A 142,401-nucleotide genomic window follows, 5' to 3' on the forward strand; every position below is an offset into this window, starting at 1 on the left:
CCTCTGCTTGCGAGCACATTCACACCGACACGTGAAGGTGTTCCAGATAATCTGCAGGTGCTGCTTTTTCATTGTCCCGCCGAGAAAATCCTGATTACTGATGGGAGTGAGTGTGAGCGAGACGGACTGTTTGTAGGTTAGAGAAAGATTGCTGCGGCCGTGGATAAGAGGATTTGGGTAGAATTAGTGTCATTCCTCTATCGCCGCGAGGAAAAGATTCATATCGATTTTAATCAGAGATAGAAGCACAACCCGGAGTCGAAGCAGGCAGAGTGAGGAAGAGGAGGCATTCAGGAGGCTTCCTCATGTCTTTGCCCCTGCTGTGGTGTTCCTCTGCCATCCAGGAGCCGTGAATAGGAGGAAGCAGCGATCCGCAGCGGGATGCTGGACCCAAACCTCCGGCTCTGAGTGTGGATGTTCCTGGCGGCGGCGCAGGGCGCTCGCTGAGGCGGGGATGCTGCTCTGGTGTCGGTTTTGGCAGGGAGACCTGTGAAAAATGAAGGCGGACGTGTTGGCTTGCCTGGCTCTGACAGCGGCCAGCTTTGTTGCCACGACGACCGGCGGCCGCAGCTCCAACCGCAGGAGACACAAGGAGGTTTTCCTCGGAGAAAACAGCAAGTTCAAGTTTGGAGGGTGAGACGCACCGACAAGATGCAGCAGTGAATGAATTTAAAGTTTGGCAAAGTTTTGTCCTCCAGCAGACTGATGTAGGAAGAGTTTAGGAGTGAAACTGAGGAGGCAGAGGAGGAACAGTGGCAGATGGAGGCATCATATCTCTGTAATCTCCGTCATTGTAAACCATAAAGCAAAGAGAGATTTGACAGTTGCTCTGCTCTCATCTGTCCACTGTCAAACTTCCAGGTCTCTCAGTTTCACTCAAGCCAAAGCCAAAATGGTGAATAAACTGTTATCATGGTGTAAATCTGTCTGTATTTGGTATTTTATGATGTGAGGGACACCACTGTGGTAGTTTTAGTTTGAAAACATTGGCAACTATAAGAAAGAATGCAGAATAATAATCATTATTAGACACACCTGGTGCACATAAAGATAAAACAAAAAACAAAGGCAAAATGAAGTACTGCAGGGGTTAAAGGTCATGTAGCTGTATTGTAGTGATTATCAAATCAGATAGATGATAATCTGAAGTCCAAGGATGCTAATGGTCCATGCTAGTATGGTATGGGAACTGGGTACCAGCATTGAACTGGTGAAACTGTTGTTCAGGAAGTTGGCCCACGTTTGCTCTAACTTGCTCTGCAGTTGTTGACTGACCCGTTGAACGTCAGAAAGGTGAGAACCGAGGTCTGATTAATTAGCAAAGCATGTCTGGACACAGAGGACCTTCACTTTACACAGGCAGTCCAACAGAGATGAGACAACCAATCACCTGTCTGCATCCCAACCAGTTTCCGTTCACATTGAGCCGTTCTGTCTGTTCGTTCTGCCCAACTGTGTTTTCAGTTTGTCAATGCAAGAACAGATGAAACAGCCAACTGGATATTAGCACAAATTTTCCATTATTCTTTCTAGTTTTTATACAACAAAACATTACAAAACTCACTTTGGTTTAACCTGATTTAGTTACCAACCTATCAAGCTTGTTAGCAAAGCTAACCTTAGCCAGCTAACATCAGTAAGCTAAGTAACTTTTACCACCTAACTTTAACTTTTTCATTTCATTTAAACTTTTGTGTTTTATTTTTTTTATTAGTTTAAATTAATTAAATATTATAGTGGTTGAAGTTCGACTTTATGTTAGATGCTAACAGATGTGTGTGCTAGTTATATAACAGATTACTGAGTATTTAAAAAAATATATAAGTAATTCCTCTATTAACAGATAAAATGGTGATATTACTTTAAAAGTTACTGTCATAAAATATGCTAAATAGTCAGAAAGAATGCAATAGCCTAGCATTGCTACTCTTAGCTTGTTATTAAGATGCTAGCTGAGGTTAGCATGAAACAGCGCTGTGACCTTGACCCTTATTATTGTGACAGTAAATTACATTTTATTTGATCTTTATGTAATTTTGCTCTGCTAAATAGTGTTTTTAACCTATGATTTATTTGTTGTATTTTACAGAGATAATAAAGATGTGATATTATATAAGAAGTGGTTTCAGGAATGTAAAATAAAGCTTCATAAGAAAGAATAGTCTCCTTCATGTTAAAACTTTATCCAGTTTATGTTCGTTCTTTGCAAAAACTTAGCATCAAATCAGGGAAGCAGAAAAAGGTTCAGTTTATGTCAGATTTTTGCTGAGTTTCAGTATTTTCCACTTTATGAAACTGACAGAATGGTTTTTAAAAAATAAAAAAATCTATATCATGAGCACATTTTTTTTGTTTTAGCTTCTGTGGTTCCAGTTTAAATGATTCCCATTACTTAATATCTTTCACTTCCTTCTCATGAAGTTTCGTAATAAACATATTTCTCATTTTTAGTCTGAATGAAATATGAAAAAGTAACTCAGTATATGAATAATCTTAACTACGGCTGGTATTGAAACTAAAACTGAGTTTGTATCATTTCACCAGAATTCAACAGGAATGTTTTTTTGCTGACTGTAGTTTCTACTGCTCCTTTTGCAAGTTAGTTTTTTCTTATTTTAAGTGCATGAAGATATTTGCACTAAAACTGGATCAAATTACTTGGTAATATTTTATGTTTTTGCAGCGTCTGTTACTTCCTCGTCTCACTCACACACTCGCTTCATCGCCTTTCAGTTTAGCTTTTTACTGCTTCCAGAGCTGATAACTGATAGTCGCCTGATTCAAGTGGGAAACATTTGTGAACGTTTTGTTTTTCTGGTGGTTAATGGGAATGTTAGGTAGCAAGCAGCGTTATCTGGATCCACAAGATATCAGAGCCAATCCTTCAGAGCTGGAAAGTCATGTGATCTGTGCGAACAGGAAGTAAGGCATGATGGGAAAAATGAACTTTGGGTTTTGGTTATGAAGTGTCTAAAGGTTATCTGGGTCAAGAGGACAGAAGTTTGTTCTGATGGGTCGGTCCGAGCATCGCAGAGGAATTAATGATTATTGGAAAATAGGATCAATTCTTTTAAAACCTGATTAGTTGATTCCAGAGGCAAATTACAACAGAATCTCAGAAAAATCAACTTTCTGAAGAGGTTTTCCTTCAGGAAACATTTTTGGACTGCAAAAACCCAAAATCTAATCACGTATTTTTGGTTTAGTTTTTATGTGAATAAATAAGACAAAACTAACTTTAAAGAAACTTTTTAGCAAGAAATAGGAGTTTTAAATAAATAATCTCTTAATATTGATTTTTTTAAAAGTTCTAGTTCCACTGGTGGATTAATTCACTTAATTGGGAAAAAGTGAAATAATTCCCAGTGGAAATAAAACTTTTTCATCAATATGATGAAATTATTCACTTGAAATAGTTTCTATTTCTTGCTGAAAAGTTACTTTAAAGTTAGTTTTTATTTAAAGTGTATTAAGATATTTATATTAAAATAGACCAAAAATACTTTGTAATATTTTGTGTTTTTGTAGTCCAGTTCTTTTTATGTTTTTATTTCAAATTAATTTGTTCATGTTACATTTAGAATAAACTGTTGTCCTGTCTGTTGGCCTTCCAGCCAATGAATACTTTGCAGGTTTGTTAATCCAGAGAAACGTATTTAAAACTAACTTCAGAACAATAACGATGCATGAAAATGTTTTGCAGTCAAAGTTTCTGTTATAGTTTTAGTCCTTTTCCTGGATCCGTCTGACTGAAATCTCTGCCACATATCCGAATGAGGTTAGCTTTATAAGGCTGCACTTTTTCCTTCCACTCAACTTTCCATCGATACGTTTGGATGCAGCACTTTGTAAGCACTCAGCTTCTTCTGTAATAATTTTTATGGAGCTGCTGATCTTAGTTGTGTAACTCATAGCTTAGCATAAACATTTTGAAAATCTTTTTTATGGATTTTATGTAATATTATGTTTTTATAACATGAATAAACACTAGAAATTGATAACTGTCTGATTATCAGGACTTCCATCTTTCTGAGGACCAAACTGATAAAATCTTCTGCTGGCTGCAAGAAAATAAACACAAAGAACTTCACAGACTGATGTTTTCATCTGATAAACACACTACTTTACTTTAATATAAAAGTAAGAAACTGTTTTAATTAGTTTATCTTCAATCCTTCAAGACAAAACTTTAATCATTTAAATTTTAATGTCTAAAATTACAATTTAATTCACTTAAAAGTTAAGAAATTGAATTGATAAAGGAATTTAGTAAAGTATAACTTAGATTTAATAACAATATTGCAAATTGATGAATAAAAAATATCCAAAATGTGTATAAATGTCACAAATAGTTAAAATTTTTCATATTATTTAATCTTTTAAGGAAAGCTGAAGTTTAATTTATCAACTCTTAGTCTGATATTAATATTATATTTACTTATTAAGGGGAAATGTAAGAGAACGTAAAGTTATTTTGATTGTCGTTGGATTATATTTTTATATTTATAAATTTTTATTCTGAACCTTTAGTTTGATAAGTTTGCATTATTTTGTATTTTTTGAGGAATAAACATATTAAGCAGCAGTTCTAGTGAAATCAGAGTTTGGCTGCTGTTGGATGTATTGAAGCTTTTCATCTGCCAGACATGAAGCGTTTTTCATTTTTCATGCTGTTTGTCATTTTTCATGCTGTTTGTCATTTTTCATGCTGTTTGTTCACCTGCGCTTTGAATGTTTGCACAGGTGTTTGTTTTTAGCTCATGAATGCTCAGACACATTCAGTCAGGCCTGTCATTTTGAGGTTCACATTCTCTCTTATGTTAACAGCTGAATAAAGTTAGATTTATTTTAAAACATAATTGTTTAATTTTATCCCCTTTTTGTATTCTTTGCCTGCTGGTTTTATTTTTTATGAGACCTACAGTAATAAAATTACAGATCCTAAAGAAGGAGAACAAATGTCTTTGTTTGCATGAATGTTGTTTGAGCGTAAAGACGTAAGACGCCCGTCATTAAGTTTACGGTTTTAGCCGAATAGAAGCGAGTTGGAGGTGAGGATTAGAAGAGAAAAGCACAATCTCTACTGTCTCTAATTAAACATGTAATCTCAGAGCTAATCACTCAGCTGTCTGTTCATCTGTGTGTCCATTTGCAGACGCATCGATTACAAGCTGAAGAGGCAGGACAGCACCAAAACGCTGCTAATAAAAAGTGAACAACTGCTGAGGATCGAGGAGCAAGACTTCGCCATGAGACCAGGCTTTGGAGGTCAGAAACAGAAAAATAATCATAAGAAATCCAGCAAACCTATTGTTTGACAGACAATAGCTTTCCTCATTTCATCCCTGATCCCTGATGAGTTAATCCACTCACTCACACAGAGAAAATCACTCCCACGCGGATGATAGCAGCGCTTTGATGATGGACACTGGGTCACTTAGACAGCGGATGTGTCAATCCAAAAATCAGCAGCACTGACCCAGATATCACCGCTGTGTGCGAGTGTTAATGCAGTTTGGGAATACAGCAGCGACATCACTCAAATGTGATTGGGACCTGCTGCGTGTGTGTGTGTGTGTGTGTGTGTGTGTGTGGGTGTGTGTGTGTGTGTGTGTGTGCGTGTGTGTGTGTGTGTGTGTGTTGGGGGGGGATTCGTGGGCATTAATCTGGATTATATTCCAAGTCTGGAGCAGATGGGAGGTGGGAAACAAAGGGTCAACTGCAACAATGACCGTCACACAACAATGCATGTAAAACATATACACACATTCTCAAAATGATGTTACTGTACTAAAAGCTACTGTAGTGTAGATGTATTAAAGCCACTGCACTGATGTTAGCAGATTTTAGAAAGTGATCACATTTACTTTCAGACCCATCTACTACTTTAAGAGAATTTCTTCTATGATGTAGAAAGAAAAACACCTAAAGGAACAACAGAAACACTTTTAATAAAACAAAAGTGATAAATAACTACTGGACAGATGTTTATGTTACTCTGAAAGTAAATCTTCAGTTTAGAAAAATCTTCAAAGTAGTTGGAGGTAAGGCACATCAATACGTTGCTTGCCAACCACCATAGAAGAAGAAGAAGCAGCAGAAGAAGAAAATCTGTTCAAAATAGAAGCTACTCAGGCTAACTGCCACTCACTGTATTCCTTGCTATAGTTAACCTTATCAGAACTAGCAGATGTCCACGCTAACTGCTAATTTAGCAATTCATTACTAAAGCTAACACTATTCAAGCTAACTATCTATTTAATAGTAAAGCTAACAGTTGTCAAAGAAACTGCTACTCAATCTATTTATTACTAAAATTAACATTTATTCAATAGAGCGGCTACTCAGGCTAACTGTCTCTCAATATGTTCCTTGCTACCGCTAACAGCTACCCAGGCTACTCCCACTCAACTTATTCAATACCATCACTAAAAACTACCAAGTCAAAATATTCTGTATCAAAACTAACATCAGTTCAAGCTGATTGATATTTTAACTACTTATTACTAAAGCAGCAGCTATCCAAGCTAAATGCTATAACTGCTAACTGCTACTCAATCTGTTTAAATTAACAGCTGGCTACTCAAGCTAACGGCAACTCAAGCTTCTCCTCTAGAGCTAACGTCAAACTACTGGTTATTCAAACTAATTAGCACTCAAACTGTAGCTACTTGGCAATCAGATAACCTTCTTTTAAACGGCTATTTATTTAATACCTCAGGATTATTAAAATATCAGTGTTAAATTTATAGCTGTACTGAAGTTAGACTAGCTGCTAATCTAAACTGTTTAAGAGCAAAAGTTCTATTGATGTAAAACAAACTGGTGAGGTAATTATTAGCATTTTCCTTATATTTTCAGTGTAGCAATTCTGTCTGTTAGCACTGAGTTTGATAAAAGTCTCTTTTCTTTTTTATCTCTCTAAGAAACTTTTTTTTTTCCAAATACTTCAATCTTCCCCTAAAAAGGAGTTATAACCTCTTTTTCTAATGACCTGGATATGAGTCGAGTGGACGGTGACGTGGACTTTAATTTTATCTTCATTTGTTCATTTATCTGGCTGAAATTCAGTGCTTTTAAAAAGATAGATGCTCTTTCCTGAGTAAACTTTCAGTTCAAAGGATGACATAAAGGAAATCCTGCAGGAGAATCTAAATTCACATTGACGTTTTTACCTTCAGAGTTTGTACAAGCTGTAGTGATCATGTAAACAGGATCTTTCTGAACAGAAGACAATACTGTAATACGTTTTGCTCATGACATTTTCTTCCTTTCACTTTTCATAATCTCATCCTGAATTTATTATCTTATTCCACTGATCTCAATCAGTGGCTGAAGGTAAACCTTTTGTGTTCTTGTAGAAGTTTGACATCTTAAATATCCAGATATGTTTTTAATGCCGTTGGATCTGGAGGATGAAGCCGTATTTAATGTTTTCACGCAGTCTGTGGTCCTGCCCGTCATTCAGGGTGGGGTCAGCAGCAGCACTGCCGTCTGCCCCGCAGCCCTGCGGCATTTCCTCACACTGTAATTTAAATCTCAGCAGTTTTGTCCCTCCGATAAGCTTATAGCGTCTGGAGATTTAAAGTCGTCCCCCCATCAGACACCTCAGGGTTCAACCCACACCAGAAATACTCCATGTGGCATTTAATGTTATTTCTTGCACATGTTTTTGACTAATGCTTCTAATTCCAGGTCAACTGTTAAGGGATCTTTACACATCAAAGTGAAACATTAAAAAAAGCTTTAATTTCTCCACAAGTGTTTTCCAAACCATTTTCACATGTTGATTGGTTTTCTGCTAAATGTTTCCAACTTCAAATGATCTATATATCGAACACAGCTCAAAGTTTTAAACATGAAACTTTGAAATGAGAAAAACTTCTAACAGGAATCAACCATAACTCTGCAGAGGAGTTTTAGTTGGTGGAAAAACTTCTGCAAATTTTACTGAACCAATTAATGCATTAAATTATCAACAGAATCTGTTTATGTCAGTTTTTAGCTTTTATTTTCACTCATTCACATTAAATCTTTTCCTAAAAGTGCTGCCTTGTGTTGGTTTGTCTGCATCGGATGGAAACTGCACAACATAATTATGTCATTTTCATTTTTATGATTTTCAGGTTTCTATTTAATTTTAATTTTATTTATTTGTAGGTACTTTATTAATATTCAGTTGTTTATAGATGTTTTTATATATATTTTAAACTGTAACAAGCAAATAAAGGATTATTGTACTTTATTGTATTTTAACATGAAAACATGCACAAGGCCAAATACATTTATTGGCCCTCTGATAGAAAAGCATTCAATCCAAAAATAATCTCACACAGAGAAATGGACGAATATCCAACCTTTAATCTGAGTTAAAATATTTGTGTTAAAAATTAATCCCATATTTAAAAAAATCTAATTTTCAATTTGAATTCTTTGAATTACTTTACAACATTCTGAATAAAAAGCTACTAGCTTCTGCCCGAAAACAGAAAATGGGATTATAATCCAGTAAATATGGCCAAACCAAAGCAGAAACTGTTAATCTGTCATGAAATCAGAACCAAATCCTATAGAACCATCAATAACTGTCCCACTGGAGATTTTATTAAAAGTTAAAAGTTTTTTATTACAATTTTAATAATCTGCAATAAAAGCCAAACTGATCAAATGGATTTTCATAAATGGAACATTTAGTTATTAGATTATATTCAGTTATTTCTATGACATAACTTCATTTGAGATTTCGTGTCAGTAAACCTGGAACTCGACACTCCAGACGGTTTTGGCCCCACGTCTCTTTGTTTCTCTTAAATCTGGCCCAGTGGATGATACCCGAGCTTAATCCGACTTACAAAGCTCAGATTTAAAGAACCATCATTTTTTTTAAAAGAAAAAAGGGATGCACTGTGGTGGCGCAAGGGTTAAGCACAACCCACATAAGGAGGCCTTAGTCCTTGACGCGGCTGTCGTAGGTTCGATTCCCGACCTGGCAACCTTTGCTGCATGTCTTCCCCTTCTCTCATCACCCACTGTCCTGTCAATTAACTATCAAATAAAGGCCAATAAAACCTTTAAAGAAAGAAGTGCAAACATCTGGCTAGTTTGGCTGAATGAAGGAGAAATCCTCTAACAAAACAACATCAATAATTTATTAATACTTATTTTAAAAAAGCAAGTGGATTTTTTCACTTAGAAGTGTTATAAGTGAAATATTTTCCAGTGGAAATAATAATTTTTCATCGATATTCAGGAAATTGACTTAACACAAAGTTAGTTATAAGTTATTATCTTAAATGTACTAAGATATTTGCAATAGAAAGCAGACAGAATACTTGGTGAGATTTAAATTTTTGCAGTGTAAGTGGAAACATGTTCAAAGTTGTGGTTAAATGTCGTGTTCATTGGTTTTTCTTCCTTTTCCTGGTTCTGTAAATCTGTTGGAGTGGGTTTGGATCGACGGTGTTAAAATAATATTCTGGTATTATTGTAGAAATTCAGTTTTATTAATTTAGTTTCATTCCAGTTGGTTCATGTTTGATCTGTTTCCTGTTTATTTCTGATAAATGCTGTTGTGAGTTTAGTTGTGAGTTGTGGCTCTGGTTCGTCTTCCTGCCTGTCAGATATTCACCCTCTCTGTGTTCCCAGCCCTGTTTCCCTCGTCTGCTGTCAGATCCGCCCCATCAGGATCAGTTTGCGGTTTGTTGTGTCAGTTCTGGATCTTTCTGCTTTTTGCAGCTTTTGTTCTGGTTTCCTCTTTTCGTTTTGGATTTAACTCGGTAGTGAAGAAAGAACATTTTGACTTCAAGAGAAGCTCAGATTTTACCAGAAGAAAAGCTGGAGCAGAAAGAGAACAAAGCGTACAAACGCTCTAAATGCTCTGATGCTCCTGAACACTTTGTTCTCTGGGAGGAGATCCGTTCACAGCAGGAAAACATCCTTCAATCAGAAATGTCTAAATGTTTGTGTTACCTGGACAACAGACTCATTTGTTTAAGCTTCAGGAACCTTTTTGGTGCTGCTCCAAAGTGTAGTTAGTTCTGCAAAAACATAAAATCTTACCAAGTATTTTTGGTCTAATTCCTAATGAAAATCTTAGTACACTTGGAAGAAAAAAAAAACTTACATAAATATAGGAGCTGAATTTAAAGGTGATCTATTATACCTTCTTGAACAGGTTAGGATGTGGCTATGAGATTTTTAGGGTTCTGTCACTTTTGTCACTCACATTTACACTCACACGCAAAAATGGATATGAATAAACAGATGCTCAACTATGCAACTACAGTTGCTTTTCATCTACAAAAAGCATTAGTAGAACCTCCTTCACAACCAACCAGAACGTAGCAAGTGGTTCCAGGATGGAAAATCAACAACCAAACAAAACTCTTGTCTTTTCCAGCAGCCATTGTACAGCACTTACAGCAGTAAAAACCAGACGACCAAATGTCAGCTTTGGTTGCTAGGTAACGGGCTGTACTCTGTTGGGGTTGCTAGGAAACGGGTAGTGCCTGTTGATTTGTGACATTACATTGTGGAGGTTTTTGAAAGGACTCATTTTCCAGACATCAAAAACATTAACTTATTGCCAAAACAACGCTGTACATGAATGTATTTATCTATAGTGCCTGGGATGTTTGGGGTTTTTTTAAGCAGAGGAAACTCAAATGGACGTATAAAAATTTTCAAAATGTACATTTTGCATAATATGTTCCTTTTAAGTCAATAACTCCTTAATATTGATGAAAAGAACTAGTTCCACTGGCAGATTATTTCATTACTAATAAAATATTATTTTCTTTATATAAGTGAAGCAATCGGCCAGTAGAACTAGTACTTCTTCATCAGTACAAAGAATTTTCTTTACTTAAAACAAGCTGCTATGTCTTTCTCAAAACATACTTGTAAATAAATTTTGTCTTAGTTCAGGAGAACTAAAATATTTTCAGAAACAAGACAGAAATACTTGGTTAGATGTTGTGTTTTTGCAGTGTAACACTTTGAAAAGATGTCAGAGTGACTTCTTTAAGGACATGTCTGAGCACTCCGGCGTTGGCCTTGACCTTCCTCTAACAGACAGTAAGAAGACGAGGCGGTGAGCGAGGAGGAAGCTCTCCATGTTGACACCGGCCGTTGTCGGGGCAACGCTGCCGGTTCTGTCTCACGGGAACAGAGCCGAGCGGCAGCAGAAGTTTTACAGGCCTGGCTGTCAGTCTGTGTCAGTAAATAAACTGTTTATTGTGTGGTGGGTCTGCTAACAGTCAGCCAAAATGAAAACATGGCGTCTTTCCCTGCAGCCCACGAGAGGAGGAGCAGGAATGTGACCAGATGCTGCACATCCAGAGAGCGGTTGCAAAATAAAAACAAGTTGAATCAGGAGCAGGTGACAAAGTATTAGTTATAAAAATACAAGATGAAGAACCAGTAGAACAGCCAGTCTGGAGAATGAATCCATTAAAGATAATCTGGGAGCAAAGTCACATATTTTAAATATAAAAGTGTAAATTTATACAATTCAACTCAAAGATGCTTTATTTATCGTAAAGGGAAATTAAATGTCATAACTGATATCATCAAAGTATCAAATTCCCAGTAGCAGTCAGTCTCACAACTAAGCAAAGAGGCCTCTGACTGAAGACTGTTGCTATGTGACTGACAAGCAAACATCTTGATGTCATGGCAACAGAGACGATATTCCACAGTAACACATCCTGAATGATCAGTTGTTAGCCAGCTGTGCTAATCCACCTCCTTTGCTTTTGCTGCTCATCTTTAATTCTTCGTCTGGCCGTATGGATAAAGAGATGTTGGAGTAGGGGATATGATGGAAGGATTCTCTCTCTGCATCATTTTCAGCTCCTCTGGGATCTGGGGTCAAAGTTCAGGTATTAACTGAGTTTTTGAGATGCTAACCAGCTGTGAAATAATAGCTGTTTGTTTCGGTTCAAAATTCTTCCAGCTGCACAGCATCCAAACCCAGAGGAAGTGACTGTCCACACAATCAACGGCTCGACCAAAAACCACACGAACAAACGTCTAGAAAAAAACAACTGAGAAATAACGAGCTGCTCCAAAATACTTTTCCATAAGTTCTGTTAATTATGTTTATTTTCTGCTCACAGTGAATGAAAACGCAACATTTAAGATGAGAACGTGACATCAGACCAATAAAAAAACAACCTCCAGAGGAGAAAACCTCCAGGAGCAGCAGAACCAGGCTCAGAGTGAGCGGCCACTGGGTTGGGCAGAACAAGAACACTCTGGTCCCGGAGGAATGAAAGGCTACACTGCAAAAACACAACATTTTACAAAGTATTTACACTTAAAATAAGACAAAACTAACTTACAAGTCTCTGTTCCTGCGTTGCCTCCACAAAACAACCAGGATCTGATGGTGTTTGGTTTTCAGAATGTTGGCCCACCGCAATGCCAGCTCCATCACTGCAACACAATTTGATCGGCTAATTTTAGGATCTGTTTGGTGCTGTGGCTTAGAGACAAAACAAATGAACACCCTTCTTTCCACACAAACATCAACACTACAATTCACTGGAGCTTTAAAGTCATAAATCATCCTTGTTGTGGGGACAGAATGTGAAAAGCCAAACAGGAGGTGAAATCCACAGGAGGAAAACTAGCTGTGATCAAAGCCTTTTTTTCCTCTAGAATTTGTGCTGTTTCGGTTTTTCTGCTTTGTTTGTGCTTAAATCAGGTTTATGCATATTTAATGTGCTAATGAGGCGGGCGGAGGAGGGGCAGATGTTGGGTGTAGTGAGCTTGTGGTAAAAACAAAGAATGTCACTGAACAAAATGATGTTTACAGGCCTGAGCAGAGGCTTGGATTAAGGAACTGCATGACTGACGTTTCCATACCAATCAAATCAGAGAACTTTATTCTAATCTGTTTACAGAAGCATGGAAAAGTTTTATCTTGTGATAAAATAAGACAAAGGACAAAAATTTGACATCCATTCCAGCATATTTAAAATTAAATGTCATGGTAATTATACATGCAAAAAGAGTATGCCTTATTTTATTTATTCACAGGGCTTATTTTCTCAAAAATAAAAACAAACAACAACAACCATAAGCAACTTTCACTATGTTCTGTGTGTGTCGGCCATATTGGATACTAAACTTAGGGCTGGTCTTTCCCATTTCCAACTTCATGGGGCGTTTCTGTTATATCGTCAACTAGGAACTAAAAAATCTGATTCCTAAGTACAAAGAGACCACACCATAAAACCTACTTAAGCTAAGACTTAATCAAGCTAACATCTGTCAACGCTAATTGTTGTTTAAGCTAACATAGCTTATAGTAAACAAATATAACAATTGATAAATCCAACTGTAAATTAGTCTAACAGTCATCCAGCTGAGTTACTTAGTCTAATAATTAAACAAGGTGTATAAGAATTACTGAAAGTTAATTTAACCAGCATCTAGAGAGAAGCAACTGCTGAAGCTAACTTAAGGTAAAACAGGCTACACATCACGGTCCGCCATGGTTGTTGTTTTTCTTCCCGCTTGCGCGCATCAGGGCGCAGAATGGTGACGCTTGTCGAGTATCAATGACGTTCAGGTCGGATGAATGCGGTCAAACAAACTCAGGCCACATTTGAAAAGATCAGATACTTACTGGATATCCAAGACGCCTGGGTTGTTTTCGACCAAATCTGCTCTGTTTTGTTCTAACTTTGAGTGAGAGTTTGACGTTGTGTCGTGGTTTCAGGTTCAGCCATCCCGGTGGGCATCGATGTGCAGGTGGAGAGCATTGACAGCATCTCTGAGGTCAACATGGTGAGTTTCTATCTTTTTCTGTAACTCTGTGAAAGGCCCATAAAAGTCCCTGCAAACTGACTCCCATCAAAGAGAGAAATTTTAAAATAATGTAAACCAACTGAAATAATCAAAACATCCTTTCAAGCACATTGATTAACAACCATAAGCAGTACAAATCTCCTGAAGTGTTTGTATAAATATGTTCTGTGAAAGTGGATTTATTTGCTGCTCCATTGTCGTCCATGAAAAGAGGAATAATAATGTGGAGCCGCTCCCTGCTGCTGCGACCTCCAGGGTTCAGCTTTGAACTCGGCTCATCAGCGGCTCCACGCTTCTCCTCTGGGCTGAGATGAATGAGGCAGAGGAAGGTTTTGTCCCGACTGGAACGAAGAGCCTCCCAGTTCAGAGAACCACATATTACTCTTTTAAACACATTGATATTCTTAAATAAGTTAATAAAATGCTGGAAAAAGCTACGGTCTGAAGAAAACTTAGAGTTTTCAACCTATAATTTTTGCAACCTCAACATAATAAAGGTTTTTAATTTTTTAGATGATCTTTGGTCGTTTTCTTCACGGCCAAGAATCAAGCTGTAAACAGTTAAACATTTAGAAACCACTTTGTTTTACCGGCATGGGGAAAAACCTCATCATTCCACCCTGGAAAAATAACAGCTGAAGAAGTCTGTGATAGAAAAAACTGGTTGATAAAATTACGACAGAGTTTTGTTTTTGTAATTAGAACAATAAAGTCATATTATTACAACAATAAACATGCAGAAGAAAATCATAAAATTATGAGAAAGAAAGTTATTTAAGTGGAAAAATAAACGTAAGAGTTATTAAGATCTAATGAGACCTTATGTAGGATTTGAAACTTCGGTTCTTCTTCAGAGAGGATTTGTAATTTGAGGACGTCCGAATTGTAAACATCTGAAATGTTTTGGTATAGACCATTTGTTATCCTTTTTTTTTTCTTTTTTTTTTTTCTTTCCCTTCTTTTCTCTTTGATAGGTATGTATATGTATATGTGTGTATGTGTACGCATATGCTCGTATATAGGTATGTAACTTTAAGAGCTGGATTGTTCTCTTGTTCTTGTCTTGTATTGTATTTGTTTGTCAAAAAGTTAAAAACCAATAAATATAATTATAAAAAAAAAAAAAAAAAAAAGATCTAATGAGACCAGCTCAGCAAATCTGTGGTTCTTTCTTTGAATTAAACTCAGTAATTTAAGAGCTTTTACTGATAATTATTATTTCAGATTTACTGTTATGCAGCTTTAGTATTTTTATTACCATTTTCTTCTCATTTATTATGACTTTATTCTCATATTATGCATTTCTGGTATTATTGTGACTTTATTCTGGAAATATTACATCTTTATTCTCTTCTTATGCCAACTTTATAGCTGTATAACTATAAAGTCATAATTTTATGACTTTATTCTTGTTCAAATCTTTTCTAGTAATATTATTCTTGTCATTTTCGTAGTGAATTATGTTTTTTTTTAGCTTGGCCCTAATGACCCATCATAGAAAATATATTCAAAAAGTCAGAAATTAGGTTTATTTGTTGTTTTTTTGGACAGTATTTTTATATTTGGCAAATATTTTATTATTTACATTAATGTAAGACTGAAAGAGATTGGAACGATTTCAATCCAGTATTTTTAAGATTTTAGTTTTCATCCTGACCAAATGAAACAACTCTGCCCCCTGCTGATGTGAAATGGTACTGTTGGCATATTTTAGGAAACTATGTAAAATTAGCATGTTTCCCACAACATCTTAGCATATAAAATATATTTTTCACAATCAAAAATACCACAAAACCACAAAGAAGATTGAAATATTCAAAGAGAAATAAGATACATGTAAATGATCTGAACCTGTAAGGAGCTTGTTGTTTTGTTTAGCTGATTCTAAAAGTTAAGTAAAGTGAAAGAAAGTGGAGAAATGTCTCCATCCTCCAGGACTTCACCATGACTCTGTACCTGCGTCACTACTGGAAGGACGAGCGGCTGTCGTTTCCGTCCCACACCAACCAGAGCCGGACGTTCGACTCCAGGCTGGTGAAGAAGATTTGGGTTCCTGACGTCTTCTTCGTCCACTCCAAGCGCTCCTTCATCCACGACACCACCATGGAGAACATCATGCTGCGGGTTTACCCCGACGGAAACATCCTCTACAGCGTCAGGTACCGATCAGAGGAAACACAACGTCCTCTCACTTCTCAGGAAATATCCAGTCTCTCTTTGAAAAATCAGAAATTTAAAGAAAGTAGAAACTGTATCTTCTGTTGGTATTTCTCTTGATTTATCAGATTTTACTGTGGGAAACGTTTTACCTGAAGTAATATTGCTCCTTCTATACTGTATCTGTGTAATAGATTTAATAGATATACTTATTTTATCCATTTGTTTTTATATTTGCATATTTTATTTGTTATAAATATGATTCTGTGTATTTTTATGACTACGTCGATGATATTTGCTTTGTTTATTCAATATATTTCTTCAATTTAACACAAAAAACCAGAACTAAGTCAAAACAGGGATCTTTATTGGCTGCAGATCCACTGTCTTTTTTTCCACATATATTTTTTATCAAAATGTTCCCCCTGGTTTAGATTTAAATATTTGATTTGAAGCTAAAAAAAACCCTAAAAAACAAACCTATTTTTTAAATTCAAAAACATAATAAATACAAATGAAGTTGGAGAAAAAAACTCCTTAATAAATAAAACTCTCAAAATGTAAGCTGGTTATTTAAACTAAAAATAATTTTAAAAATGCCTTAAGTTTGATTGTGTAACTTTGAACAAATCAAGATATTGTTTTTTCTGAGATGTTCTAGTTCGTGTGAAATATTAAGTAAATATATTAAGTAAATCAAAATATGAAATAAATGGAAAACTGCAGCGATCCCCTCACTATCATCTGCAGGTCCATCTTGTATTGTACATACAGTCTGAAGCTCTTAAATGTTTTTCATTTTTCTTGCTTATCTTGAAGGAACATTCAAATCCAAAACCTCCACAAACATAACAAAGACAAATATGGAGTTCCACACGGCTCAGTGTTTGGTCCTGTTCTTTTTAAAATCCATGCTGCTGCTGCTAATGAGGGACAACTTTAGAAAACCTCAAAGAATGTAAAAAATCCTAAAAAATATGAAGTAAAAGTTATTTCTGTTCTGATATGTGTGTGTGTGTGTGTGTGTGCGTGTGTGTGTGTGTGTGTGTGTGTGTGTGTGTGTGTGTTTCAGGGTGACGGTAACGGCTCTCTGCTCCATGGACTTCAGCAGTTTTCCTCTGGACACTCAGAACTGCTCTCTGGAGCTGGAGAGCTGTAAGAATCACGTCCATAAAAATCCCTCTGAGCTGTTAACGTGCTCAGACTGTAAGACAGACTCTGAAGGCGCTGCATCATTTTCCTCCTCTTTCTGTCCGTTTGTAACCTGCAGATGCTTACAATGAGAACGACCTGATGCTCTACTGGAAGAACGGGAACGACTCTCTGAGGACGGATGAGATCGTTTTGTCCCAGTTCTTCATCGAGCATTTCCACGCCTCCAGTGGCCTCGCCTTCTACAGCAGCACAGGTAGGAAAACCCACAGTTTCCATGTTTAGACTTAATGATATGCAAAATCATTTAACTGTACGGCAACCAAACCAAACAAATACAACTTTTTAGTGACAATAAAGTTGTTTATTACATTTCTTCACACCTGATATGGCTAAAATGTGCATGATGAGAACATCCTGACTCAGCAGTTTCACTGAGTTTTATCCCGTTGAACCTCAGATGTTTAGTTTGATGCTCCATAAGGAAACCTAAACATCCATCAGCCTTCAGGAACCAAACACTGCAAAAATATTACAAACTATATTTCTCTAGTTTCTGGTTCAAATTTCTTAGTGTTCTTGAAATAAGACAAAACTAACTTAAGGTAACTTTCACCAAGATAAATAAGCTTTTAAATAAATAATTCTTGAATATAGATAAAGTACTAGTTCCACCGTATTTCACTTCTTTTTTTATTTATTTTTATTTTTTATAAGTTGTTTTTTTTTTCTTCTCCGAAGAGTTTTTGCGGTGTTAGTAACTCATATTTTTTGTGACAGTAGGCAGACAGGAAGGCGGGTGAGGAGAGGGGGAAGACATGTAAACACTAACAGGAAGTTAACCCGTTGTGTGTGTCTGCAGGTTGGTACAACCGACTCTTCATAAACTTCATCCTGCGGCGCCACATCTTCTTCTTCATGCTGCAGACGTACTTCCCCACCATGCTGATGGTCGTCCTGTCCTGGGTTTCCTTCTGGATCGACCGCAGAGCTGTTCCCGCCCGCGTGTCTCTGGGTAACGCACGCATTGTAACCGCCATCACAGTATGGCTGCTACTTTGGGTTATTTCTTCTTTTAAATAATGACGTTATGATGTCGCCACCTCCCATACCTTTACATTAAGTCTATCTGGGCAGGGGCGTGCTCCGGTGGCGTAGAGGTTAGTGCGCCCCACGCCTGGAGGCCCCCAGTCCTCGACGTGGCCGTCGCGGGTTCGATTCCCGGACCCGACGACACTTGCCGCATGTCTTCCCCCCTCTCCTGTCAGCCTACCACGATAAAAGAGGCTATCTGAGCAGAGATTTGAAGTATTCCTGGATAAACTGGAATTTTTTGGTTATTAAGTGTGTAAAGTTATAGTTTCCTTGAATGGAAAAGTATTCTTGGTAGTTAAATCACTATCATACTGTGATAATAGCATCACACTCGGAAAATATAGTAGTTTATTACATTAATGAGAAGTTTGCTTATGATTAAACTGGCTAAATTGATTTTTTAAAAGGTATTTAGGATTTTTTTTCTGTTATTCTAAGGATGTTATTTTCATTATTTTCTTAGGAAGAAGCAGCAGATATATTCTAAAAGCACAGAAAAACTGTTAAAACTCTTTTTGTTGTGTTAAAAACTGCGGCATTAACGTTATTTTAGCCTCTTCTTCTTTTCCTTTAATCAGGCCAAACAGGTGCACAGCGCCCTCTGTCGGACCTTGGTGAGAATGACAGTGATTAGGCTGAAGCAGTAAAGTCTGACAGAACCGTTTGCTGTGTCGTCCTGCAGGTATAACCACCGTCCTCACCATGTCCACCATCATCACCGGAGTGTCGTCATCCATGCCTCAGGTCTGGACGTCTCCATGGAAACAGACACTTTCTCCGACTCTCATACTGACTCTCGTTATTTTCTGGTTCAGAATTTCTGTCTTAGTTTTCTAAAGAAATCAGAGAGATAGAAAAATGGAAAGATAATCACCTTGGAAATTATGCTAAATTGAATAGCATATAACTTAATACTTTCATAATTCAACTTAAACACTTGAAGCTAGCTTTTTAAAGAGGTTTCGGTTAGAGTCAGTCCAGTTTTGCTCTTCAGATGTTTAGACTCTTTCTTCTGTAACTTCTGCTACACATGCCATCTGACCTTCCAAAAAAAATATTTTTAGCTAAATAACACAATAAAAGTTTGACTAGAAGTAAACGTGGGGTTAAAAAGGAGGCGTGTTTTACTGTGCAGGTGTCGTACGTGAAAGCTGTGGACATCTATCTGTGGACCAGCTTCCTGTTTGTCTTCCTGTCTGTCATCGAATATGCTGCCGTCAACTACTGCACCACCCTGGAGGAGATGAGGAAGATGAGGAGGGGGAAGGTCAGAATGAAGACGCTGTTTCAAAACCACAACAAAAATCTACAGAATTATGGCGTACTTTGTCTCCCCCCTGTGGTCACACTTTGACATTACAAGTAATTTCTAATTTTAGAAAAATAAAAAATTCAAAGCTCTTGACAAAACCTCTTCTTTGTAAAGAACTTTGAAGTTCATTTTAATTTTGAGATGGAACTGAATATCAGATTTTTTTTGTTTTTCTTCACATTTTGAACTATTAACAGCTGAATATAAAAGCAAGAGCATCTAAAGATCTAATGTTTTGACTAATTTACTTTTATTTATTTAACAATATTAAATAAATCAATATTCTATGTAATAAATATTAAATTAGATTTAAATATGAGGTTTTTTTTTAAGTGAGGGGAATATTTCTAGATAGTGATGAATTAAAAATTAAATGTTTATTGCTATCATTGTTTGAAATTCTGTTGGAAATAATTAGAAAATAGTTTAACAGGATTAAGGCACATTTAGATTGCTTCCATTTTATATGTTGGAGGTTATTAGCATCGATTTTGATTTATTTAAATATATTAAAACAATCTCAATATTTTTATGTGATTTTTGTATAGCCATAATTTTATAGCTATATTTTTAGATTGTCCTTATTGTCATAACTATGAATAAAAACATAAAAGTAAAGACAAAGAAACTAACAGCTACACATCATATAATTATGAGATACTCAGAAAGTTTGATAATTAGATATTTTTATTTCATAAAACAAATAATTTCCTGCCCCTTCCAGATCCCCTCCACCTTCAACGCCAGCCAGGCTATGGCCTTTGATGGCTGTTTCCATGACAACGACATCGAGCTGACCACCTTTCCTCGGATTGCGCCAGCACTGACCTCTGACCCCCTTACGGCCCCGAGCCCGAACTCGGACCTGCGGCTGCCGGAGGGGACGCGTCTGCGGCGGCAGCGGTCGGTGCGGGAGAACGTGGAGCTGCTGGTGAACAACAGCTACATGATCGACTCATACTCTCGCCTGGCCTTTCCGCTGTCCTACCTGCTCTTCAACACCGTCTACTGGAGCCTGTACTGCTGACCGGATCCATGTTGACTGGATCTGTGCTGCACAGTCTGCAGGATGAGTCGGACTGATTCAATCAGCCAAATGCTTAACATCCTGACAGCACAGCATTTCTTTATTTGGATTTTTTAAACTGTGTGTTTTCTTTTTGTGTTTTGTCATGATCAAATGTTATAATATTTTGTGTATAAGAGCTAAAATAAAGTTGAATTCATGTAAAAATGGCTTCCTGTAAGTAAAATGTCCATTTTGATTGAGGGGATAAAATTCAAACATGTTAGCTATAAATTCTTGTCACAATATGGGGGCCTTAGGCAGAATTGTGGAATATAGAAAAGGGGGTGGAGCTTAAAGAAGTTATGGATAATTGATTACTAATGTGTTTAAGAACAAACTGAAGCTCAAACACAATTTGTTAGATTGTAAACCATTGTAACTCAACAATCACACTACAATTATTTTACACATAAATCGACGGTTGTGTTTAAAATCAAGCACTTCTGCCAAAAGCATCAACTTACACAACTCTTTGAAGATATTTGGATGAGGCATTTAGTTTCCATTTGAAATAATATAATATAAAATAATATAATATAATATAATATATTTGTTTGCTTTGTGCGCCCACAGGTGAGTGTACGCGCGCGCCCAATCAGCGAATGTTGTTATTTCTTCAGGCGGTCCCTCCCAATGTTTCCATAGCAACCGCAGAATTTAGGTATGAGCAGCAAAGTGTCAACGGTTGACGCTTTCATGGACGCTAACGCGGAGAAAGTCCCACTGCCACGAACACGGTGTGAGAAAACCTCTAACCCGGCGTGACTTGAGCCCACGGAGGAGGCGGGAAGGAGGATCCAGGTGAGTTTCTGAATCCGGGAAAACGAACCGAACCGAACCGAGCTGCTCTCTGTCGAGCTGAGCGCCAAAAGGTTAGCAACAGCTGGAACCGTTAGCCTAACAGACGTTGAGCGGGGGAATAATTGACTAACAATTGAACAGAAGAGGCTGTTTCTCTAAAAAATAATTTAAAAAGCAAACAAACAAACTTGGGTGTATTGAGTTCGGTTAGCTTGACCCAGAGTGGCGGAAGCGGTGATTTTTGTTTTTGCGTGTTTTTCTTTAAGGTTTTTGTGTTGTTTACTTTGAGCTGTCCGAATTAAATCGGCTGTTTGAAACGGAGAACTGACGCTAAGCTTATCAAACCACACCAATGATGAATATTTACAGCAAAAGACCTGGAAATGTTTGAGACTAGTCTGTTTCTTAGAATTTTAAACTGGGAATATGTTTAAAAATGTGTTTATATAAAGGGCAGGTCACTTCAAGTTAGCTTGAAAGTGATGCAGCCGTTAAAAATCAGTTACTGAACTCCAGATTTGTGATCAGTTAAAAACTTTTACACAGTTCCTGTTACATTTTTATGGTTTATATATTACTTAGCCGGCAAGATACTGCAGATTAAATAAAAATAAAAACGTTACAAATCATGTGCGCAAGTTAAATCTTATGAAACTTGCTCTTGTTTTTAGGTAGGTTTTTATGCAAATGTTTTAATAACTTGAATTGCTACTGTGTTTGTATTTTCTTTTTTCCAAACAGGTTTCTTGTAAATTAGTTTTATCTCACTGGGACAACTTCTATAAATAATGGTTAGATAAATCAAAATAAATGAGTCAGGCAAAGCATTCCTACCGCTGGTGGATTTCTGGTAGGACGACAATCTGGGCCATAATGCGGTCCAGATCGTCGTCCTGCAACACACGGCTCATTGGCTGCCAGAGTACAGAATCACCCAGCAGGACCTTATGTCTGCTTGCCGTTTTTTCACTTTATCCAAAGATTTTCTGTTTTATTGAGCTGGAAGTTCTCAGGTTTGGTGTGTTCACTGAAAAAAAACAAAAAAAACAAACTTAAGTTGTTACACTTAATCAAATTAAAATGTTTAAACTCAACTTATTTATGTTTGTTTAAAATGATACCTTAATAAACTTAATATATTTAATTGTATAAACTTAATTTGATTAGTTGTAACAAATAAAATCTTTTAAATGTAATTTCTTTTTCCACTAGTCTAGAAAAGACTAGAAAACGTTTTCACTAGTATCTCAATAAGGTTGAGGTCTGGACTTTGACTGGACCATTGTAGCTTGATTCTCTGTTTTTCTTTATTTTTTAGCTATTTTATTGTTGACCCAAGCAGACATCTCATTTTGAGTTCAGATCCATGCTGAGGTAGCTAACTGCTGCTCTGCTCCCCCCAGCCCCCAACAGTCTCCGTGGCGACCAGCAGCAGCAGCACTCGTCCCATTGAGCCGACGTCCTCCATGACGTCTGAAGTAAATCCGTTCTACCCAGCTGATCTAGAGGTGCAGCTGACGCTCGGAGAGCTGGTTCCTGGTTATTACTGTGTTTACCAGGTAAATCCACCTCAGAGGGCCTATCAGTGTTCAGAGGGGGGCTACAGACACATGACACGTTTTCAGGGTTTTTGGTTGTAAAACAGTTTTCCTTCCAGTTCACTATTACACTCTACTTATGATTATTGAAGGAACTCTAGCTGTCACTGCAGCTTTGTGTCATGTTTCTAGAGTCGACTGACTCATAATTCAATATATTCAAAAAAACAAAACAAAACCCTGACTTTGTCAAAAACAGCATTGTATCCATACCAATTGTTTTTAATTTCTCTGTTTTATGTGTATGGTTTTGCATGTTTTGTTAATATCATGTTTTATTATTTTACATTATTATTGCTATTTCACTAGAAAAACCTACCTAGGGCGAAGTTTTGCACATTGGCCCTAATAGCTAATCATTGTGCTATTAGCATCATGATTCAGTCGTGGGACTTCTGCTTCATTCAGGTTGTTTCTGTTATTGTGTGTTTGTCCCTAACAAATAAAGCTAATGAATAAAATCAAAAATAAAAGAAGAATCCTCCATGAGCATATTATCTTCACACATGGCAGGTTGAGAATGGAAGGACCTGGAGGGGGGGGATTTCCTGGAAGAACCCAGCTCAGTGATTGGTGGGCTGCTGGATCATGTGACTCCTCTCAGTCTGTGCCCTAATTCAAACACATAGACCACCCTCCCTGGGTTGAGTGGCAGGGACATGTGAGCCCCTCACTCCGGCTATTCTGGGAATGCCGGCGGGGGGGCGGGGCCAGAGGGGGGAGCGTTCCTGTACTCGCATGCGGGCCGGCGGCGGCGAGGAGCAGCTGCTGTGTTACTCTCATGTTGTTTGGCTCTTGGTGAGTGCGGCCGTAGCAGACTTGTGTTTTACTCTCCCTCCAGGCCGGAGAAGATGGGCTGCTGCTTTAGTAAGGAGCTCGGCCCCGAGCCGCAGACTGAGAGGAGCGTTCTGTTATCGGCGCCCCTCCAGGACGGGCTCAGCACGCTGACGGAGCAGGTCAGGAGGCAGGCTGAGGCCGTAGCCCACAGCGCCCGCCTGGAGGACCAGGAGCCGGCCAGGGAACAGGACCGGCCCAGCTCCGACACGGACCGCACCCAGGTGGCTCTGTCTGGCGGTGAGGCGGAACCGCAGCAGCCCCACAAGAGCCCAGAGACCGTCATCACCACAAACACACACACAGATACCAGAGCAATGGCTGCTGGGACGCGGGAGGCCAGCTCCGGCCGCGGGACGCCTCCCTACATGGAGGTGTCCACCCAGAGTCCGCTCGGCCTGGAGACCGCCACGCACCGGGCCGCGGGGTGCAGCAGGGCGCCGGAGCAGGGAGGGCTGGAGCCGGGTCGCCAATCGGGCCCCGTGGACGCAACAGAACTCCCGCTGAACGCCACAGCAACGCACCGCAGCTTCTACAGCATCTGTCCCATCGGAGCCGAGGACCTGGAGCCCAGCTGGACCCAGACGGCTCTGCCCGGCACACCCTCCAGCCAATCAGAGGCCAGCGTGTTCAGGGACCATGCCCACACAGGTATAGCCTGGTCACATGATCAGGAAGTGGTTTCTGCTGACAAACTGGATCCTGGCTCAGTTCTGGAGAAGGACGGACTGTTAAACCAAAAGGTTGAGGCCGGCGTGAGCGGCGAGGACCCTCAGGCATCCACAGTGGACAGCCATCCGGCGAAGGACCCCGGCGCCACCGCAGAAGAAGAAAACATCCGCTTAAAGAAGAAAGAAACAGAGCTAAGCAGTGATGGGTCTGGGTTCAGAGCAGGGCAGGAAGTCCAGAACCGTCCAGGTCCGAAGACCGTCGAGGTCCGAATGCTGCTTCAGGAGGAAGACGAGGATGACATTTTTTTGCTGGAGGGGCCGACCCTCCGACTATGCCACACAGAGGTCATCTGCAGGATCAGCAATGCTACAGCGACCCCGACCCGACGTGGTCAGAACCCAACCCCGCTGCCTCCCGGGTCAGACTCCTTTCATCAGGAACCCAAAGAGCCGACAGGAAACACTAAGGCAGCGCTCTGTGATGAAGCTGAGCAGGGGTCAGAGGTCATCATTCAGAGAAGCCCTGCAGAGGCCGGCGATGCTGCCTCCAGTGTACATGAACCAGAACCAGAGGGCTGGGACCAGTTTGGACCTCAGAAAAATGAAGGCATAAGCCACCATCCTCCCAGCCGCTCTGAGCGCTCTGGGCCGCCACCTTCCTCTCCAGTTTCCTCCTCTTCCTCACACGAGGAGACGCTGTCTGACGGGTTTACTCCGGCGGGTCAGAGACCCCCTCCTAGCCCGGATCGGACCTCTGACTCTTCCTCAGACAGAAAGAACATGGAGGAGATGAAGAGTTTACTCCCCGTTGCCCCCGGTTACTCAGACTGGATGGCTACTGATGCCAGCTGCCAGGAGAGTTCTGGTTTGGTGCCAGTGGACCCGGATCAGATCGATGTCTTTGCCTCCACTCCGTCATACGAGATTCACTTCCTGAACCAGGAAGTTCCAGCCACAGAGAAAGAGCAGGAGGAGGGCGGGATCAGGGACATGGTGTCGGAGCTGCTGGGAGAGCTGGCCGAGGCGTCCGTCTGCCGCCTGTACCCCCAGCCCTGGATCCGGCTGAGCCCGGACCAGAACCCCGACGCTCTGGCCCAGGGCGCATCGGAGGCAGACAGGACGAAGGGCGAGGATGAGGAGCAGATCCCGGCCCTGGTGTCAGAACTGCAGCCCTCCATGGCCCTGCTGGGGGCCTTCCCCTACAGCACGGCGACGCCCCAGGGGCCCTGCGTCTGGGACTGGCACACCAGCAGCTCCCAGGCTGTAAGTCTGGCTCCAGCTCTACTGCTCCATGTCTCACACACACACACACACACACACACACTGGAAGGAAAACATCTGGAATATTCTAGGTTGGACACAACACATGGGTTATTATTCACATGTACACACAGAGTTTCAAGAGATGAGGTTTTATTGATAATCCAGGCTGGAGTTAACTTGGAGTCATGGTTTTTGTTACATTCAGATAATTGTGCTGACCTTTGACCCTAACAGCGCTGTTTTCTACACGACGAACCTGAACTGAGCACTGAGAAGGATCATTGAACAGCCATGCTGTGTTTCACATGTCCATCATAATCTGTCTAGGAGTCGTGATGTACAAATTATGATTTAGCAACTTTTCAATCTGAGGTGTTTTAGTGAAAAACAGATTTGGAACTCTGGAGCAGACGAGATTCATAGCAAAATATTAATTGGTAAGAAAAAAAATGATTGAATCATGAAGGTCGGAGGGAAAAACCAGACCAGGTTCATGTCTCTCTGTCACTTCATTTAAAGGTGATAAGAGGAAAACAGCTTCGTGTCTCCTCTAATGGATTTTCTTATTCCTGATCAGTTGATGCTTCAGCACTTTGGGACGATTTGTCAGAGAACTGCAAGTCTCACATTATTGAGTGTTGCATTTTCTAAATTCAGACAAAATCCTTATATTTGGTATATAATACATGAAGAAAGAGTGAAAACTGAGTTAACAGAGCAGCTGAACAGATACCCTGGTCTGTCATTGGATTCCATTTAAAAGTTTACATCTGACCAAAAAACTGAAGAGGAATTTTATGAAAATAGTAAAAAAATATGAAAAAACTGGGACATACAGAAGTAGCCAAAATGCGTTACGACAATTCAAAGTTTGAATGACATTCTTATGTGAAAGTGGAAGTTTTAGCAGATTATTTTAGGGGTTTCCATTTATTTCATTCTATAAAGTGAAACATTCTTTTGGCAAATTTCAGTTTTAATTAGAATTTGACTAAATTATAATAGAGTTTATATGAAACGATCATTCAGTGTTTATTTATCCATCACATTTAAAAGCAATTTTCTCTTGATCAAAGTTTTCTACAGACAATAAAGAGCCTTTCTTATATAATTGTGTAGAAACAATAAAGTTTATGATAACTAAACTCACACAAGATAAAATCATTAAACCACAGAGTTAAAAGAAACTGAACACAATCTGGTCAACAGACTGGTTTCTGCCTCTGGTTTCCAGTTTGAAACTGGGAATCTTTAACAGTTTCTGGTTTGTGATGCTGTCAAAGTTCTGACTACTGAGGTTGTTCCAACCAATTAAACTGGTAAAAACAAGAAATAAACCTGTTGGCAGGACTCATTTACCTAGTGAACTATGAACATGAACAGATTCAGTTTTAACCTGAGTGAACTGAGAACTAGTTAAGGGTTCGATGAACTAGTTAAGCTGTTGTTAATCCAAGAAGTGGCTCAACATGCTGAACCAGAGTGGTGTAAACTGGGTTTACAACATTCATTAGGATGTGGATCCGTTTCCTGTCTGCTCACACCACCAGGAAGTCTAAATGTGTTTAAGAGTTAAATGTTGTTTGTTTCAGGAAGCTGCTGCTGCTCCGTGTCTCAACCCTGAAGCTGAAGTATGGAACAACCCCAACCTGAGCTTCCACATCCCCGACCCGGACTACCAGCAGCTGCAGCAGCCGTGGCTGCAGCTCCCCGACAACCTGAACCACCAAGAAGGTGAGCGCAGGGTCCCGCTGCTGCACGGCATCACGCCGTCCTCTTTACCTCACCTTCCCCTATCGCCGTCCCATCAGGATTCGTGTCGGAGTTTGAAGGGAACGTGGATGTGGCGGAGGCCGAGTATCTGACTCAAACGCCTGAAGCTCTGGCGGTGAACGGAGAGACCTCTGATCCTCCGGTTACAGGTAGGAGCTGGATTCACACGCAGCAGCAACACTTCTCACTGTTGGACTGAAAACATCTGCTCTGTTTGCAGATGAGATCCGAGAGGAACTGAGCAGAGCTCTGGAGTCCTGCCTGACCAGGTAACATCTGGAACCACAGCGGCCGGCGCAGCAGAAAGCTCCTTTACCCACCGTGTTTACCCTCCATGTGTCTCTGAGTACAGAGAAATATGCGTTTTGCTGTTTTCTGGATCTAACCTCTCCGTCAGCCTCTCCTGCTCTCCTTCTCAGGGATTATCTGAGCAGCGACCTGTACCTGAAGTCCCAGATGGACAACGACCAGTACGTCTCCATCGCCACTCTGGCCAGCCTGGACGGCATCAAGAACCTCACCACAGACCTGGAGCTCATCTCCGACATCCTCAAATGTGGCTCCGTGTTTTTGTTCCCACTAATGCATCAATATTTTACTCTAAGAAACTTAAATCACCAGAATAATCGAGCTCTAACGTCCTGCTCTCTGGTTGGCAGCCATGCCTCTGGTCCAGGTGGCCCCATGCGGGCAGAAGGTCCGGCCCAGACAGAACCGCTGCGTTGTGATCTTGCGGGAGATTCCTGACACCACACCGGCAGAGGTGAGTCCCGCTGCTGCACCGGTCCGCCTGCTGTTCTCTGCAGGCTTTATCACTCTGATGTTCCCTGCAGGAGGTGGAGGCTCTGTTCGAAGGAGAGAACCTGCCCAAAGTCCTGAGCTGTGAGGTCGTCAACAACGACAACTGGTTCCTTACTTTTCAGTCAGAGGCTGATGCTCAGCAGGTACAACAGCTCCTATCAAAGTCTTACCTGAGTCACTGATCCAGACTCTAACAGGTTGATGTCAACCACAAAGATCTGACAGGAAATACAAGAAAAAGGCTGAATGTCACCAACCAATGAAATTCTGAAAAGTGTGTCGTGTTGGCATTCAGCCTCCATTCAGAACCGCATTTGGTCTCAACTTTTCACAACAGACTCAGTCAGATTGGATGGACATCCGTCCAACTAAGCTCAGACATGAATAATAAGAATTAACTAATGACACATTCTATGTATAGCAGCTCTATGCTTCCTCCTTTACCTTCAGATTTATGTTACAGAAGTGAAATAAATACTGGTCTTCATGGTATGACTAATACTTGGTTATTAAAGCTTTAAATTGGAAATAATATTGTAAACATTCAGTTATCTTCCTGTGTCCTGTTATGAACCTGAAGTTGTTGTTATCCGTCAGACGGTGGGCTGGGCCGGTGAAGGGACAGCCTGGACATTTACAGCAGAAACCACACTGGGAAGACTTACCACAGATTTTGCTGTTTGCTCCTCTGTTCTGTGTTTTCTTTTAAAAATCACTTAAGTTGATCCAGTGTCATCACTCTCACTTAAACCTGGGCTTTGACTGGGCCATTCTGACATGAGTCTGCTTTGATCTGAGCTCCAGTGGTCCAGATCTGGTGTTCATCATCAGGTCTCTGCAGAGATTCAGCACTGCAGTAGTGATTTAGTTATAAACTGAGCTGTTCATACAACACACCAGAACCAGAACCATGCTGCATGTTCAGGGTGGTCACCCTGCTGGAAGGTGAACTTTGACTCCAGATCTTCTGCTGCCTCCAGTAGATTTTCTGCTCCCAGCAGCCTGGCTTTATTTCTGTCAGATCATAATCCTGTCAGTGAGTGGGATGTGACAGAGTAACATGGCCGGTCCTTCAGGCCTACAGGTACCTGAGAGAGGAGGTCCGGGTGTTTAAGGGAAAGCCCATCATGGCCCGGATCAAAGCTAAGACCATGGCCATCGCCTCCTTCGCCCCCAAGAACGGCTACAGGCCGGTCCAGTTGGACCAGTGCAGCAGCCGCTACAGCTCCTACTTCCCTCCCACCACATTCAACCCGTCCTGCCTCCCTCAGCAGATGTTTGACCAGAACAATGAGGCATGGCCCTCCACCACGGCCCAGTACCAGGAGAATGTGGAGGTAAGAGCAGTACCGGGTTTTCTGACCCGGACCTGGTTCCTTTTGTGGTCCAACTCAGTGTTCCAGTCATTAACTCTGATTCTCTCTGCAGCCTGAGCTGCTGATGAACAACCTGATGAACGAGTTTCCAGCAGCTTCTACCTTCAAGCCGCACGCAGCTCACAGACAGAGGTACAACCGCCACCCTGCTGCTGCCGTTCTTAAAGGGCCAGTGTCAAAAAAATCCACATCATCTAATAATGTTACTCTCTCCTTCAAAAAAAAAGCCTCAATTCGTTCATTCATGTTTCAGAAATCTTTTAATCTCCATGGTAACCGTTTAGTAGCTGGACCTAGCTCTGCCTTCGAGGTGAAACTCCTCCCCTTCCACTTCACAGAGCAACTCTCTCCCACTCAGCTCCTTCAAACTAGCCTGCAGCAATTAGCAAACACCTGTTGGAACTGCTAAGCTCAGCTGTTGGGGCTACTCAGAGCAACGCTGGGAAAAATGTTGTTAAAGGATTAATAGATCCGCCATGTTGCATGAGCTTCAGAAAAAAATATGTGATTCTTAAAGAGACAGAGGCCCAATTTTAAGGGGTTAATTACAATGTTTAAGTGATATTTGATATGTACAGGATTATGACAACTGAAGGTAACATAGTAACTTGATTGTGCTATAAAATGACGCCGTGTGCCTGGAAACTACATAGTACTGCTCCTTTAATGCACCGGGTCGGAGTCGGTCCCGTCCTGTTTGGACCGGGTCGGAGTCGGTCCCGTCCTGTTTGGACCGGGTCGGAGTCGGTCCCGTCCTGTTTGGACCGGGTTGGGGCTGACTATGGTCTCTTCCTGCAGGAGGGGCTCCAGGATGCTGAGCTGTGGTGACCGCTGGCAGACCCACCACCCGGACCTCTACCAGCCGTCGGAGCAGCCGTCTGCAGACCAGTACTCCTCTCCCTCCCTGAGGGCCCGGCGGGGCCGGCTGAGAGGCGGCCTGCGCCGGCAGAGCCGGGGTGGAAGAACAGAATCCAACAAACAGGTTCTGGTGCCCCCCTCTGACCGGGGAAGGTAATGTAACTGTTCCTGTTGCAGAATCACAGCTGCTGTAGTTCAACCTCAGCAGGCCTTCCTGTTCAATTTGGTAAATATTAACCAAACCTTAGCAAGTAGGCAGCAAATGTAGGAACATTTTACCCTGCATGCAGAGCCCTGTGTGTGTTGAGAGCCGAAAACTCTGAAGATCATCCAGACATTTCAGATGTTGATTAACAAACTGACAGCTGTAATTGTAAGCAAAGTATGGACTCAGATGGGCTAAATATAAATGCACACTGCATTTTTTAAATTTTAGTTTTTGTTGACAAAATTTTTTTTCCACTTCACAGTTAATCTCTACTTTTCCTTTGTTTTTCATAAAACCCTCAAAAACACTGAAGTTTGAGGTTAATAAGCAACAAAACATGGAAAAGTTTAGCTTAGTTTAGTTTAGTGACGCTCTGTCTGCAACATGAGAATTTCGCAGCAGAAACGCAGAAAACAGGTTTTTGTTTTTCTGTCTCAGTTACAGCAGGAGGGGAGCCTTCGGACAGAAGAGGAGGGAGACGGAGAAATCCTTGGAGAGACCCAAACTGAACTCTGAGGTAAGGAAACACAGCAGAGGTCAGACTGTGGAAAAGTGAACCACTCCCATTCTGTCTCCTCTTCATCAGCCTCCTCCTCCTCCTCTGGAGCTCAGCCTGTCCAGCTTCCCCCCCTTGTCTACTGCAAATGTTGCCACGGCGACAACACCTGCAGCTAATGACACCGTCAAGGTAACACACACTCTCACACACACCTGAATCAGTTCCAGTCTGACCTGTGTGTCTGAATCCTCAGAGTCCGACAAAAAGCAGCAGCACAAACTCTTCGTCCTCATCCTCATCATCATCACTTCCTCCAGTGGAGCCTCAGCCGGCGTCTCTGCTGTGAGTATCCAGCTGCTGCGGCTGGGCGGCCGGAGCGGAGGCTTCACATGCAGCTGTGTTGTTGTGTGCAGGAAAGACGGGGACAGTGGAGAGACGACGGTGGAGGACAAACCAGTCCAGCTGCCACTGGAACCAGCAGCAGTAAGACACATTCAGGACTCACGTTTATCACCTGGATCACCCAGAGGGAGAGATGTGGGTCGTTTAATGGTGCTCGTCTCTGGTTGGAGCTGATCTGGGTTCAGTTCAACAGGAGAAAAGAACAAAATGTTTCCTGTTGCTTCATTTTAACAACACAAAGCCTGGCAACATTGGAAAACACAACCAGCTCTGTGACAGCAGTGTGTGACTCCCTATTAAACATTTCAACCTTTTATTTAAAACATAGCCTGTCAGGACAAACAGTCTTAAATAGCTGCTTAGCAACTCTTACCAATATACGGTGAACCTCTTTAAAAAAGATTAAACTAATCAGGCCATTGAAGATAAAAACCTTTTTCTGTCAATCTGTTGTTGATGTTGGAAGGATTTTTATCTGCAGATTTATCTTTTTCTACAAGCGTTCACTAAAGGAATGATGACACTGCATTTTAGGCAATTAACTTTATTTTCTTACTTTAAAAGGAATTGAACTCTGTTGATTTTCACCTTTTAATGTGTTTCTAATATTGTGTAAAAGGCTTGTGTGAAAAATCATCAGAATATGACAGTTTCTTTTAACTGTCAGAATAATTAGTTACTAAAATAGTTTTATCCATTTTCTTGTGTATTTAATGGACCTTATCAGGTCCGTTGTGTGATGTCATTAGTCGCATCACAGTCTGCTTCATGAAAATGCTGTACTCTGTCACAGTGGGAAAACCCAGCTGTATTTGAACTGGATTCATGTGTTGGTTTAAAAACAGTGTGTGGTGTATGTAAAGATGAAAAGTACATGAATAATTGAAACGTGTGGGCGTGTCCGCCTCCTGACGCCCCGTCCTGTTCTTCACTTCCTTCAGGAGCTGAAGAAGCTGAGCTACGCTGAGATCTGCCAGAAGGCTTCGTCCAATGAGGTGTTGGTGCCGCTGGCTGACCCCGCCCCCTCAGCGGAGTACCAGGCATCCCAACAGCCTCTGCTGCCGCCGTGAGACAAAAACAGTCTGAGGGGAATGTGTAGTTGTATAGCTGGCTGTATATTTATTATAAAGATTGATCAGTAAGTAATGGAGATAAACTCTGAGCTGAACAGAAACCAGCCTTTACAAGCTCAGGATTTTTAATCTTAGAACTATAAAAACTGCTGATGCTGAATAGAAATTTTTAACACTTTAATTTTTTGGCAGGGAACTGAAAATAATCTGTAAATGTTTTTGTAATTCTTTAGTTTTGTTTCTTGTCTTGTTGTTGAGCTCAGTGTAATGAGAGCCAGGCGTTATTTTCAGGTTTATTGTATTTGGCCGTCGGCTCTGTACAGGAAGTTCTGTCAGGATTCTGTTTTTTATTCTGAATTTTTAAGTCTGAAGTGAATCTTTCCCGTGTTTAGAAGCCCAACAACTAATAACCAGATGTGTAAAGCCTTCCTGTATGTTTGAAAGTACTGAATATCAACTCTTTATTGTTGCTCTGTTTTATTTCATTTTAAACACAGATTCAGTTTTATTTGTTAAACTGGCCTGTTTTAGTTGTTGACTTTATTTAACTTGCTGAGTTTTGACCGCTGAGCGTCCAAGAACAAACTGATTCAACTTGAAGAAATGTTTTCTTTTGATTGTAGAGACAAATGTTGTTTTCTGATGTGAAGTTTGAATGTAAAGCTGGCACCTCTGTGACATATGTTGTTGTGTACAAATGTACAGAATACTGAACAGAAATATATTAAAGAAGTGCCTTTAAAAGTAGCATGTTTACATTTTTATTTGTATGGAGCTCTGAGTCGTTCAGCCTCTTACAGCTTTACTTCCTTCTCCTAACCAGCAGATGGCAGCAGAGCCACATCACAACTCTAATTACATTGTTTGGCTCAGCATTTGTTTATCAGCGGTCTAATGAATAGCATGCAGCATACTAATGAAATGATCCGTACTGGGCTCACTTCATCACACTTTACTCAAATAAAACTGATGACTTCAGGATCCGCCTCTGAATTCAGTTTGCACCAGAATAACCAAATTTGGTCTGAACAGATTCTGGTTTAGTAATAAATCCTGTCGTTGTTCCTCCAGGTGAGGTGCATTCACCTGCACTCAGAGGTGTCAAAACCAGGGCGTCACATTTCTCCTGCTTCACATGAAATAAGTAAAAGTTTTCAAATGCAGGTAGCTGCTGTTTTTCCTGGCAGGACTCATAAATCTCCTGTAATAAAAACGGGTCACAGACTGATCACGTTTCAGTTCATTTCCCCTTTCAGCGGCAGGTCATCTCAGGGCAGAAACCGACATACAGGGAACAGAAATAGAAACGTTTGTTTTTTCGTCGTGGAATCTGTAATGAACTTTTCACCTGAAAAATGTGGTTCAAATTATCAAATAAATTCAAGGAAATGAATTGTTAAACAGGTTTGAGTTTGGCTGATGACTCACATGTGCTGATATTTTGTTTCTGAGACTTTGTGTACTCCTACAGGCTTTGCTGCAGAGTGGGTCACCTGCAAATAGGAATGTTATAAAAGGTTTTAGATGCACAATGGAGACATAACAAGCCAAAATCATAAAGATATCAGCCAAAAATTAAAGAAAGTGCATCTGATCAAGATGCCTCCTAAATACATATTCTGTCTTCAGGGCATCTTGATACCAGGTCTGACTTTCCCTCACCTAGCTTTTATCATTTTTATTTTTATTTAATTTGAAAGGACTCTATTTATATAGTTTTAATGCAACATTGACGTGAAATAAAATTTTTGCAAGGAGACATGAGAAAGAAGCAAAATTCCTTAAGTCAGTCCAACAAATTTATTTTTAAATAAAATAATTCAATGCTAAAATAATTTTTAACCAAGAAAATTAACAGTTGAATTTCAAGAGTCAGTAAAACCTGATACAAACTTTGTTACGCAGTGGTGCATTTTGTTTTAAAAATATATCTTGTTTTGTTTTTTATGTTAAATATTACATTGAAGAAATACATTTTAATGCCAGGAAAAGATCAAATGAATAACTAATAAAATATCAAAGCTATTATTTTAAATTAATTTTTCTACAAACCTAATAAGCATGTTTATCATCAATTTTTTAAAAGCCATTAATTAAGCAGGAAAGTAACTATAATTTATTAAGAACAATTGGTTTAATTTAAAATTAGAAACATATTTTGTGAAACATAAAAATGAAAAAACGACGTAATGACACTACTGTTACAATTATATATTTTATTTTTTGTAAAACTAGATAATTTTTTTGTAAAAATGCCTAAAATTAACTTATTAATTTTAGGCATTTTTCATTAAAACAATTTTTATTTAATTACAACTTAATTTGATAGATACATTTAGTAGATATTCAGTGGATGAAATATAAAAGTTATGCTGATCTCGTATTTCAGTCAGGTGTAACTGAAGCGGTGTCTCTCTGTAGGTGTGGTTGTTCGCTGCGCCCCCTGCAGGTGATGAGTGTCACCACCTCTTTTTCTCTTTTTTTTTTTTTTACTCCGTACAGTCACGTGACAGCAGCAAGCTTCAAACGGCTGCGAGTGCGGTGCTGCGCGAGCCTCATCATCCTCATCACAACCGCCAGCAGAACCTCTGCAGCGGCAGAGAGGAGAACCGACCGAACCACCGGGGGTCTTCACCGAGCCAAGGAAGCGGGCAACATGGCGGGCCCCCGTTAAAACAGAACCCAGATTTATCCTCTTTGTTCTACCCCGACGCCTCGTTGTCTTTACGCGCCTCCGCTGAGGAGGGGCCGCCGAGGAGAAGGAGAAGGAGAAGCGCTCCCCCCACCGCCTCCGAGCCGAGCCAGGAGGAGGCAGGAGCGGCTGAGGAGGTAGCTGTTACCACCGGAGAGCTGTTTTCTTCGGTACCAGCCGAATGGCGGACCGTGAGGCGTCGCCGATACCGTTGGAGATCCGAGCCCGGCTGGCGGAGCTGGAGCTGGAGCTGTCAGAGGGTAAGGAATTAATTAGAAAATGGGGGGAGAGAAAAAGAGCGCAAACCTCCCCCCTCCTCCTTCCTCCTTCTCTCCCTCCTCTTCATCCTCATCACTTTATCTCATCTCCATCCTCACCGGTTGTTCGCCAGTAGCGGAATCCGGCCGTTCATTCCTGCGGCCCCATCCTCTTCCTCCTCCTCCTCCTCTTCCTCCCGCTCCTCCCATCCAGATGTTTGTCAGCCGGAGGAACCGGCCTGGGCAGCTCCGTGCTGCCCGGGGAGGGTGAGGGCAGAGCGGGATCCGGCTGCGGGGTTCGGCCGTTGCTCTTTGTCTCAGCCGCGGTGCCGCTTTTAGGGAAACACCGCGTTGTTCTGCCGGTTCCGATCCAAAAACAGAGCCGTGCTGTGACCTTGAGATGTTGACACAAGCAGCCTGGCCTACCTGACTGAGTGTGTGTGCGTGTGTGTGTGTGGTCGGGTTTAATAATAGCTTTGCGGTGCGAAGCTGCGTGACACCGCAGCACACTGAGGCTCCCCGGCTCCGGGCGCCCCATCCTCTCCCTGTGCGTGTTTTTCTGGGCCTGCAGAGCGGAGGTGAGGAGCAGGACGCTCCTTCTCTCCCTGGATTGTGAGTTTAACCCACATCTGAGCTCAGTTTTTCTTCCTGACACGCTTATATAATGGGAATCACATATTTTATTCATATCGGCTCAGGAAGGCTTGTGAAATTCACATTCTTCACCTAAAATTATTCTGGAGAAACATCCCTGACAGAAAACTGCAGCTAAATCTGCAGCTGTTTTGCTAAAAAACAAAACAATCTTTCCAATATGTTTATTCCAAACTCTGGTATGAATGCTGAATTATTTATCATGTGAAGGTTGACACACAATCAGGACTCTTTTTTGATCTCCTGAGGTGAAGTGGACCTCCAGAACCAGCTCGGTCCAGACGCTCAGGTGTTTTTTTTTGCTGCTGATCTCTGAGGGAGACTGAGCAATCGGTCACCAAATGAGATCAAGCTGTTTTAATATAGGACAGCGTTTCAGAGGATTAACCAGAAGGCCGTGACTTTTAAAAAAAATAATAAATGGCTTTATTTTAAAACTGACTGGGCTGCCTGCTGGTTGATGTTTTTCATAAAATTAACTTCTTTTTCCATGTTTATCAAAACTGGAAAGAATATCTTTGAGTTCAACGAACAGATATTGTGATTTTAAGCTCAGTTAAATGGCATATTTTATACTTTGACGAGATGACCAGAGTAAATGTCTAGAAAAACAAGGATCAGTAATAAATACTATAGTTAATAGTAAATAAAAAAGCTAACTAGAGTTATTTTAAAGCTTTAACAAAACCAAGAAAAAAAAAGTAGAGATGCACCAATTTGTGATTATTGGTGAGTCAAAATGATTCAGCTGTTTTTAGGATCTTACATTACGTGTGTTACAAATAGGAATGTTTCAAAAGCAGTGTTTGTGACACACAGTCGCAGCGATATACTTGTTACGGAGTAAAGCTTCTTCTCAAACAAGACGGAGTCTCGTATTTCTTCTACTGAACCTTTCTGTTCAGTATTTATTGAAGAGAAAAAGAACGGCCTCAGCAGAAAAAGGTAAAACCAACCGGCAACCAACCGTTCGTAACCAACGGCAATCAAAAGTCAACAAAACAAGATAGTGACAAAACAGTAACAGATCCTTAAGCATTCTTCAAATTAAAGGACTTCCTCTATTCAAATAAATCATGTCTTGCACTTAAATATATTTCACTTCACCTTTGTAATTATACAATCATGTTCAATACAATTAATAATAATCATCATGTAAATTATGCTTAACATAAAAGTGTAAAAAAGTCACAACAATACTAGCTAAAAAAGTTAGTAAATAACTCTTCACTTTTGCTATCAGAATACTAACACAAAATATTGCGATAAAGTCCTTATCGCCCACCTGTATAGCCGTCGTATTATTCAACAATAATAATGACACCTAGTTTGTTACAAATCCAGTTTGTTCCAAATCATCATTCAAATCAGGAGCGGAGGTGATGCCACACTGTGTGAGAGAGCAGTCGCTGTTTTTTACTTCTTCAACTGTCTCTGATCAGGTAAAGCTTGGATTCCTGACTTGATTAACTCACCTGTTTAAAAAAACTCCCAGAATTCCTCTGTTTTACTGCAGTCAGGAAGACGTTTAGTGAGCTTCCCTCAGGGTTTCTGTGAAAATGTGGGAACTTTAGTCAGACTGGGCCGAGCAGAGCTGATGGTGGTCTGGTTCTTCTTTTCTTGGTGTTGTTTTAATAACAGTGCTGCAGTGATGCAGGAACAAACCATGTTTACGATATGAGTTACCAGTTTTGATTCCTAAAGGAAATCCAGAGCAGTGATCTGATTGTTAATCATTTAGAAAAATTAAAGCCATCAGACAGACTCTGAAAAGCTGCGATTGTTCTGTCTCACTGTACTTGTCTTTGGTTCAGGGTGGATAATATTAGCTCCACACAGGAATGTGTGGATTGTAATATTTCAGATGCCGTTGAGCTGCGCCCTGCGCTGCGTTTCCAGGCTCAACCAGTCCAACGGATTCCTGCGGCCCAGTTGGTCCTGACCTCATGTAGGAACAGTAGCAGAAAATACTCCAATCATTTGTTGTGTTTGAAGACTTTTGTTGATATACTTGGGTTGAATCTTTGGATGTTCGGACAAATATTCCCTCTGGTTTTAGACGCCCTGCAGCCGGAAGAAATTTTGCTTTTACTTTTTTACCACTGGAAGGAGCTGATTAGTATCTCAAAACCTCAAAGAATGCCTGAACTATAACTTCAAATCCCAGAAATGTTGATAAGGAGCAGAGAGAGAAGGAGGAAGTTCAAACTGTCTCTTCCTCTACTCCAGCATCACTCTGACCATACAACCAGATAGAGAATTAAAAAGCAAAGGAGGAGGATTAGCAGAGCTTCCTGCCACATATTAAGTCACTAGCATGTCAAGACTATTGTACAGCCTTCAGTCAGAGGCCTCCTGAGATTTGTTGCAAGACTGACTGCTACTGGAGAACCTTCCTGCCAACAGCTGTTTCTCCTAATTGAAAAATAGATAAATCAATTTTGATGCAGTTAAGATGAGACTAAAACGAGTAAATCCAACGGAATCGAGACGTTTCGTCTGTTTAGATGGTTTTTTAAATGATTATTATTATTCTTTGATTCTATTAAAATAGAATCAAATTTTCTATTTTGAAGATTTCATTTTTTAAAATGGATTTTTATATTTCACCATTGCTCTCCTTGAGTCTTCATGGTTCAGAGTGATGTAAGCACATCCAGGGTGGCCATCTTGTTTGAAAAGCCTTTTTTACAGCTTGTCAACTCGCTGAAGGAATGGTTGAAACAAAAGCCATTTTTTAAAGATATTTTCTCTCATTTGGATTTTTTCAAGGAGCAAAGCGAGGAAAAAGAACGGCAGATTTATTTGTAAGCCGTATCGCCCAGTTCTGGTTTGTCCATAGAAGTAAAGTTTGTCTCTGCTTATGAAGCTAAAGGAAAAGGAGGCAAATAAAACTGATTGGGAATTTGTACGATTGATTCGACTGAAGGAAAAAGACTGTGAAAGGGAATCTGAAAGCTACAAGCGGATTACCTTAAAAATCACATCGACACAATAATGACATGACTTTAATCTGAGCCAACATGGCAACCTGGACGCAGCTTTATTGGGTTTAAAACAGAAAACCTTCAGATCAGCTGCCTGGATGCAGGTTTTTGATAAACTTTAGTGTTTTATCTAATAAAATCCAGCCTGTAGAAGATGAGAGCTGCAGATCGGTGTGTTTTTCTGACAGATTTGATGAGTTGAGCTGCAGTGTTTGACTCCAGCCTGGCAGATAATCGGCGCTCCACCTGTTTATTAGATAAACTGAGCAATCAGCCGACTCTCCGCCGCTGAATCCCATCTCCTCCCGCGCCTTTCTGTGACCTCCAGCCGTTAAAAGTTGCTATTCTTCAGTGTCTCAGAGCGTTTTGCTCTGCTGCGTTACAGATCGGACCAAACTGTGATCGCTGACATGTCCTACACACCTTGAAGTATCCATTCCAGTTTTATGTGATGAAGCTCCTTCTGGAAGGTTTTTTCTTATTTGTCCCATAAAAACCTGCAGTTTATCCAGGGAAAACCAAGTGAGACCAGACAGAACAATAAAAAGAAATAATCTAATGTTTATAGACATTAGATTTATGAGCAGTCTGTTGTTGATTCTGGAGTTTCACCTCTGACCTCCTGCAGCGCTGCAGATTGAGAGTTTTCTTCGTTAGAGATGCAGCCCTGCTTTGCTCCGCATGTGGGCCTGCATGCGAGGCAGCGATGCTCATCATGTGGCCTGCAGCGGTGCGTTTCAGGTCAGCTCTGTTTCTGTGGAGCTGCGATCATTTATGGCGTCTTTTATAATCCCTGATTACTTCCTGTGTGTCGTGGTTCTGTCAGCAGGCTGCTGGGCTTGGGAAGCAAATTTAACCAAAATAAACAACTTTTACTATAATTTTACAGCTGTTTGAAAAAGTTTGACTTTTTAATGTTCGTCTGAGGCGTTTGAGACTGAGGCGGACTACAAACCTGACCCGGTTCCACTGGTTCTGTCAGGAGGAATGGGCCAGAACTCAGCAAACTGTCGGGGGAAGCTTGTGTCAGAATTTTCTTCCTTTAGCAGACAATGGAGGAAACCGCGTCGTGTTTCCAGGTCTGAAGGCATTTGATCTGCTGACAGCTGGCTGACTGATGCGTCGGTGTGTTTTCAGAATGGAGACGCTGTCAGCGTGTGGCTGCGCCGCCTGGTTACACTGACGTCCGTCTCCGTCGCCTCGCTCCTCACAAACACACACAAACACACTGCGGGCTGTGTAGCTTCACTGCTGATGATTCTGCTGACGGTCCTCCGTCAGAAAGTCCAAGCCTGACCGCTCTGCTGAGATTTAACGACTTTAGAGCGGCGTGGCGTTTCTTACGTCCAGTTTGTGCAGCGTCACGTCTCCAGACCTCACAGCCTCACTCAGCAGAAACGAAGAAGCCTGGCAGGAAATGGTTCTTCCTGTCAGCTTTTAAAGACGGACACATCCTCACCTCAGTTCAGGTTAGCAGATCCTCAATATGTCCATCATCAAACCCTGATCATCCAAAAGATTATCAAGACTTTACTGATTGATCATGTTTTCTGTTTGATTTTCAGATCTAATAGAAAAATTCTGATTTCTGTGATTTTCTTTCGGAAAATAATAACACATCCAAGATAATTTATGCTCAGTTTGACTTAATGAAACAACACAAACAGTCTCAAGTTTTTAAAAGAAAAGGCTAAGACACGTCCCAAAAGATAAAAAGTCCAAGTAGTAAAACTCTAAGTCACCATGGCGACATTTTGTTTTTATCCTTTCAACTGGCAGCTGAATAACTGTGACTTTGTTTTGGTCTAATATTGTGGTACCACTACATTTTCATGTGTTGTTCAAAGTACAAGTCTCTACAGCACAAGTCTGAGTCAAATCTGAAGCTTTAATTTTTGTCACTTCAGTGCGATTTGATCTGTAATATCAAAGTCGAGTCACCATCTCTAGTTAAAACCCTAACTGATCGTAGTGACGTCATTTCTTTATCGTTTCAACTGCCTACTGGATAACTGGTTTTACATTTCTGTCCACGAGGAACCAGTTAATTTAGTGAATATGATCAAAACTTGTGTTTGAGGATTTAAATGTTTGTGTTGCTGTGAGATCCGCAGCGTTTAATTGGGTCAGAGTGAAAAACGGGAGAGAGGAGCAGAGAGGCGTCTCTGTTTGGTACAAAGATCAGCTTTGGGGCTTTATTCTCTCCTGATCAACTGATTGTTTATGATTTTGATGAGACATTTGAATCTGAAATCAGCAGAGCTTGTGATTAAATGAAAACGTTTATTATTGAGATTAAAAAGGAAGCAGAACTGAAAACAAGAGCAAATTGATTTCTGGAGGCTCTTCAGGATCGTCACCATGTTTTCTGGTAAATTTCTGCCTCTATTTCTCTCTGTTTGATTATGAACTTTGACCTTCCCCGAGGCATTTAAGGCCTGCAGAGCTTTAGATGTTCTGGATTCTTCTATCACTTCCTGAAAAATGGTTGATTTGCTGTTGAAGTAATTTTGCTCTGTGGAACTGGGTTAACTGGGATAGTAATACTGACTAACTGGAAATAATTCGGCTAATTAGTGGCGTCAGTTTTTTGTGCTGCTGGTCATTCTGGGTCTGGTTCTGTAGAACTGGGCGGCCGTCCTGCCTGCAGCCCGACACTCAGCACCAGGCGCTGACCAAGCCGCCACTGGTTGACCTTACAGTACGACCCTGACCCAGTGCTCCAACTGGGCGCCCTGCTTCCTGTTCAGTGTTTGTAATGGGCCGCCGGCTCGGCCGGGCCCAGACGGGTCCAGACGCTGCTCACGTGAGCGGGACCGCCCAGGGTCTGTTGAATGTGACACATGCAGCTGTTCAGAGGAGGCTGAGTGAGCCGGTCGCCATGGAGACGATGCGATGCACTGACGACTCGTTTCATTTTTATCAACATCTGGATCCTGCAGCTGCTTCTGGTTCCGTGCTGTTCTTGTGAAATATATTCTATTGAAGAAAAGGTTCTGCAGAGAATCACAATCCTGGCAATTCTCTAAAATAGATTTCATAGTTTTAAATAAATGTTTTGTTTGTTTACGGTCTTTTCCTCTTCTCAGTCTCATCAATCAGACAGAGGTTCTGGACCGTTTCTGAATTACAAATGAATTGAGTCGTCATCCTATAAATCAGAGTCGAATAAAATCTCTAGACACTGAAAGATTCGTATCTGATATTCCATCATCTAAGTGACTCTGCTTATGAATTTCCAAACATTTGGATTTTTCTGTCCTCCCAACCCGGCCTCAGAAACATTTGGTCCTGGTTGATGCTGCGGACAGAAGTCGGAGGCTGGCTGAATAAGTCGCTCCGTATGACCAGACGTGTTTTCAGTACGTGACATTTTCAGCACACTCTGCTCCGACGCTGTGTATAATGAGCCATTTATTTTTACATTGGATGATAAATGTCAAGTTCCTGAGAATCACAGAGCAGTTCCAGCATGCATTAGAGCTCCAGAAAACCAAACAAACGGGGCATAAGGAGGAGAAAACCAGAGTTGAAATGAGGCTTTGGAGAAAAATCAAGCTGTCAGCTCTGTTTTCCTTCAGATAGCACTCAGCCATCTTTCTGGTAACAAACCATCCAGAATGTTAACCTTCTTATTTCCAATTCTTTGCTCTGCTTTTGCTATTATCTGTCACACTTTGTGAGCCTTCTTGCTGCGCGACTGCCACCAATGATGAACCAAAGCTACGTTATGATTTTGACTGGACAGTTACCCAGGAAGTCGGGGTTTGAGTGGAAAACACAAAATATTTCTTAAATATTTATGTACGTGCAGAATATGTCGATTTGCAGTTTTCACCTCAGTATCAGCTGCAGTAACTTATAACATCCAGAAGGATCTCCAGTAGCAGTCAGTACTGCAACAAATCTGAAAAAGCCTCTGACTGAAGACTAGCTACATGCTAACAACTCAATAGCAGAGAAAATATTCCACAGTAACATTTATAGAGATTATTTTGTAACTTTCTTTTTGTTTTCTGCTTAAGCGTCATTTACTATCTCAGGATTTGTTTTGATTATTTCAGAGTAATGATTATGTATTATTTCTAACAATAACTTATTGATCTGTTTAATTGCATTAAATGTTGCTTATATTTTATACGGTAAACAACGTTTACAAGGTTGAAGGATTTTTTTGTCAATGTTTTGTTTTCAGACCAATTAGCTGTAAAAGTTGTGAGAAATTTTTCAAAACATAAAATGATGTTTTATTTTAGTTTACTTGCTATAGAAGCAGGTAACTAAAAATCACCCCTAACTAAAAATGATTTTAGTAATTAATTAATCGGACAATTAATTGATTAATTGTTTAATCAAAAGAACTGATTAAAAATCATTCTAGAGATTTTTCATTTAACCTTTTCAGGCTTTTTGTACAATGTTAGGAATAAAAATAATAATTTAATTACTTTTTTTTTTTTTGAAAAATAAACATTTTAGTGCTTAAAATGCACTAAATGCATACCAGTGGTATTCTGCCAAAGGTGTTTTTATTTTAAATGTAATATGTATGCATATATTGTACAGTCTGGGTTTAATTATAGATCTGAATATGATGTTTTTTAAGTAAATGGTGTTTTTTGAGTCTGTGTACTCCAGTTTATGATTAATTGATAACTATATTTGTTGACGATTATTTTATTAATCAATTCATCAGGATTAATCTGATTAATCATTTCAGCTCTAATCACAGGACGTGATCAATAACAGTGATAAATGATCATATAGTTGATATAATGGTGAATTGAAACTGTTTTTTAGTTAATTTGTGCAGTTGGTGCTGGAAAAGTTTGAAAACGTACCTTGAAAATGCTTGAAAAGTTCTTGAATTTCATAAACCGTGAAAAATAAAGCCTGAATGTGTAAAAAAATCTTCCTTCCTGTTTTCACCTTCACCTCTGAATTTAAAAGGTGTGAGCAGATTTAGGAAGTGGCTTCAAACAGGCTGAGAGCGAGTTGAGGATCAGAAGGGTGCCTGTCCCTTTAAGATAGAGCTGAGCAGAAAATCAGGCCTGATGGGTTTGCTGCAGAGGAACATCACACACAGGTGTGTGTTTCTCCCAGCAGAACAGCGTGTTCAGAGAGCAGCAGCCCTTTCCACCGATCAGCCGCAGAGAAACTTCACTCTGCAGCCGCCATCCGTCCTCCGCGCTGCGCTGTGTCATTAAAATCACTGAGCAGGAGGAGGAATTAATTAGCCTGCGACAACACACACACACCCACGCACACACACACACACACACGCACACACACACACACAGCCCAGATCCAGACATATTCATCCACCTTGGCAGGTACCGTTGGAGCACCTCTCTCATCTGATGCTCCAAATCCAAGATGGCCATCTCAGGCCTTCTCCAAGAGAACCGTTGCTAGGCAACACCCTCCCAGCTCTGCTGCGCTGCACTGCGAGTGGAAGATGGCGTCTCCCCACGGACCTCGGGTGTGTTTGTAAGAGAGTAAAAAAGAGAAGAACAGAGAATGTTGTTCCACTGCGGCTGATCAGAGGAGAAGAAGAAGCTGGAGGCCTCTGTCGGTTTTTACAGCACACAGACGAAGCTTACCGGCACCGATCAGCAGATTGGACCCAGATGTTCTGGCCGTTCTCCACCATCAGATTATCAACTCTTTATTTCCCTTTCTCTCCCCATTGAGTTAAATCAATCCATTTGATTTGATTCGGGGTGATTAAAAACATCTGAGGCTTGTTTTCTCTGCGCTCTCTGTCATCTGATTCAGCTGCAGAGCGACACCTTTCAGTCATCACAGCCCTGCAGCGAAGCCGCTTCATTTTCTCCTCATTCCTGTTTCTGCTCACATATTTCCTCGCTGCACTCCAGGGACTCCCCACAGCTCAGCATATGTTATCCATGAAGTCAGCAGAGACGCTGCTCCGGCAGAAACCTGCTTTACCACATCTGGTTCACTGAACAGTTTACGGTGCCTGCAGAAGAAGCCCGAGACATCACACTTCCCACACCGTGCTCAACAGATTGTGTGATGATCATTTTAGGGTGCATTGACACCAGCCCTGTTTAGTCTAGTCCGTTTGAAGGTCCGGTTTGTTTGGAGAGCTGTGAACGAAACTCTGATGAGGACCTGAAAAGTGAAGTTCTGCAAACCTCAGTTTGGGTTCGTTTGAAGTGAACTCTGGTGCGATTTGAATGCATATGCAAACACTAAGCAGACCGCTCCAAAAGCAGGAAGTGGGCTGTAGCGCAGGGCATTCTGGGTAAATACAACCAAAAAAAAACCTAGCCTACCGCTATTGGGAGAAATGGCTTGTGGTCTTTACCAAAAACAAAATAGAAATCCTCCAACTGCTGAAATCTGACGCTACTACATTTTTATTTACATTTGGTGAAGAAGGAAGTTGCTCTCAGTGTCTTCAGGGGTTTTTGTGTCGTTTCCTTCAGTAGTTCTTGGTGCAGCGCCCCCACTGGCGAGGAGGGGACCAGGTTGCTCAAATGGTTTGGTTTGTTTAACTCAGTGCAGCCATAAAGAGAAATCACAGCAGCTGAAAATGTAACAAATGTTGTGACTTGTAACCGACTATCTGGTGTAAAAAAAACTTTTGTGAAACATCATAAGTGGTAGTTTTTCTCCCTTAAACCTTTCCAAACAGCCATACATGCTCATTCTTCTTCACCTCTCCTGTCAGAACGTTTAACCTGCTAACTGCAGAGTCTAAGTTGGAGCTTGTGAGTTTTTAGTTAACTCTCTGAGCTTTGCATAGGCTGATCATGGTGGATTTCCTGGGAAGACTTACAGCTGCAGAATGACGTCAAACAGTTTGGAAATGTGCTTAATCTGGCTTCCAAAACTGATGTCAAGCAGCAGTTTCTTCTTAAAGCTCACTGCTGTTGTCTTTCTGGTTTGGCATTGAACTCTGCAGGCCAGCAAACTGGAAAAAGAGCAGCTTAATGGACCCGTCCCACTGACGATCTGCTGCACCTGGTCGCTAATTTCCCTAATAAGTTCTGCATCTTTGCATAGAAGTTAGGTCAGCAGAGTGTCTGTGAATCTTTAAAAAGTCTTAAATTCATTTAAAAAATGTAAGTTGATCTTGAATTTGTTAATCACACATCTTAAATTTTGTCGTGGCAGAACAATTTCATGGACAGGTTAAACTTTGAGTGATGTGCAGACATCTTCATTGGGTTTGTGACTCGAGGCCATTGAGGCTACTGCTAACTAGCTGCTATTGCTAGCTAGCTTTGTAGTCTAGTCTTACCAGCTCTTACAATTTCTTTATAATAGTCTAGAAAAGGTTTTAAGAGTTGGCGAAAGAGCAAAAGTAAAGCCATGTTCAGATTACAATAAAATATTTTTATTATTTGCTGAATCATCTGCAGGAGGGAGTGATTTCTTTTCCTCATGACTGTAAACTCTTTAGTATGAAGAAGCTGTTATTGTCTGGTCGTGTTCAGACTTACACAGTCCTCCATTAGTCTTGCTGTCTGCAGAAAGATTCGACCCAGCAGTGATTTATTCTTGTTTTCTTTCTTCACCTGAACCCAGACGGATTGTCCTCCAGAACGCGTCCCAGTCTAGCGGCTGACATGTTCCTTCATTACTGGTTTGTTTGGGTCGGGTTCCACATAAATCATCCTGCTGTAGGAAACACCCACTGCAGCTCTGGAGCAGGGCTGAAAATACTCCAAACAGATGCTCCTTCTGCTCGGTTTAGCAACATTTGCTGAAGCTGTTTATCTTGTTTAATTTTAGAAAACTGTGTGTCAAAACACAAGATATTAAAAAGGTTGAGGAGGAGTGAATGAGCGCCTGTGTTCTGGTAGTTTGTCTGCATTTCAGGAGAAATAGTGGAAAACATTTATCGTTTTACTGCAAGTACAAATTATTCCCCATTTTCTCCTGCTGTTGAGAAAACTGTAAAGCATGAAGTTACACATATTGTGTTTAATCTCCCTGACCTTCTGAAGAATAATCAATAATCAGCAACTGGAGAGGCAGTTTAGCATTTAATTGGGACAAACCAGAAAGTATCAGCAGAAATCAGCGGTGCTGTGCAGACCGTAGGCTGTGATTGATAGCTGGTGATTGTGTTGGTTTGGTGTAAGGTTGCCATGGCAGTGAAGACCCCCCTCAGGGACTGTAATGAGCCCCTCACCTCCCCTGTCACCCACCGACCTCTGTGTCTGTCCACTGTCATGGCCGCCCGCGGTTTGATGACACGGCCGCTGATGTCGTCGTCTCTTTGGTTGCAGAGCGCCGTTTAGCTCATGTAGCTTCTTGGGTTTTGCTCGCTAAGGCCGATGGAAGAAACTTCTGCTCTGTGAGGTAGTTAATCCTGGACCGAGTCATTCACACGTCTCCACAGTCCGTTGGAAAACCTGCCTGCCATCACCCTAATCTCTAGCTTTCTCCAGGTTCTCTAATCAAGTCCTGATTCTGGCTGAGAGGCTCTGAAATGTTAATATGGCGTCCAGTCAGAAGAAAGATGTTGACAAAATTAATATGGCTTTAAACCACAAACGTGGAAAAGCAGCATTCAGCTTCTATGCACCACAAATCTGGAACAAACTTCCAGAAAACTGCAAAACAGCTGAAACACGGAGTGCCTTTAAATATAGACTAAAAACCCACCTGGTTAGAGCTGCTTTTGAAAAATGAACCATGTCACTTGTTGCCTGTGTGACCTACGACTTTGTTTTCCTGTGTTTTTATAAAAATCACTGTGAGGCCTTGATGCTGAAATGTGCTACACAAATAAAATTTGATTAGATTTTTTTTTAAATCTGCCAGAAGCACGAATAATTTCAGACTCAAATATGCTGCATGTCATGCACAATATGCATATATACTGGCGTTAACTGATGTTTATAGCCAACATGATTGATGAGACTGTTAAATAACAGCAGCTCTACACAAAACACATTTCTCTTTTGGAACAATAAAATATGGCTTATTTATGCATTATTGCTCCTTTGGAAAACAACATATTTATTATTTTAACTTTGAAGAGAACAGCTGGAAAATGTGTTTTAGTTGCAACTAATATTTTATTTTATTCAGTTTTTCCTAATATAAAAATGGTCAACAAAGCTAAAAGTAGGACTGAATTTTGAAAGAAATTGGAGCGTTTGGTGGAGCTGCTGCCTTGCAGGAAGGAGATCCTGGCTTTGAATCCTGTTCACTCCTTCACTTCCATTTTTACGAGCATGTTTTTGTGTTTGCTCTGATGTTTGGATCCTCTGGGTTCTGTTTGGGGAGCACTTTGTTACTCCATGTCTCAGAACGATCCGGTCAGGAGAGACGACCCGTCACTGCAGCTCCTGTTGGACGCTGAACCAAAGAACTCATGTTGGGGTCGTGAACGATGCCTGAAAACATCCCTGCAGGTTCTGGTGGAACCCAGAACTCTGACAGCAGAACCAATGAGGTCCAGAGCTTCAGGTCACAAACTGACTTTCTCCTATAGAGAGCAGATTTCCCGGTTCCATGAATCGTACCAAGTCGTTCAGGAACAAATCAACCACCGGCCATCACACTGCCACCACCATGTTTGACTGTTGTGTCGTTTTGTTTTCTGAAACTGCCAGTTTTACAGTAACTGTAACCTGATCTCTTCAACATGATTTCTGGAAACGTTTATAGTTCAGCAGTGGCTTCAGTGTTTTTTACGTCATGACCTCTGACCTTAGTGAGCTTCAGATGCGGTTCTGGGTTGTCTTGTGATTTGTTGGATAAGTTTTAGACGTGTTTCTGTAGTAAACCATTCCTGGGAAGGTTCACAAATCAGTCGATGGAAACATGCAGACTTACATTTTTCATTATATTTTATATTTTAAAACATTTTTAAAGTTTGCTCAAAATTCACAGGACAGTTGGATGGAAACATAGTTCACTTTGTTTTTCTTCAGTTCTTGAATTTTGCTGTTAGATCCAGAACTGTTGTGTTGGTTCTGGGATCTTCTAGCCTACTTCATGTCGTCAAACAGGCTCTGTTTAAGTGATTTGTTGATTCTTTGCAGCAATCAGTTGTTTCTAGTGAAACTGGACCAAAACCATGTGGTTAATCACATTTAATTAATAATTAAGCCGAGGAGGGGAACCATATTTCCACATTTATAAATAATTTAAGGACTGCTATTTGTTTTTACTCAAGTTATCTTTGCTTGAATGTTAAATTTGTTTATTTCAGATAAGAGGATGGTGATTTGGTTATGATTCATGTCTTGTTTTTCAATTCTTCATTTTCATTATCATCCATCGCTTCATCTCATCTCGTTTTCTTTATGTTCACATTTTTCTCTTTGATTAACAGTCAGATAAAGACATTGAAGACTGGGAGAGACAGAAAAGGCTGCGGTGATTATCCTAAAACAAAAAGATGATCATCTGAGAAACCAAAACAGATCTGATGAAAGCAGCAGCGTCGCTCGCAGCCAGCACTGCCTCTCTCACTCTCTGTCTATCTATCTGTTCACAGGGGACATCACTCAGAAGGGTTATGAGAAGAAGAGGTCCAAGCTGATCAGGGCATATGCTGGAGGTAATTTAGCAACCTCTGACCCCCTCCACACACCCGCTCGGCCCACTCAGCTGAAATATTCCCATAGCGCTGCTGGAGTATCGATCTGCTATCAGGAGGAATACAGTAGTCTGAACACTGTACTCTATTGATGGAGTCTTCAGCCGCCATTAGTGGATGTAGGTTAGGACTCCCTGGAGCTCAGCTTGGGCCTGCTCCTCTGAATCAGTCGCTGATCAGCCTGCAGTCGCTCCCTCTAAAACACACACACATCACACACACCAGGGTAATGCTGAGAGATGCAATAACTGCATGTTTCTGGGTTTATGTTGGTTATTTTGGGTTATGAAGTCAGAAAAATAACATTTTTCTGCCGTTTCAAATCACCTCCATGTTTCTGTTTTTCCTTTTTTGCGCTCTTATCTGTTGCTTTTGTGTGCATATATTCATGTTGTTCCTGTAAAAACCCGTCCGTGTGTCCACAAGCTTTTCTGCCTGCTTCTGTAGGTATGGAGGGGCCCATGTCTCATCGGGCCCCGCTCGGCCCCCCGGCCGCCGCCCGCTTCCACCGGCGGAGAACATCCGGAACCAGAGACGAGCGCTACAGATCAGGTACGGGGAGCCCGCCGGGTCCACGCTTCATCCCAGAGAAACACCAGCTGCACCGTTTGATTGTGGTTTTCACAAACTGAGAGCAACACCTTGGAAATCTTTCACACTCTGGGTTTCCCCCAGGAATCCTGCTAAACCTGCTGAGTTAAAAAATGTTAAAACTTTCCAGAAGATATGAAAATATATGTTATAGGAAGAAAGTATTGACAATATTAGACACCAACCATCTTAAGAAAAATGGTAACAGGAAAATACAGTTAAAATAAATAATTGCACTAATCAGCCAGTGGATCTCAAAGCAATCCTGACTAAGTATTCCTAGGGTAAAAATCAAAAGTTTTTATTATGTTAAGTTTTTATGTTTTTCAGAAATTCTAATGTTTTTTAGAGTCTATCTTAGTCCAGTACTGGGATTAGCTGGTTGTGACTTTTCCAAGTGAATATCAAAGTTTTCTGGAGAAAACTTGCTAAAGCTGGTGGTTGGGTGGGAGGGCAGTCATTCATCCAGCAACCCGTCGTGTTTTTGAGTTAAAAAATGTTTACAGTTGACAGAAAATTTGAAATTATTGGAAGATTAATATCTGAACAGGTTCACCCTGAGAGAAGCCTGCAAGATGATGAAGGAAGTCTCATTAGCAGAATATAGAAAAAGTTTTGTGCATATTTGTAGTAGAAACGAAGCTTCTGTAGCTGACATGTCAAAATTAAAAGTTAGGTTCAGGTCACGTCAGAAGACTTGTTATCTTACTCTTATTTAGTGTTTCTGTCTGTCCTGCTAAAAATGAGCATAAGATAAACACAAAAACAGATTTCTGTTGAAAATTAGCTCAGAGTTGGTAGCTAAAGGTCGTCCAGAGTTTTCTGTAGACATGTGACTTCCTGTCTCTGTTCCTCAGACGTCCACACGGAGGCGGTCCAGGCCGTGTTGGCGCGACACGTGGAGAGGAAGATGGCGGTGCCCATGCCTTCCAAACGGCGCTCCCTGGTGGTCCAGACCTCCATGGACGCTTACACGCCTCCAGGTGACAGCGCACACACAAAACCTGCTCTCACTACACCAGACTCAAGGTTTTTCTCTGATCTACCTCATCGAGATGCTAACGTTAGCTGTGACGTTATTGAATATTGAAGGAGTCGCGTCTCCTGACTCCACCAGAGTCAGACGGGATTCTTTGCTTTCTCAGACGTCTCTGACAGAGGAACGCTCATCCCACCCAAAACTGCAACCAGGCGCATTCTCTGTGGCGTGTAAAACCCACGCAGGGATTTACAGAGAAACCGGCCGCAGGAAGCTGTGAAAGCTGAACCCTGTCACCTTCTGCAGCATTTCTGCTGAGAGACGGTCCAGGAAACGGACAGCGCAGCTGACCTTTACCTCACACATCAGCTCATTAGATCATCCATAACCACAGTTGATGGAATAATTTTGGTTTTGATTGAATCTTAATGAAGGAAATATAATAAGTTTGCTCCTTTGTAATTTGCTCCTTAACCTTTGAGAACATGGCTAAGTGGAGCTGACGTGTCCCTGAACGCATCATGTTGTGTTTTTCCACCGTTCTGACAACACTTTGTTAAATGTCTGCACACAGCGGCGCTCACCAGGCCTTATCGGCGGCTCTCACAATTATCGGCTGTTCAGAGCAGGAAATTCAGCCGCCTGAAGCATGTTGGACCCAAATTGGTTCTTGTGGCTGTTTCACTGACAAGCCACAAGATCCGATTCACTAATTACTGACATTTGGTGTCTCTGAGCTGCTGAGGTTTTTGCCTGAGTCACTGAAAGGTCACAGAACTGCAGCGGCAAATTTGTCTTATTGGAAATCTTTTTTTTCACAGAATCTTGCATTAATAATCTCCACAGTTTAGATAATTATAAGTTAATTTCTTGTTTGGAAGCTCAAATGTTTAGTTTTCTGGCCCTAAACTGTTGCTTGTCCCTAAACTGGTTGGTGTGGAGAGATGGGAATTTGTAATCAAACCAAAAACCGAATTCTGGTCCGCCTACAAACCTCTGTCTGTTTGGTTGGAGTGAACTCTGGTGTGGTTTGAATGCTTATGTGAACAAAAAGCAGAGTGGAGACTGCGCCAAAAGCAGGAAGCGAACGACAGCGCACTGCATTCTGGGTAAATGCAACCAAAACAAGCTTGCTAGTCTAGTGCCAGCAGGAGAAATGGCTCGTTGTCTTTTACCAAAGACAAAACAGAAATCCTCCAACCGGTGCAATCAGACGCCACTTTGCTTTTGTTTGCATGTCGTGAAGATGAAAGTTGCGCTCATTGTCTTCTTCAGAGGGGTTCATGTCGTTTCCTTCAGTGGTTGTTGGTGCAGCGCCCCCACAGGTGAGGAAGGGAACAGGTTCCTAAAGCGTTTGGTTGGCTTGACTCAGAGCAGAGAGAAAACAAACCGCAGCAGCTGGAAGTGGAACGAATGTTGCAGCTTCTGTTCCAAATCAAAGCGACTCTACCGGACTAACAGGTTGAAAAAAACGCTAATCGTAAAGACGCGTCAAAGGCCCTTTCAATAAATGAATCTTTTTTTGCAGAAAAATCAACTCAGGCTCACGGTAAGGTGGGAAATCTGTGATGCTGTGGGCCTGTCAATAAACGTGCAATTACAGGAGGTTATTGATGATTTAATAAATGATTTTATTCTTGTGCATCTTAATGAGGGACGTGAAGCATTAGACCAGCAGGAACATTATGTTTCATTTCCTGGAAACTGCCAACAGAAATATTTTGGTTTTTCCCGTGAAGTTCGGCAGGAATGGAGGGATTTTCACCTCCGTTTCTAACGCTTCATGTTCCCGCCTGCTCTGCAACATTCAGCCTGTCCTAAAACAAAAAGTCTCAGCTGCTTTGATCCAAGCACAGAAACAAAAATCCAAGATAAAACAGGATCAGAGAAACACAAAACAGCACCTACAATCAATCAATACCAGATTGTTCTTCCTCCTCAGAAACTCGGCTGCAGCAGAACTAAAACCAAAAATATATCATTTCACCCCACAGATTTAACAAAACATTTAAAAACAATCACTCCTTTTTTGTAGTAATTTTTATTAATTAACTGCATAAAAGTCTTAATAGCTTCTTTTTTTTACAAAGATTGTGGCCAGAACCTTTGTGTTCACATGTTTCTGGTACAGCCGTTTATCTGATGCACAAGCCACATCCTCAGACAGCAGCAGCATACATATTGCTTAACAAATAATTGATTTATTTAATAATTTTGCAGCAAAAAGTGTTTTAGAATTTAAAATATTGCTTTTTTTGTTGAGGTATAGTTTTTGATTACAATTAAACAATTGAATTGAGTTCCATCTCTAGTTTTTAATTTAATTTTAGATTAATAGTAATGTTGATTCATGTATTTGATGTATTTTTGCATTGGCTTGTTTCTTAATTGGTTACTGTTTTATCACATTAACAAATAAAAACACAGTATTTTTGTGTTTTTATGATGTAAAACACTTTGATCTGGCATGTTGCTATAAAATATACTGAGCAGGTGAAGGAGTTTTTCCTTCCTGAACTTTTCCTGTCATGCTGAATGTTTCTGTTTCTTTGGTAACATCTTCCCATGACTCTCCAGGGCTGTCGCCGCTGTGCTCTGACTCGTCGTCGGGCTCAGAGGAGGAGGCGGGGCCGGGCGACGACATGACGGGCATGGAGCACTGGATGAGTCGGCCCTCCCAGCTCGGCCCCGCCCACCTGGGCTCCACCTCCTCGTCCTCCTCGTCCACGCAGAGCGGCGGCAGCGGGAACGCCGGGCGGCTGGCCGACTCGCTGGCGCACACGCACATCGCGCACCTGGCGCACCTGGGCCACCCTCACCTGGGCCAGTCGCACCACCAGCAGAGCCTGCTGTCGCAGTCGCATCACGGTGAGAACGTCAGCCTGTGACCGGCTGAAACGCCATCAGAACCTAAAACTTAAATATATATATATATATATATATATATATATATATAAAGCAGTATATTTCTGGCAAAATTAATCTCAGAAGTTTCATTTAAAATATTTGAACATTTCTGAGTTTCAAAACAAATTTTTTTTTTTTATATTTATGTTTTTATTCAAGGTTCATCTAAGTTTCTTGGTGGAAATTTACATCTTTTTTTCTGTCTGCAATGGCCCTAATTCTCCATCTTACATTTCAGTAAGATGGCAGATAAATATATATATTTTTTATAACTCAAATTCTTTATTTCATTAAAACTCATTGAGAAAGCACAAAATAAAACTGTTTTAATCCAAAGCCATGAAATAAAATAAAGAAAATTTAGGAAAATGCTGAGTATTTATTACAATAACAGTGTGTTTAGTCAGAGGCATCCATGGACCGCTGTAATACAGACTGCTACAGGAGTTCCTTCCTGCCCACAGCCTTCAGCTTCTACATCAACCCTTTAAAGAACCTTCAGTAATGAGTTTTATTTAATGAATAAAGTATTTTAGCCTGGATTTAAGCTCCATGTCACAGCGTCTGTTCCTGCAGCATCTCGTGTTCTGACCCGGTTCTGACACCGCGCTGTGTTTCTGCAGGAATCGGCCACCTGTCTCTGAAGAGGAAGGGCGCTCTGAGCGTGGCGGAGAACGGCGGCTCTCTGCGGCGGTCCTGTGAGTTTGGATCGGACATGCTGTGGCCGCCGCCTCTGGAGTCGGAGGGTAGGTCCAGACCGGGAGCTGAGCGTCCAAATCCGGCTTACGGAACAATTCACACAAAAACGGATCCGAACTTCACAGAGATCAGACCTAAATCTAGTTTGTTTGACTTATTGATCATCTCAATTTGGTTATTGAAATTGAGGATTTTTTTTAAAATTAAATTTGTATTTTGCATATAGAGTGTGTTACAGAAATGTTTTAAAATATAATATTTTGTTATATTTTAGATTACTTATCCTTCTGTAAGTTTTAAAACTTTCCTTGAACATTTTTTAATTTAAAATTGAAAAGTGAATGGACTGTGCAGAATATGGACGGATTTATGATGATCTGATAAAAACTTCATCAGTTTTTTATAGATGAAACTAGATTATGTGACAATGTTTGGAGAAGCTGCTCGCTTCACTTCAGTGTTTACATGAACAAAACGCTGAGTCATGAAACAGCAGACTGCTGAGCGCGGCAGGATGTGACACAAAGTGACGGTCAGACGGGTCTAATGGAGCGTAGCGCCAACAGGAAGTGGCACTGACTGACTGCTTCCTGTCCGTCCTCCTGCAGAGAACCACTCGGCGCCGCCGGACGTGACTGGATACTCGTCGGACTCATCCCATTCCCACACTGAGCGGCACCACATGTCCAACATGGGTACCATCGCCAGGAGCACACAGAAGTACGGCAACGCCGAGCGCATGGAGACCGGCGACGGTGAGCCAAGGGCGGAGCCAACACAACCAGCAGATCTGTAAACAGGAAGTGGGGGGCGGGGCCAGCACAACCAGCAGATGTGCAAACAGGAAGTGGTGGGCGGGGCCAGCACAACCAGCAGATGTGCAAACAGGAAGTGGTGGGCGGGGCCAGCACAACCAAAAGATCTATTAACAGGAAGTGGGGGCGGGGCCAATAGAACGAACAGCTTTTTAAACAGGAAGTGCAGAACACTTGCTTCCTTCCTTCCGTTCCGCTTCCCTTCCTTTTTAGTTCTTTGATTCCTTCCTTCCTCATTACACTTCCTTTCTTCCTTCCTGGTATTTAACCTTTGACCTGAGCTGAAATAATGACTCCATAGTGAATTTCTGTATTAGCCTTTTAGAGTTGCAGTTCTGGATCAGTTGCTGTTTGAGCCTCGTTAGCGTCTTCCAGATTAAATAGTTTCTTATTCTGTGGTTTTTGGCCGTTTCGTTTACAGCTCTGTTTTCCAGCTGTTTTCCGTCCATTTTGTTTCCAGCCGTTTTCTTTTCAGACATTTTTTCTGTCCTTTTTGTTTCCGGATGTTTTTTCTGGCTTTTTTCTTTTAATGGCTATATTTTCCAGCCGTTTCGTTTCCTGCTGTGTTTTCTGGTCGTTTTGTTTCTGGCTGTGGTTTTTGGCCGTTTCGTTTCCAGCTCTGTTTTCCAGCCGTTTTCAGCCTCCTCTGTCTGCTGGGGTTCTTCCAGGTGTTCCAGTCAGCAGTCGGGTGTCGGCTAAGATCCAGCAGCTCGTCAACACGCTGAAGCAGCCTCGCAGGCCGCCGCTGCGCGAGTTCTTCGTCGACGACTTCGATGAGCTTCTGGAGGGTTAGACGCCGCCGTCATGTCTGCATCGCTTCCTGCCTGTCGGTCCTCACTCACATTTTACTCTCAGTTCAGCAGCAACACACATGCTTTGTTTTCCAGAGGCGTTATTACTAAAAAAACGTCTAATTTTATTCCTAACTTCTGACTCTTTCTGACAGAATCCAGACTGACGGAGTTTTGTCAGCTGGATTTGCTCTCCAGTTGTTCTGCTCCGTGTTGAGATGAAGTTAGCACACTGTTTTCTGTGAATGATTCTGTGATTCTTGAACCTCTGCACGGTTTTCTAAGAGTTTCCTTGGTGAATAGTTGCCATGGAAACTGAAGCCACACCATAGTTAACGGTTATGTCACCACTAGAACCTTAAAGACATTGCTGCAGATGAAAATACAAATATGGAAAAATTTAATCCCTTTCTTAGATCCTTACTGACTTCCTTCCTCATTCCACTTCTTTGATTCCTTCATTCCTTTTTGTTTCCTGTTTCCTTTTTTATCTTTTGTTCATTCCTTCCCTTCCATGTTTCCTTCCATGTTTCCTTTCTTCTGTGTCCTTTTTTCCTATCCTTTGTTCTTGTGGTTTTTCATCTGTCCCTTTGCTTTTCTTCTTTCTACCCTTTCTTCTTCCTCCTCCACTTCTGTCCTTCCTTGTTTCATTTCCTTCCTCGTCTCCTTTCTTCATTGCTTTTCTGGTTCATTTTTCTCTGTGTACTTCCTCTTCCCCTTCTCTCCGTTTGTTTTTTCTGTCTTTTTTTATTTGTATTTTTTTCTTCATCTATTTCCTTGTTTCCTTCCTTGATCCCTTATGCCGACCCTCCTTCCTCTTTTTCTCTTCCATCCTTCCTCCCTTGTTTCCTTTAATACTTCCTAGTCTCTCAGACTATATATTAAAGTTTTCTCACTGTAAAGATTCAAAATGAACTTTGATGTTTTACATTTTAAAATGAAATGAAGGAGTAATGTGAGGGAATCCTGCTGGTCACCGGTGAGTTTCACTGATGGTTGAAATTAATATCAAACTTTATGGTTGAGATTATTTTTTTATATCTTCTCGGAGAATTTTCTGGTTTGTTAATTTTCTTCTAAAAATCCACGATGAATGCTTCTCCATACAGAGAATGAAGGTCAGAAAGCCGTAGATGGAGAATAAATGTTAACAGAACCTCTGAGATGAAGATGACCTTTGACCTTTCCACTCTGAGGCGTAACGCTCGGTTTGCTCAGACTTCACCATCTGTCCTGCTGTCTGTTCATTTTCAGTCAGCAGTCATTTACTGTCTTTTCCAGTTACTCAGGATCCAAATACATGAAGCAGTTACACAAATTAATCAGTCATTGAAATAAGTTTAGTAATCGATTAATATCCAGACTCTTGAAAGGCCATTTGCTGAATATTAAGAGTAGATTTTGTACAAAGAATCTATAAATTTTAGATTTGAGAGAAGAAAAAAGTTACTTTATCTGTAAAAACGTTTACATTGTGTTTCATTTGTAAACCATGAATCATTTTCTCTCCTCTTCAAAATGATGCACTACTTTGTGTTTATCAAATGAAATTCCAGTGAAATCCATTTTGCAACCTGACAGAAGGAGGTGAATCGTTTCACAGCTCCTGTAACAGTTAACGCCTCTGCTGTTTGCATGAAGTCCCAGTTTGATGGGTTTTCTGCTCATGAACTCGTCCTGCAGCCGCGTGTCAGCAGCAGGTGCAGCGTGTGTTCGGCCTCGCAGCTGCTTGGCCTCGTTGCCGTCGGTTACTGCAGCCATGTTGGTTTTGCAGCAGCGAATGCACCATGAATTAAAACTTTATTAAAACTCAGAGCATCTCTCTGCTTCCCCTCCAGTCCAGCAGCCGGACCCCAACCAGCCACGGCCGGAGGGGGCGGAGATGATGGCGGTGAGGGGGGAGCCGCTGGGCGTGGTCACTAACTGGCCCCCCTCCCTGGAGGCGGCGCTGCAGCGCTGGGGCACCATCTCCCCCAAAGCGCCCTGCCTCACCAGCCTGGACACGGCGGGGAAACCCCTCTACGTCCTCACATACGGTAAGCAGACGCTCACATGCACACTGCAAAAACATGAAATCTAATGCAAATACTTTAATGTACCTGAAAAAAGACTAAATTAACTTACAACTGGGGGTAAAAAAATCTTTCATAATAAGAATTTTGATTGATCGTTGTCTTGATAAATTCCAGTTGAAGCTATTTTATGTAACTTTTACAAAAATAGTTTTTATTCCGTATTTGTTTAAACTTTCACCACGTGATGACAGTTTATGAGACAGATAATCTGTGAAAAATGTGACTCCTCCACCTTCTGCCTGAGCTACTAATGCAGTCTGAAGACATGCCCCGACCGAAAACAACCAATCAGAGTCAGGAGGCGGGGCTTAACGCTGCCAATCATCTGCTAGATTTGTTAATGACGGTCATATCATATTGGATGATCATATCACAAAACCCTACAACTTTTCAGCAATGAGTCTGAGCTTATTGTTGTCTAAAGTCAATAATTCATTAATACTGATGAAAAGTGAAGGTTCTCTAAACCTGGGTTTTGTTTTCTGACCAAACATCTTTAATTTGGCTTCATGTGTCCAAATGTTGCAGCAGCAGCTGGTTGGACTTAATGATCATCAACTAATCAGGATCATTTAGTCTTAAAGATATCATAAAGTGTTAAGGGTGTACTTAGTTTCTGCCGTGTCTGAGGTTCTATCAGTCTATCAGGAGCTGAATCACCTATAGAAACTGAATCAATCGATGGCACTTTCTTCCTTTCAGACATTTTTAGTGTTTTTTTCACAAAGCGGAGAACAAAGATTCTCATTCTGACTTCCTGTGGACCTTTTCCCACTCATATTCTCTGTGCTGCCCCCTGCAGGGAAGCTGTGGTCTCGCAGCATCAAGCTGGCCTACAACATCCTCCACAAACTGGGCAGCAAGCAGGAGCCCATGGTGCGGCCGGGCGATCGGGTGAGTCACCTCCGACCCCTCACAGCTTCCTCTTTCTGTCTCTGTCAAACGCCGGCTCCCTACATGAGTCAGCCGCTGATCAGACATCATCCGACAAATTGACTTCTATAAAAATACATCTGCGATCCGTTCAGCCAGATCGGCCTGGTGTTCTGTTCCTAAGTAACACCGTCTGTAAGACAAGTGAAACTGAGTGCAGACAGAATCTCGTCTGTTCAGTCTGACTAAAAAAGACTTTTAGTTATTAAGTTATGAAGTGTAAATGTATTGACGTCTTTTAAACCTTCAGACTTTCATTTGTTCTGGGATGTTTTGTGCTAAATTTAGCAAAAATCAGAAGAGAAGAGTGGCAGACGTGTATATTATGTACAAAATAGAGTAGGCCAACCTTTGTCACATTGGGTGAGTGTGCAGATGTTTGATGTAGGACTAGGCTTTGACTAGACCATTCCAACACATGCTTTGATCTAAATAATCCATAGTTTCTTCAGTATTTTTCTTCAAGTATTTTTGTCAGGTTTCCAGAGCAAATATCTGAGTACATTTGAAATAAGAAAAAACTAACTTAGAAATAACATGTCAGCAAGATATAGAAGCTTGTTTTAGGTCAATAATTCCTTCATATTGATGAAAAAAGTTCTAATTCCACTGGTAGATTATCATAGACTATAACATGGAAAAAATGTCATAAACGAAATAAAGTTTCACAAGACAAAAATACTTGGTAATATTTTGTGTTTTTCCAGTTTTGTCTGTTTGCGTTGCTGCAGCCGAGGTTAAACCACGCCTCTCTGCTGTTCTGTCTGTCTCCTGCAGGTGGCGTTGGTGTTTCCTAACAACGACCCAGTGGCCTTCATGGTGGCCTTCTACGGCTGCCTGCTGGCTGAGGTGGTTCCTGTTCCCATCGAGGTGCCGCTGAGTCGCAAAGTAAGTCTGCCAGCCAATCAGAGACGCTCCTTCTTCTTCTTCTTGGCTCTTTGAGCTCCTCGTTTTGCTCACAGCTGGAGGTCAGGTGATGTGTGACTTTAATCCCCTCCGCCTTCACCTCTGACCTCCTGCTGGACTGTTTCTGTCCTGTCGGTGATGATGGAAAAACTACTTCGGCTCGTCGGTCTTATCTGTTTTTGGCAACAAGTATTCCTGAGAAGTTAATCCGGTCTGAACAGGGAGCAGCAGGAAGAGAAACATGTGTCTGTGCACACCCCTCCCCTATTCCCCCTGCTGTGACACGGGGTCATGTTGTTGACCTTTGCTGTGTGAACTGGTCTGAGGTCTGTCTGTCCTCTGACAGCAGCTTCTATCTGGAAACACGTCCGTTCTTCTGGTTTACTGAACCTCCAGCTGCCAGTCGTGCTTCAGCACACCGAGTCCTCTGCTGTAATCTGGGAGCCAACACCGAGACGTGCTGCCTGTCACGGTTGGCATGGTTACACTCTGATTACTTGCTGCAGTGAGAAAATGTCTTGCTGCGCGCTGTCCACCTCTCTTAACCCCCCAGCCAGCAGCCTGTGTTTCTGCTGCAAGGTTTAAAATGTCGTTGCAGCTCAAGCATCAGTTTATTTACAAACTTTAGATAAATTAATAACGCAAAAATCAAGATTCTCCTGCTCATATCCATGTAGTTTTCTTTGAGGTCCGATCTGATGATTGATTCTGTTTTAGTCTAAACGTTTGAAACAAAAGAGAAGAAAATGTCCTGCAGATGTTTTCATGCAACATTTACAATCAGATTGATTGACTGCAAAAGCACAAAGTCTTGCCAAGTAGTTTTTGTCTAGTTTCTAGTTTGCAGATATCCTAGAACACACAAAAATAACTGATAAGAAACTTTTCAGCAAGTTAAGGAGCTTTTTTTAATATTGTTGGAGAAGTTCTAGTTCCACTGGCAGATTATTTCACTGAGAACATAGAAAAATAAATGTCTTATTATAAGTGGAATAATCTGCACAACTAGACCAAAAATACTTGGTAAGATTTTGTGTTTTTATAGTGTAAGATTGCAGTGCAAACAAGAAACATTAGGTACAAATATGTAATTTTTTAACATTTATTTATTTTACAAAGAGTGCTCTGCATGTCCAGCATGTGTAGGGTCTGCAGAGATGTTCGCTGTTCTTTTTGTGACCCTAAGTCTGGATGTAGGGAAGGTCAGCCCCAATGATTCTCTCTACAGACCTGATTGATGATTTGAGTTTAGCAGAAAATAAAGAAGTTATAAAATTATTCCTGGAACTGGACGGCATGTCCTGGGTGACATCATCAGCTGTTAGCTAGCTGCTGATCCTCCTCCTTTGTTTTTGCTGCTCCTCTTTAAATCTGTCTGGCCGTTTGGTTAGAATGACGGATGGTTTGAACTTCCTTCTTTTCAGCTCCTGTGGGATTTGGGATCGTAGTTCAGGAACTAGTTGAGCCTTTTGAGATGCTAATCAGCAGCTCCCGGTTGTGAAACAATACCTTGTTGCCATGGTTACCCATGATAAAAACTGTCTGAAAGTAAAAACGTAAGACCAGGAATCCTTCCAGCTTCACAGGATCCAAACCCAGAGGGAATAATTGTCCAAACATTTAATGATACAACATGAAAAATGACAAATAAAGTCTGAGAAAATAAATCAGAGTAAATGTAGCAGAGCTGCTGGAACGTGCTGTTCTAGAAATGTCGGAGATTTTACTTTTTATCCTTGAGTGAACTGGAAAACATGTCATATTTTCTGTATTTGTTCTGGGCTCCAACCGATTGATTGGTGCGTCTCTAGAAGTATTCAAACCCTTTATGTTGAATTTAAAGCTTAACTGTCGTTTCCTGCTTCCCTCTGTCGTCCAATAGGATGCCGGCAGCCAGCAGATCGGGTTTTTATTGGGCAGCTGCGGCGTTACCGTGGCGCTGACCAGCGACGCCTGCCATAAGGGTCTTCCAAAGAGCGCAACAGGAGAGATCCCGCAGTTCAAAGGTTGGAGTGCAGGTCATTAATCATGGCTGACGCTTCCTTCAGCAGGAATTTACATGTTAGCGCCCCCTGCAGGATGGCCCAAGCTGCTGTGGTTTGTAACGGAGTCCAAGCATCTCTCCAAGCCCCCCAGAGACTGGTTCCCACACATCAAGGACGCAAACAACGACACGGCGTACATAGAGGTGAGCTTCCAGATGGACCCGGATCAGAACCGGCAGCTCCCTGTTTGGATCAGAACCGGCTGTCCTCTGTCAGACGCACTGAAACCTGCACAGCTTTAAGTATTGTAGTTTAGAAACTCAATATTTAATCCAAAAGAAACCAAAAAACATTTATTTCCCTAATTCAGTTAAAGAGTCACGTTATGCATCTTAAATACACAAAGTGACATATTTCAGGTTTATTTATGTCTGATTTTGATGATTTTGCCTGACATCTAATGAAAACCCAAACATCAGTTTCTCAGAAAATTATAAAATTACATAAAACCATTAATTTTTTTAATAAATAAGTCCTTCAATGGCTATGTTATGGCTTGTTACAATCAAGGGAATCGTCACTGACCCATTCTAAAGAAGGATAAGACGCTGCTTCTGTTCATCCATGCTTATCAATGGAAAGTTAAGTGGAGGGAAAAGTGTAATAGATAAAGCTTTTACTGTTTTACAATTCCACAGAAGCTCTTGTTATGGAAGTTTGTTTATCATTGAGTGATAAATCCCTAAGCAACCCTGTGGAAAGTTTAGTTGAAGGAAGATCTGTGGTATAAAAAAAAAATGCACAAGCAACAAAAAATAACCACAAATTAGATAGAACTAGGAAGCAAAACCTCTTCAAGAGTCTGAGGGAGATTCACAAAACAACATTCACAGATTATTTCACCTAAAACATGGAGAACTGTCTTGCTATAAATGAAATAATCTGGCAGTAGAACTAGTACTAATGGGATGATTTCCAGATTAGAGTAAAACATTTCTGACAGAAGATCTGCAGCAGAATCAGGGACTCATTCATCTGTTTTATATTTAAACTGCATGATGTTTCAGATTAAAGATAAAGATTTTTCTAGCTAAAAGCTCCTGACTGCGATGCTCCATCTGCTGTTTCCCCTGTCAGTATAAAACCTGTAAGGACGGCAGCGTGCTGGGCGTCACGGTAACGAGGATCGCTCTGCTAACACACTGCCAAGCTCTCACCCAGTCCTGCAGCTACACCGAGGGTATCCTCACACACACACACACACACACACACACACACGCAGCAGTCCCTCCTGCCCTGAAGGGGGTGTTAACCCTTTCTCCTCCTCTGATCCAGCTGAAACCATAGTGAACGTCTTGGACTTTAAGAAGGACGTGGGCTTGTGGCACGGCATCCTGACGGTGAGAACACACACCAGACGTTTCTCTGTTCCTTTAATAAGAAATATTTCCAAACTGAAGCATAATGTGAAAACATCATTTACTACATGTATTATCCAGATGTATATAACAACCAAACACATATTTTAATTAGAGGGTTTGAACAAAATTCACCAAAAAACAAAGCTGGCATCAATATAAAACACCAACAATAATTGATTATTGATATTAAATATCGTATCCAACAATAATCACTAATAATATGATTTGTCCAGTTTTATGTTGGGACAGTCAAACAGTTTTTGGTTCCACTTATTAATACAAAGAAGTTTATTCTAGAAGTTCTTAATTTGCATATTTTAAACTTTGATTCCCCCTTAACTTATAAACATTTTTATTCTCTTCCAGTAATTGTTTATTTTTGGTTTTGTAAAGAATTGGAGCTGTCTGTAGTTTCACTGACAATTAATCTGAATTATTTAGATTTTACAAATGTGTGTTCTAAATATAACATCTTATGAATTATTTTTTTTGCTCTTTTTTGTAGTATTGTTAATGCCGGTAGTTTAGTTTTTGTAGTTATTACCTCAGATTTCTGGGGTAATATTAATGAACAGCAGAGTGCTGTGATGTAATCTGTGATGTAATCTGTGATGTAATCTGTGCTTTGTTTAACAGGTGAGCCTTTGCTTTGGACGTACCTGTTGTGTGGCTTCCACTTGAGTTTATTGTCAATATTGATGCCTAGAAATTTGTTTTCATCCCATCTAGAAGTTTATCTTAGAAATCTTATAAATTGGGTATTTAGCTAGGAAATAAGCAGAGGCTGGTGTGTGTGTGTGTGTGTGTGTGTGTGTGTGTGTGTGTGTGTGTGTGTGTGTGTTTGCAGAGCGTGATGAACATGATGCATGTGATCAGCGTGCCGTACTCCCTGATGAAGGTCAACCCTCTGTCGTGGATCCAGAAGGTCTGCCAGTACAAAGGTCAGCCTCCTCCTCCGACGCTCGGCTCTCTGCTTCCTGTCCGGCAGATTAGATTCTAACTCCCTGCATTTCCACCTGCAGCCAAGGTGGCCTGCGTCAAGTCCAGAGACATGCACTGGGCTCTGGTGGCCCACAAGGACCAGAAAGACATCAACCTGAGCTCGCTGCGGATGCTGCTGGTGGCCGACGGTTCCAATCCCTGTAAGCTCAATCAATCAATCAATCACTTTATTTTGGTAAATTGTCCACATTAAACACAAGAAACAACAAAAGAAAAAAAGAAAAGAACAATAAAGCTCCTGCTCAGCTTCTCTGCTGGTGGCAGACGGAGGAACTCTCTGGGGACGTCTGGGTCAGAACAGAACCTCTCTGTGTGGACGCGTCGTACAAGGAGGAAAAAAACGGAAAAAATACCAACATCTGGTTAAAAATGAGACGTTTTACTTTACAGACAAAATCTGAGATGAGTCTTAAACTAGAGCTGCAGCAACAATTATTTTAGTAAACAATTATTCAGATGATTTCTGAAAATTAATTGATTATTCTAATGATTAATTGATTATATGATAATCGGTTAGACTGCCGATTAATTGGTTAGTCTGATGATTAATTGATTATTCTGACTATTAATTGATTAGTCTGGCATTTAACAGATTAGTCTGATTCTGAATCAGTTTTTTGATTAATTGATTAGTCACAAAGTTCAGGCATTTCTGCTGGACTTAATGTTAATACAGAGCAGGATTTATCTGGTGATGATTTATTTTACTTTAACCGATTAATAACTGGATAACAAAAAATGCTTAATGGATTTTTTAAAATATTTTTGAGATTTTCTGCTGCATCAGCAGAATGCATCTGTTTGTTTACTTGTTATTCTGAGTGTTTGTGGATGATCCTGCGTTTTAGGGTCCATCTCCTCCTGTGACGCCTTCCTCAACGTGTTTCAGACCAAAGGGCTGAGGGGAGAGGTCATCTGTCCCTGCGCCAGCTCCCCCGAGGCCCTGACGGTCGCCATCCGGAGGTAAGCATGCAGAAATCTGAGAACATGAAGCATGCTTCACACTCCTCCTGCATGCAAACGCAGACACAGACTGAAAACAAAGAGCTTTACAGATTTTGTACTACAGTTGATCATTTTTAAATAAACATCTGAAAATGTCAGGAAGGTTGAAATTCAATTACTTAGAAGTAATTTTTCAGCAATATAGAGGAGCTTGTTATGAGTAAATAATTCCTTACAATTGATAAAAACGAACTAGTTCCACTGGCAGATTATTTGACTTATAACTAGTTCTTTTTCATCAACTTTAAGGAATTATTCATTTAAACAATCTTGCTGAAAAGTTACTTTCAGGTTAGTTTCCAAATGTCCTAAGATATTTGCACTAGAAACTAGACAAAAACATTTGGAAAGGTTTTGTGTTTTTGCAGTGTGAATACAAATGCACTCCACACTTTTCAGCTTTTTATTTGAACAATCTTTTTAACTTCACAATGAAACACGTTAATGCTCTGATCGGCTGCATTCGACCAGCAGCTTCCTGCAGAGAGTCAGCTGGTGTGTGTGTGTGTGTGTGTGTATGTGTGTGTGCGTGTGTGTGTGTGTGTGTGCGCGTGTGTGTGCGTGTGTGTGTGTGCGTGCGTGTGTGTGCGTGTGTGTGCGTGTGTGTGTGTGTGTGTGCAGGCCGGTGGAGGACAGCAGCCAGCCTCCGGGCCGCGGCGTCCTGTCCATGCAGGGTCTGAGCTACGGCGTGGTGCGGGTGGACACGGAGGAGCGTCTGTCTGTCCTCACCGTTCAGGACGTCGGCACCGTCACACCAGGAGGTAACGGCTTCTTGCTGCTCCGTCTGGATGTTCAGGAACGACAGAGAAACGGTTTGAACTCGACTCCGGTGATGTTTCATCTGAATCTGCATTTCCAGCCTCAGACGTCCTCAGGTTGTTTCTGCTGACGGACGGATAATAAAACTATGCGAGCAGAAAACGTCCTGTGAGCTGCATGAACAGATCGGGTTTCTTTGGTCCTCAGCCAGAACCAGAACCCGACCTGCAGCAGGTTCTGATTCTGTTTGCTTCTTCATTTATTTGATTCTCTATTTCTAGAAACAAATTCTGGACTTTAGAAAAGATTTTCGTTAATTATGGAAAGTAATGGTCAAAAAACGTCGAATGGTGCCTGTAATCTGTTACCGTGGTGATTGATAGGCAGTTCAAAGGAGACATGCCTTCTGTCTTTCTTCCCTTCATTGTTTCCTTTCTTCTTTTCTTCCCTCCATCCTTTCTTCATTAATTTCTTCCTTGCTTCTTTCTTTTCATTTATCCTCCCTGATTTGCTTGTTTTCTTCTTTTCTTTACAATATTCTTTCCTTTCTTTCTTCCAGTCTTTTTTGTCTCTTTCCTTTTTTGTTATATTTATTTTTTGTATCATTACTTAATTTTTTGTTCTTAGTTTTGTCTTCCTTTCCTTTGATGTTTCCTTCCTTTGGTCCTTCTTCCATTCCTTCCTTGTATCCTTCCCTGTTTTGTTTCATCCTTATCTCCTTGTTTCCTTTCCTTTCTCGTGTGTTTAATCCCTCCTTCGTCTACTTCCTTGTTTCCTTCCTGACTCCTTTATCCTCATCCTCGTTCCTCTCTTGCTTCTTTCATCCTTCCTTGTGTCTCTCACTCCGTTTCAGTCTAGAAACACACCGCAGATTCATAAGAAACTTTACTGGTTTATATTCTCTTACTTCTTGTCGTCTTTGTTGTTTTTCCTTCAGAAAATTTTCACATTTAGACGCAAAAATATTTTTGGAAAGTTTTGAGATTGTCCTATAAACTCTAATATTAATGCTGATTGGGTTTTTGTAACTTTTTCATGAGTTTAGTGTTAATAAATGTGAAGCAGCAGCAGCCGAGCCGCGGCCGTGTGAAGAGTTAAACTCTCAGCTGTCAGAGCTTCACGCTCTGCAGGGCAGAGAATCCATTAAGCCCATTAAACCGTTGAATTAGTCGGAGGGCGTCTGAATGTGTGGCCTCTCCTCTTAATCATTGTCCATTTTTCTGGGGCTCGCTCTCTCCACTCATGACTGATCTCCCTGTGGAAGTTCAGAAAAACGCAGAAACCAGTTTTAATAAAAGCTGCAGCCTTCACTCTCTGGGTTTTAAGTGATGAGACGCAGCACAGTTCATCTCTGAGTCATTATGGCCAAACAACAACATGGGTTGATTAAGGTTCTTCTAAATAATAAGGGACAATTTATAACAGTCATTTGCTGAGACCCAAACATCAGACTGACGACCAGGTTTGGTAGAAAGACAGAAAGGAAAATAATAAATCATGCAGATGGAAATTATTGAGATTGTTTTAGTTTATCTTGATTAATTGATTTATTATTTATTGTGACAGGAAACCTCTGTCCAATCAGAACGCCTCATTCTACACCAGTGGTCCTCCGCCTGGTGGCGTTTCAAATCTCTCTGTGAGGTTTGAAACACTGGCCTGTTGGCGTCTGTTATCCTTTGATTACTCATAAAAGACACTCGAAATCCCTTTTAGAACCAAAAACAGCCCGTAGAAAAAGTCTGGTACAACTGGACTGCAGCTCAGTCAGGTGCAGGAGCCAGTGGCTCTTTGGTCCTTTCATAACATACAGGGCTAATTCCAGATTATTTCATTTATAATAAGACATTTTTCCCTGGTTAATCTGAAATAATCTGGCAGTGAAACTTGAACATTTTCATTAATATTAAGGAATTATTTACTTAAAACAAACTCCTACATTTTCCTGAAAATTTAATTGTTACTTATTTCAATTAGTATTTAAAAAAATATGCTAAGATTTTGTGTTTTTTGCATTAAAAATTCAAAAACCACCAAGTGAATAATATTCATCTTTCATTTAATTAGAACCTCTCTGGGTTTTGCATAATGCTGGTGGCTCTCGGCTTTAACCCAGTTCCAGTTGGTTCATCCCGGTTTCTGTTGGTACACAGACATCATCGTTAGCTCAGACTAGAACGGCCTATTTAAAGCCTGCTGGAGGCTGTGACTCAGACGCCTGGTCCACTTTCAGAACCAGGTGCTGGCCGTTAACCGCCGTGTGTCCTCGTTTCTCCGTCCCAGGCCTGGTGTGCGTGGTGAAGCCCGAGGGCGTCCCTCAGCTCTGCCAGACGGACGAGATCGGCGAACTCTGCGTCTGCTCCGTTGCCACGGGAACGTCCTACTACGGCCTGACAGGAATGACCAAGAACACCTTCGAGGTGAGGCGTTTTAGGACGGAGCTGCAGCTCTGCACAAACCCAAACCCTCCTGCAGGCGTACGGCCTGCAAAGGAAAGCATATGTTAATATTTCATACATAATACAACATTATACAACATCATAATACAGATTTAAATAGTTAGGAAACAAACTCAGAGTTTGGGGTTAAAGCAGATCTGATTTCCGATTTTAATCAGTTTTTTTCTTGCTCTCTTTTTTAAAAAATATTACAAATGACAAGAATTTGACTACAAGAATTTGTGTTTAATTATGAGAATATGGTGACAATATTACCAGAAAAATGTTTGAGAAATTGGGAGAAAAAAGTAGTTTTAATGAAAAACAGCTGGGATAATAAATTTTTTGTTTTAGTGGCATAAAATTTAAACTTCTTTCTCCAAATATTGCAACTTTATTTTTGTAATATTAGAATTTTATTCTTGTAATGAAAAAAGAAAAAAATATTATATTATATTTCATGGTGGAGTTGATCTGAATTCAAAGTGCAAATGAATATAAGCTGCAAACATCCAGATTTTCCTAAAAATTAAATCTTCAAACATCAATAAATCGATAAAATTGATTTATTGGCCAACCCCACTGAGAATCAAAAGTTTCAGTTGATATTTTAAACCTTCAAAATGTTAAGGTTGGTTTGAAATGATTAAGTCTGTCGTTTGGTCGTCAGGTTCTCTGCTTTCCCCCCAGCAGCTTGAATTCATCCTGCTCTCCGCCTCCGGGCTGCAGACCTGGCTGGTTGCCACGGTGACGGTTTGTCCGTGTGCCTGCAGGTGTACCCGGTGAGCTCCGGCGGCGGTCTGATCAGCGAGTACGCCTTCGTGCGGACCGGCCTGCTGGGCTTCATCGGACCCGGTGGCCTGGCCTTCATCACGGGGAAAATGGACGGCCTCATCATGGTGAGCGGGAGGCGGCACAACGCCGACGACATCGTCGCCACGGCGCTGGCGGTGGAGCCCATGAAGTTCGTCTACAGGGGCCGGTGAGTGGACCCCCCACTCGGAGCGGCCGTCACTCCCAGCTGTCACAGTGATGAATGAGCCGCGCCCGGCGCATTATGAATCTGATAAAGTCGAGCGATAGCGGAGGAATCGGGACGCAGCAAAACGGAGAAACTTAATTGTATCCAAAGCCGCTGAGCAGGAAACTCATCTTTTACCTGACAGGCTGTGATGACGCTCACTGCAGCGATTCAGGTTTCAGCCGCCGTTGGTCTTAACGTGGGCTGACACGGTTAATCGTGATTAATCAGTTGTTTAAATAATCTTCAACTTGTATATGAGTTAATCTTAACTGCAGTATAGAAACGTTAAGAAAAGCCTTTTTTAAAGAATAAACCTCCTAGGCTGTATCGATGTACAGTCAAGCAGAAAGGACCGAGATTTTCTCATGTTGAAAGATATTTTCAACTGCAGATGAATCTTTTGGTGATGAAGTGTTCACTAAAGCAATACTGTTGCTGCATATTAATGTTTATTTCCTAGTATTTTTAGTGTATAATATTACATAAAAAGGCCTTAGTGATTAAATACAGATTGCAGAATAAACCAGCTTTTATTAATTTATCGTTAGACTAATCAATTAATAATTAGAATTATTGTCATCATAATTATAAAAATGATATTTGATTGTCAGGCTAATTGATTATTCATGAGAATAATTGACAAATTAATAGATTAAACAGCAAAATTAATTATAATTAATTAACTATCCAAATAATCCTCAGACTACTCAGATAATGGTCAGAATTATTGATGGAAGAATTGAAAGCAGTTTGTTGTGTTTCTTTCTCCAGCTGTAACCTCTGTTTACTCCTAACTGTCAGAACATCGTCGGTGTGAAGCCGTAGCTAACTTTTGCCGTAGTTACACTCTGATGTGTGAACATCTTCTCTGTGTTACCAACACATCTCCTTAGAAGTGTTTAGAAACTCCCAAAAGTCTCAGATCATCTTCATTTGGACTCCTTTTTAATCCATTCGGGTTTTTTTATATCTATTGTTACATAAGTTGAGTGATTTGGCACATAAAGCCAAACGGTGCTTTAAAGAGGAGCTGCAAAAACAAATGAGATGGATTATCAGTGCCGACAAGTGATGGTTTCATCCAGGACGATGTCAACCACTGCTGATGTCAGTGACTCCTGGAGGTCTGTCCTGACCTCTGACCCGATGCTTCAGTCCGGGTGTGATCAGAGCGGCGCCGGCCGTGTTTCTGTTCTCCGTCTCTGCAGGATCGCCGTGTTCTCCGTGACGGTGCTGAGAGACGAGCGCATCGTGGTGGTGGCCGAGCAGAGGCCCGACTCCACGGAGGAGGACAGCTTCCAGTGGATGAGCCGGGTGCTGCAGGTACGGGACACCTGCACTGCCAAAACTAAATATTAACAAAACCTTTTCTGTAGTTTCTCCTGTAAATATAAAACAAAACATGAAAATAGCTTTTCAGCAAGATAAATACGATTCATGAATACAGATACAAAAAGTACTAGATTATTTCACTTAACAGAAAAAATGATTAGTCACGTAATCTGCCAGTGGAATTAGTATCTTTTTATCCATATTGAGAAATTACTGACGTAAAATAAACTCCTATTTGTTGGTATTTGCAAGACATTTTCACTAGAAACTAGAAACAGTGTGGTATTCACGGACCTTATAGAACCTCAGGAACTGAGGTTCTGTCAGTGTCGGTTCAGTTTGTTTTATGTCGGGTTGCCATAGCAACAGTTAGGCAGACTCATCTTTTATTCAGCGCTCCACAGAGGTAATAACCTTCATTGATAGGAAATGGATCGAAACGACAGATTTTTGTCGGTTCTGCTCCTCTTCAGGCCATCGACAGCATCCATGGCGTAGGCGTGTTCTGTCTGGCTCTGGTTCCGGCCAACACCCTCCCCAAAACCCCGCTGGGCGGCATCCACCTGTCGGAGATCAAGCAGCTGTACCTGGAGGGGGGGCTGCACCCCTGCAACGTCCTGATGTGCCCCCACACCTGCGTCACCAACCTGCCCAAACCGCGGCAGAAGCAGCCAGGTGAGACTCGCCTGTTTCCGGTCGGGTCGGTTCGGAAAAGCTGGAGCTGATCCGGGTTCTGTCCGTGTGCCGCAGAGATCGGACCCGCCTCTGTGATGGTGGGGAACCTGGTGTCGGGGAAGAGGATAGCTCAGGCCAGCGGCAGAGACCTGGGGCAGACAGACGACAACGACCAGGTGAGAAGATCCAAACGTTCAGATTCATTCAGGAAAACTTTGTTTCAATTCCAGCAAATATTGAAGAAAAGCTTTCTGCTGGTTCCTCGATAAATGAAAACCACATTTCAGCCGACCTCCATCTCTATTGAAGAAACATCAGTAGAAGGAGTCACAGATTTATTATTTTACTTTCTGAATCAATAAAAAGTTCTAACAGTGAAATAATAACTGATATCAAGGACAAAGTTACAGAAGCATCCGACTCCAAAAATACAGCAAAATCTTCCAGGTTCAGGAGTTACAAGACAGATTCTGTCATTTCCTTTATTTATTCTTTTGTTATAAAACTGGAGCTGCAGGATGTCATTAAATGTTGCTTCTGCATGAGCTTCAGGTTTTCTGTCATGACAATCTACACCAGCTGCTTGCTTAAAGGAAAGTTAAAGTCCATTTATGTTGCCAAAAATATCACTGGCATGTAAAGTCTGAGTACATGGCTCCTTATTATTAAAGCCTCACAGATATTTCAGCCATATTTTACCAAAAAAAGATTAAATGCATCAGAGATTTTGTTGTTTGGTGGCTGGAAAATGAAGCGTTTTCGCTGATTCTGATCAACTGATTGATGAACAACAAAACAATCAAACGTGTGATCAGATTTCTGCAGTTCAGATGCTAAACGTTCTGCTGTGCTAGTTTTGTTTCTGCCTTTCTGAGCCGTCGGACAAAAGGTCAGAACCGATTTTCTTCTGTTTCTGACTGAATCAGTTGGATTTCTCTGAAACAGAACAATTAGGAGTCCATCAGATTGAACACCCTGATGTATTGATTAGAGTCATCAGCTCTGGTGACTCAGGCTCCATTTGACATGTGTTTAAAGACGGCCTGCGGTCCTGCTCCGGTGTTTATGGCTCCTGCTAAACGCTGATGCTCCAATAATTAGACAGAAATGCCCAGTTCTGCATCTCTGCTGCAGTTTGAACAGGAAATGTTGAAGAAGTTCAGATTTGGTCTTGTTGAACTTCTCTGATGTTGGTCTTTGTTTCCAGTTTCTGTTCCTGTCAGAAATCCTGCAGTGGCGAGCCCAGACCACGCCGGACCACGTCCTCTACACCCTGCTCAGCTCCCGGGTAACCGCCCTCCACCCTCAGATCAACACATCCGACCACAGACCGTGTTACGGTGGATATTCAGTCCGGTTTTCTCATCTTTTATTCCCCAGGGGGCGGTGTCGAGCTCCCTCACCTGTCTGCAGCTGCACAAGCGAGCGGAGCGAGTAGCAGCTCTGCTGATGGAGAGAGGAGGCCTGCAGGAGGGAGACCATGTGGCTCTGGTTTACCCTCCAGGTCAGACATGATTCACTGGCCTGGTCCAGCTACGACTGAAACGATTAATCGGATTAGTTGCGATTAATCAATTAGTAAAATAATCGTCAGCTAGTTTACTAATTGATTAAATGACATATTGATGCAAAAAATGTAAATTGCTGAAAGAACAACACAGTTTGTGCAGCAATTAAGCAAAAACTGTACAAAAAAATATACATTTTGAATTTAAGATGGGAAAGAAAAAAACTTCATCCTTAAATAAAATTCCTCCAGTGGCATTTTTAGCTTCACCTGGTTCACATTCTGTAAAAATAAATCTCCTATTAAGCAGGTTTTTCATCCAATTATTGACCAACTAATCATAAATAATCACCAGATCATCCCTGCACTGTGATGATTTTAAACAGGAAGGGCTGAATATTTATTGAAGTATTTTTTAGCTGCGTCCTTTGCTATAAATCATAACGCATGTAGTAAAGGAATGCTGTTATTAATGTTTATTTTTAAATAAATCATTTATTTGCTTCTGTAAATGTATTTTTAATGCATAAAAAAAGACTAAAATAAAAAATCTTCTGAATTTATCTGTTTAACCGGTTAATCCTCTGAATATTTGATAAATTAATCAGTAAATAATAATAGAATAATTGTTAGCTGCAGCTTCATTTCTTCAGGTTTCTCCTCTCTTCTCCTCCTGCAGGCATCGACCTGATCGCGGCGTTCTACGGCTGCCTGTTCGCCGGCTGCGTTCCCATCACGGTGCGGCCGCCTCACCCCCAGAACATCTCCACCACGCTGCCCACCGTCAAGATGATCGTCGAGGTTCGCCGCTGCTTCCATCAGAGCGCGCGCTGCTGCACCATCACCGCTGGAAACACAAACCAGCATGTCTCCCTCCTCTCTGCAGGTCAGCCACTCGACCTGCGTCATGACGACGGCCGTCATCTGCAAGCTGCTTCGCTCCAAGGAGGCCACGGCCACCGTGGACATCAGGAACTGGCCTCCAGTTCTGGACACCGGTACAAACCTCTTCTGTTTTAATCTATCCAGAAATATTTTAATAGTCAAAAGAGAAAGGAAAATACATCCTTCCTATCATCCTGGGTTTTTTCTATCAAAAAGCTTTTGGATTCTCTCTTTAGGTCTTTTACTACAAAGGAATTTAAATCTTGAAAAATTAACTCTTTGTTTCTGCCATAAAAACATGTAGAAACCCCAGAAAACGCTTTGCTGACAGTAAAATCAGAGTCTGAACTGTAGCTGCTGATTCTCCCCCTACTGGACCAAAGAGGCAACTACAGGGAGTCCGTCTACAAAACTCAGTTACAAGAAAAAATTCAGGAAAATAATATAAAAAATACAGGTGAAAATAACAGAACATCAAGGGGTTACTGGTTCACTGGCAGATTATTTCAATTAAAACATGGGAGAAATGTCTAGTATGTACACCTGTAGGAGGGTGTACTTTCTTTTTGCCTGTGTGTGTTTGTCATCCTGGAGGTTGTGATGGTTCTGGATCAGAACCGGCCTCTGAGTTAATAACCAGCATCAGGTGCAGGTCGGTTGTTAGTGGAGCATCAGCAGCTCTGGGGTCACCCGGAGGTCACTCGGGCTTTCCGAACAGAACCGAATGATTCTGTTTGATTCTGTTTGCTCTGCAGACGACCTGCCAAAGAAGAAGCCTCCAGCTCTCTATAAGCCCACCAACCCCGACGGCCTGGCCTATCTGGACTTCAGCGTGTCCACCACCGGCATGCTGGCCGGAGTCCAGGTCAGTCAATCCCCAGCAGAACCGGGCCTGCTCTTCCTCCTGATCCTCTTCCTCACCATCACACCACAGGGAGACTCAGTTCAACGACTGTAGCAAGAACAAGAATCTAAAAATAACAGGACATCAAGGGTTTTTATTTTACTGCAGACTGAAAACTTTGGGCTCTAAAATCAAGGATAATTTTTTAAGTTATTCCAGATTTTTAACGTCTGATTAAAATAACATAGAAGAAAGCAAATGTTTTTGCACATTTGGGGAAAAATAAAATGTTTAAAAAAACCTTAGAATAAATTTGTTGTTTATTGCAGTAACAGAGCCTCACATTGAATATTTTAGTTTAATAACATTTTCATTCAGTGAGTGGGGAAAAAAATCAAAAAATAATTTTTTTTTTTAATTGAATTCAGAAATATTTAAATTAAATGTTGGAAATCATCCAAGTAGGTTGAAAGAGTCGTGGACGGTGATGCTGCGGGCAGGAAGGATCTCCTGTAGCAGTTAGTCTCACAACAAATATAAAGAAGCCTCTGACTGAAGACTGTTGCTATTATAATATGCTAACAGCTCCATGCATAAATGGCACCATCAGTTGCTCTGATAATCCACCTCCTTTGCTTTTGCTGCTCCTCTTTAACTCAGTTTGGCCGTTTGGTTAGAGAGATGTTGGAGCAACAATCCGAAACCCTTTTTATATTTTGGACCTTTACAGATTTCATTAAAATCTTATTCTTTGTTGAGCACAATAAACTAATGTATTTTTATTTTATTAATTTTCTGTCAGTAGTTTAAATTTGCCAGTTTTGGCCTCTTTGGTTTTGACAGCGCTGCTCCACTCTAAAAACAAATGTGTCCAAACCCATTCCAGGTTTAAAGCCTAAATGTTGTAAAAGTAAAACTAACTCTTTAGTTTTGTCACCCACGTCTCCATCCGTCCCCTCCCAGATGTCCCATAATGCAGTTGGAGCCTTCTGCCGCTCGGTGAAGCTGCAGTGTGAGCTGTACCCGTCCAGAGAGGTGGCCATCTGCCTGGACCCGTACTGCGGCCTCGGCTTCGTCCTCTGGTGTCTCTGCAGGTCGGTGCTTCGCCGTCGTTGAAAACACCATTCCCCGTGGTGGGAGCTTGGTTCCTGGATGTGAGCTCTGCGTGTCGTCCGCAGCGTTTACTCGGGCCACCAGTCCATCCTGATCCCGCCGGTGGAGCTGGAGACCAACCCGGCTCTGTGGCTGCTGGCCGTCAGCCAGCTGAGGGTGCGAGACACCTTCTGCTCCTACAGCGTCATGGAGCTCTGCACCAAAGGACTCGGCCTGCAGACCGAAGCACTGAAGGTCAGGATGATGCAGAACCCGGAACCGGCCCGTTTCTGTGGTTCTCTCTGGGGTGGAGTCGTTCATCTGACATCACAAACCAGTGGAAATCAGTAAAAATGTTAAGTTTTAAAACCGTTGAGGTGGTTCAGATACAGATGAATTCCTTACAGAGACCCAGCGGTTCTGGTCCTCTTACACCTGGACGGGTTTGGCTCTGATCCGGATCTTCAGGCCCAGCAGGACGTGTCTCGGTGCCGGTGGACACGTCCTGTCAGACTGTCTGTCCTCTCTGTGAGGCTAAGCGGCTCCATCACGATCCTCTGCAGGAGACGTTTGTCCTCCGGCTCGGTTTAATAAACTCCGTCTCCATCTGCTCAGCCGGAGGCGTCCGCAGTGATCGGTCACTGACAGAAGTTAATTTTAGTGATTATCTGTCTTTAGGTCTCCATGGAGACGCAGAGCGGAGGAGAAACGCCGTTTATTTCTGGCTGTTTCTTCATAAAACACTTTCCTCGCTGAAGAGCAGATGATTCTCCTGGGAGACGTTTTTTCCTCCACAGGGTTTGGTTTGATTTGACTGAAAGCAAAGACAGAAATAACCGATCCATTCCCGTTTTATAAAAATCTCCTGTTTGTGTTCTGCTTGTCTCCCATCCAGGCCCGAGGTCTAGACCTGTCCCGGGTCCGGGCCTGCGTGGTGGTGGCAGAGGAGAGACCCAGGATGGCGCTCACACACTCCTTCTCCAAACTCTTCAAGGACCTGGGCCTCCACCCTCGCTCCGTCAGCACGGCGTTTGGCTGCAGGGTCAACCTGGCCATCTGTCTGCAGGTACAACACGCCAGCAGCACGCGAGGAAGACGTCGATAACACGCCTATGACACGTCAACAACACATCAAAGAATGCAATGTTTGCAATTGATACCCTGTGATTGGCTGAAAAATACCTGTTTGTGATTGGCTGGTTGAGTAGCTCATTTACATAATGATGGACAGTCTTAATCTTAGGTCAGAGGCATCTTTAGATTGGTTGTACAACAGACTGCTACAATCATCAGCCTCTGAAACTGTTTAATTTCTCTTTAGGATCAAAAAAGCACATTTAATCTGAGTTAAATGTAAACGCACCACTGCATATTATTCTTTATTTTATTTCATTTATTTATTTAAAAAGATTAAAGAGCAAGCAATCAGTTGGACAGAGAGAAAACATTTGCATGAGTAACAAAATTATTTCTTCATTCCTACTTTTCTGTTTGAAAAGGAGTGTGAAGATGTGAACATTTATTTAATTCTACCCCTTTATTTATTATTCTTTGGTCAGAAACATAAATGCGCTCACATCAGTCTTCATGCACATCTCTCAAAGTGCTTTTGCACCTTTTAGTCATTTTTTTAAAATTGAAAACAAAAACTGAGGGTGAATTTGTGAGTCAGACTGTTTCTGCCCTGTGATTGGCTGCAGGGGACCTCAGGACCCGACCCCACCACCGTGTACGTGGACATGAGAGCGCTGCGCCATGACAGGTCCGGCTGCTGCTACCCGTCATCCTCGTCTGCTGTGGGAACGGTTCTAACCCTGAAACGTTTCCTTTTCAGGGTTCGGCTGGTGGAGAGAGGATCGCCCCACAGCCTGCCGCTGATGGAGTCTGGGAAGGTGAGTGAAGTTGGACCGTAAATCCTCACTTCCAGGAGGGAGACGAGTCGTGACTTAAGATCTAAATGAAGTTTTGAGAAAAGTTGGTCACTGAGAGACAAAGATGTGAGCTGAGCGCTGACAGCTCAGAGATGAGGAGTGGCAGCCGGTTCTGGGACTATTTCTGCTGCTTTTCTCTGCACGTCCTCCCACATCCAGTGAGTCACAACAGACTGCAGGTCTGAGTCCAGCAGGAAACGATCAGCCTCCCTCTCTGTCCGCTCATCCGGGAGAGAAAAGAACCACTCAGAGCAGGAAGAACTCATCAGCTGGAAGAAAACTCGCTCTGCGCCCACATTCAGTAAAAAAAACTGGAGAAACAGTTTGGATCCATTTTATCAGGATCTTCAGTTTACTGGTGTAAATGTTCAAAGGGAAGCTGGAATATTAACAGATTAGTGGACTGTAAAGAAGGAAAGGAAGGCTAAGTGGTGCTTTTATTTTCCCAGATTCTGCCAGGAGTCCGAATCATCATCGCCAACCCGGAGACCAAAGGACCGCTGGGAGACTCCCACCTGGGAGAGGTCTGCAGCTCCCGACTGTTATTCTACTGATCGATTATTCCAATGATTAATCAATTATTCAAACAAAAAAATTAACACATTGTACAGATTCTCCCTTTAACCACTTAAGGTTTTTTTGTAATATATTGGAAATATGTTAAAAAAAACACATAAATATTTAAATTCCTTTTCAAACAGGAAAATAAACATTTTACTGCATTATTGGTGTGATCATTGGTAGCTATTGATATAGCTTGATTATTGGTAGCTAAAATAAAAATGTTACCATTTTTTTGCCTAATTTGAACCAGAGTTCAAGGCTGAACATATTTACAAACGAAGATTTTTTTTATCTTAAATGTGATATTCATATATTTTTAGCTTCATTATTGCTCTGAATATGTCATTTTTTCAGTAAATATGTGTACTACAGTTAGCGATTAATCGGTTCCTAAATTACTTAACGATTATTTCACTAATTGATTAATCACGATTAATCGTTTCTTCTGTTGGAAGTGTGTCTGTTCAGTCTGATGTGTTTTTGCTCTCCTCCTGCAGATCTGGGTCCACAGCGCTCACAACGGCAGCGGCTACTACAGCGGCTACGGCGAGGAAGTGCTGCAGTCGGACCACTTTAGCTCCAGACTCAGCTTCGGAGACACCCAGACGGTCTGGGCCAGAACCGGATACCTGGGCTTCCTCCGCCGCACCGAGCTCACAGACGCCAACGGAGGTGAGGATGCGTCCGTCTCCTGTGAGATGTTCGGCGGACGCTCCGGCAGCAGGACTGACGGTGTGTTTGTGGGGTTTGTGAGCAGAGAGGCACGACGCTCTGTTCGTGGTCGGGGCGCTGGAGGAGGCCATGGAGCTGCGGGGGATGAGGTACCACCCCATCGACATCGAGACCTCCGTCATCCGCGCACACAAGAGCATCATGGAGTGGTAGGTCCATGTGCACCATGGAGACACGTTCAGGTCAGATAGCATCATCTGAAGCACGAAGCTGTTAGCATTGATAATGAGAAATGTTTGTTTTCATGTTTTGTTCTCTGGAACGTGCAAATCGGATTTCTAAAAATAAAAAAGAATGATGCTGAGGAAAATGAAACCAGCTGATATCTGGTGTCAAATTCTTATGTATGGATTAATCATGATTAATCGATCCAATTGAAATAACGGTCAACTAATTTAGTAAATGATTAATCGTCTATCCAGAGTTCAAAAAGAACAACATATTCAGAGCAGAAATTAAGCTACAACTGTAACAAAAATATATAAAATTTAGTTATTTATGTGCATTTTTAATGTATTTTTACTATTGAAATGGAAATGAAATCTGTATAAAGTACCATTTTTTAATTGATTAATCATCAGAAGAATCAACGAATAAAATAATCCTTCATTTTGTGTTTTTCTGGTAAAGATTTTAACTAGATGAGATTAAATCAGCAAAGCTGTTCCCAGTTCTGGAGCCGTCGGTGGAAAAACCTGGACCAGACACTTCCTGTATCAGATAACTAACATGTAGGAGAACCATTAGGAAACCTAAATATAGATTGATTAATCTGATTAATCGATTATTAAAATAATCGTAAATAAATTTGTAATCGATTAATCGTGGACTCGAGCATACAAACTCAAAAAAGGCAATTTGCTGGAAAAGAGAAACATGTTCATAGCAGTAATTCAACTAAAGCTATTTTTATTTTGCTTTTTGGATAAAAACACCTTTCTGTGTAAATTCACTGATTCAATTTCACCTGTTATTGCATTTTAGGCAAAAACATATTTATGCCAAAAAAGGGATTGAATTATTAGTTGATTTGCATTTTTCAATCTTTTTTATCACGGTACAGTAAAGGGTAAGTATTTGAATGAAAAATCTTGAGAATATGTCACTTTCTTTACCGATTAATCGATTAATCGTCAGAATAAATTGTCTTCTAACCCGTCGCTTCAAACAGGAAGTTGTGTTTTTCCTTAAAGCTGTGTGTCTCCGCCAGCGCCGTCTTCACCTGGACCAACCTGCTGGTGGTGGTGGTGGAGCTGGAGGGCTCTGAGCAGGAGGCCCTGGACCTGGTTCCTATGGTGACCAAGGCCGTGCTGGAGGAGCACTACCTGATTGTGGGCGTCGTCGTGGTGACGGACGTCGGCGTAATACCCATCAACTCCCGCGGCGAAAAGCAGCGCATGCACCTCCGCGACGGCTTCCTACAAGACCAGCTGGATCCCATCTACGTGGCCTACAACATGTAGCCTGGCTGTGTGTGTGTGTGTGAGAGAGAGAGGGTGTGTGTGCGTGTGTGTGTGTGTGTGTGCTGCTCATATCGCCGTCGTCGTTCATTAATTTCCCAGAAATCCAGATGTACTGTATTTTTGAGCGTTGATTTGATGTGTTCTGCAGTCGTTTGTTTTCGCCGGCTGATTCCGGCCGATCGATGGTTTTTAACCCCTCGCTCGACCCCGCGGCCAACAGGAAGCCTTAGAGGAGCACTGTGTTCAAATCTGTGGTTTCTGTCTCAGTTCCACCACTAGGGGGCGTCAGATTATTGTAAAAACTATAAATACTGTACATAAACATAATAATCTATATGGAGAGGAACTAAACAGCGAGGTGTAGTAGCCCCTAATGCAGCTCTCTCCACCTGCACCCTGAGTGTGTGTTTTAGTGTGTGTGTGAGTGTGTGTTCACCCGTCTGTGTCGATGTGCGACAGGAACATTTTCTGTGCTTTTAAACGCAGATTTTATTCAAAAATGATCAAAGAACAAACTACAACTGTGTGAATCGGCTGCAGCTTTCTTCTGTTTGGGGCTAAACGTTTGTTTTTATCTCAAAAAAAGAAGGAAAAGAGTCTTAAAGCGGTCGGTTTGAACCAAAAATAATGCTGCAAATTTCAACAGGAACAATAAAAACATTTCTGTATGTGAGCAAACTCAGAAATTCAGTCCTGAAGCACCAAGAGCGTCTCGCTGAGCAAAGTGCACTGTGTGAATATAACATAAATAAAGTTATCATTATTTAGATAAAGTTTTAGAGAATACATCTTCAGCATCCAGATGTTACTGCAGATGTTTTTACATGTGAACAAAAATGAACCAAATGACTTTATTTAAATAAACATTTTATGGCGTTGAGGGTGTTTCTTCAGATTATTTAAATGAATTAAATTATTAAATCAGAGGTTTCCATTAAAACATTTAACTACCAGGTTGGAAGTTAAATTCTGTCCTGGCAGAAACGTCTGGAAGCTGTGGGAGTGAAGAAGAAGAAGTTTACATAAAAAGCTCCCGTTGTAGCAATAATCATCCAAAGGTTGTTCTCTACTGGTTCTGTGGATTCCTGATTTTAATCTCAACACATTTACAATCATATTTATACATAAATGTTTTCATTACTTTCCTGCTTTTATTACACTTTTCTTAGAGTGAAACTCTTCAGAAATGCTGCTACGGTGGCTTGAAAAGAACAAAAACAGCTGCTGTTTAAATGCTGGCTGCAGTTTGCAATCTGGGCCACTAGATGGCACTACATCCCGCAGACCGGACCTTTAAGACGTGAAACAAGCTGCTGGATGCACTAAAATTGTTTATGTTTTACTCTGATCTGCCTGTAAGACTAACATCACAGTTTTAGAATAAAATATAACTTTTGTTTAATTTATCTGTTTAAAAAAACATTATGAAATCACTTGAGTTGCAGGATTTTTTTTATTTAAACCATATAAATGTGGATATTTTTTTAAGCAGTGAGACATTTTCAAGAACTGAATATCTAAAACTCTTTTCTTTTTGTTTTTGTCCCATAGAAAATGTTTTGTAGATGTCAAAATATTTCTTGCAAACCTTCGAGTTTGACTTTAAATCCTAAAAATGATTGTTTTTTTGTTCATTTTGAGCAGGAATCCTCAGTAAAGAACAACCTCGGAGCTACCGCCTGATGTGCACTGACTCAAACATTTCCTGAGGTTATAGAAGTTTTAACAGATGATTAAAAAATAAATAAATCTATGAAGAGTTTAAATAAATATCAGTTTATGGCAGGATTCCTGGGGATCCTGCTGATGTAAAGCGTTTTACTCAAGAGTCTCGATGTTTGGATAAATTTAGTTTACACGCCTGCGGGTGAAAAACGTGACATCTCATCGCTTTTTGTTTCACATCATCGGGAGGAACAAAAGTTATGCATATCAGAAGTTTGTTTGGATTGTTGGTAGCAGCGTAGCGATGACGTCAGAAACCAGGAGGACCGTCTGTGTTCAGGGCTGAATGGGAGAGAGACTGCACGTGAGTGTGTGTGTGTGTGTCGTATGTAAATAGTGTTGATTTTGTACGGTAAAAGTGTGTGTGACTTGTTTTGTACACATGATGAAAAGAGGAAATGACACTTTTATAAGAGCCTGCTACCGGCTCCCTGTCACACTATACAGTGCAATAAAGTGCTTTGATTGGCTAAAACCGGCTGCGCCGCTTTGTTTCGCTCTCATCCGCTGCAGCAGAGATGATCGTCTGTGATTATTTTCAATACGATTTATTAATGAATCATCAGTTAAAACTGAAACGTACACAAACAAAGAAAATGGGAAACCGGACAATGATACCAGAATCGTGTATGGTGAGTTAAAGCTGAGGTAGCTGTAGCATTTTAAAATCTGAGGAAATTGGTTAATTTATATCTCAAATTTGAATAGAAATCGGTAAAAAGTTATATTTGTTAGTAGCATCGTAACCATTCACATTTTTACATTCTGCATGCGGAACATTTCAGGGTTAAATTGCAAGAACTTTAACAGGTTAAATATGCAGATTTATTGTTTTTATTGTGCTGCATATTATTCTACTAACTAAGTTATACTAAGTGGAGTTACCCTTCCAGTTAGGCTGAATAGCAGAGATAGCTTTCTAATGTAGAAGTTAAGTATTCACTTATGCTGACTAGCATAGTTAGCCTTCAAATTATGTCACGTACCATTGTGACTATTTTTTTAGGCTAGGTGGCAAAGTTAGCATTTTAATTAAGAAGTTAATATTTTTAATTATTTGAAGTGACAAAAGTATTCAGTTATGCTAAAGTATATAGCTGGCCTTCAAATTATGTCAAGTATCATATTAACCATTTTTATCAGGCTAAGTGGTACAGTTAGCAATCTGTTTATGTTGAGCTGCATATGCTAACTAGCAAAGTTAGCATAATTTTATGTTATTCAAAGTACAGCGGTCACCCAGTTAGGCTGAGAAGCAGAGTTAGCATTCTAATTAAAAACTTGGCATTTTAATTATTTGACGTGTCAAAGTATTCAGTTTATGCTGATTAGCATGGTTAGCTTTTAAAGTATGTCAAGCACCATAGTAACTTTCTACCAGGCAAAATGGGATATGTTTGCTACATATCATAATTGATCCTGAAATAAATTGTTCTATTTGACAGTATTTGACAAAAATACTTTAAAAGTAGCATGTTTGTGTAAAATATCACAAAAAACAATTAAGCATTTCTAGGTTTTCTGTAGTAACTTTCCTCGTTGAGTTTTACTGTTTTCTTTTTGTTTGAGGACAGCTGTTTGCTGCTGTGAAAATATTTTTATTAGCTCAAATGCCAGTCTTTCCCTGCTGCTGTAAATTTTTTAACTTCACACATGAAAGAGAAAAGTTTATAGATACAAACTTGTTAAACTATGATAATAAAACAGAGACTGGGACAGATAAACACCATAAAACTGACCCAGATGGAGGCTTGAAGCATAAAATGTGTTTTAGATTTGGTGTTGTCTCTGTAATCAAAAATCTCCTGAAGTTATTTAAAAGCACAATTTTTTTCGTGTTTTTAAACAAAAAACACAAATGATAAAGTTTATTTCTGAGTGAAAATAACTCAGTGATTGGGTTTTGCAACAGCAGAGTTCAAAGGTTGTACACATGAAAACATTTGTTTGCAGAACTTTGTAGAAAGATTTTGTTCTGATAAAATCATTTCCAGCAGCTTTGCACATCCAGAAACTCAAATTTGTAGCAGTTCTTCTTTCCAAAGTAGCTGAAACTCAATCTGATTGGATGGGGAGAGTCTGGGACAAACAGTATTAAAAGTCTTGGCAGAGATTCCCAGGTGGAATTACGTTTGTGCTTTAACTAGGCCATTTTAAAACAATGTGTTCTCCTAAAAATCAAGATGTAGGCTGCATCCACAATCAGAATGGTTCAAATGCAAACAGATTAATGCAGATGCATCCTGTACTCCATTAAGGGTGAGATTTCTATTGAGAAGTAGAAATGTTTCCTAAAATAGCAAATGTTATGTTCCTGTCTGGATGAGAGGTGAGGAGCAAAAACACTTAATCTCACCAGTTTCTAGTGCAAACATCTCAATACACCTGAAATAAGACAAAACTAACTTAAAAGATAATTTTCAGCAAGCTAAAGGGGCTTGGTTTAAGTGAATTATTCCTTAATATAGATTTTCAAAAATTTAGTTCCACTGGCAGATTATTAACACATATTGTTTTTTTTTTTAACTAAATCATCTTTTGGCAACAAAAAGGTGATTATTGTTGGACTTTTTTTAATGTCTTTATTCACTTTCTTCTTTTTTGACCATATCGTTTTTTAATTAACAGATATTCTAGATAAAATTATAGCTTCCTTTTATTTCCTTTATTTAATAGATTTAAAACAGATCTGCTGTTAGCAGAAGGTGCCACATGAGGGCGCTGTCGGACGTTATTGCTCTGACTTCTGGGTCCTCTCTGGTCCCCGGGTCCAGCGGGGGCCATTTGTCGGTGACGCGCTTTAAATGCAGAAGGTGAGCCGGAACCAGCAGAACCACAGAGTTCCGCCTCTTCGGGACTTTATGCACATTCAGCTGGACCTTTCCGCGATTTAATAAACTCTCCTGGCTCGGTTCGGTTCGGTCTGCACATCTGAGGCGCTGGTGAACAGAAGAGCGACCTGGACCGAACCGCGCGTAAAGGTGAGGACCGGGATTCAGGAGCAGCTCTCTCTCACCTGTCAGCCTGCGGTTCGGTTCGGTTCGGTTCGGACGTGTTTCCCGCTCAGGATGACAGCAGCCAGGTGAACTGCAGGTGGATGAGATGCGACCATGTTCTTCACGCAGCGCCTCGCTCTGCTGCTGCTCGGCGTCTCCTTCATCCGCACGGTCAGTCCTCACTCAGCCTGAACGTCTGAGCTGCATGACGTCTGAAACTTACTTATTCCATCAGTTTCTCTATTTTATTTTCACTTTCTTTCATAAATACGTCATAAAACTATTAGTATTATCTATAAGTATTTTATAAGTAAACTTGAAATAAGAAACTTTTCAGAAAAATATACGATCTTGTTTTAGGTCAATAACTCGTTTATATTGATGAAAAGTTTTACTTCCACTGGTTTAACGTCAGAAAAATGTCGCATAAGTTAAATTATCTGCTAATGGTACAAGTACTTTCATCAATATTAAAGAATTATTGACTCAGAAGAAGATCACATCTTGCTGAAAAGTTATTTGTAAGTTAGTTTTGTCTTATTCCAAGTAAGTTAAAATATTTGCACTAAAAACTAGAACAGAATTACTTGGTAATATTGTGTTTTTGCAGTGTATTCTGTCTGAGACATGGTTTATTTGGGATTTGTCCACATTTTTAGTGTAAATTGTGAATCTTCTTTCTCTTTGTGAAACGCGGCCACATTACTGATAAACCAGCTCTTTTTCTGACACGTTTGGCTCTGCTGCATTTTACTAAAAAATACGAGCAGATTCACTTTCTGGCTGCCTGAGGAACATTTTAAGATTTCCTTTTGGCTCAAATCTGGAAACTAAAAACCTGATTTGTTCCTGTCAGAGTTTGATTTAACAGTTGACTTTTTAAGTGGCTTTTTGCTTCAGTAGATGGATCCAAGGTGAATGTCAGCCGTCCAGAAATCCACTCAGGACACAGATTATGTGACAGCTTAAGATTTACACCTCAAAAACACAAATTCTTGCCAAATATTTTTGTCTAGTTTTCTTTATATTGATTTAAAAAAAATACTAGTTCCACTAGCAGATTATTTCACTTATGAACCTGGGAAAATGTTTTGTTTTTAGTGAAACAAATGAATAGTTTTTATTCATTAAATTAAGAATTATTGACTTAAAACAAACTCCTATTTCTTACTGAAAACTGACTTGTTCATTAGTTTTGTCTTGTTTCAAGTGTAAAAATATATTTGCAGTAGAAACTAAATACAAATTCTTTGTCAGATTTTGTGTTTTTGCAGTGTGAGGAGGTATTTTGCTCATGTTTAATGCATTAGCTTGTAAAGCTTTTAAAAATCCCACAGCATCACTTTGCAAATCGAATCTAATAATTTTATTGTCGCTGATGCGTCGTCTCTGCAGCGATGACATCTGAGAAGTTTAAACGTTTTAGAAACAGCAAAGAATCGATGTTTGACGAGAGTTACGGTCAGATCGTTCCCATGTTTCCTTCTGATTCGTCTTTCTGCAGAAGAAGAGTCTGCCGACAGGAAATGTTCTCATTTTTTGGTTCATTATTCATCCAGAAACATTAAACTCCTCAAGAGAGATAGATAAAGTTGCTTTGCAGGTTACAGATCAAAAAAATGACAGAAGGATGGCTTGTATTATTAATGCTCATTAAAATAACATTTTTGTTGTTATTCTCGAACATCACAGATTTGAATCCCTTAAAACCCACATGTGCAGCATATTTACTTGCACAATTAATGAAATTTTTGTCGTCATGTAAATAAGAACACAAAGAGGGCATCTTGGAAAATGTTGATGTTTACGTTTAGGGAAAACTATCACAAAACGACCACGGCGAATTAGGGCCATTGCAAATAGGAAACAAAGAAAAGGAAGAGCACATTTCTGCCAAAAAACTCAGAAATTTTGAGATAAATCTCAGAAATCGTCTAGAAAAAACTTAAAATTTCTGAACTGAATTTTTGGCTAGAAAAAAAATTCAGAAACTTGAATTTTCTGAGTTTGAAAAGTGAAAAATTTGCTAGAAAAGTATCAGAAATTTTGACATTAATCTCATGCATTTTTATGAAAACAAATTAAATTTTCTGAGCTTGAAAGTATTAAAAAATAGCTAGAAAAATTCGGACATTTTGAAATTAATTTGACAAAAAAACTAGAAAATTGTTTAAAAAGTAAAAAACTTTTGACTTTTGGAGATTTTCTGGGTTTCTAAAAAATATTTGTAAGTTAGTTTTGTCCTTATTTCAGGTGGACTAACATATTTAAACTATAAACTCGACCAATGTTTCTTATGTGTTAACACATAAATTAAATCTTATGTGTTAAGATTTTGTGTTTTTGCAGTGCGGCAGGAATATGAGCTGCAAAACATGGAAAACGCAGATAGGAAGGCTATTTCTTAACACGTTGAGGTGGCAGGTTGGTTCAAATCAATAACAATCCCAGCAGGAAGTGAGGAAAGCGGAGGAAATATGTGCGTTCTAAGTGGGCCGACGGCGCTGACATGTTGGCAGTATATCTCGGTGAAAACAGACCTCCCAGCACACTTACACACACTCACTTCATCAATGGAGTCAGGTTTGGTGTGTGAACTCTCGCTTCATCCGTATTGTAAGCTCTGCCGTTTGTGTACGCCGTGTTTGAGAGCGTATCCTTGGTTACATCAGCCCTACCAGGAAACACACAGACGTTAAACACAGAGGTGGCAGCCATCCATCTGCAGCCTGAAAAACGGTCAGGTTGGGCAGCAACATGTGGCAACACAAGGAAAAGGCGATAAAAGCATCTGGAGCATGGATTCTTCAAACCACGCAAAAATTCAAGATAGGCGACACACCCGACTGTCCAATCCAGTTTTTTAAGGAACTGAAGGTATTTTTCTCTAAAGTAGTTCCATATTAGACGTTGACTAAAGACTTGGTTCAGTTTGGAACCAAACATGCAGCATGTGTTAAATTTTTTAATGTGGATCTCTTTCACGCTGCACTGCGTTAAGTGAACCAAACCTTTTGGAAAACTGTTCCTCTCCTCGCCTGTGGGGGCGCTGCGGCAACAAGGAAACAACACGAAAACCTCCGACGAAGACAATGAGCGTATAGCGTCCTTGTTCATGAAATGTAAACAAAAATGGAGTAGCGTCAGATTTTAGCGGTTGTAGGATTTCTGTTGTTTTTTCTGGCTAAAACAATCCAAACTAGCCATTTCTCTTTTTAGAACTAAGCTAGCGCGGTTGTTTCGGCTGTATTTTCCAGAATGTCTTGGTGTGTAAGTCCACTTCCTGCTTTTGGAGCGGTCTCCTGTCCGTTTGGTCACGTTTACTTTCAAACCGCACCAGAGTTCACTTCAACCGAACAGAGACCGAGATTAGTAGGCGAACTACAGTTCACTACTTTGGTTTTTGTGACTAACAGACTAAAGTGTGATTATAGCGGACTAAACAGGGCTGGTGGGAAGATAAGATGGCCGCTGTTAAAGACAAACTTTGTGATTTCTGAACTGTTAATAAAACTAAAAAAGGCTTTTTTATATTTTGTCCTACATTTTGGGGTCATGGAAGAAGATAGACTCAAAGCGTTAACACATCATGTGTGATTACGCTGCAAAAACACAAAATATTACCAACTATTTTTGTTCTGCTTTCTCGTGCAAATTTCTCAAAATACAACCAAAGTAACTTTTCAACAAGACGGGAGTTTGTTTTAAGTCGATAATTTCTGAATATTAATGAAAAAGTTAAGTGAAATAATTGGGAAAAAATGTCTTATTCCAATGGCAGATTATTTCTCTTATACAGCTTGCATTTTTCATCAATATTAAGAAATTATTGACTTAAAACAAGCTGCTATATTTTACTGAAAAGTTACTGCTGAGGTAGTTTTGTCTGATTTCAAATGTACTAAGATGTTTGTTCTATAAACTAGACCTAAACTGCTTGGTAAGGTTTAGTATTTTTGTAGTGCAGCTTCTCAGAGAGTTAAATAAAACCAGAATGAGCTCACTGAAGATTTTTTAAGCTCCCGTTCATCTTAACTTTCCTCCCTGAGCTGCAGAAAGCAGCCAGAGGTGAACAAGAGTCACAAACATGAACTTTCCTCCAGAGAGCTGAAGCATGAATTCAACAGACGGCGGGTTTGTTAACATTGGTGTTAATGTCCGTTATGTTTATTTCCTCCTCGCCCTGACAGGTTAATGGGAGGTTTCCTCACTGCTGGCTGTACTGGGAGATGGAGCGAGCCAGAGGAGAATGTCAGACACAACTACAGCAGCAGACGGCTGGCGCTGAAGGTAAAACTGCTTCAGCTGAAAAAAATCCAACAAAAACGGCTAAAACACCCAAAAACATGAACTGAAAGGAGTTTCCTGGTTTAAATGAGGAGGAGGATGTGCTGAATGTTGTCTCAATACTTAAGATATTAGTGATTTATTAGTAACATGGAAACGCATCTTTTATCTTCTCTAAATCCCACCGGAGACTAACGGAGAAAAACCTCAGAGATGTTAAACATAAACTTTGTTTTCATTTATTTCTATTAAACAAATTAACTTTTCAACTGTGTTAAAAAATCTCCCCCAAAATCTACAGAAAAGGAATCAAGTAGAACATGAATTCAAACATAAAAGTAAAATTTTTAGTATTTAGATAACTGAAATGTTAGAGATTTATGAAAGTTGATTTGCAAAGTCGGCAGACGGTTAATTACTTGCTAAAAAAGGAAATAAAACAAAGAATCCAATCAAGAAGCTTTATATTACACAAATGTAAAATATATCCTATAATAGTGTGAGGGTAAATTAAAGATACAACTAGTAAAATGTAACATGTTGACAGTTAAAATATGTGTAATTTGGGCAAAATATAAAAGAAAATATCACAAAAATATTAGTTTGAAGAAACAGCTTAGTAAAAATGACTCAAAGCACACACTGATCTGTAGGAGTAAATCTGAAGTCCCGTAACTCTGCTAAGGTTAGGAGGGTTTGTCCCGTCAGATCGTCAGTTCCTGGAACCACACACACACACACAAAAAAAACCTTGTAAAAGCGCACGCAGGGTCAGTGCGACCCGGTCAGACCGCGCACTCAGAGAAAAAACCTGCCAGGTCCAAACAATCCCGTCTCTTTAGATCACAGGAAAGTTAAATAAACTTGAAATCCGAAACTCTTCAGGTGTTTTTGTTCAGAGCTCTTCTGGGAAAGTGTCCCCTCTGATCCATCCACTTTTCTCCAAAGACATTCTGGGAGTTCAGACTTTCCTGTAAACTGTTGAAGAAGAGCAACGGTTTAGAGAAAGAGTTGTTGCTGCCCATCAGTCTGGGAATAGAAGTAAATTTCTAGACTATTTAGGGAATAAAATCATATAATCACAACTGCTGAGCACGGTGGTGGAGGAGTAATGATCGGGGCTTGTTCTGCGGTCATTAACTGGACCATGAAGTCAAACGTTTGGCCCAAACTGGGTCAGCAGGACAATAAACTCAAACACAGCAGCAAATCTGCAGCAGAATGGCTGCAAATGAGAATGTGTTGCAATGGCCTAGTCAAAGTCTAGATTTCAAACTAATCAAAATGCAGTGGTGGGATCAGGGGGGAGCTGCAGAAATAATGAATGAATGAAGCAACATTTCCACAGAGTGGACTAAAAGTCTCCTTTGTCCTGAACTCTGACCTGAACTTCACCTTGAGAATAAGTTCTGAAATTTAAGATTTAAAGTTTGATAATCTGTCTTTTTGTGTGAATACGGATTAGATAAAAAACAAGCTACAGGCTCAATCCCCCAGCACTGGTCTGGTGAAACGTTTCTTGAGTTTGCCTGATGATAACATGTTGCCTCAGCAGATTGAGCAACGCTGCGTTTTTCTCACGCTCTGCTCTCAGAAACGTGTCGAACCCAAAAGGTCAAACTGATACGAAGGATTTCTGTGAAACCTGAGGCCAGATTTTAATTCTGCAAGCATCACACTGATAATCCACGCTGTTCAGATTAAATCTGAGTCGTCTGTTCTCCTGGAATAATGACTGATGAGAACAGAATCTTATTTTTTATTTAACTTTTTTTAAAGTTAAAAAACTAAATGATGGGGCGTGCTGTGGTGGCGTAGTGGATAGCATGACCCACATTTGGAGGCCTTCAGTCCTGGACGTGGCCGTCGCTGGTTCGATTCCCGGACCCGGTGACATTTGCCGCATGTCTTCCCCCTTTCCTGTCAACGTACTGTCATATAAGGGACACTAGAGCCACAAAAAGACCCCCTGGTGGGGGAAACAAAACAAAACAAAACAAAAAACTAAATTATACAAACTGTGCTGTAAATGAGAAACAGAGAGAAATAAAAATAGAGTATAAAGAAAACAGAGGAAAATAAGATGGTGACCCTCTGGGCTCATTAACAGGAACCATTTTATTTAAACTATAATTACATCGTGATGATGAATGGATCAGTTTTATGAAACTTCATTTTATACATTTAATCTGCTTTAATAACTAATAAAACTGGTAAAACTTCATGACGTTTCTGGACCTGTGAGTAGTTCAATATTTTCTAAGCAGATCTAAAAAAAGTAGAGAAGCAGCAGCTGCAGTATTAAAGGCTTCGTGTTTCCAGGTATTTATTGCAGCTTCTTAAATCACTGTTCGATGACATCACAAGAGGTTTTCATTCTCCGAGTGTCAAAACTTCCAGAGCGCCGGAAAACTTTCATGTTCCTCGATTTATGGATGATGAGAGTCTGAGACCAGTAGCTCAGCTAAACAGGAAGCTCAGACCTGCAGCTCTCACTTTGTCTGTCTGTGTTTGTCTGTCTGTCGGCGTGTGTGTGTGTGTCGGCGTGTGTGTGTCGGCGGTGTGTGTGTGGATGTGTGTGTGTCTCTGTGCAGGATGCGAAGGCGAGTGGAACAACGTTTCTTGTTGACGCAGCGCTGCTGTTGGGGAAGTGCTGACCCTCCCATGCCCCTCCCCCTTTCTGCTTCTGTTTGGTAAAAACGGTGAGACACACACACACACACACACATGCACACACCCACACACATGCACACACACACACACACACACACACACACACACACTTCCTCCTTTCCTCATTCGTCTTTCTCAGAAAACGCTACTAGAAATTAAAGGAGAAACCTAGAAGAGCTTCCAGAATAAAACAAACATCTCTGCCGTCGGTGGATTAAATAAAATATCTTTATTTTATTCTAGATTATAATCTGACACACGGTCATATCAGATGTTCAGCAGAAATCTGAAGCTGCTCTTCAAAGGATCAGATCCGACCCGTCTGATCTACGAGACGTAAAGTTCAAACAGGAAACCATTAAAACATCTGGAGGGTTTTTTAAACTGGTTTCAGTTTGTTTAAATATTGTTGTTTAAGAATAAATCCAATCATACAAAGTCATTTACATAATTTCCAATATAATCCTAGTTAATTGGTAAAAGAGAAATTTATTATTCAAACTAAATAATAAACAAATAAAAGTTTTGAAGGAATATTGTTTCTTGTTTCTTAAAAATAAACATTTTCCCTCCAACCTCAATAAGATGTTTTCCACAAATATAAAAAAATATAATTTTTTTAGAACCAAACTCCAGTAAATAAAAATAATTACTATCTCTAATGAGGCATCAGATTTGCTCTAATCTGTCCAAATATTTAAAGTTACAGTCTGGTAAAAATCAAACTGTTCAATGTAGCAAATAAAAATAATTTTGCTGATTCTAACCGACCTGATTTTACTTCAGATGGAGAGAAAAAAATCTGGATTAAAACACAAAACAAACAGATATGAAGATAAAACTTTGGTAAAAACAAATTCCTATTGAATCAAATAAAAAACGGAAACTGTTTTCCTGCCAGTGATATTGATAACAATAGAGCTGGACTATAATCCAAATTAGGATTAAAAATGCAGGAAAACCTGGTGGTAATTAATAAACGTTGTGAATGAAAACGGCTGAAATGTTGGGAAGGAGTTTTGATGAGGAGAAAATCTTCATGAGGATCAGATTTCTGTCCGGACGGATGAGGAGCTCATAGTTTTAAAGTTCGCTCCGACCTCACAGCCTTTTCTCTGTCCTGCACAAACATTTCTGAGGATCCTAATCCGCTAATGAGATTAGGGAACCCAGATGATGATTATCCCGACTTTGAGAAACGTGAAACTTTACTTTCTGATGAAATCTCAGCCTCTCTCTTCCTCCATCGCTTTCTGTCAGGAATCTCACCACTTTTCCCTTTTTGGGGATTTTCTGACCCACCAGGTTGCAAAGTTACTTTTTATGGTCAAATGTTTTTATTAGCGAAATAAAATATTCGTTTAGAGTCCAGACTTCCTGTAATATGGAGCAACGTTTAATGTTTTGTTTGGGATTAATAAATAATTTTGATGTGAATTTAATTTGCAGATGAATCTCAGCTTCTTGATTCTTCGCAGCGTTTCGTGCATTTTGATGCAAAGTGATGATGTCACCGTAAGAAATATTAATAGACAATAAATTATTCCAGAAGTTATCGCAATAAAAGATAATATTGTAGTTTTGACAACATAATAATGCAAGAACACATTCTCAAAGATAAATAAACTTTAAGTTCAAACAAACATTTAACTCTGGAAAACATTTTAAATATTCAAAAAAACAACAGAAACGACAAATAAATCAAAATGATCCAAGTTGATACCAAATCATCAGACTGGAAACTTTTATCATCCAGTTTTTGGTAAAAAGAGAAAAACAATAAATCATCCAAATGGAAACTTTTGAGTTTGATTTAATTTATCATGTTATTAATTGATTAATTGATTAATTGATTTATTGATTTATTGGGCTGCAGCATCTTTTCTTTTGGCGACATCTCTAAAATAAGAAGTAGTTTTGGAGTGATTACTCTGTTTAATACTTTACAAAATCATAGCAAAATAAATAAATAAAGAGAAAATTGTTGCAACATAATTTTAATGATTATTGTTTTTCTTTTCTAAATCCTTTTATTTGTTGTTGATTTTGGCATTTTGAGTCCTCCATAGATCTGGTAGCCAATTTAACAATTTATCATCTAGAGGATTCAGTCTCCTGTGTAGCTGTTAGTAAAAACATTTCTTTGTTTCTGTGGGTTTTTTTATATTTTTATTTCTGGATCTTTTTCTCTGATTCGTTCATTAAAATCCTGTTTTTTGCTGCGTTTTTTCCCCTCTAAGCTTGTTTCTGATCGGGGTAAGTGTCGTTATCTCTGGGTGGTTCATCCGCCTCGATGCTGCAGCACAAAGCAACAAAAGAAAGCTTCAGGTCAGCTGTTGAAGTGATGAAACATGGAGTCATCAGCAGCAGCTGAGGCTCCAAAATGTCCGTCCTGCTGGGCGCTGGAGGACAGACGCAATTATTCTCCTAAAGATTTAAAGGAACTGCTCTGTTCTCACGGTGGAGCAATTATTTAAAAATACATTTCAAATTAAAGCATTTCTAATCCACATGCAGCAGTCTTTCTCAAACTGTGGTCCGCCGTCGGACCACAGTTTGAATGATGAGCGACGTCGGCTCAAAGTGCGGCGCTACAGTTAGCTCACCGAAGGCTTGTGTTTAAAAATAATAATGGATAAACTTCCAAAACAAAGACTGAAGATGCCGATGGAAAGAAAATACTTAAATGATAGGAGGAAATCAAGGAGTTAAAAAAAAAAAACACGCCGCTAAGCTTTCTGGGAAATAGTTTCCACTCCTGTCTTTTTCTATCTTCAGTTTTTTTTAAAGTGCTAACCTAAAAACTCCAGTTTATTCAACTCTTGAAGGTTTGACAAAAGTAATAAAAAGTCAACACAACTTTAGTGGTAAGATTGTCTTTCACAAACTCACAAAAAGAGCAGAAGATAGTAGACACAACTCAATGCTGCTGAAATGTTTTACAGTGTAAAAGACTGAACTGTTTCTGTTTCCTTCAGGTAACCTGAACAGGAACTGCACGGAGAAAGGCTGGTCATCGGTTTATCCCGACATCGGCGCCGCCTGCTCATTGGACGTCAGCAACAAACCCAACGAGGTGGGTTCAAAACCCAACGAGGTGCGTTCAAAAACCCCACGGGGTGCATACAAAAACCCCACGGGGTGTGTTCAAAAACCCCACGGGTGCGTACAAAAACCCCACGGGGTGTGTTCAAAAACCCCACGGGTGCGTACAAAAACCCCACGGGGTGTGTTCAAAAACCCGACAGGGTGCATTCAAAACCCGACGAGGTGCGTTCAAAACCCCACGAGGTGCGTTCAAAAACCCGACAGGTGCATTCAAAACCCCACGAGGTGCGTTCAAAACCCGACGGGGTGCGTTCAAAAACCCGACAGGGTGCGTTCAAAAACCCGACGAGGTGCATTCAAAACCCGACGAGGTGCGTTCAAAACCCGACGGGGTGCGTTCAAAAACCCCACGAGGTGCGTTCAAAACCCGACGGGGTGTGTTCAAAAACCCCACGGGGTGCGTTCAAAACCCGACGAGGTGCATTCAAAACCCGACGAGGTGCGTTCAAAACCCCACGAGGTGCGTTCAAAACCCCACGAGGTGCGTTCAAAACCCCACGAGGTGCGTTCAAAACCCGACAGGGTGCGTTCAAAACCCGACAAGGTGCGTTCAAAACCCGGCGGGGTGCGTTCAAAACCCGACGGGGTGTGTTCAAAACCCGACAAGGTGCGTTCAAAACCCGACGGGTGTGTTCAAAAACCCTACGAGGTGCGTTCAAAACCCGGCGGGGTGCGTTCAAAACCCCACGAGGTGCGTTCAAAACCCCACGAGGTGTGTTCAAAAACCCTACGAGGTGCGTTCAAAACCCGGCGGGGTGCGTTCAAAACCCGGCGGGGTGCGTTCAAAAACCCCACGGGGTGCGTTCAAAACCCTGAATCTGCAGCCGTAGGGTGGATCGTCAGCGCTCCTGCAGCAGCTCTGATGCTTTCTGTTGAGGTGAAATGTTGCTTTGTTTGGGTTTTGATCCTCCAATCAGGGTTCTGTGAGTTTGTTTGGTTTCACATCAGGCTTTTCTCTGCAGAATCGTTAACTCTTTACTAATTATGCAGGGAAACGTCCCTCACAGGAGGTTTGTTTTACAGGTTTTAGTTATTCGTCATGTTTTCCTTTCTGAAACACCAGACTGTAGTCAGCTTCAGTGACATTAAAGTTTTTCTGACTTTCTAAAGTGGAAAAGTGCCAGATCTGATAAAACTGTCTCCAGATGAAAAACAGAGACATGACATGGGATTTGGTTTTCAGCCAGCAGCTCTTTCAGAGTAAAACTCCTAGTTCCTGCCAGACTGTGGGAAATCCGTCATGTTTTTTATATATTCAGTTGAATTAACTCATTTCTATAACAGGTTGCTGGTAAAAAACATTTCACCAGTCCTACTATAAATTATCTCACACCTTATTATGTTTGAGTCATTTATAGGTCTGCATTAAGAGGATTAATAAACTAAAACTTAAACATTTTATGAGACATTTTATGGTAGTTATTGAAGAAGCATTTAAGTTTCATTTTTCAATCTTAAAATGAAAAACAGTTTTGCTCCTCTGTGTGTTTCAGCCACAGAACTGAAACATCCCGTCCTGAAGCAGAGAGGAAACAGTTACAGATCAGAGGCTGTAAATCTGCCCTAATAGGACAAAAACTGCATTAAATCTCTAGTTTGACCCACTTTTGTAAAGCTGCTGCAGGTAGTGAACAAACCACAGCCCCAGTTTTAACCTGCAGGATTTCTAGAATCCGACCAGAGTGGTTTCATGTTGGTATGGAACAGTTTTACTGATAAATCAGAGTTTTTCTGTGAATTCGGCTGCAGGAACTGAAACACAAACAGCGTCTATCACTCCATGGTTACTGACTTTAATGTTCTTCCTGGGATCATTTTTGTTGTTTTGTTTTTTTACAGGATGTTGGTTTGAAACTCACAGCTGCCAGTTGCTAATTGTTGATTCCTGATGTTTCTGTTGCTCAGTGGTTTCAGTCTCTTTACTTCAAACTGGATCAATAGATTCAGGGCTTTTGAACCCATAACTGTCAGCATCTTTGGTTGCTTGAGTCGGTTTTGGGTTTTGTTCATTTCTGTGCTCCTTAGTTACTTTTCATGTTGTCATGTTTCTGTTTTTGCTGGACGTCAGAAGTGAGGGACTGAAAATGTTTTCCAGTTGTTGTTGTCAGTTTATTTATAGCTTTATTCATGTACAAAATACCAGATGTGACGTCACAGACGCTTCACTACTCCAGATTAATGTGGTAAGACTTTGGTGACTTGCTGGAGTGTGAGGATGCAGAGGTCAGAGGTCATGTGGGGTTCAGGATTCCTAGGATTGCTCTGGTTGGATCTCAGGTTATTAATCAGGTGGTTTGTGGCGAGACGCTGGCTTTACCTCCCAGTTGAGGGGTTCAGTTCGCGGTCGAGGCGTTCTGCTTTCTAATCTGACCTCGTCTGGATCCGTTTGGGTCCATCTGGATCCGTTTGGATCCGTCTGGATCCGTCTGGATCCGTCTGCCTCCGTCTCGGCTCGTCTGGATCCGTTTCTGCCTGCTAACCTGACACAGGTCCTGCAGTTTGCCGCCTCCGCCTGACGCTGGAGGATCAACGGTGGCGTGACGCTGCTGCAGGTTTCTTCCTGCTGGTTTCAGGTCCGTTCTGGACCTTTTCTCCGTGTTGTCTGCGGTTCCAGCCGCAGCCTGAGTGAACCCCGTTTTTTAACCCGGAGGCCTGCAGTCCGATGCCATGCAGCTCAACTCTGACCTTCCAGTTATTACTTACTGCATTCCAGGATTTGTTGCTTTATAGCTTTAAACAAGCGGTTTAAGCAGAAAGCCAGAATCTTTATTGTCTCCATAAAAACACTCATCCTCCTTCATGTTGTGCTTTAGAACTGGCTTTAGTTTTTTAAACGTGATTAAAAGGTTTTTATTGCTGTTTCTTATCTTCTCCACATCACAATGTCTGGAAAGGTCAGAGAACTGGAGCAGAATGGAGCCTCAGTTCTTCCACAGCAGCTGCGATTCCTTCATCAGGATACAGTTAGAGTCCAAAACGCAGTTAAGACGTTTCCTTTAAATAAGAAACTAATAAAATCACACATGAATAAGTTCTTTTACATGATAAGTCACTAAAAACATGCAGCTCCATCATCTTGCAACCACTTCCTGTCTTCTTCTTCTACGTTTCTGCCAGTAGTAACATCTGGTTGTTGATCACATGATGTGAAAAAAAAGCAAAATATTGTCATTCTGATACGGCTGGAAAAAAACGGTTTAGTTTTATAAAGTTTAGTTTCATAAATCAGTTTATTTTTATAAATCAGTTTATTTTGGCTTTAATGTTCTGCATCAGAGAAACAGAAATTGAAACAGTTTGAGGATTTACTGAGCAGGAGAACTGATCTGCAGCGTGACGGCCGTTAGTTAGTTTGCTGTTCTTCCTGAGACGGCTGGACTCTGCAGGACCTCGGACCGGGCCCTGCGGTATCACGCTCCCAGTCAGCAGGTCCGTTAAGTCAGTGTGGATCAGATTTGTTCCTGCACATCTTTCAACACCACGTCTCATGAAACCAACGTAACTCCGTCACGGCTGCTAATCCTTAATCTGCATTTAAAACAGGAACCGGACCTCCAGGAGATCCAGAGGAAAATGGAACATGAAAGCTAATTCTGTAAATTATTTCAGTAAAACCTGAAATTTTAATTTAATATCTACGTGTTTGAGGTGAAAATAAAGAGACAGTTTAGCTCAGAACCAACAGCTCATGATGGTTTCTGCCTGTTTGGGTTTGATTATGTGCAGCGAACACAGAGAGGCTGGAGGAAGTAAAGTCATAAAGCTGTTAGAGACGCTACAGAGACACTCTGCAGGATTCATCCGTTAGACCACAGAACGTTGGTCCAAACCTCTGAGGTCATTTAAGACTCACTTCGGTTTGCTGTGAGTTTACACTCCGGTGCTGTTAACGTAAACTACAGAGGCTTGATGCTCAGAGAGCCACAGCCTGCAGGGGCGTCTGCTGGTGGAACAGGAAAGTAGCAAAACTGTCTGCTGAAGTCCTAGTTTAACACTAAACGTTTTCAAACACAAATCCATGAACCAGTGGGTGGAAAAGAGCAGAAAAAGCAAAAAGTTTGGATTTTCTGCAGTAAATTCCAACTTTTCTGTCAAAGAAGCTTCTTAACTCAAAGTCAAACTAAACTCTGCAAAGTTGCAGCTGTAAAAGGTTGAATGTGTTTCATTTCTACAACAGATTTAAAGAGCAACTAAATGAAAATGTGGCAGGAAACCCAAAAGGTTTGACCAATCAGACGTTTTAAAAGACATTTACTTTTATTTATCTGGACCAAAAAACTGCAAAAAAAAAAATTCCCAAAAAATATTTTCTGTTATTTAGCAAATAGAAATAATTTTAGTTATTTTAAGAAAACTAAAACAAGAAAAATTTGCTTTGATTTAACTTCAGACAGAACAAGAAAAATGTTTGTCTTTTATCACCAGATGGCTAAAATAAAATAAAAAAGTACTTAATTTATTCGAGGTTTTTTATTTGTGTTATTTTTGGTATTTTACTTTCAGTTTTATCATCATTTACCTTAATTTCATGTCTTGTTTTATCATTTCTCTTCTTTGGTCTGCTGAGGTTGCTGTAAATTGTAAATCAATAAACTTTGACTTGTAAATATCGAGTGAAGCTTGACGGCGATCTGGGTTGTAAGAAATCAAAATAGTTTTTGATTTGAGAATATTGGAGCAGAAATGAGTTGAATAAATGAGATAAAAGCAGAGAAGAGCTGCGAGTTTCCAAATAAGGAAATATTTAAGGAATGTCGCTGTAAATATCCGACACTCTTCTCCTGGATCTCCTACTGGAATCGTCGTCATGGGAACCAGTTCAGACTCTACGAGTCTCCAGGTCTCCGTCGCTCCGCGTCGCGTTCAGGTTCCAGACATGCATGCAGCTATTTTTACACTATATGTTGAGTGTTTGGGTGTCAGCGGTGGGGAATGTTGTTTACGGCTGACCAGAGAGCGATGAACGCCAGACCCCCGCTCTTATTCTGAAAGAGCCTCCTCCTGTTGGAGACTTATTCTGAGAACTCACTTCAGAGTTTAAAACTCTTGATTTAAAGAGTTTAAATGCATCTGGAAGAGTTTTTCTCCTCAGTCAGGTGGAAAATAAAAACGTACGAAGATTTTTTATCTGGTTTCTAGTGCAAACATGTTAATACACCTGAAATAAAACAAAATTAAGTAACAAGATAAAGGAGCTTATTGTGAGTCAATGACTCTTTAACACTGATATGAAAACACTGGTTTCACTTAAAACATCAGGAACAATCTGTAAGTGAAATAAAAGTGGAACTAGTATTTTTTATTAATATTAAGGAATTATTTACTTAAACTACTTTATCTTGCAGAAACGATTCTTGTAAGTTTGTTTGGTTGTTTCAGGTTTGCATTAGAAACTGGTAAGATTTTGTGTTTTTCAGCGTTTTGCAGAACTTTAATACTGCTGATCAAACCATTTCCTGCTCAGAGGAACAAACTGGGAACTCTGGTTTTGTTCCTCTGGTTTGTGGAGGGCCTCAGGTTTCATTAGACCTTTTCTTCTGTAAATACTTTTCCTGAATCACTTCATGCAAAAAAATGCAACTTTGATCGTTTTCTTTGCTTTTGTGACATTTTTCTAAACCCAGTCGATTTCTGTACTGATTCTTTTATTTTTTTTACTTAAATGAATTATTGTCATTTAGGTTATTGTAATTTTTAAATATTAACTGATTGATCATTTGAAATGAATCATTTTCTTTCCAAATCATCTCACTGCTGTGCCGTGTTTTCTTGTCTTTCCTGTCTTGAGGAGGGAAACATTCGTTCTGCTTCACATCTTATTTAAAACAAGAGAAAGTTTGTGTTTTCCAAGCTGCTTCAGTAAAAATGTTGCATTGTTCAGCTTTTTGTGAAGCCGCCTTATTCTTCTCCTGTCTTCACAAATACTTGGTTGAATTTGTGTCTTTTCTCGTAAACATTTTTGCACTCAGATGAGATTTATTTGAACAAAAGAAAGTTTTCTATAAACAGCGGCGCTGTCCTCGCTTTGGGTCTCATAATCCATTTTCACTTGTGTTTATGAAACATAATGTGGTTTCACGGCGGCCAGCCCAGCTGCGCCTCATGTTTTATGATGAACGGCCTCATTGTTTCTCATAAAGTGATGTCTGTGTGTTGCGGCGCAGCTGGTCTTCTACAGAGTGGTCCAGATCCTGTCCACTCTGGGTCACAGCCTGTCGCTCGTCGCTCTGATCACCGGCACCGCCATCATCTGCTCCTTCAGGTACAACGCTCCCAAACCGCAGCAAAGCTGGAGCTAGTCTCCTGTTTGCATTAAAACTCTGAGTCTGCAGCACATCGACTTTCATAGAAACTCAAATAAAAGCTGGAAGTGAAACATTTTAGACCAGCAGCCTGTCAAACGCTGCAGAAGAAGAACTTTTTTCAGTTTAATCGGATTGTTTTGTTACATAACCAGATGGATGTTTTCGGGGTGAGAAGTTCTGGACCAGAACCGGGTCGGTTCTGACAGCCTGGTCGTCTGCCTTCCAGCAGATGTTCAGCTTTATGTTGCTTCAAACGTGAGAAAATGATCCTTTCTGATAATATTAACGAAGAAATGCTGGACAGTATGTTGGTCTAGTTCAGGGGTGTCCAAAATGTGGCCTGGGGCCATTTGTGGCCCCTCACTGACTGTCTGTGGCCCCTCCCTGACTGTCTGTGGCCCCTGACTTTTGATAAATGGAGACTTTCTGTTTATAATCAGGATAAAACTGACAGATAAAGTCAGATTTTCTCAGTGATTTTCTTTTGCTGCTCTCATCTGATTTTCATTCATTTGGCTGAAAACAGCAAATATTTTCAAAGGAAATGACCTGAATCCTGATTTCACTGATCAGAAATGATTAAATTGTCATTTTTTTCCCAATTGATACCTAAAAAATCTGGAAAATTTTTTCCAATAAACTGCAGAAACTTCCTGAGTTTTGGATCTAGAATAATTTACACATTTCTAAATCTGACTTCTTTGTTTGTTTAAGTAAAATATTGACAGCTTAGTTATTTTTTCTGATCATAAATAAACGTCTGTAAGGATCAACTCACATCTGGATGTTTAATTCATCTTCACCAAAATGCTTGTTGACCCAGGCGGCATTTTTATGCAGCAAAAGCATAAAGTTTATGTTAGATTTTTGTTCCGCTTGTCTAAACATGAAAAGATTTTAGGAATCTGAAACTTTTCTGGGAAAATCCTGTAAAAGGAGAGAGTTTATAAATCGTGTTGCGTCGCCGTCCAGTTTATTAAATCTGCATTTATCTTCTTAAGAGGTTTTATTTATAGTGAGGAGAGACGTTTATGACGAAGCGTCCAGCATGTGGGAGTTTCAGCGTTTACTCCCAGACCGGTTTCTCTGTGAAGAAACTCAGGAACGTGGAGATGAGATGAACCAATTAACAGCAGAAGCTCGTTAAACCCGGACTGGTTTGTTTTCCTGAGTCGATAGCAGCTCGCTGTTAGAGTCTGACTGGTTAGGAGGAACTGCAGCTGCTGTTTGGACGACATGTCACTCACCGGGTCGACTCTCCCTGCAAACACTCCTCCTGACGCTCCGTGTGTGTGTGTGCGTGTGTGGGTGTGTGTGTGTGTGTGCAGGAGGCTCCACTGCATGAGGAACTACATCCATCTGAACCTGTTTGTGTCCTTCATGCTGCGAGCCGTGGCCGTGCTGATCAAAGACACGCTGCTGTTCTCAGAGGACCAGAGCACCGACTGCAGCACACAGCTGTCTCTGGTGACGCCACACACAGAAAACTCACAGAAAACACACAGAAAACACACAGAAAACTCACAGAAAACACACAGAAAACTCACAGAAAACACACAGAAAACTGACAGAAAACACACAGAAAACTCACAGAAAACACACAGAAAACAAATAAGAAACACAGAAAACAAACTGACAATACACAGAAAGCATTCGGAAAAACACAAAACACACGAAAAACTGACAGAAAACTGAGAGCGTTGTTGTGCAACACAGATAACCTTCTGCTGAAAAGTCTAACAATATTTATGGTGATATATTTAACGAAGCAGATCATTTTCACTGAAGGTGAAAAACTAAAAATAAAAAAGGAGATAAATGTTTTTTTCCTCCATTTCATGTCCTGGTTTCTGTTGCAGGTTTTATATGTTGTTGCAGGTTTTATATGTTGTTGCAGGTTTTATATGTTGTTGCAGGTTTTATATGTTGTTGCAGGTTTTATCTTGTTGCAGGTTTTATGTCTTGTTGCAGGTTTTATATGTTGTTGCAGGTTTTATATGTTGTTGCAGGTTTTATGTCTTGTTGCAGGTTTTATATGTTGTTGCAGGTTTTATATGTTGTTACAGGTTTTATCTTGTTGCAGGTTTTATATGTTGTTGCAGGTTTTATATGTTGTTGCAGGTTTTATATGTTGTTGCAGGTTTTATCTTGTTGCAGGTTTTATATGTTGTTGCAGGTTTTATATGTTGTTGCAGGTTTTATCTTATATGTTGTTTTTTTTTTATATGTTGTTGCAGGTTTTATATGTTGTTGCAGGTTTTATGTCTTGTTGCAGGTTTTATGTCTTGTTGCAGGTTTTATATGTTGTTGCAGGTTTTATATGTTGTTGCAGGTTTTATGTCTTGTTGCAGGTTTTATATGTTGTTGCAGGTTTTATATGTTGTTGCAGGTTTTATCTTGTTGCAGGTTTTATCTTGTTGCAGGTTTTATATGTTGTTGCAGGTTTTATATGTTGTTGCAGGTTTTATCTTGTTGCAGGTTTTATGTCTTGTTGCAGGTTTTATATGTTGTTGCAGGTTTTATCTTGTTGCAGGTTTTATATGTTGTTGCAGGTTTTATATGTTGTTGCAGGTTTTATGTCTTGTTGCAGGTTTTATGTCTTGTTGCAGGTTTTATATGTTGTTGCAGGTTTTATATGTTGTTGCAGGTTTTATGTCTTGTTGCAGGTTTTATGTCTTGTTGCAGGTTTTATGTCTTGTTGCAGGTTTTATATGTTGTTGCAGGTTTTATATGTTGTTGCAGGTTTTATATCTTGTTGTGTGTTTTCATCTGTTCCAGGTGGGCTGTAAGACCAGCCTGGTTTTCTTCCACTATTTCGTCATGGCCAACTTCTTCTGGCTGCTGGTGGAGGGTCTTTATCTGCACATGCTGCTGCTGGTCATCCGGACCTGCTGCGTCCGCCTCTCTGTCTGCATGCTGATTGGCTGGGGTGAGCCGGACGTCCATCCGCCCGCTGCACCACCGCACCGGCTCAGCTATCAGCTTCATTCAGTCAGAGAAGATCTACACTGCAAAAACTAACCCAGTATCTTAGTCTAGTTTATGGTGGAAATATCTCAGTACACTTTAAATAAGACACAACTAACTTAGGAGTGAGAAATTGTTTTAGAAAATGTTTTTGGAAAAGTGATTATTTCAGTTCTAACAAAACATTTTCCATGTTATAATTAGAACTAGAACATTTTTATCATCATTAAGGAGTTTTGTCTTATTGACTAATCTCCTCTCTCTCTCTCTCTCTCTCTCAGGAATCCCTTCTGTCTTCACCGTGGCCTGGATCGTCAGCCGGATCAACCTGGAGGACACCAGGTGAGTTTGGACCGCCATGACACCTGGTGAAACCAATGTGATGAATACTTCAGGGAACATTTGAATCTCTGGAAACGGTTCCTATTTGTCGTCAGATGCTGGGAGATCAACGACAACCCAGTTCCTGACAGGCTGATCAACTGGCCCATCATGACGTCCATCATCGTGAGATTTATTTATTTTAAAGGTTTTTAGACACCTTCACCTGGTTGAAATGTGTTTTCCGTTAGCGCTCCTCCTGCACTATTTAAATTTCTGCTTTTGTTCTCTTTAAAAGTGTATTTATTTATTTTTTACGCTATAAAAATAACTTCTTTATGACATAAAAGCCCCGTCTATGTCTGCTCTGTTTCTCCTGAAGATAAACTTCCTGCTGTTCATCAGCATCATTCGGATCCTGGTGCAGAAACTACGAAGCTCAGACATCGGAGGAAACGACCAATCACAGTACAGGTACTGTAAAAAATAATTTTCATCGTTAAACTCAACTTGATTTGATTGTTCTGAGTTTGTCCTGTCAGTGTGGAAAGTCTTGTTGTAGTTCCTGCTGTAGTTCCTGTTGTAGTTTGTGTTGTAGTTCCTGCTGTAGTTCCTGTTGTAGTTCCTGCTGTAGTTCCTGTTGTAGTTCCTGCTGTAGTTCCTGTTGTAGTTCCTGCTGTAGTTCCTGTTGTAGTTCCTGCTGTAGTTCCTGTTGTAGTTCCTGCTGTAGTTCCTGTTGTAGTTCCTGCTGTAGTTCCTGTTGTAGTTTGTGTGGTAGTTCCTGTAGTTCCTGCTGTAGTTCCTGTTGTAGTTCCTGCTGTAGTTCCTGTTGTAGTTTGTGTTGTAGTTCCTGCTGTAGTTCCTGTTGTAGTTCCTGCTGTAGTTCCTGTTGTAGTTCCTGCTGTAGTTCCTGCTGTAGTTCCTGTTGTAGTTCCTGTTGTAGTTCCTGCTGTAGTTCCTGTAGTTCCTGTTGTAGTTCCTGCTGTAGTTCCTGTTGTAGTTCCTGCTGTAGTTCCTGTTGTAGTTCCTGCTGTAGTTCCTGCTGTAGTTCCTGTTGTAGTTTCTGCTGTAGTTCCTGTTGTAGTTCCTGCTGTAGTTTATGTTGTAGTTCCTGCTGTAGTTCCTGTTGTAGTTCCTGTTGTAGTTCCTGCTGTAGTTCCTGCTGTAGTTCCTGTTGTAGTTCCTGCTGTAGTTCCTGTTGTAGTTTGTGTTGTAGTTCCTGTTGTATTTCCTGTTGTAGTTCCTGCTGTAGTTCCTGTTGTAGTTCCTGCTGTAGTTTGTGTTGTAGTTCCTGTTGTAGTTCCTGCTGTAGTTCCTGCTGTATTTCCTGTTGTAGTTCCTGCTGTAGTTCCTGTTGTAGTTCCTGCTGTAGTTCCTGTTGTAGTTCCTGCTGTAGTTCCTGCTGTAGTTCCTGTTGTAGTTCCTGCTGTAGTTCCTGTTGTAGTTCCTTGTGTTTGTCCGACTGTCCAGGCGGCTGGCCAAGTCCACCCTGCTGCTGATCCCTCTGTTTGGAATAAACTATGTAGTTTTCTTCTACCTGATGGAGCCGGACGATGAAACGCTGAAGCAGATCAAGATCTTCTTCGACCTCGGCCTCGGCTCCTTCCAGGTCAGGAAACATTTGGACCTTCAGAGCCTTTCAGGGTTCTGAGGGTTCCTGGGGTACCTACCCTAACGCCTTAAGATTTTTGTTTTAACAATTTATGAATTTTGTTTTTACTGTTGACTGTTCAGCTGGACATCAGGAGCAGAAAATAAAATAAAATTAACTACTGGTGCACCGATTTGTCAGCCAGCCGATTTATCGGTGCAGATTTCGGTGATCGGCTGATTTTTACACATGAAGCCGATTTTATCCACCGATCTTATCTGGCTTGGCAAAGGTCTGGGAATCGACCTCTGTCCTCTCTTGCTCTCTGGTGAGAAAGGTTTGACTGACAGACCGGGGCTCCAAGTTACGTCTGCAGGTTTATAATTAACAATAGTTACTCCACTGTTGCCAAGGCAACAAATTTCTTACTGTATGGAGCAACATTTCAGACAAAACATTTTGTATCAGTCAAAATCGTAATCGGCAGGAAGAGCGCGATTAATTTCTAAAATTAATAAAACAGAATCTAAAACGATCTTTAAAATCTCAGAGACGATAAACTGAGTTGTTTATCAGGTTTGAAGTGTTGTTCTGTTTGTTTCAGGGCCTCATCGTCGCCGTCCTCTACTGCTTCCTCAACAGCGAGGTGAGACTTCCTGCCCACTTCTGTCTCTGGAAACGTCAGTCAGTCAGTCAGTCAGTCAGTCTGACAGCTCCTCTCCTCTTCCTCCTCTTCCTCCTCAGGTTCAGGCGGAGCTGCGGAGAACATGGAGGAGTTTATCCACGAATCGCTGCGTGTTGCAGGACTACGGGCTCCGCCGCTTGTCAGCAAACCACAACAACAGTCAGTTTCCCAGAAACACCCGGGCCCAGTCCATCCTGCAGACCGAAACCACCATGCTCTGACCAGAACCGGCTGGAAACTCAAACATTTAAACCGACAGCCGGCTTGTGCCACAGCGCCCCCAGCTGGGGGAGAAACCACATGTCAATCAGAGAGAAACCCTCAGAAAATCATGGAGGAAAAACAGAGAACGTTATTACAGCCAGGTTTTATATTTTTATAGGATTTTTCAAGCTTCTGGCTCTTTTGACTTTAAATAAATGAATAAAAATGATTTTCTTCATCGTAAAATCGACTCACAGTTTATAATGTTTTTATCTGCATCATATTAAACATGGATGTATAAAAATAAAAAATCTGTAAACATCTGGGTCTCTTCCTTTTATAAAAACTGAAAGTCTCTTCCTGTTTCTTTTTATTGTTTTTCACTTAACAACGATTACTGACGCTTTGTCAAAATTAATTAATTAAAATCTGATTTCAGATTGAATATTATTAAATATTTATATTCTGAAATTATTTTAAATCTATATAAATATTTCTGCTTAGCCATTAGCTCAGTGATCAAAACCTGTGAAAAGTGGATTTTTTAAAATTATGATTAGATTTCCACATCAGACCCTTTTTTTTATCTGTGGTTTCGGGAACTGACCGGCTGACAGACCGGGACGTCTTCACCGCTCTTCCTCAGCGTTAAACAGTAAAATCTGGTCAAAATGTTTGTCAAAAGAAAAGAAATGAAGCAAACGTTTGATGCTTTGAAACAAGCATCAAAGTACCTGATGTTTGTCACTGACTCGTGTTTCAGACAATGTTCATGTAGCTTCCAACACATTTCCAGTTTATATTTACTAATAATTAGACACTTATAACTAAATAAAACTTTATTTTTTGGTCAGTGCATTAAAACCAAACCGCTTCATCAGGATTTCACTGAGAAGTTCAAACGTTTTTTTAATTCAATCGCCGTTTTTCAGATTCATTCCAGCTTTGGCCACAAGATGGCAGTAAAGTCCTGGATTTTGACTGTTATTTTTACATTTCTTCTCTGGTTCTCTTTAAAAGATTTTAGTGTAAAAATGTTCAAACTCGTAATTATTGACAAAAATATATTTATTTAATTCTCAGCAGCACAATTGGAGTGAATAAGTAAGCAAATTTATTTATATTTCATAAAGCATTTCACAGGGAAAGTTCATAATGCAAAAGTACAAAAATGAGACGAGTATGGAAAAATAAAGTTATTTTAAGTGTTGAAAGCAAATGCAGCAATTTTAATAGTCAAATAAATATTTTATTTTTCATGTAGAAGAAAATTAATATAAGAAATTAAGCTGCAAGTCCAACAGTGTGTTCATGTTGACTTTATTTCTTCTTTGTAATATTGGCAATGACTGGAAAGAAAAAAGAGGAAAGTGAAAATCAGAGTTAATTTACAAACTATGCATTGTTTCATGTGTTTGCATGTAAAGAGCTAAAGTACCTTGTTGGACCCAGGAGTCTCTGGGATGAACACATATGGGTCCGTTCTTTGTGTAGAATCTGGACGTGGAAACAGGATCGTTAGTTCTGGTGTGATTCTGCGTGTTGAAATGAAACGAGTGAACTCACATCACGGCTCTCACACAGGGAAACCGGGCCGACTGCTTATGGAAAACCGACCCGACAACATGACTGCTGAGGTTCTTCCTGGAGACGTGGAGGCAACACGGCCGGTTCTTCCCAGTCGGAAAATGACCTGCAAACAGAAAAGGGATTAGAGTTTAAGCAACAAAAACACAAAACATGAACAAGTATTGTTCTCTAGTTTCTAATGCAGATATCTTCCTACTGTTGAAACGGGACAAAAATGACATAAAAATAACTTTTCATGAAGATATAGGAGCTTTTTTAGGTCAATAATTAATTAATATTGACATAAAATACATAATAGTAATAATCTTCCTGTTAGGGTTGTTGTTCTTTCCTACTGTTGCCTTGTCCTTTCTAAGGATTTGCAGTGAGTTGGTTCAATCTTCCAAAGATAGATTATCATTTTTCCATGATAAACTGGAACCTGTTTCTGGGTTTTACTGGTTTTCATTACAAATGTGTGTAAAACTTTGTCAATATCCCACTAATATCCAAAAAACACAATTTCTCACTTGCCGCGTTTCCATTAAATGAGAAACATAATTAAAATCAAACATGAGTAACTGTTTAGAAAACATGCAGCACCATCATCCTCCTTCCCCTTCCTTTTGTCTTCTTTGTCGTTTCCGTCAGTAGTAAATGAGAAAGCTTTACAAGATGACGTTTTGAGAGTCTCTTTTTGATAACAGACGTCGCCTGGCAGTATTTTCATGAAGAGTTTTCCAGACTGAGGTTAATAATCTGGAGTTCTGTCACAAACATCGATTCAGCCAAAAAAACATTTTATTAAAAAACTTCAGTTTTGTTAAAGTTGCATCTTTTCATTAAGCAGATTTATTTCTGTAATTCCAACTATGAAGTTATTCTGATGATTGTTTGTTTATGGACATACATTTGTTTTGTTCTTCTATTGTTTCTGTTTATAGTGTTGATATTTCTTTGAAAACTTTTTAAAAGCCTCGTCCACATTTTGTGGATGGGAAGTCAACAACAAAACACGTCACTGCTTCACCGTCAAATACCTAAAGGTCAGAAGTTTCATGGCATATAAAACGGAAACAATAAAAAGTATCAGTATCGCGATACGGGCCTGTATCTGCTGGGTATCGGATCTTAAAACACATTTGAAAATATCCCAGGAGTCGATGCATCGGCAGCAGAGTCAACCGGTCGAGTTTTGGTTTCTGCAGAATGCATTACAATAATCCAAATGAAACTAAAGCATTAATTAAGATTTCCAGTTCAGGACAAGAGCATGTGAATCATTTTAAGGTTTCTAGCAGGAGATTCTGCCAAAACATCAAAAATCTGCTTTGCAGAAAACACAAAACATGCAGTTTGTTTGGTCCTATTTCAAGTACAAAACCCAAAAACAGTTGGTAATATTTTGTGTTTTTGCAGCAGTAAATCAAGCAGCACTGTGTTAATAAGCTGAAGTGTCTGAACCCGATGGATGAAAGGCAGGAATATCTACCTGCAGAGGAGTGGCTGCATGGACACGCTGCGAGCAGGAGGAGCAGCAGGAGCAGGATCTTCATTTTGATCATCAGCTGATGGATCGGACTGACGGCGGCTGATCTCCGGTCTGGTATTTATCGGTACCATCAGTGGGGCCCCTGTGGGCCCCGTGACGCTCATGTCTTCATGCTCCTGCAGGTTGTGTGATTGTTTCGTGGTCATTGTTTCTCACCTCCGCCCCTCACATCAGAGCCTGTTCGCCCCTCCGACCACGAGCTTCATCTCAGTGGCATGTTTCTGAGAAACGGCTTCACACGTCGTCAGAAAACACGTCGCCTGTTTCGCTTTGTCATGGTGGCAACTTCACAGGCCGCAACAAGACAGGATTTCTGTTTCAACCTGACGGCTAATTATAATAAACACAAACGCTGAGGATAGTCACCAGTTTGGTTTTTCACATTTACACAAAAAAATCTCAAACTAGATTTTAAATGGACTCGTTTTCAGCAGGTGTGACGTTTACGTCACATTTACAATCAGAGCAGAAACAGAAACCTTTAAAGATTTGGGTAACATTTTAATTGAAGGGGAGCAAATGAGACAAACATGACGATGACATGAAGCGTCATTCAGTAAATAATTAAACTCTTAACGGATCTTTGCATTAAAAGTGTCATTATTTACCAAATAATGCAAAGTTGAGCATTTTAACGACCATTTTAGTGCATCTTTACATTAAAAGTGTCATTATTTACCAAATGATGCTTCATGTCGACAGTCGTAAACGTTTCTGATGATTCCTTCATGTTCACATCGCCGTCAGAAATGAAGTGTTTGAGTCCTGCACTGTTTTTAAATCCAGCTCAGATTCATGCTCTACAGTTTGGATAACGGTATGATTTATGATTTGACAGTTTCAGGATTTCCTGTTTTGACTGCAGAGGAAGTCACACATGAATTTCACATTCAGTCGCTGTAAGAAGTTCAAACCTTTTGTTCCAGAGCAACAAATCTAAATTTGTTCAGCTGGTTTTTAACGTGACAACACACAGCAGAGCCGATAAACGTAAAGAACGTCTGTTTTTACAAATAAAAACATGAAAAGTGTTCATCATGTTCCAGGTTTCTCAATTAGATTTAGGCCTGTACTTTGACTAGGCCCTTTGAACACATATGATCTGAGCCAGTCTTTGTACGTAGCTGTATATTTAGTTGTTTTTCTTGCAGGATTTTAAAAGTTTTGTAACTGTCTGAAGATGTTAAACTCTGCTGGTGGAGAAACAACTGAAACTTTTTGCTGTGGTCAGTTCGGCCCGTTTCCTCCTGAGGTAAAAACGATGTTGCAGAGACTAAAGTTTTATGTTTCGTAACGTTCTGCGGCAAACCTTCACCTCCCCACACGTCTAACACAGCAGCAGAATCTGAAGCAAAACTCAGTTTTTACACGTTTTTATTTTCCACTTTGAGTTTCTGCTGCTTCTAAAAAAAAAACAACCAGAGATTTTAAAAAATAAAAAATCATCCAGACCTTTACTGGCAGTGAGTTCATGTTTTTTAGTGTCTGGAAAATGAGCCGTTTCAAAAGTCCGCCACATTCAGAGACCACACATTCAAAGATGTGTGGTTGTATAATTGTTCATCTCTTTGCATCTGATTTGACAGGTGGTTGTAAAAGTGGAGTTGTGGGCGTGGCCAACAGCAGTTTATTTAGATTTAAAGTGACAGAACCCTAAAACAGCTCATTCTGACATGAGCTGACCAGAATAAAATCTCATTATTTAAGAATAATTTCATACAAAAAATGTAAAAATCATGTTCTGTAGCCCATAAACTCAGCCTAACCTGTTGAAGGAAGCATAATAACTCGCCAGGCAATATTTATTACAGGCGTTGCATTATTATATCAGGAAGTGGTGGCAACTTCTGAAGAATGGAAGATTAGCCGGAAACTTTCCACATCCTGCAGAATCATGCATCATGTGACTGATGATGCGGAGAAATTGAATGATTTCACCGTGACTCGGCGTGATCGACATCAGGAAATATATTAGTCATTATGCTGAAGACACTGTCAGATTTAAAGCAAGAAAAAGAGGAAATTTAAAACTTGGAACATGTAAAACAGGCCGAGTTCAACGAAAACATTAAGTTAGACAACATCCTGAGTCTAAATGTCGACACGCTTCTGATGTAACAAGTTGCAAAAATGGAAACATTTTAAGAAATGTCTCTTGGTTTCTCAACTTAAAATGCTGTTTGCTGTGAAACAGAATCGCTTTCTGAGTTTAAAACGAAACTTTCGGTGGATTTCAGCTCAGGAAGCTGATAAAGTTCAAACCTGAACCTTCATGGATGCATTTAACTCTACACTGTAAAAACACAAAATATTACCAACTATTTTCATTTCTTTTCTAGAGCAAATATCTCAGTTCAATGTTTTAGTGAAAACTGTTCTCTCCTTTCGTTAAAAAACAAACAAACTTCCTGCTAAATGTAAAATTACTTCATTCTACCACAAACTTGTTTGGATTAAATTCCTCCTGTACTTTGTTGCAGAAAAACACCTGGTGCTTTTGTTAATTTATTTTAAAACTAATAAAACAATAAAACATCAGGAGTTGCTCTGGAAGTTGTGAATCAGCAGCAGCTGCTGTTAGCTTGACGTCTCGTTCAGGAATCCTCCCATTATTTACTCAGATAAAATACTGACTGCTCATAATTACTCAAGATGACCACCTTACTACAGAACCAAAACATTAGGGTGGATTTTCACTCAGACATTAAATATTTGGTTGGATTGTCTTTTAAACAATTGGAGCGTTTTGGTTAGAAGTTAGTTTGACCTTTGACCTCTTCCTACTGACCTGATCCTTTCCAGATTTCTCAATTTCTCATGAAGTTGATTTAGTCCTGATTTAGAAAAGTTTATTTATATACTGAAGTTTATTTATATACATCAAGTTTGATGATTTTTGTCCGTAAAAATGTTTGATCAAACTTTGAACTTTGACTTTTATCTGGATTTTTATTTTCAGAAAATGAATCACGATGTAGAAAACCGAACATTGAGGTTTAGATTAGAGATTTTTATTTCTAACAACAATCTTTATACCTTTACAGTTTTACTTCAGAGTGAAACATTTATGCCTTAAAGTAGACAGATAGCTTACGATATTTTACAGACACTTTTATCATTTATTAAACTGTTTGGAACTTTGTAAATAAATATAAATATATTTTGTCCTCAACCTGCACAGTGAAATACTTTAATAAATAACTTTTACCAAATTAACACTGAAAAACGGAATATTTAATCTGAATCGTAATTTAGCTTAATTCTACTCTTTCATTCTTCTTATCTTTAGTTTTTAGTTGTACACAGAAAAATAAATGAAATATATTTTCTGTTTTTTCCCATCAGCTGCAGCTCTTCTGATCTCTGGATGCAGAAAACGTCTCACTTCCTGCGTTAGTGGAGGCAGAGGAGGAGAAAGACGAAGATGATGGAGACGATGAAGACGATGAAGACGATGAAGACGATGGAGACGATGAAGATGATGGAGACGATGAAGACGATGGAGACGATGGAGACGATGAAGATGATGGAGACGATGGAGATGATGGAGACGATGGAGATGATGGAGACGATCCAGGTGACGATGATGAAGGAGGGGCAGCGGTGGATGAAACGATGGAGAGCAGCGAGAAAGATGAAGAGGAAGATGAAGATGAAGAGGAAGAGGAAGGAGGGGTCGAAGTGACAACCTGAGGAGTGGACGACTGAGCTTTGGCTCTCCTGTTGGAAAAACAATAAAAACATTAAAATATGAGTTTTATAAGTTAAAAATTTATGTTATTAATTCTAAATTATTTTAAATTATTATAAATTCAGGTTTTAAACTGGCCTCAGTTCCTGGATCTTTGGGAAAACCCAGGGAGCGAGAGGGTCGCTGCAGTAATGCCCCGTCTGAGTGGTGAAGCTGCAGAAAGAAGAAAAGTCAGGGGTGTACAAACTTTTTGTAAACCCAGAAGCAGGCCAAAAATAAAATGAAATAAAATAAAAAACCAAATAAAGTAACCTGATGTTCCTGTACATCCCAAACCGGATAGCAGAAAGAAAAAATAATTACATTTTAACTTAAAAATGTCTGAAATTTTGTGATTAATCTCAGATATTTTCTAGCAAAATTTAAAAATACAAATTTTTTTCAATATTTTTGAAAATGTTGAAAAAAATTCTATATTTTTTTTTGTTGTTGAAAATTTAAAAGTTTTTTCTAGATTTCTGAGATTCTCAAAATCTTTGTCAGAAATGAACTTTTTTTTTCTGAAACGCCGCAGCAGATCCAGCATGTCTGCTGTAAGAAAGGAAATACTTCCAGTTTTACATTTCTTTGGGTTTTATTGGATACATTTATTTTAATTAATAAGAACAGAATTTGGGTCACTTTGTCTCAAAATGTTTGCTATATTTAGCCAAGTGTTTTTAAAAAAAGAAAGAAATTTGGCCTTTTGGTAAAAGTTTCTGGATAAACTTGGTTTTACTTTTTGTTCAAATTTAATTATTAAAAGATAAATCCTTTCTGTTCAATTTGACATTTTTCTGTGTAAGAAATTTTATCATTTTTACCCTGATTACAAATTAAAAGCCTCCATCTGAATCTACAGGACAAATTTGTATCATTTTCAAAAGCAGTCGGGGGCCGCACAAAATCGGTCCGAGGGCCACAAATGGCCCCCGAACCACACTTTGGACAGCCCTAAACCATTATTTTCTTTGCTGTAAATTAAAGCAGAATCCTGAAAGCTGTCGTCTCACGTGTTCCCGTTTTAGTCAGAAACGTTGCAGTACGTACATCACCGCTCTCACACACGGAGGATTCGGCCGCTGGATCTCAAGATCTATTATCTTCTCGTTGATCTCAGCTCTGCTGACTTTCTGACAGCAGCTAAACAACTTCTCACCTGAGAACAACAAAAACATCTAATATTTAATCTTTAACAGGAATAAACGTTAGTTTTAATATTCAGCTAAAATTGGCCCTTACCTGGATTTGCAGAAACAACGGCCATGATTACAGCGAGCAGCGCGATCTTCAACATGTTGATGGTTCAGTGAAAAGGAGAATCAATAGAAAGGAAAGTATTTCTGTCGTCTCACTTCCCCTCCAGAGAGCTGATGGTGAACTGACATCCCTCTGAAGAAAACCTCTATTTATTAATCTGAGAAAAGCAGAAGTTCAGCTCCTGCTTGTCATCCAGCAACAACTCAACGTCTGACTAGTTCAGATGACGATTTGTAGATGATTTCACAAAATGACAAAGTTATATTTACAGTTTTTGTCCTATTTCTAACTGTGTGGGTGCATGGAAACCCTGGGAAAGAAGAGGTCAGCCTGATGGCAAAACTATAATTTAACTTCAGACACAAACTTGTGGATTCACCTGTGAACGCACTGCAAAAACACAATCTTACCAAGGTTTTGATTTCACTAAAAACATCTTATTGTAAGTTAAATAATCTGCCATGAATAAATGAATAATCAGGAATTATTGACTTAAAATAAGCTCCTCTACAGTTCTTTGTTAGCTTCTCTTATTTCAAGTGTACTGATGTTTTCACTAGAAATTAGACAAAAAACTTTGTAAGATTTTGTGTTTTGCGGCGGAGGGTTAAACGCATCAATGAAAGTCAAAATATTTGCATAAAATTTTACCCATTTTAATTTTTTCTTGTAAGAAATATCTAAAATATTCAAAACAAAATGCGAAGCTGAAATATTTAAGCTACTACGCTATCGGCTGCCAAATCAGCCAATCCAGGAGCTGCGTTCATTATGCCTGGTGCTGATTGGATGTTAGCTTCTGAGCAGGAATATGAATGAATATTAAGATATATTTGGTGTTTTTTAGTGTTGATTATAGTATATTTATATTGATTTTAAAAAAACACGTTTTAACCTGTTTCACTTGCTTCTTTACCGTGGGTCTCTGGTTCACGTTGGTTAGAAAACACAAACAAAGGAACAGTAATAAATAATACAAAAAAATCCCAAAATGAATCTAAAACTTATTTTTATTGTATAAAAATCAAGGGCAATAAACTAAAATATAGATATTTTAAAATGGGAAGTCAACTTAAATGCATTGTTCAACTTCACAAAAACGTATAAAACGAATTTAACTAAAGTTTAGCTGCACCAACGGTAGAGTATGTAATATTTGCTTACAATAAAGAAACATTATTTAATAATTGGTTTATGTTTTGGTTCAACATGTTTTAAATTCAGATTGAAAACAAGTAAAAACAGGGAAGTTTTTAAGGTCAGGATGTTCTTGTTTTGTGGAAATTGCATTTATGTCTCAACAGATTTAGCAACGAGTCTCAGGATGACTTAATGCAACAGAGTCACAATGTTTTCCCTCCCAGTGACACAAAAACAAGCCACAACATTCATATCTGAACACATATAGACATCAAAACCATAGCAATCCTGTTAGTCAGGATTATTCACACATTAATCATTATTGTAAAATATCATTTGTTGTCTCACAGTGGGAAAATTCAGTTGTAACAGCAAAGATGACGGAAACAAAGCTAAAAATATATGAACAAACTGCCATACGACTAACTCCCAACTCAACTTTTATGCTGATAAATTGACTAATAGATTATTTTTGGTTCTATCTTTATGATTCTGTGTAAATTTTAACATTTTTGTGTGAATTTGTTTATATCCACTTTATCTTCTCAGTGCTGCCCTCTATAGAGCGAACGGTGCCACAGCAGGTGGATTCTCCTGTTTGTTTAATGCCACATAGAGCTTCACCTCCAACGGTACCGAGTTCAGGTATAGAAACACTATTATGAATGAAATCTGTATAATAACCTTCATATTGATAGAAATGTAGAAAAGGAAATTGTTTCGATATATATAAGTATATATATATTTTACACAGAATGAATGTAGCATTGTTCGGTTTAGCAACATTAGCGAGCCAGTCGAAAAAAGAGCTCACTAGCTAGCTAGCAAGTGTATTAGCAGCTAGTTAGCCGTAGCTACAACCGCCTCAAGTCGCAAATCGCAGTTTTCTGCACAAAACTCAAACATTTTCTACTACACTGAATATAAGAGATTAAATAGTCGTGTCACAGCAAAACTTAAGACCTGTGATTATTGTATTTAAGACAAATTTACGTTTTTAAATAACTTTGAGACATTTTTAGAACCAAACGAGGAGAAGCAGCATTTAGTATCTAAGCAACAAAAATCTGGAACAAACTTCCAGAAAACTGTAAAACAGCTGAAACACTGACTTCCTTTAAATCTCAACTAAAAACCCACTTGTATTCGAAATGTAATCAATTGCAAATTTATTGACGGAATCTGACTATGTTGTGTTTTTATTGTTGATTCTCTGTTGCATTGTGTTTTTGTGTTTGATTTGATGTAAAGCACTTTGAAATGTGCTGTACAAATACAATTTGATTGATTGATTGATTGATTTTTAGAGCTGCAATTATTATTTTAATAGGCAGTTGTTCTGATGATTACTCAATTTTAAAAACTTGACACATACTGAGATTTTCCATTTCACTTTTTTAAAATACATTAGACAAAGATGCAAGTAAACAAATACTAGTTATTTTCTTATTTAGAAAAGTAAATTTTTTATCACCCAAAGTGCAACAGCATTACATTTCTTTAGTGAATTTGAACCAAGTGAATCTAAAACTATTAAACTTGATGGATTTTGGCTAAAACTGTAAAAATATTTTGTACAGTTTTGGCTTAATTAGTGCTCTGAATATGTTGTTTTTTGAGAAAATTACCTTTTGTGAGGGAAAATGTTTTTGCAAGTTTAACTAGAACTCTTTAAATTTACTAGTTTTATCTAAATGACATAATGTACATAAAACAAGCTCTCATAATTTGTTAAAAGTTACTAGTAAGTGAGTTTTGTCTTATTTCAGGTGCACTAAAATATTTGCACAAGAAACTAGACAATAAATAGTTGGTAAGATTTTGTGTTTTTGCAGTGCAGGCTGGGATTTGAACCTACGAGCTACTGACGATATGAGATAGAAACCAAAATGAACAAATATTTTATATAAAATCATATTTATTAATGCATAAAGTTCTTATTTTCCCAGATGTTTCCTTCAGAGTACAAAGTTAAAGCATTCAAGTTTCTTAAGTTCCAAATATTTCCACAAATAACTAAATGAGTAAACATTCAACATGTCCAAACTGCTTCATAAGTTACTCCAAATGTTTATAAATATACCAGGTAATAAATATTAACCTTCACTGTATGAGAACAGCAAATTTAAGTCTACCAAATAAATAATTTAACGTATGAAAGAAACTAAAAATCCTAAGTTAATTCAATATAACTAAGCTGTTTGCTCCGGTGTTGATGAAACATGTTCAGTTGTTTTCGCCGGAGGCAGAGGTCACGAAGGTCACCAAGCTCTCGTCCTCCTCGCTCCCAGAAAACGAATCGCCGGAAGAAACCCCGGAGCCAGAGCTGAAGGAAGGAGAGGAAGAGGAAGGAGGAAGAGTGGAGGGAGGCGGAGCGGAGGTGGTGGAGGTTATGATGGAGAGGAGGGAGACGGCTGGTGGAGAGGAAGTGGTCGCGTTCTTTGCCTTCGCTGCCCTGTTAGAGGAAACGTAGAAATACAGATTATAGACGAGTAAAACAGAAGGACAAGCGACATTAGGAGCGTTTGTTTTAGACGAACCTGATCTCTCTGATCTTTTCTCTGGCCCAGGGAGCCGTCATCGGACTGCAGTAAAGACCGCGTTCTGTCTGAAAGCTGCAGGGAAAACAGATCCACGTTTTATACAAATCCAACAATGACGGTTCTTAAAATCTGACCAAGTATTTACGTCTAGATTTAGTGCAAATATCTTAAATCACATAAAATAAGACAAATTTCATTTACAAGTAACTTTTGAGTAAGAAATAAGAGCTTATTTATGTAAATAAACCCTTAATGTTGGTTTAAAAACACTAGCTCCACTTGTGATAAGATGTTTATAAGTGAAATAACTGCTAGTGGAACAATTTTAAGAAATCATTGACTTAGACTCTTATTTCTTGCTCAAAAGTTACTTTTAAGTTAATTTAATCTTATTTCAAGTATTATAATATTTTCACTAGAAAGTAGAGAAAAAATATTTAAGATTTTATGTTTTTGCGGCGTTGAATCTCCTTTAATTATTTAGCATATTCTGAATAAAGAGCATAAAATTCTCTCATTAAAGCTCTCATTTCATTGCAGCTCTTTAGTTTTTAGTTTTAAAATACTCACATGATCGCCCGGATACACGGATAATTGGGTTTCTGGAACAGGTATCCCAGGATCGGCTCTGTGATCTCATTTGTGTTCAGTTTTTCACAGCAAGTGGCTAACTTCTCATCTGAAGATGAAGATTTAAAAAGTCATTTCCAATTCAAGGCAAAAAAAGAAAGTGCTTCATTTTGAACCCGTCTCACCTGCGTTTCCAGAAGCGACCACCAAGACGACGGTGACCAGCGCCGCCTTCAACAGACCGTCAAACCGGATCATTTTCACTGACTGAGGGAAGAAGTGGAGAAAGTGTTTGGTTCTGGTCAGCCGCCTCTGCTGTGAACTGACGGCTGGACGGACGCCGCCTCTACTTAACGGCCTGAAAGCAGAAGTGGCTCCCTGGTTAGTCATCTTCCGATTCCTTCGGCTCTGAACATGTGAAGGAAGGAGATGCTGACTTCAGGGGAATTCCACCAAACGACCCAAAAGTTTTACTGTTCGGAAACGCTTTCATCAGAAAGTTTCATTCGGAAAGTTGAGTCAAAAATAGGGAGCTCCTCTGTGAGGGGGTGTAAGGAGTCTCTGAGCCGGAGGCTGGGCAAAAGTCAAAACATCTTTAATGCACTTAATTATGGTTCCGTTCACACAAGCCCGGCTCGGCCCGCTTCAATCAACTCCAGTTCATTTATCTGAAACAGTTCGGTTCATTTGGGGAGGTGTGAATGGGTAACATTGGATCTGCTCCTACAAACCTCGGCCTCAGTTCGGTTGAAGGGAACTCTGGTGCGGTTCGAATGCATAGAGAGATGCATTCTGGGTAAACACAACCAAAACAAAGGTGCTAACCTAGCACTAGCAGGAGAAATGATTATTAGTCTTTTACCAAAAACAAAAGAGAAATGCTACAATAACAACCGCTAAAATCTGATGCGGCTACATTTTGTTCAGGAAGTTGCTCTCAGTGTCTTCTGAGGTTTACTGGATGACCTGGAGAAAATCAAATATAATATAATAAATATCCCATCAATGTCAAAAACAACAGAATCAAATATTCAAAGTATTAAAATTTACTTGCAAATTTTATTTTTCCGCTATTCTACAAAAAATAAATAAAAATACTGTAGCTACATTCTGATGTTTCTTTTCTGTTGCAGATAATTTTTACTTTTTACTCTTTTTTTTATTGTAAAAACCTTAATTTCACTCTGACAGTGAAACAATGAATGGAGGAAATCATTGAGGTTGAATGGAAAACGTCAGCAGAGCGACAGGAAGTGACTCGGCGTTCGGTCAGCAGAGCCGTTCATGTGATTCACCTTCAGTTTGTCCTGCAAGAGTTCAACCGTTCAATATTCTAACCGAGCTCTAAAAATCATCACAGATTCATTTTATTGAACTTCATCGAACAGGAATTTAATCCAAACTGTTGATTTTGATTAAATTGAATCATTTCCTCTCTGAACAGTTCAGGAGAAAAACAGTATTTGATTCTTTCACAAAGTTGGGAGAAATTTCTCTGAAAACGTTTCAACTTCTCACCTTCCAGAAATTGGATAAAGTTCTACAGAACAGAGCTCAGAATTTCTTTTTTTGTCCAAGGACTAAAATTTTCAAATCTTTAATACAACCTGATCATTTTTTATGATATATCATTAAATACTGAGATAAAATGTTGATTATTTAACATAAAACATTTGATTCTCAGCCACTAGAACTAAATTTGTTCTAATTTCTGATCTGTCTTATAGAGTAAATTTATTTTTCCTTCATCAGAGTCCATATTTTTGCATGTTTTAAAATGTAAAACACACATTTCTTCACAATGCAAACATATTTACCCTCAAAATTGCAATATTTATTTAAATTCAGCTTATTTATATTACATCGATTCACAACAAATGTCTGAATGCAATTTACAAAACAGACACATTCAGTTCAGATAATATCAGAACCCAAACTGCTGCGTTTGGGGAAAAAACAGAAAACCGGAAAGAAAAACAAAAGCAGAAGCAGAAGAGAGAAGCTGTCGGCTTCCTTGGTAAATTTTTAAAGTTTCTGTCTGGAGCACTTTAAAAAAGCTTTTTTAATGCAAAAGAGCAGATTGAGGATTTAAAGACAGACGGTTTCAACGCAAAACTAAGAAGACAGAAAAGTTAAGACCAAACTCAACTCTAGCTTCAAGTTAATCTGGACTGGATTAAAATAACTCCAGCTTCCCGTCTGATTTTCTCATCGACTGTTTTTTATTCTCAGTTGCAAAACACGGGATGTTTCTCCAAACTATAAATGTAGAACGGACTTTTCATCTGGAGAACTTCCCTTTTTAAAAAGACAATATTTCAGAAATCAGCACAGAAACCCCAGAAAAGCTGCTTGAATTAAACATTAATGCTGGTTTTAGAGATTTGGTTTCAATACGACACTTTCAATGAATTTTTGTTTTGAACTGAGTTGTTATTCTGCTCCAGAAAACATTTCTGAACAGAGAATATCCAGCTGCAGGAGGCCAACAACTCAGACAAACTGTGATTTAAATGAATCTTCTTCTCTCCATTGAGATCCTGCTGTAAGGAAATGTTGCTAAACTACTCAGTTGTGATCAGCACTAACAATATTTCATATTTTGTAGGACTTTCAGCTCTGAATGTGCAAGGAATAATAAAAAGTGTTTAGAAAACTAGATACAAGTAAATAATGTGAGAAATTCATTAAAACTTCAAGAAAGAGAAAACTGAAACACGAAACATTTTACTCCGTTTAGATCAGCTCAGTTCTTACAAGCATTTTATTTTAACACTTTGACCTGCAAACCAAGACTTCAAGGTTATTGCCGTACGCAGCTGGAAAATAGAAATAGCAAACTAGATTTACTGCTACCGTTTGAATGTGCGAACAGGAAACATGTGAAAGCTCAGGTTGCTAAAGAGCTGAAGGCCTGTAACCATAGCGATGGGAATCAGCTGAAAACCAGCTGAAGTGACATGACACCTCGCTCATTTCTGACACTCCAACATTCGTTTTGCAACACTTTGCATGAAACTAATTCCTTATCTGAATTCATCCTTCCTAGAATCTTAAAGAGAGATTATTTTTTCAGATGTTGTACGTGTCGCACACAGGCGAGACGTTTTCCTTTTCCTGTCGCAGAGTTCACTTCTGTCGCTTGTGGTTGGCCACACATGCAGAAAGCTGATGCAACAGAAATGACAAGCTTGATTAACTGAAGGACGGGTTCTGGGCTAAACCAGGGTCAATAATGTCACAAATTTTGAATCCAATAAACCCGAAGTTCTGCGAATCTGAAAGACTTTTGTCTCAGGTGAAGATAAAAGTTTCTGTTTTGTTGCTCCGACCTTCATCTTGAGACCAAAGATCTTCAAATGCTTGTTTTTTTTTGTTTTCAGTCATGATCATAATTTGGTGACTTCAGGTTTGGTTTTGCATCTTTTAGCCGAGCTCGGCGTTTCATTGATGCAGCGTGGGAGCTGTAGATCAGAGGAACTGCTTGTGGTAACCACTCTTCTCTTTCAGTTTCAAAGTGAATACTAGAATTAAAAAAAGAATAATAAAAACGTTGATTCAGAACATTTATTAAAGTTATAAAAAACACTGGGTTAGTGGGAAATGACTGGAATGACTCATAATTCCAAAATACACTGAAAACTGGTGCTTCTGGAAATGATGTCATGTTTTTAAGTGTTTAGAAATGAAACTGTTTAAAAATGAAAATAAAAACTCGTTGGAACGAGGAACTCGTCTGTCTGCTGTAACCTGAATTTGTGAGTGTAGGACCGGCTGAAGGGCCGACGTCGCATCAGCCCTGCATGCAGCCGCCGTCACGTTTAGGCCCAGGGGCTCAGTTACAATAAAAATATTCCAAAGAGCACCAGGAGCTCTCTTCCTGAGGACGGCCTAGTCAAATCCCGCTATCATCAGTGTAGAGGCTGCAGAGCCTTTGCAGCAGGTGGTTGTGGTGCATCTGCACACAGGTGAAGAAAAACATCAACGACAGGAAGATATTCTGCAGGAAATATGGATGGAAAAATGGATAAAAAGCTGCATTAGGGAAAGCAAAAGAATAAAAACCCTCAAGGGGTTTCGCAGCAGACCACACACATTCTGGACACAAACTGTTCAGACTTTTACCTTCAGGTCTGCGCTACAGTCAGCCAGCTAATCGAATAAAACCTAAAAACATGTTTGAACTTTTCTAACCTCACATTAAAACACGTTTATAAACATAGAAGAACACAAAATATTTCAGTTTTATTTCCTCTGAAGTTTACATATTTATGCTGGACTGTTGAGACCCATTTTTATTCTGTTTGATTCAGGCAGTTTCAGAAACTTTTATTATGAAAGTTTATATAGTATATAAGTATTTTGTTTTAACCTTACATTTAAGTATCTATTTGTTCTTATTGTTGTTTTCTTGCTTCACTTTATTGAATTATTCGACACTTTGGTCAACATCTGTGGTTTTGATGTGATATATCAGTAAACTGACCTGCTTAATGTTTGAATTTGTGCAACAAGCAAATAAAACTGATTCAGATTCTGAACTGCAGTGACATAAAATCGTTTGTTTTGGTTTCTCTTTTAAAATAAATGAATGCAGAACCAAATCCTGGGCTAAAAGGTGAATATAAACCATTTTCAAATTTACAAAAAGGATAACATTTGAAAAAGAGAAAAAAAAACTGAATGCAGGAAATGTGTTGAGCAACAAGCAACAGACAGCAGCGTTACACCGAACAATACCAAGAATACCCAGAGACATGAACAGAAACCGTAACCGAGACAAAACTCACAGAACTACAACCTTTCAAAGGTGAAAGCAGCAGCGCTGTGCGACTATTTGACCTCTAACTCATCCATCTGAAATGTTTCAGATCATCAAACTATTTTTAATGTCAGATAAAACTACAATAAAGTAATTCCCCAGTAAACATAACCGTTTGTGATGCCAATGGCTGCCACTGAAATAAACTATCTGTTTTACATCTTATTTATTAGGTATGAAATATTTCAGTAAAGCCATTTGCTTTGGAGATCATTAAGTCTATTTCATGTTGTCAAACAGCAGATCTATTATGCAAAATTAACTTTTTGCACATTTTGATAATTCCGTTTGGGTCTCAATAAAACCATCCAGATGTTTTTTGGTGTCTGGAAAATGAGCCTTTTCAAAAAGCTGCCAATGGTTGAGTTACACGTCACCGTTACCTAGCAACTAAAGCTAAGCTGCAGCGCATTAGGTCAGCTGGTTTTACCGCTGTATGTGAGGTACAATGGCTGCTGGAAAACATAAGCAGTAACTGATGAATGATTTTTACAAAAACTTTAAACCAAAAAATGTTCAATTCATCATTTTGCTTCTTCCTCAGATTTTCTTTTACTGTAATATATAAAATGACTTAGAAACTGCTTTTTGTACTTGCATGTTTTATTCTGGTTTAACATTAAATTTCTTTATTGAGCTAAACTTTATTCTTCTGAAAAGAGTTTCCCTCCACCAACTGAATTTTATTTTTTGCTTTAACTGTAACTACAGAAAGTCTTCTGATATTTTTGAAAAGCTGACAATGGAAAATTGGTGTCATGTATTCATTTAACAGGAAAGACGACATTTCCTTGAAACCCCTCGATGACTTCCTTCCCACACTTCATGTGTTGTGACTTTAACTTAAATCTGCTGAGAAAGAGGAAGAAGCTTCAGTGAGTTTTCACTTTGGACGCATCAAACGGTCATGTGCCAATTAATCAGCAACTGTTGGCGTCTTTTAGCTGGACTGACTCCATTATTCAGAGGAAGCGGCGCCGCCACACCCATCATGCCTCAGTTTGTAATAAAGAGAAATTTAAATGAGTCAGATCAGTTAATACATGTTCAGCAGAAATGAGAAATAAAGTCTGTAAGTTTAACTTGAGCATTTGCTCCTGGATGTGGTCAAGATTCCTGCTGAGGAAAGGGGTTGAATAAATTAGTACATTGTATTTCTGCTTAAATACATTACAGAAAAAAAATACTGATAAATGTAAGCATTAAAAAATCATGAGTTTGGACAAGAGCAAAGTAAAGGATATCAAAATAAATATCTTAAAAGTGACACAAATGCATAAAATGCTAAACATTAGTGGCATCTCTTACCCATGAACTGAAATCTAAAGATTATGACACAAGTTTCATAACAGCATCATATTTGCATTGTGTTAAAGTAAGAAAATAGACGAGGGGAATGAAAAAGTAACTTCTACGTGTAAATGCATAAAAAGAACCGGTTGCACAATCACAGGCTGTGTGCCAGTCTTTGATACCGTGAGATTCACGCTGATGCTCAGATAGCAACACGTCTTTATCTACAGTCAAACTTCAGTTTTACCAACTATGCAGCTTTAGGTAGTTTATAAGGATCGCTAATGCCAGTGGCAATTTTACTAACGCTTAAAATTAAAAATTGATAGTAAGAAAAGTATGAATATATGTTAAAAAAAAAAAAAAAAAAAAAACGAAGAACGATTTATTCAACTAATCAAACTGTCACGTTTTAAATGACTTAAGTTAGCAAAGCTTGCAGAGAATCTATAATGTAACTAAACCAAATGTCATTTTAATAGAATCATCTGTGAACTCAAGAGTCTTAAAATATGATAATCAGATTTAGAGATACCAGCAGAAATACATCTAAATATATTTCTCTTATTTAAAACTGATGCAACATTCAGTTGCACACTCTTCACATACTCAGGCGTTTACAGGCCGAGGATCAGTTACCCCGTTTAACAAACCCTCACAGACCACCTAACTTAAAACTGCCCCACAATAAGACAACATCTTAATACATACAACCTGAAATTAAAATATTAGGCTCTTAACTCACTTTGTTCTGCCTAATGTTAAAGGTTGCTCTGTTATGTAAATGTGACTGGCCACAATAAAACAAGCATTTTGTGCCATTTATTTAAGCCATTTATCCATTATTATTTTAAACACAATCCTTTGGTAAGCTAGCTGTAGTGCTACACTTTGAGCCGAGGTCATGACAAATAAACGGTTTTTTTAAACGCAGTACCTTTCATACCCCTAGGGGGCGCCCACAGACCACAGTTTGAGAAAAACTGCCTTATTACTGGGTTAAAGATGAAGTATGGAGGCCCGGAAGTAAACGCAACCCATTTATTTCTGTTGATCCAGCATCAAAATGTCTAAAGTCTGTGTCCTGTACGGTTTTTCCAACCGTTCTAATAGAGAGAAAGATAAACGTTATTTTCGTGTTTCGAAGGTAGTTGGTCACAAGGGAGTTAATTTTAAAAAACTTACCGAAAAAAGAGGAGAAAAGTGGATCAACAATCTACAGCTAAAAACAGGAGGTGCGGAAACTAACAACGCCAGAGTTTGCAGCGTCACTTTCTAACAGGTAATGATCCATAGTTTAAATTGTATTTTCAAATATTTTATTGGACAGTTACTTAGAAAGCGAAGCATTCATATGTAAGGTAAGATATATTATTTTTATCCCGTAGCGTGGTTGTCCTCAGAGTGCTAATCTTGTTAGCAGCTAGCTCAGTGCCGAGTCACGGAGAGAAAAGATAATATTTATTTAGTGGGACTTTCATGGTAAAAACAAAAACAAAAAAAACCAAAAGCTACATAAATTAAATATAACCTACCCAGCCACACAGTCACAGTGAGCTGCTTCATGTCCAGACACATGTGGGTTTCTGTAGATCAGAGCGTCCAGCGTTTTATAATGATTCAACATTGACATATAACTCCAGCATAAATTTAGGTTTATATAAGCTAAATTAATTATTTACCAGCAGATCCAAGCTCATAGAAATAACATGGGTTAGTTCGTTGTTAGCGGTAGACTAATTACTTAAAATAGCACAATTCACCACTCACCCGGCTAAAACAAGTCAACAGCCACTCTTTTGATCCTGAATGCTTGAGCCAACTTGAAACTAAATGATTGTATTCTCCAGGCTTTTGAAAACTTTCTTCTGGCTCGTATAATATGACCTCTGTAGCACCTGAGAGGTAGTTATGTGGATCACCTCAATGCGGGTAAATCCTCAATATTATAAGAGAAGTCTTTATTACCGAGATAATACGGATCATATCCTAAACATACGTGTATTTTTTTGGAGGTACCTTGTCTGTTCCAGCCTATTAGGGCATTGTGATCAATTTTGCTTTGTTTTGAACCGGTGAAATTCACTTCCGCCCTCCATCTGAATTTTACGTGTTATCCAGGTCACGTGTCTGAAACCCAGCAATACTGAGAGGATGAGGCAGAATCAGGTCAGCCAATGTTAAGGCACAAACAAATTTATTTATTATTCAGGCGACTGTTTTCTGCAAAATATCCTGAAAGCATCATAATCCAAACAGGCGAACATATCGATTGCCTTTGTCTTTGGGTTTGCAGGTTTGTCCGTCCCAACGTGTGTGTATGGAAAGTCTGTAGGTTGGGAGGAAACAGCGTAGATGTGATGAGCGAGGTGGTGTGATGAAAACAGTAGGAAAAAAGCTCAAAGCTGACGCCAACAGTGCAGTAAATGTTCATGCTGTCACTCAACAGCAGCAACAACCTGAAAAATAAAACACATTTAGAAAAAACTGCTAAAAAGGCAAAAGAGAAGGGTATGTACAGATGGAGGTTTTGCAGATTCACCAAGTAACTTTGCTCCTCTTTAGCCTTTCTATGCTTCCTTCTGTCTAAAACCTGTTTGGTTCTGTAGTCATCCAGAAACCCTATTACCCAAAGTTATATAAAAACTCATAAGTACTTGAAAAATTGTATGTCTTGCTATTATGGATTGATTCATGTGCAGTTATACAAGCAATATCTGTAGAAATATTAATTAAAGCTAACACTGTTAGCTGGAGCTAAAATTAAAACAAATAGGAAGCTAATGACTGTATGTTTAAAGTAATGGCAACGCATCTTTAAATTGTGGCAACAAACCGTATATATTGAGATATTTTGACCCTGATGCTTGCCGTAAACATAGTTAGAAAGTCAAGTTCTTTGCAGGTATGTTCTTCTTTCCAACATTTTTGGATAAATCTTTCCTCATCCTTCATTTTCCATCTTTATTTCCTCTGGTTGTTTCTGCATTACCTCATATTTCAAATTGAAAGCGTCGACTGTTATTGTGCAAAAATTAGTGTTCCATCTGGATGGAGACTCAAAAACAGCTTCTTCCCAAAAAGCAATTAACACCCTGAACGCCCACATGCACTAATTATATAGAGGTTATATCTGTATGTATATTTAAAACTAACTGATTGGTATTGTAAATAATGTAAATATCAACATATTTATGGTTATATTGTATATATTTCCAACATTATTCGCACTGTTGGAGCTGACTTTTAATTTCATGTGTGCAGTGACAAATAAGTTGAATTGAATTGAATGTGCTACATTGTGAGATTCTTTAGCCAACTTCCTGTTGTCATAAACATTTTGTTTAAGTGGTTAATTGGTTTTACAGTACTAGCAGCTGTCAATTTAGTCTAGAAATATGATTAACTACAAGTAATTTATGATTTTCCAAGTGAGTGACTCTGTTTGAGTAAAGTTTTTAGTGTTTGCAGGAAACAGAATCAGGTACAACTTGTGCTTTTTTAACACCAATGCCTCAGTTTGCAGCAGAAGGTAAGAATGATAGTGAAACCACTTTAACCACAAGTTTCCTTGGTGTTGGTTCTGAGTTTTATCTGATAGTTCTGTGGGATTTCTGTGTAAAATGTTGAAACTGATGTACTATCAGACTAAATTAATCACAGGCCTGTTAGAAGTAGTTTGTCCTAACGTTGTCCTTAGCTAGACAAATCATGCTAATTTATAAAAGTAGCTACATGGTAGCGTGCATTTCATAAAAATGTGTTCTTAGATTACCAGCTCCAACCAGATGTTTACATACCTGCACTGCATGAAAGACATTTGGCTTTTTGGGAGGAATAACGTTTCTAACATTACTAACATAATAACATAAGTATTTCTAATACTAAAGGACACTAAAATATATTTTTTCCAGCTATTTTCTTGAACCTTTTCCAAATGAAGGAGTAAAATCCTTGGAAACCGGTTGAATGCTTCGAAGAAGTTGGTAATTGAAACTGATTCTGTTTCATTTGTACGTTATAGATGAAATCTCTCCTGAGAGTAGTAATATGAAACTCAGATGGAAGAAAAATGGCTTCTGAATCTTTCTATGACTTATGAAAGAAAACCTGATGTGTCTGGTCGTACGGAGCAGGCAGAGTAGATAGTAATTTATTAGAAAAAGCTGAACTGTGGTCTGTTTTGAATAATAAAATTTAGCTATTTGAATAAATAAATTTTAGCTATTCTCAATGTTAGTTATTTTTTCCTGTTAAATATACTTTTAGTTCTTGACCTTTTCAACCTGGATCATTATGACTCTTTGTCTCCCCCTAAAGGTGAAGACCAGTTTGCTTTTAAGTTGATCAAAAGTCCTGAATTAACTTTTTGATTTCTATTCATATTTAATATAAAATAACCAGTACCATTTAAATCAAGTTAAATACATAAAATATTAAACTTGATATATTTTTTCATTGAAAAAAAGATGACAGAATTGTTTTTTCTTAAACATTTCTCATTAATCTGGTTGGGAAGATTTTGTTCTGACAGATTAATCTAAACAATATATTTAGCTGTGACCTATTATTATTATTCCTTGAACAGGTAAGGATAGGTCTATGGGCTACACAAAACATGTTAATTATGTTTCCTTTGTACTTATTTGTTCTTAGAAAATGAGATTTTAGTCAGAGTCAGCTCCTTTAGGGCCTCTGTCACTTTAAATCCAAATAAGCTGCTGCTGCCACGCCCCCAGAAAAAATGGCTGCAAAAAGATGCACAATTATACAACTGTTCATCTTTGAAAAGCAGAAGTGGAGCCTCCTGCACAACCAACAAGAATGCAGCAAGTGGTTTCTGGATGGCAAGCCAACAATCAAACAGATGGAGCGATGATCAATACAGAACTGCAAAAAAATTAAAAACATGAAATCTTATCAAGTATTTCTGGTCTAATTTCTACTGCAAATATCTTAGTACACATGACATGAGAGAAAACTAACTCTAAAGTGACTTTTCAGCAAGAGAAATAAGGTTACTTTAAGTAAATAATTCATGAATATACATTAAAAAGTAAAGTAGTTCCTCTTGGAGATGGACGATATTATAGTATTAAGAAGTTATTGACTTAAAACAAGCTCATATCTGATTACAAGTTACTCGTTTTATTTAAATTGTTCTAAGATATTTGCACTAGAAAGTAGAAGTAATATTTTGTGTTTTTGCAGCGTAGGATTTTGTTTTCCGTTTTTACTCTCTGAACCTCTGAGTCTCATCAGCGTTTCGTTTCTTCAGTTTCTGAGGTTTTGCTCCTCCTGCCCTGCTAGATCTCGGATTATTCTAATCCTGGTCCTGTGGCATTTCTTCTCGTAAGCCCAGGTAATCTCTCCTCACTGTCACCACATGTGTGTGTTATAATTTGGAGTCAGATAACAAATTATACAAACACACAGTGTGTTTTTGTGTATACAAACACACACTTTTACAGCAACTCACACGGTTCCCGAGGCGTCATGGTGACCAAGATAAAGTCAAAGCAACAGGTTTCTCACTACTAACTGAAATAAAGTACGTTTTTAACAGCGTCTGCTTTATGGGTGGATAAATGGAAAAGACCAGAAAATACTGAGGTTTGTATCGTTAGCATGTAGCAGAGCAGCTGTGCTGAATGTTAAACTCATAAAGACAGAATACGCTGCAAAAACACAAGATTAGACCAAATATTTGTCCCTAGGTTTTGGTGCAAATATCTTAATACTTGACAAAACTAACCTGCAAGTAAGTTTTCAGCAAGATATAGGAGCCTGTTTTAGGTTAGAAACCAACCTGAATATTGTTTAAAGAAGTAATATTTCAGCTGGCAGATCATTTCACTGATAAAATGTCTTGTTGTAAATGAAACTATCAGCTACTTTTTCATCACTTTGAAGAAATTATTGACTTAAAACAAACTTGTAAAATGGAAAAATGTCATAAGTGAAATAATCTTTTTCTGAACAATGTTAAGGAATAATTGACCTGAAACAATCTCATATTTCTGGTTGCAAAGTTGCTTGTAAGTTGGGTTTGTCTCAATTTAAGGGTATTAAGATGTTTTCTCTAAACTAGAACAAAAATACTTGGTAATATTTTGTGTTTTTTAGTGTATCAGTTATTCCCAAATGTATCAAACAAAATTGTAGAAATTAATTTTTTTGTGCTTCAGCATTTGCCTCATAGTGGAAATGTTTCTGCTGTTTCTGATTAAATTTTTAAAATAATTTTTAAATTAATTAATGCAAAATTTAGATCTAATTCAAGAAATAAATGTAAGGTAAAACCTGATCTTTGCGTTCCTTTAGAGACGTAGTAGATTAAAGGTTAAATCTGTTTCTGGGTCAACCCATAATGCATCTGCCCAGAACTTTATCCCATTTTTATTAAACTCAAAACAAGCTGCAGTGAAGAACAAACTGTAGATGGATATATTCACAGGACGCAGAAAAATATGAGTTGTGATGCATTTAATAAAGAAGGAAAACAAAGAGATTTTTCATCGTTTGGCTTTTTGAGCAGAGCGGGTCGGAGCTGATCGGGAAACCAGACGACCAAAGTTATCAATGCATTGATGATTTTTATTAAGCGGAGGATTATAAGCTTCAGGTTTCCTGTAGCAGTCAGTACAACGGGGCAGTCAGTGCTTCTTCTTGGTTTTTGCTGCAAGGTCTGGTTTCTGCTGATGACGCCTGTTAGTCGGCTGGCACTTTAGGTTTTCCTGTGAAGAAAAAGAAATAAACTGAAAATGTGTTAAGGTTTCTGTTTGAAGATAAAATAAAGTAGATAAGTCTCCATGTTGTTATTGGCAGATTCCTAATTGAGACAAATCAATCAGTTTATTACACCGCTAAAACAAAAGTGTGCTCTACTGACTGCTTGTTTTTATCTCTTATTATAATATATTAGTAATTAGATTTTAAAAAAGCACAAATCTATTTTTTACAGCTCAATAAATAAAAAGTTAGACGTAATTAAATTGTTTTTGATGTTTTTATAGTTGTGACTCACCTTCTCTATCTTGTCTTTCATCCACTGGGAATTTGGATTGATGCAAAATCTTTTACCACTACTGACCTCGATGCTACAAAGAGTGAAATTCAAAAGTTAGACAATTTCATTATTACTGTATAAAGTGCAAAAATAAACATTTAAAATGACCAAAATGTAACTTACATGATATAAACATAGAGTGACTATTTAATTCAGTCCAATGTTCTTACATAGATCATCATTTATCTGGTAAATAAAATGCTGAATGTAAAATCAAATCAGATAAATAAGTGCTGCAATATGTCAGTAATTCTCTTCAGGCGTTACAGCTGATATGAAATTACACCACCAGATGGCGCTCAAAGGGAAAAGAAGATGTTTTAGCTGCAGTTCTTACATGTAGAAGTGTCCCTTACAGGCGGCTCCTGCTCTTTGATTCCAACAGTGTATGATTTTCTCGTCGATGCCCCAGTCTGTCCCTTCGTCACAGCAGGTTGGCTGCACGTGGCCCTGACATGTGACTGCCACAGAAAACACAAAAATACAAGGAATATTTTCACAAAGTTTACAAATAATTTCCTCTTCTTTCAATCAAACATTAATTAAAAAGTAAAACATATTTGACAGCAAATCTTCATACATTTACTGACAGAAGGCTTGTTTAAATGATTGGTTTTGCATATTTTTACGAGAGTTGGATAATGTTTCAAAAAATTTATTTCAATAATATCCATCATTTCCAGTCTCCTGGTTGACTGAAACGTGGTGGCGGATGTCAGATTTAAAAATAAATATCAGTTTTGTTAAATGGTACCTCTATCTCTGAAAGTAGTTTATCTCTGAAAGTATTTGCTGTAACTCGTTTTTACTGCAGAGGATATGAGAACAAATCCGAATCAAACCCGTTTGCTTTCCTGAATAATGTGCTGAAATGACCCAAGTTGTGGTCTCTGCTATTTAAACAGGTTAAAATGAATTCAAGTGTTTCTGGGCCACAGATCACTCTGTTGAAATGTCTCCTTTTAATCAAAAATAGTCTTTAGACCACATGATTAATTTTATAAACCAACTCAAACTACGGCGTCCCATTTGCAGTCAAAAATGTAAAATGTTGATAAAAAACCTCTAGTTTTTGTAAATGTACTTTACCGTCGGCCACAGCGAGGAAGATCCAAACGGCCATGATGGTCAGAAACATTTTGCTCCTGGCTGTCTGGGTCTGCTGTGCAGGAGAACCGACTGGATCTGATGTGAAGCGCTTCGTTACCTGCTGAGAAATGCAGCCGCCTCCAACCTTCAGCGCTCTTAAATTAATAATCATGACAGAAACAAACAGGAAGTGAACTGAGATATCTGAAAGGGAAATGTCTGAGATAGTGGCTGATAATAGGAACTTTTTCTTTCTATTAGTTTGTAAAACATCTTGGTTCAATTATTCACAGCTAACTGTCACAGACACAATTAACAAACATCTGAACTGGATCACATTCTCATTAAGAGTCTGATCACACTGAGGCCTCTGCGGGGTTTTTAGCTCATATTGACAGGCTTTCTTTGCAGATGTCATAAACAGAAACATTAACAATGCTCCAGCTTTATTAGCAACAGTTAACAAACTCACAAACCCTCCTATCACGTTACCGCCTGAATTTCAGTCTATTGTCACCTGCAACCAGTTTTCCAGTTTCTTTTCAGAGAAAATTAAAAAAATCAGAGGATTAATCTGCGCATCCACTATAAAGTCAGAACCAACACTGAACCCAAACAAAACAAATACAGGGAAAATGACCCAATTTCAACTAGTTAATTATAAAACCCTAGAGGAAATTATAAGTCAACTCAGCTCCAGTTGCTGCTGTCTGGATGTTCTAGATCTATAACTCTAGAACATTTCTTTAAGAAAGTTCTGCCTGTTGTTGCTACTGATCTGATCCAAATAGTAATTCATCGTTTCTCATCAGGTGTTTTCCCCCTTTGAAAACAGCAGGAATCAAACCACCGATAAAAAAGAACAATCTAGACAAATCACTACTGCAGAATTACAGGCCGACCTCTGACCTCTGACCTCCCATTCATCAGCAAAGTTATTGAAAAAGTTGTGTGTAAACAGTTAAATAGCTTCCTAACAATAACCCACCGCTTTGACTCCTTCCAGACTGGTTTCCATGGTTACCCCAGCACAGAAACTGGCCTAGTCAAAGTGTTCAATGACATCCATATAAATACGGACTGTGGGAGAACCACAGTGCTGGTTCTGTTGGACCTCAGTGTTGATCATGACATATTACTGAATCGACTGGAGAGTTGGGTCGGACTCTCCGGTCCAGTGCTTAACTGGTTTTAATCTTACATAAAGAACAGGGATTTCTTTGTTTCAATTGGAAACTTCTCATCAAAGAGGTCAAAGGTCACATATGGGGTACCCCAAGGTTCAATCCTAGGACCCCTCTTATCCAATATCTATATGCTCCCACTGGCTCAGGTTATAACAGGAAATAATATCAGCTACCATAACTATGCAGATGACACACAGCTCTACATTATGATGTCACCAGGTGACCTTTGACCCCATCCAATCACTGAACAGATGCTTAAAACAGATAAATGTGTGGATGAGACAAAACTTCCTCCAGCTGAACAAAAACAAAACTGAAGTTATTATTTTTGGATCTAAAGAGGAACAATCTAGAGTTATAGATCTAGAGTCAGTGCCCAGCTTCAGTTATTACAACTAAAAACCAGCGATCAGCCTGAAACCTGGAAGTAGTGATGGACTCTGACCTGAACTTTCAGAGCCACATAAAGACAGTTACAAAGTCGGCCTTCTATCACCTGAAGAACATTTCCAGGATTAAAGGACTAATGTCTCAGCCAGATCTAGAGAAACTCATCCATGCGTTCAGGAATGAACTGAACATTCTTCAGTCGTATTGATTATTGTAACGGCGTCTTCACAGGTCTGTCCAACAAATCAATCAAACAGCTGCAGCTGATCCAGAATGCTGCTGCTGGAGTTCTCACTAAAACCAGGAAGATAGAGCACATAACACCAGTTTTAAAGTCCCTCCACTGGCTCCCTGTAGCTCAAAGAATAGACTTTAAAATACTGTTGTTAGTTTATAAATCACTGAATGGTTTAGCAACACAATACATTAAAGATCTGCTGTTGTTGTATCAACCTTCCAGAACCTCTCTGGTTCTGGTTCTGGTTCTGGCCTGCTCTGCATCCCCAGAACCAGAACCAAATGAGGAGAAGCAGCATTTAGCATCTATGCACCAAAAATCTGGAACAAACTTCCAGAAAACTGTAAAACAGCTGAAACACTGGCTTCCTTTAAATCTCAACTAAAAACCCACTTGTTTAGAGTTTTATTAGAAACGTAATCAATTATAAATTTATTGACAGAATCTGACTTGATGTTCTGTTTTTATTGTTGATTCTATGTTGCATTGTGTTTCTGTGTTTGATTTGATGTAAAGCATTTTGAAATGCCTTGCTGCTGAAATGTGCTATACAAATAAAATTTGATGGATTGATATTGAACCATGTTTTGTTAGTCTGATACTCGTCCATCCTCTTGTATTCCACATAATTCATGTTTTTATGTTTATCAATATGTTGCTTTTCATGTGCAAATATTTAATTTAGTCTTTCTTCATGTTGTTATTCTCATTTAACAAATGCACAATGCCTGCCATGATGGCTGCAGCATCAAGCACCTGTCTACCCAGGTCTTATGTTTGTCTTTTTGTTGTTGTTGTTGTTAGCTAGCATGCTGACACAGAAGCTTTTGATCATTTTAACGTTGGCATCAGAAATGTCAAGGAAACTGGCCTGTGAAAGTGAGATCTGTCCAGGTTCATGCAGAAAATGAATCGTGAAAAGCTTGAGAGACTGAAGCATCCTTATATGTTGATTAATGATGATTACAAAATATGCATTTTGATTATATATCCATGATGATGAACCAAGCAATCTACTATAGTTGTGATGTATTGAATTGATAATTACATAGAAAAACTTAATGATTGATCAAAGGTAATTATATGTTCCACATATATAGAAATGTGTTGTAGTATTGAATGGTAAAGAGCAGGGACAGTGTATGGGTGTGTTGGGACGTGTTGCAACATGTTCTCGGACAGGAAGCAACACCCAGGTGGCCGAGCCAAAAAGCAGAAGTCATCAGGGCGGAGGCCGAGGGTGGACTGTTGGGGCTTTTGGTTGTGTAACCCGGGTGTAAATTTTACCCTCCATTCCCTTATTCTTCCACTCCCTGTCCCCTTTATCTCAAATCTCGCGATAGTTTTAATATAATACCAGCAATTCTCGTGAGACTTCTACTCAGCCAATCACTGTTGAGTATTAGGGCCACATGTACCACCACCACTACCTCTGCTAGGTATATTAGCTGGAGTGGTAGTATGGAGGATTAGGACACGGTGGGAGGAGAGAGCTGCAGGAGCCAACTGCTGTGAGCCAAGAGGAGATGAAAAAACCCGTTTGTGTGAGATAAAACTGCAGAATCGGCCAGGTGATGGCGAGCTAAGAGTCCAGGCCTAGAGCCCAAAGAAAGATTACACCTTTGGGTTCTGGAAGGCTTCTGCTCTCCTGCCAGGCTGGTAGGAGGCTCCTTGCAGCAAATGAACAATTTTGTCCCCACTCTCACTTGACTTTTGTCAGCCCAGGACGTGCAACAAGCACTTTAATTATCCAGCTTGGGGCCTCTAATCAACCCCAGCTTGGGGAAGATGAACTGAAGGGTGTGGGTTCATTTATGATGGAGCTGTGGGATTGATAAATTGTGTTTTTTTTTTTTGTGTTATTTAGTTTTTTTCTCTTTTGCACATTTTTACATGGCCATTTGGATGTTGTCACTGATGTAAATATGTATCAAAATTTTTTTCACATTGGAAATACAAGGCACTTGCAGATGCAACCTTCTAGTCCGTCTGCTCCTTCATGAGTCGCATCTGCCTTCTGAGAAAACTGACCCATTGACCTTACTGGTCACAATCCATTTACATTGACTGAAAATATACTATATTATCTTTACAAATATGCTACAGTACAGCTACAGAAATTATTCAGAAAGTTGGAGTTCAGATTGTGAAAGACCTTCTTGTTACAAAGCAGGAGGAGGAAGTGACCACAAACAAAATCATTTGTTGCACCTTTCACTTGCAAAAAGGTGTAAATAAAAAACAAAAAGAATAAAAAATGTGTTTAGTTTTGATACGTTGAATGAACAAGAAAAAGAATCAGATTTTTGACTATTTGGGTTTTTGATAAAAGCATTTCAGAGCTTATTGAAGGAAAAACCAGCATACTGGTAATGTTTATTTATTGAATATTGAAGAATTAATAAAACAGCAACTTAATCACAACAAGCCTATAAAAGCAGAAAATGTAACATCTTTTGAATACAAATAACAATCTGGTTAACAGTTTCAAAGCACAAAGTGAAAACAAAACATGAAAAAAAAATTACATTAACTTTGACATCTTTTGAACAAGCAGAGTTAATTTATAAGAGGGACATTTAGCAAATCATTATTAATGATTATAATATTTAGTTACAATGAACTCTTTTTTTCTTTGGTAAACAAACCAAGCTAAAAATTTTGAAGTGAGAATAAATTTACATTTATGGATTTGGAGGACAGAAAGTTGTGGAACAATTTCCACACATTTTATATTTCACTACACTTATAAAAAAAATCTTTGTTTCCAACTGAGATCTACAAAAAACACTGCTGATGTTTCTTAAGCAGAGGTTTTTATGCTTCTGTTTTTCCTGTAGCAGTCAGTAATGCAGGGAGGTCAATGCTTCTTTTTTTTGGTTTTGTTGCAACATGTAATTTGTGTCCATGATGCACCAAATCTGAGGTGCATTTTATGTTTTTCTGTGATGAGAAATGAAAAGAGAAAATCAATTACTTTTAAAACATACTCATTTTATAACGGTGTATATTGTTTTTAGCTGGTATTATGATTTATATAATAATTTAAAACTTTTCATATAAGAGAACAAAAATTAAGCAAATATATAAAATAGGAGGCAAATAGTTTTTACAGCACAACAAAATTATCAGAATTAAATGTAATTAAATTGTTTGATTGACTCAGTGGTGTTTATAGTTCAGGCTCACCTGTGTTTTCTCTTTATCGAACCATTTGGAATCTGGGTTGATGCAGAAAGTTTTACCACCTTTGACCTCAACACTACAGAGAGTGAAAAACAAAGTTAGACAATATAATTATTATTGCATAAACATTTGAAATGATCCAAAATGTTTAGATGACACACCAAACATGAGCGATCATTTAGTTCATTCCAATGTTGTGACCAAGATCATGAATTAGCTGGTAAATAAAATGCTGAAAATGCAATATTTTTGTAATGAATGTTAATTTCTCCAGGTGTTACAGCTAAAATGAAATTACACTCATATTACATTTAAAGAAAAAGAAGGGAAGACGATGGACGGATGAATTTGTTTTCTACTCACATATAGAAGTGTTTAGCACAGGCTGGTCCAGGTTTCTGTTCATAACACTTCACAATGTCCCCGTTGACGCCATCTGACCCTTTATCACAGCAGGATGGGCAATTATTACATCTACCTGCAACAGAAAAGGCAAAATATGAGAGCAATATTTTTACCAAGTTTTCAAATTATTTCTTGTTCTTTTAATCAAGCATTAATTAAAAACTCAAACATATTTAACAGCAAATCTTCATACATTTACTGACAGAAGTTTATTTATATTATTTGCAATGAGATTGAATGAGGCACATTTTGCAACGTGAGTTTTACAGACAGACAGTTTCTGGAACATCTGACCGTCAGCCGAGATTTAAAAAAAAGATATTTAAATATTATCCAACGTTTCCAGTCGGCTGGTAGACTTTATAATGATGGCGGTGTAGATTGAATATTAGGTTTAAGCCTAAATAATAATAAAAAAAAGAATGTCACTAATTCCTTTTTATTTACTTTCAAATGTTCAGGCTTTCTCTTAATCTTTTAAAGCAGCGTTTTGTTTATTCATGATTTATGATTTAAATTTGATAAAGAATCAGGATGAATGCAAACCTAACTGTTAATTCTCTTTAATCTGTAGTTTGAAAGAGTTTTAGATTTACTTGTTCATTGTGATGAAAGAAATGTGGGAGTTTTGTTAAATTTTACCTTTAAAAGTAGTTTTATCTCTAAGGGTTTCTTTAACAACTAGTTCTTACCATGGGCACAAGCCCCCCCATATTGGAAAAGTCTTCTATTGATCCCCCACACGCCCCGCCAGAAAAATCATAAACGACACTTTTGTATTTAAACAATATCAAGATGAAAAGGCAAAAGAAACAAAGAACAAAATAAATCCGTCATTTATCTAAGAAAAAATAAGAATGTTTTTTTAGGTTCCCCCCGCCATTATTAGAATAATGGTTCAGTCCAACTGCCAAACGGCGCAGGTTCCTTCGAGCCGCCGAAGTGAGAAGCTAGGTGTGGCTCGGCAGCACTAACAGAAGTAAGTAAATATATGAAACACTTTGATAAACCTAGCGTTTTTTCTGCGGAAGGTAGCAAATATTTCATTTATATTTAGCTCTATAACTCTTCATTTAATTATAAGAGTTTGAAACAGGAAGGGCTGAGCGTTAGCGCTAACCGACAGCTCGGTGTGTGAGAGCTGATAACGGAGCAGCTGACGGTAAAAAAAGAAAAGAAAGAAAGAAAGTATGCCTTTATTTTTAAACCACAAAATAAAATCTTAATATTTTTCTATAAAAACCCTGGTGTTTTGAGCCTTAAGCTGAAATTATGATACTTCATTATTTCTACCTACCTGTTGGTTCTCAGCCATCCGGGACATGGAAAAAACACAAAAGCTTTAAAAATAAAGCAACTTAACAACTCAGGCAAAATGTTCCTCTTTATTTTAACCCCCCAATTGCGAAATGGGATTTCCTCCCTTGGTTCTTATGCAGAGGATGTGAGAACAGATCCGTATCAAACCCGTTGCTTTTCTGAATAATGTCCTAAATTAACCTTTAAATTGTGATCTCCTCTGTTTAAACACGTTAAAATGAATTCAAGTGTTTTTGGGCAAAAGCTGCAATGCACCATAGATCACTGTTGAAAAGTACAAAAAAATAAAAAATAGTCTTTAGACCAGGGGTCACCAACACCTTGTCAGTCGCCTGCAGAGCAAGTTCTAAAAATAGCCACTATCATTAGGGAGCACTGCCAAAGAAATTATTACATTTAATCTTTTTACACTGAATTAATAACATTTGTTTATACTTAGATATTTTAAAAGTAAATTATTAAAAAAATGTTTAAAATAAATTGGTTTATGCCTAAAACTGTTTTCTATGGTTAAAGTTCAGAACTGCTCAGACGCCTGCAGGATTTTATCGGAGGGCAGCAGCGCCGGCAGGCTGCTCCCTCTCTGTCTACCTTAAGATTTTCCTTGAAGTGAAAAAGAAAAGAATAATTTCTGAAATTTTTATTATCGAACCCTCTTTACAATTAACAAAATTGTGGAGAGAAAAAAAGATCTAATGTGTCAAAACATCTTGTACTTAGCACACGTCTGCGTCTGTGGGGGTCAAAGGGCATGCCACGGCTTAAATCCTATTGGCCAATTTGCTTTTGTTTATTTGGCAGCTTGGCGCTTTTTCTGTAAGCTGAAAATGAATGAGCAGAGTTTGAACCTCCCGTTGTTCTAAAAGCAGTTTGGATC

At 39.6% G+C, this 142,401-nt stretch overlaps 6 protein-coding genes, 2 long non-coding RNA genes and 1 pseudogene across 12 annotated transcripts; 4 read left to right on the forward strand and 5 right to left on the reverse strand.

Annotated features, from left to right (window-relative positions):
• Positions 1–13,210: 13,210 nt before the first annotated feature.
• On the forward strand, positions 13,211–20,765 carry LOC122824444 (gamma-aminobutyric acid receptor subunit rho-3-like). 2 transcript variants are annotated; one of them, XM_044105153.1, is made up of 9 exons: positions 13,211–13,472; positions 13,730–13,797; positions 15,754–15,977; positions 17,048–17,130; positions 17,246–17,383; positions 17,990–18,142; positions 18,905–18,966; positions 19,358–19,489; positions 20,259–20,763. In XM_044105153.1, exons 2-9 carry the CDS (start codon positions 13,795–13,797, stop codon positions 20,559–20,561), a joined length of 1,098 nt encoding a protein of 365 aa, XP_043961088.1. In that variant the 5' UTR covers positions 13,211–13,472; positions 13,730–13,794; the 3' UTR covers positions 20,562–20,763. The 2 variants fall into 2 exon arrangements, with proteins under 2 accessions (XP_043961088.1, XP_043961087.1); XM_044105152.1 differs by lacking the exon at positions 13,211–13,472 and having other exon boundaries at positions 13,561–13,797; positions 20,259–20,765.
• A 2,110-nt stretch (positions 20,766–22,875) lies between these two features.
• LOC122824380 lies at positions 22,876–33,507 on the forward strand. The gene is made up of 16 exons (XM_044104982.1): positions 22,876–22,963; positions 23,844–25,770; positions 27,363–27,504; positions 27,582–27,692; positions 27,764–27,812; positions 27,963–28,099; positions 28,203–28,306; positions 28,377–28,487; positions 29,421–29,681; positions 29,773–29,852; positions 30,519–30,731; positions 31,225–31,303; positions 31,373–31,474; positions 31,539–31,627; positions 31,699–31,768; positions 32,629–33,507. Exons 2-16 carry the CDS (start codon positions 23,854–23,856, stop codon positions 32,755–32,757), a joined length of 3,594 nt encoding a protein of 1,197 aa, XP_043960917.1. The 5' UTR covers positions 22,876–22,963; positions 23,844–23,853; the 3' UTR covers positions 32,758–33,507.
• Positions 33,508–35,077: 1,570 nt separating this feature from the next.
• On the forward strand, positions 35,078–83,499 carry LOC122824372 (disco-interacting protein 2 homolog C-like). 3 transcript variants are annotated; one of them, XM_044104948.1, is made up of 38 exons: positions 35,078–35,712; positions 49,843–49,905; positions 50,371–50,496; positions 51,393–51,518; positions 54,092–54,382; positions 55,045–55,167; positions 55,729–55,875; positions 56,604–56,723; positions 58,565–58,762; positions 59,604–59,695; positions 60,512–60,622; positions 62,523–62,646; positions 62,719–62,828; positions 63,763–63,865; positions 63,961–64,025; positions 64,894–64,987; positions 65,069–65,188; positions 65,897–66,011; positions 66,675–66,814; positions 69,096–69,232; positions 70,024–70,232; positions 71,483–71,597; positions 72,080–72,281; positions 72,357–72,457; positions 73,489–73,569; positions 73,662–73,785; positions 74,468–74,589; positions 74,675–74,786; positions 75,429–75,538; positions 76,481–76,611; positions 76,696–76,864; positions 77,505–77,675; positions 78,310–78,371; positions 78,444–78,501; positions 78,990–79,064; positions 79,602–79,776; positions 79,862–79,985; positions 81,047–83,499. In XM_044104948.1, the coding sequence occupies exons 1-38, from the start codon at positions 35,634–35,636 to the stop codon at positions 81,297–81,299; spliced, it is 4,878 nt and encodes a 1,625-aa protein (XP_043960883.1). In that variant the 5' UTR covers positions 35,078–35,633; the 3' UTR covers positions 81,300–83,499. The 3 variants fall into 3 exon arrangements, with proteins under 3 accessions (XP_043960883.1, XP_043960885.1, XP_043960886.1); XM_044104950.1 differs by having other exon boundaries at positions 50,392–50,496; XM_044104951.1 differs by lacking the exon at positions 49,843–49,905 and having other exon boundaries at positions 50,392–50,496.
• A 2,325-nt stretch (positions 83,500–85,824) lies between these two features.
• On the forward strand, positions 85,825–108,390 carry LOC122824433 (annotated as a pseudogene).
• LOC122824495 lies at positions 87,372–88,893 on the reverse strand. The gene is made up of 2 exons (XR_006369515.1): positions 88,587–88,893; positions 87,372–87,518 (listed from the first exon to the last, which is right to left on the reverse strand). It is a non-coding gene; the product is annotated as an uncharacterized LOC122824495 (long non-coding RNA).
• An 821-nt stretch (positions 108,391–109,211) lies between the features above and the next one.
• Positions 109,212–112,019, reverse strand: LOC122824481 (C-C motif chemokine 2-like). Of its 2 annotated transcripts, XM_044105217.1 has the most exons (5): positions 111,962–112,019; positions 111,223–111,398; positions 109,728–109,854; positions 109,600–109,658; positions 109,212–109,510 (listed from the first exon to the last, which is right to left on the reverse strand). In XM_044105217.1, the coding sequence occupies exons 2-5, from the start codon at positions 111,293–111,295 to the stop codon at positions 109,482–109,484; spliced, it is 288 nt and encodes a 95-aa protein (XP_043961152.1). In that variant the 5' UTR covers positions 111,296–111,398; positions 111,962–112,019; the 3' UTR covers positions 109,212–109,481. The 2 variants fall into 2 exon arrangements, with proteins under 2 accessions (XP_043961152.1, XP_043961151.1); XM_044105216.1 differs by lacking the exon at positions 111,962–112,019 and having other exon boundaries at positions 111,223–111,636.
• A 2,252-nt stretch (positions 112,020–114,271) lies between these two features.
• On the reverse strand, positions 114,272–116,396 carry LOC122824466 (putative protein TPRXL). Its single transcript, XM_044105193.1, has 4 exons — positions 116,255–116,396; positions 116,063–116,171; positions 115,112–115,186; positions 114,272–115,002 (listed from the first exon to the last, which is right to left on the reverse strand). The coding sequence occupies exons 1-4, from the start codon at positions 116,307–116,309 to the stop codon at positions 114,624–114,626; spliced, it is 618 nt and encodes a 205-aa protein (XP_043961128.1). The 5' UTR covers positions 116,310–116,396; the 3' UTR covers positions 114,272–114,623.
• A 2,916-nt stretch (positions 116,397–119,312) lies between these two features.
• LOC122824465 lies at positions 119,313–120,930 on the reverse strand. The gene is made up of 4 exons (XM_044105192.1): positions 120,711–120,930; positions 120,526–120,634; positions 119,953–120,027; positions 119,313–119,867 (listed from the first exon to the last, which is right to left on the reverse strand). The coding sequence occupies exons 1-4, from the start codon at positions 120,913–120,915 to the stop codon at positions 119,639–119,641; spliced, it is 618 nt and encodes a 205-aa protein (XP_043961127.1). The 5' UTR covers positions 120,916–120,930; the 3' UTR covers positions 119,313–119,638.
• A 3,238-nt stretch (positions 120,931–124,168) lies between these two features.
• On the reverse strand, positions 124,169–128,479 carry LOC122824494. Its single transcript, XR_006369514.1, has 3 exons — positions 128,411–128,479; positions 128,176–128,226; positions 124,169–124,525 (listed from the first exon to the last, which is right to left on the reverse strand). It is a non-coding gene; the product is annotated as an uncharacterized LOC122824494 (long non-coding RNA).
• Between the last annotated feature and the right edge of the window lie 13,922 nt (positions 128,480–142,401).

This window comes from Gambusia affinis, linkage group LG21, assembly GCF_019740435.1.
Source record: "Gambusia affinis linkage group LG21, SWU_Gaff_1.0, whole genome shotgun sequence".
Lineage (NCBI taxonomy): Eukaryota > Metazoa > Chordata > Actinopteri > Cyprinodontiformes > Poeciliidae > Gambusia > Gambusia affinis.

Bases quoted from the DNA above. Each gene is read 5' to 3' on its own strand.
- LOC122824380 (XM_044104982.1), top strand. From the start codon at position 23,854: ATGGGCTGCTGCTTTAGTAAGGAGCTCGGCCCCGAGCCGCAGACTGAG. The intron at 28,100-28,202 runs GTGGCTCCGTGT...TCTGGTTGGCAG, and splicing joins CATCTCCGACATCCTCAAAT to CCATGCCTCTGGTCCAGGTG. The intron at 31,475-31,538 runs GTAACACACACT...CTGAATCCTCAG, and splicing joins CAGCTAATGACACCGTCAAG to AGTCCGACAAAAAGCAGCAG.
- LOC122824481 (XM_044105217.1), bottom strand. From the start codon at position 111,295: ATGATCAAAATGAAGATCCTGCTCCTGCTGCTCCTCCTGCTCGCAGCG. The intron at 109,855-111,222 runs GTAGATATTCCT...TTCTGTTTGCAG, and splicing joins ATGCAGCCACTCCTCTGCAG to GTCATTTTCCGACTGGGAAG. The intron at 109,659-109,727 runs GTGAGTTCACTC...TTCCACGTCCAG, and splicing joins CCCTGTGTGAGAGCCGTGAT to ATTCTACACAAAGAACGGAC.
- LOC122824466 (XM_044105193.1), bottom strand. From the start codon at position 116,309: ATGTTGAAGATCGCGCTGCTCGCTGTAATCATGGCCGTTGTTTCTGCA. The intron at 116,172-116,254 runs GTAAGGGCCAAT...TGTTGTTCTCAG, and splicing joins CGTTGTTTCTGCAAATCCAG to GTGAGAAGTTGTTTAGCTGC. The intron at 115,187-116,062 runs GTACGTACTGCA...TTCTTTCTGCAG, and splicing joins CCGTGTGTGAGAGCGGTGAT to CTTCACCACTCAGACGGGGC.
- LOC122824444 (XM_044105153.1), top strand. The intron at 17,384-17,989 runs GTAGGAAAACCC...GTGTGTCTGCAG, and splicing joins CGCCTTCTACAGCAGCACAG to GTTGGTACAACCGACTCTTC. The intron at 18,143-18,904 runs GTAACGCACGCA...GTCGTCCTGCAG, and splicing joins TCCCGCCCGCGTGTCTCTGG to GTATAACCACCGTCCTCACC.
- LOC122824465 (XM_044105192.1), bottom strand. From the start codon at position 120,915: ATGACTAACCAGGGAGCCACTTCTGCTTTCAGGCCGTTAAGTAGAGGC. The intron at 120,635-120,710 runs GTGAGACGGGTT...CTTCATCTTCAG, and splicing joins GGTCGCTTCTGGAAACGCAG to ATGAGAAGTTAGCCACTTGC. The intron at 119,868-119,952 runs GTTCGTCTAAAA...TTCCTCTAACAG, and splicing joins GAAAAGATCAGAGAGATCAG to GGCAGCGAAGGCAAAGAACG.
- LOC122824372 (XM_044104948.1), top strand. From the start codon at position 35,634: ATGGCGGACCGTGAGGCGTCGCCGATACCGTTGGAGATCCGAGCCCGG. The intron at 74,787-75,428 runs GTACAAACCTCT...TTTGCTCTGCAG, and splicing joins GCCTCCAGTTCTGGACACCG to ACGACCTGCCAAAGAAGAAG. The intron at 78,502-78,989 runs GTGAGTGAAGTT...TTATTTTCCCAG, and splicing joins CGCTGATGGAGTCTGGGAAG to ATTCTGCCAGGAGTCCGAAT.